Source organism: Capsella rubella, unplaced genomic scaffold (assembly GCF_000375325.1).
Source record: "Capsella rubella cultivar Monte Gargano unplaced genomic scaffold, Caprub1_0 scaffold_6, whole genome shotgun sequence".
Taxonomy (NCBI): Eukaryota; Viridiplantae; Streptophyta; class Magnoliopsida; order Brassicales; family Brassicaceae; genus Capsella; species Capsella rubella.
Genome location: NW_006238918.1, coordinates 16,388,432 through 16,518,549, shown reverse-complemented (window position 1 = coordinate 16,518,549; position 130,118 = coordinate 16,388,432). Strand labels below are relative to the sequence as shown.

Below are 130,118 nucleotides of genomic sequence, written 5' to 3'. Positions count from 1 at the left end.
GATTTGATCCTAAGGAATTTAATTATGAGCTGGATACGATAAATGACTCTTGTTCAACGTCCATCTTCTTTATGAACTCTATAACATATAATGTGTATGCATGCATTAGTAGGTGTTCTTAATATTAACTTTGTTTTTGTTTTTTTTTTTTTGACGATTTATATATTAGGATCGTCTCTCTCCCCCATAACTCATTACACGAAGTGGGGACGGCTTCATCGACATTAAGGTATTGTCCATGATTTAAATTTCTCAATTGGATAAGTAAACATATTTATATGTATAAATGATCACCACTAATTATCTTGAATTACTAATCGATCCTCTACATGTCATTGTCCACACGAAATTTCTATTTAGTTTTTCGTTCATTTCATATAGGTATAAAATCGACCAAACTATCAAAAGGAGATGATAGATCACGTCTTCTTTTCACATTGCCGGCTTAACTAGTTCAAGACAATTAAAAGATTCACGCCTTTGTTCATACTTGATACAAACTTCTTCATCAAAAGCTAATTTAGGCATCAACTATTATATACAATTAATTAGTTATGTTTAAGCTCTTTACTGTCGTCCCGTTATACCATATAACAAATCCTATTAATTAATTGGATTAGTTATTAGGATGATATATAGAATGTTAAAAATACTGTCATGCATACATGTTTGAGATAAATTTGTCTTTTTTACTTGAGTCATACATCTCTGAACGAACGCAATTAATTAGATTAGGTGAATCTCTTTTAGTGTTTATATAAAACGATCTCAGAGGTGATGGGGTCTGAACTTTAACTGTCCAGGCACCTTGATGAGTTAGGCGTAAACTGGATGTAACATAAAAGATTGAGTGGTGCCCTTAAACGTCCATCCACACGGAGAGCGAAGCACATTTGTATATATTGCGGATCGGGCAAGATATGAATTCCTTTTGGCACAATTTCAAATATCCAACTTAATTATCCCTTTACACAATTCATCTAATCCACAGGCATTTTACGCTGCGCGACGAGGTAATCTAATTAATACGGATTCAAGTACCGGATGTCTAAAATATGTCGTGTATATGGTTTATTCACTCATTGGTAATTCTTATATATGAGCTACGTACGTGTAGACTAGGTTTGACGTGGTACTAGCTAGTCTTCCGTTACACACCTCTGGCTCTATGTGAATGGGTTAGCCCAATGTTCCCTCTCGTTCGTAATCCCTCTACATCCACAATGAAGGAGCTTTGTGTCAAAAAAAAAAGAAGAAGAAGGAGCTTTGTGTCTCCTACACGAGAGAGGTGAACGCTATTAAGTCCCGCAAGAAGGATTTTGTCAGCTGCAACGCAAATATTATGTCTTCTCAAAATCTAAGTATACTACAAAAGAATCATATTCAAATAAGCAAAAGAATGCCAGCGGTGAACATTTGGCAAAGCTGTGACTTGCACGAGAGTATATATCACAAGTAGAGATAAGGTTTTTTTCAGTTTTTTTTTTTTTTTCTAGTTCAGTTTTGTTTGAGGAAAGAAGAAGAAGAAGAAGAAGCGAAAACTTGGAGAAGGTGGTTCGCTCCTCAGCTCATCTCCGGCGTCTTCAACGGCGCCGGCTCCTCCTTGCATCTGAATCCGTAGGCCCTCCCCTCCTCATGGGGAAGCAAAAGCGTCTCCGCAAATCCTCTTCGGGAGTGCCTTCTTCCTCTCCTAAAGGCCTCCCCTCCCCCTCTTCTATTTCTCCCTCTGGGTCTCCTCAGATCCCTTCGCCGTCAATGGCTGTTGAGTCTTCTTCAGCCAAGAGTGTACTTGGCGCGGTTCCCCAAACCTGCTCGGTCACCCCCCAAAAATCAATTTCGCGATCTGTAACAGGTCCGAAAGGTTTAGGTCAGAATGTCGAGACTCCAGTGGCTGCTACCGCGCCCAACTTGTCTCTATCTGTCCCTACTCAGGTTGATTCGACCCCATCCAAGGAATCGAGTCCCTCCCCAGCCCCTGCGCAAGCCGCTCCTGTAATGGATGCTGCGGCGACCCCAGAATTAACAGTGGCCTCTTCTTCAACAGAGGTGGAAAATTGGTGTGCTCTGTTCAAAGGAACCTCCAAAAGACTTCAGAAATCAGGAAATGCATTCACTCTTCCAACGGGCGAGTCGTGTGTTCAAATTCCTGATTCTATTATCGAAAAGCACAAGAAATCGTGGGAATCTTTCATCCTAGGGCAATTCTACTCCGATCCGCCGGCTCAAGGAACGATTCACACAATAGTTAATGGCATTTGGAGTAAGCAGTTTAAAGATATCTCTGTCTCCAAGATGGAAGGTAACTCATTCCTGTTTCGAATTCCAAATGTCCAAACTCGGAACAGGGTCCTTAATCAACGACTTTGGCAAATCGAAGGACAAACTATGTTCGTCGCCAATTGGGAGCCGGGACTTACTCCTTCTAAACCCGAGCTCTCCTCTGCCCCCATTTGGCTTGAGCTGCGGAAAGTCCCATTACAATTCTTTAACGAAGATGCCCTTGCAAGGATTGCTAGCCTCGTTGGCCATCCTCTCTACCTTCACCCTGAAACATTGGGTAAAAGAAACCTGGAAGTTGCTAAGGTCTTCACGATCATTGACCCTCGGAAGCCTCTTCCAGAAGCAGTAAACGCTCAGTTCAGTTCTGGCGAAATCTGCAGAGTTGAGGTCTCCAGTCCCTGGATGCCTATTGTTTGTGCTCACTGCAAGGAAGTGGGACATAGCTTGAAAAGATGTAATTCGGCCCCGATAAAATGTTCGGATTGCAATTCCACTTTGCACACTCCGGACTCTTGTCCGCGTCTTAAAGCTAAACCTCCGATAGAAAAGACAAAGCATCGCAGGCGCCGCTCGAGAACTCCAAAACCTGTCCCAAAAGTGGGAGAATGGGTTGTTGTTGGTTCTCCGCCTTTAGCTATCAATCTTACTGATCCAAAGAATGGCAAGAGCACTGCCACTTCGCTCCCTCGGGATAAAGGAAAAGCCATCCAAAAGGGCCCTGCTTCTTCATCTTCTTCTTCAGAGGAGGAACCTGATTCCTCTGACATTCCATCTGATCCATCTGAAGAGGATTACAGCGATTTGGAAGACGAAACGAAGTTCATGGAAGTGCTGTCACAGCGACAACAACGCAGTGCGAGGGGCAAGGGCCCCAAATCCAAATAATTTTTTATGTATACGGAAATTTTTTGTTGGAATGTGCGCGATCTTAATTCTTCTTCTCATCGCCGCGGTTTTAAAAAATGGCATAATAGCCACCAATCACTTTTTGGGAGTCTCGTGGAGACGCATGTGAAGCAGCCAAAGCAACAGAAGTTTCTCAACACCATGTTGCCTGGTTGGTCTTTTGACAATAATTACAACTTCTCTGACCTTGGTAAAATTTGGATACTTTGGCACCCTAGCGTGAAAGTCCATATCATCTCCAAGTCTTTGCAGATGATCAGTTGTGAAGTCTACTTTCCAGATAAAGATGATGCTGTCATTATGTCCACTGTTTATGCAGCTAATGATGATGCAACTCGCCAGGAACTGTGGGAAGAGCTAATAAATCTCTCTACTGGTTCCAACCTATCAGGCAAAGCTTGGATCGTGCTTGGGGACTTCAACCAAACTTTGCATCCTTCAGAGCACTCTTCAGCTGTTAGCCCAAATGTGGATAGTCCTACCCGACGCTTCCAAGATACTCTTCTTCAGACTGGTCTGGTGGATTTAAACTACAGGGGGAATACATTCACTTGGTGGAATAAGCAAAAAAGGGCTCCTGTTGCCAAGAAACTAGATCGCATCCTAGTTAATGATAAGTGGTCTACTTTGTATCCATCTTCCTTGGGTTATTTTGGGGATCCTGACTTCTCTGACCATGCAAGTTGTGAAGTCACTTTGGACTCCTCCTCCCCAAGACGGAAAAAGCCTATCAGATTCTACAACTTCCTTTTGAAGAATCTGGAGTTTCTTCCTCTTATTGGTCAGCACTGGTTCTCCTTTAATATTGTTGGCTCTGCAATGTTTAGAATTTCCTGGAAGCTAAAGGCTTTGAAGCAAGTCATAAGAGATTTTAGCAAAGTGAATTACTCAAATCTAGAGAAACGGACTGAAGAGGCTCATTTAAGGCTCATCTCAGCTCAGAGCTCAACCCTTCTCTCTCCCTCGTTAGCCAATGCTGAGCACGAGTTGGAAATGCAGAGACAGTGGCAAATCCTCTCCACTGCAGAGGAAAGTTTCTTCTTCCAGAGATCGAGAGGTACCTGGATGAGAGAAGGAGACATGAATTCTGCTTACTTCCACAAAATGGCTTCGGCAAGGCAGGCCATAAATCACATACACTTCCTTATTCAGGGCAATGGTGAGAGGATTGATACTCAGCAGGGAATACATAACCACTGTGTGGATTTTTTCAAGAGCACCCTTGCTCAGCCCCAGGTTCAATCTCTATTCATCCAGGATGATATATCTAACATTTTAAGGTTCAGATGCTCCTCTTCACAGCGAGATTTTCTGGAAGCCCCTATCTCCCCAGAGACCATCCGTGATGCTTTTTTCTCTCTCCCAAGAAATAAAGCAAGCGGTCCAGATGGATACACCCCTGAATTCTTTTGTAGCTGCTGGCCCATTATTGGGGGAGAGGTTACTGAGGCAGTCTTGGAATTCTTCAAATCGGGGCAGATCCTCAAACAGTGGAATGCCACTAATCTGGTTTTAATACCAAAGATCCCAAATGCCTCTAAGGTAACGGATTTCAGACCAATCTCTTGTCTCAACACGGTGTACAAAGTAATATCTAAGATTTTGGCTGACCGGCTTAAAAAGATCCTCCCATTCACCATTAATCACGCCCAATCGGCCTTCATGCCTGGCAGACTTTTGTTGGAAAATGTGTTATTAGCTACTGAGATTGTTCATGGCTACAACAAGAAGGATATTGAGCCAAGGGCAATGCTAAAGGTGGATATCAGGAAAGCATTTGACTCTGTCAGATGGGATTTTATCACTTCTACCCTAAGGGCAGTGGACATGCCTGAGCGCTTTGTGGGCTGGATCCTAGAATGTAGATCTACTTCAAGTTTCTCGGTCACAGTAAATGGTCAATCTGGAGGGTTTTTTAAAAGCACTCAGGGCCTAAGACAGGGAGACTCTCTCTCCCCTTATCTGTTTGTGTTGGCAATGGAAGTCTTCACGGGCCTTCTACACTCTCGTTATGCTTCAGGGTACATCTCCTATCACCCTAACACTGAGGAGCTAAATATCTCTCACTTGATGTTTGCAGATGATGTTATGATCTTCTTTGATGGTTCATCTTCTTCTCTTCATGGCATATATGAGACCCTGGATGATTTTGCTGGGTGGTCTGGGCTTCATATGAATAGGGAAAAAACAGAATTATTCCATGCAGGCCTTAACCAAGCGGAAACTGAAACCATTGCTGACTATGGATTCAAATTGGGGACCCTACCTATTCGTTACTTAGGCCTCCCTTTGATGAGTAGGAAGCTAAAAGCTGCTGAATATGCTCCCCTGCTGGAAAAAATAACAAAGCGGTTCAATGACTGGGCGGTCAAGTCTTTGTCTTTTGCGGGTAGACTGCAACTTATTGCCTCAGTAATCTCAGGGATTGTTAATTTCTGGATCTCAGCTTTTATTATTCCTTTGGGCTGTTTGAGGAAAATTGAATCCCTTTGCTCTAGATTTCTGTGGTCAGGAAGGATTGATAATAGAGGGATGGCAAAGGTCTCTTGGGCTCAGGTTTGCTTACCTAAAGAAGAAGGAGGATTGGGATTAAGGAGACTTGCTACATGGAACAGGACTCTTTGCCTCAAAATGATCTGGCTCTTATTCTCTTCTAGTGGCTCTCTTTGGGTAGCTTGGCATAAATTTCACAATTGGAATCCAAGAACCTGCTTCTGGAATCAAGTGGAGAAACAAACAGACACTTGGAACTGGAAATGCATCCTAAGGATGAGAGATCTAGCTGAAAAGTTTATCAGGTGCAAAGTGGGAGATGGTACGAGAGCTAGCTTCTGGTTTGATCATTGGACCCCTCGTGGTCCCCTCATCAAATACATTGGAGTTGAAGGGCCAAGAAGCTCGAGAATCCCTTTGAATGCTAAGGTCTCTGAGGCTTGTAACAGGGAGGGCTGGCTCTTAGCAGACCCGAGAACGGATAATGCAATGAATCTTCAAGTCTATCTCACCACAGTCCAGCTCCCGCACAATTCTTCAGTTGCAGATTCTTATGATTGGGAGGTGGAGGACCATATTTGTGAGGGATTTTCGTCTTCTAGGACTTGGTCTGCTCTTCGTCCTCGGGCAAATCAAGTGGATTGGCATGATATCATCTGGTTTAAGGGATGTCTTCCTAGGAATGCGTTTACGCTGTGGGCTGCAAACCTAGATAGACTTCCCACTAAAGATAGATTGGTCCGTTGGGGAATGAATCTTAACCCAATGTGCGATCTCTGCTCCGTGCAGCCTGAAAGTAGAAGTCATCTCTTCTTAACTTGCGATTTTGCCTTGTTCCTTTGGCATCATGTAAGTGTAAGGTTAAACTTCCATCACCTCAGTTTCAGTTCCTGGGCTGAGCTAATTGCTTGGACTAAGATGAGAAACAAATCATCTCCGACAACCCTCAGGAAAATCGTGGTTCAAGCTGTGGTCTATGCAATCTGGAAGCAAAGAAACAACTTGCACCATAATCAGGTTTCTGTCCCGCCATCGGTGATCTTTAAGAACATTGATCGTGAGGTCAAGAACGCAATTACTGCCCGCAGATCCAGGAAGCTCTTCAAGAATCTTATGGCTCTTTGGATACGTTAGGTTCTGAACCTAAGTTGTAGCATTGTTATGTTTTCCTTGTTTTAATTTTTGCCAAGGACTCATATGTAAAGGTTGAAAAACCAAACGTTCATATCTATGATATTTGCAATTTAGCAAAAAAAAAAATATATCACAAGTAGAAATAGAGAATATATATATATATATATATATATATATTTTTTTTTCTTTGTAACAGGTTTTTTGTATATAAAAAGATGTCATATGGGTTTGTAAGTTTATTAATTTATAGAAGTAATATGGAGGAGTATCCGCCTCAGTTTTGAAGTCGTTCCATATATATGTTGTTAATCATACGTACGCTCTAAAGAGTTGTCAATTTCACTTGAATTCATAACATGGGGAATCATCATTTAATAAATAGTCATCAAAAATCACAAAGTACCATCAAGATTCTTTCAACATGCGGCATCGGGTAACAATCTTCCTGAAGTCATCCATGCTCAGCTGAAACCCCAAAATCAAAGAAGATCACAAATGGTGGTCGAGCATTAATAATAATATTTCCAAGAAGCGTTATACTACAACTTTCAAGTTACCATCTACCTTTCCGTCCTTATCCATGTCAAAGCAACGAATCATGTCTTGTAATTCCTCCTCCGTCCATGTGAAATCATGCATGGTTGCCATATTCGCCACATCTCTCAGAGTAATGAACCCTTTTCCCGCTTCTGCAATGCAAGGATGATCCAATACAGGCAGAGAGAGTCAGTGGAGTTAGAAACCCCATATGTAACCCCCAAAAGAAAAAAATGGAATAGAAAACTAGAAAGATTGGCAGATATGTATTTTACCATCAAACTGATAGAAGTAAATGACCAATTCATCATCCGTCATCTGCATTTTGCTCATATATTCCTAGGAACCAGACAACAGACTAGTTGAGGACAGGACAGAACCCTCTTAAAGACTGTTGATGAGTTGGGTAATAATTGATGTAAAAACAAACCGTTTTTTTCTTCTTCCAACTTGCAGAACCCTGATCGTTTCTCATAGTCTTGGTAGGGGTAGTAGTAGGAGAGCCTCCTGGAACAGAGTCCTGCAGAGAAAGCGCTATTGCCTGCAGTAGTAGCCAGATTGGAACAAAAAACAGATGTTAAAGTCGTCAACAAGTTAGAAGCAAAGCCAAATGCAGAGCATGGGAATGACAAAATACCTTCTCTAAGTCATCATCCGTGTCGTCGTCTCCAATGGGATCTGTTCTATCCAATTTTTTCTTAGAGAAGACTCTTGTCTTGGATGGGGAGGCCTTGTCCATCTTCTTCTTAAAATTGAAGTCAGAAGAAATACAGAGTAACAAAGAAGATTCAGAACTTAAGTAAGACCAAAATTTTGAAAAAGAAAGAAAAGAAAAGAACAAGCCTTCATCTTCATGGCAGAGAGAATAAGCCATCATTCACTACTCACTACTTCATTCATTCCAATAATAATAAAGAGTTGATTTTTTTGTACCTTTCTTTTACAGGTTGAGTTATCAAAAAAATCATCGTCATTGTCATAGTCATCATCATCATCATCATCATCATCATCATCATCGGGGGGTGTATAATCACAATCATCGTCTTCCTCAGGGGAACTGCGATTTGCTCTACGTTTTCGGGAACCCAGAGGAAGGACCTTTGCGGCGGATTTAAAGATGCCAAGAGCTTCCAATCTGGCTTTGTTCTCAGCGATCCTGGAGAGCCTCAGCTTCTCATACTCCGAAATCTTCCCCTTAGGCTTTGGTTCACGGCAAGGGTCAGATTCATCGCCGGAGCTCGCCGCCATTGAATCTATGGAGGGAGTTAGGGATTCGGTGGTTTCCCCGGTTGGGTTGGTTACTTTTGCCGCCTTCCTCCGATCCATTCCATTTATTGGGCTTTCAAATTATATTATATGGGCCTCCCTTTGAACTTTCTAAAATAACATAATTAAGAAAACCCAATAGCCCGCTATCACTTCTTTTTTTTTTTTTTCTGCATCTCTATATTAGTAAAAGAGAAGTACAAAATAGAATGCGGGTCGGGTCAAAATTAAAAAATTAACCCGATTGAAACAATTGGATACTTCAAAATTGGATATTAAAATGGATTCGGATACATACATCGGATACTTTCCATATCTCATTTTAGGATTATATTATTTCCATAAATAATTTTAGCATTTCCTAATATTTATCTAACTAATTTAATAGAATATATTAAAAACAATTATCATTCTTCTTTCACTTTTATTTGATCTTATTTTCAATTTATAATATTATACTAAATATGAAAAATGTTTAAACTTTTTTTAACTTTTTTCGCATATGTTGCAATTTGAATTTTTCAAAACGGACATATAATACTCAATTACACTCGGTTAAATATTTTGGACAATGATTTAAAATCATTATAAGTATGACCAATATTAAAATCATTGTTACATGAGCATATTTAAAATTTTAAAAAGTTTCAAAATATTATAATAAAAAGGTTCAAATATATAAAAAAATTAGATTTAAAATAGTAAAACTATTGTTTTCAATACATAAATGTAAATTTGGAGACTTAAGTTTTATTGATAAAATATTATATATCGAACTACGTAAATTTTAGATAGTTCACGGATAGTTTTCTAAAATCACAATTATAATGGTAAAGCGAGTTGTGAATAATGTTTTTACGATATGAATTATGTTACGGGTTGGTCCTTAAAAAAATATATTGTAGTATGTAATTTTTACGTCTATTCCTACTTTTACTACAAAAATGGTCAAACTGAATAATTTATCGATAAATATTATTTCGTGCTATAAAATTTTCACCCTTTTTTTAATTGTAGCAAAACTCAATATATTATTATTCACTCGCTTTTTCTTTTTATTATTTTATTTAAACTTATTTTTTTGGTAATCTATTTAAACTTATTATACAAATATATGATTCATTGTAATCGACTGCACTGTAACAAAATTAAAATTTAATATATTTTAATTCCATAAATTTTTTTTTTTAGTAAGAGATTAGATAAATTATTTTTAATAATCCGTTAAAATTTATATATAAGTAATTATTTCCCCCGCGCTATAGCGCGGGTCAAAACCTAGTATCTTTACATTTAACACATGCTCAGGAGACAGGAGCAAAATGATTTGTCGTTATAAATATAGCCCAAAATATATATGCACAGACTTTCAAGAATTATTAAGTATATATTTTGCTTTGTTTCTTCGCGTGGATGCATGTTTTATTAATGTTTTTTTTTTTCTTTTTTTGGGCGTACGTACGTAGTTGTAGCGATTTAATTTGAAACAAAAATACACAGCAAACTCAGAAATGGTATCCAAACTATAATTTTTGATTGGCCAGTCGACCTAGATATAACATATAGCTGAATTATGATACAAAAGAAGTAAGTTTCCACACACCTTTTGTCTGGTTATATAGAACATGCATGCATGAAGGAGGCTTAGGAGACGATCGACGGCGAAAGAGAAAGAGCTAGCGCAATGCATAATGTTGATCGGTGTGAATTACTTTGACTTTGCTATTTGCTACATACATATGATAATCCCCTACACCAACTTTCCCCTAGCTAGGGATGAACCCAACATTATTGTTTCTTTTATAATTATCTCAGTTTCCTTATTTTCTTTTGTCGTCAATATATTGTTTTATAAAAACGTCTAGCTAGCTTCTCTATAATTTCAAACAAACAAAATAAAAAATCTGTGTGGGGATGAAAATACCGCGTTGTTTATAAGCTGACTTGACTTGTAATTAGATAAAGCAAGAAAACAACAAAAAGAAAAGAAAATAAAAAGCCAAAAAGAGAAACACAAAATATTAAAGATAAGAATTAAGAAGAAAAAAACATGTAACGATTGATGATATTCTAGGACATGATCTAGATGAGTTTAGTTTGGTTTATATGTTTATAAAAACAGGCATGCATGCATATAGTGATATAGAGATGGAAGATAATTACACATATATATATGTACGTGCGTAATCTTCTTCTGTTCTGTGTATATATATGATCTAACATTAATAAATACTCCATATCTACATACGATGGTATGTTGAGTTTGCTTTTCTAAATATATATATATATAGACTAGGCAAAAAAAATAAAATAATAATAATAATAATAATAACTTGTAAAGTGAATGAGAGAGGTTGAGGAGAAGATATGGTGGGCAAGCTTGGCATCTACAAAAGCTGAGATAGAGATTGAAAGATCGTAAAGATTGAACCAAAAGCTTTGTCTCATTATATTAATTATTCAATAATAACATAAACACTACAGGTAAGAAAAGAATTTTGCTATATATAATATCAATTAAAAATAAAACACAGTTTTTTTTTTAAACTTTTGTTATGGACACAAAAAACACACCCATCATGTTCAGAGACCCTCGATCGCTCTCCACTTTAAATTAGTTATAACCTTTTATAGTGGGTCAGAATTACATTACGATATATATATATATATACTAATTATTACTCATTTTTTCAGGTTCAAATCTCTCTACATTCTATATGTACTATTCAAACACATTAATTTGGTAGTATGTAACCTGTCACTTTGGAATTTAATTAATCAACATTTTGTATTTATTGACTCTTACTTACATACATTATATATATAGCAAACTAATATAATTTCCTCTCACTATTCTAAAACTATATATGCATGGTGGTTATTTCGGTGCAGAACTTTGAGTTTCATCATTTTGCTTTTCGACACATAATCCAGAAAGTGACAACTTTTTTTTTTGATCACCAAAAGTGACAATTATATATCGGAAAATAAATAAACTCGTACCAATATGAATATAAATATGTAATTAAGAAGGATATGGTTGAGGTGTTTTCCGATATATGTGATATCGACTGTTCAAAAGTCCGAAAGTTTGTAAGAAATGAAGGACAACCACATAAGGTGATCTTATGTGATTATAAATGATTGTTCTTAAAATAGTTGTAAAGACTGAAGTTGTAAACTCTCGATTACATTTAGACTCAGATTAGATTTCATTCCTCTTATATATAAAAGACGATATTCTTAGGTTTTACGTTCATCTCGATTGGAGACCGAGACTACAACTTGTATTGCTGATTGATAGGTTATCCGTTTGTTGTTTTTCTCTGCATAATTCACATTTGGAAAATGGTTTGCCGCGATTTGTTTTTCAGTTTTACTATATGGATATCAAATGTGCGTGTTACGTTTAAATAATTAATATTGATCTCATCTCCCTCCTACATATATGATACGTAGTACCACTCTGAAAAGGATCGAGGATGCATGCATGGTACGATCCTATCGTCCGGTAGTTTTTCCTTGTATCATATTGATGCCAACGTCCAGAAACTAATAGTTGGAAGTTTTATTCGCATAACGTCATTGCAATATTCGTAGTGCTTGTGTATGTGGTTTATGATTAAAACGCAATAACAACTTATAAATAATAAAATATATTTAATAAAACAGTGGAAATTAAGCTGGAAGACAGAGAGATATTTAGTTCGTTAAAAGAGTCTGATTATAAAATCTCCCTAACTCCTAGGAGAGTCTTTCTTGGAGACAAAAGTACTAACTTATAAAAAGAAAACATATAACTCGATTAGTTGAAGGACAATAAAAGACACGAAAAGCTGCCTATTTTATCATCATTTTACTTTTTTATAAGCAATGAATAGCCAATTGTTGTTATTCGTTTCTTAAAGATATATAACACATATTATTGTAAGTTTGTAACCCAACCAAAAAAAAATAAAAAATGGAAGACAAAGAAAGGTGGATAACTTTTTTTTAATATGTATTGACCTTTCATATCAAGAGAAAGATGCTTCGATGCTCCATGCTGATATATCATGGTTTTTACGGGTTTATGGTCATGATATAAGTCTTATTTTATAGAGCTTTTCTAGTGTTTTCGAGTATTTTTGAGTCATTTCAGGATTAGGAACTATTTGGCATGGATTGGAGCTTTTTGGAGCTTTTTGGGAGCATTTGGAGAAGATGTGTCGAAGGAATGTACCGGGAAAGCATATTTGGTGTGAGTGTCGAGCGTCACAACTTCTGGTGTCGATCGACACCAATATCTGACGGAAATTGAATTTCTCGCTTAATTGAAGTTCAGAAGATTTGCAGATTCGGCCCAGAAGTTTCCCTTATTTGCAATTAAGCCCAGTTCGTGGTTAAGACATATATATTGAGTTTTTAGGGTTTTGTTAAGACTTAAGCTTTATTTTGGGAGAGAGAGAGATTTGTAGAGAGTGAGGAGAGAAGAATCAAAACCTCGTTCAGAGAAGATTCAGAACTCCTTTATTTCTTCTATTACTTTCTTTTATGATATCTATTTTATTCATGATGCTTGTTTCATTCACCATGTCTGAGTAGATCTCTTGTTAGGTTTAGGGTTTTCAAAGGAATTCATGAATTGTTAGGTTGTTAGATTGTTAGGATTTAATCAGTAGAGTTCTTCATCTAGATTGTGGTTAATTTGTTCTAGAGTAGTGAAAGCAACCTAGAATCTGATCTTAGGTTAATTGGTAGACACGAAAGTGTTATTGATTTCCTGAAAATAATCTAGATGAGCAGAATACCTATTCGCAAAGAGATTTGGTTTAGGGATTTTGTGAACTTATCAAACCTAAATTAAATGCATGTCTTAAACTTATAAATTTGCAAAGAGATTTGGAATTTAGGGTTCTAGACATAGATAGTCTTTGCAACGAAAGTTGATTGATTATAATTTTGTGATTTGAGTTCAAGAACGGTGCTTTATAAATCCTGACAATTATTTATTTGCAATTCTGAATTTCTGAGAATATCCCGAGCCTAGCGTTTCCTCATTATTGTTTTATAACCAATCTTTATTTTAATTTGCTGTTTTTATTTGATTTAAAACCTGCTTACTTAGCTTAATTTAATACCGAATATTTATTGTGTAATCTTTGAGTCTCTGTGGATTCGATCCCTAAGTACTACATTGATCTCTTAATTGAGAGAGTAGCTCAGGGCAAATTTGAGCCGATCACATGCTGCCATTTAAAAAATATAAAATTAGACACAATATAGTAAAATATAGTAAATTTTTCTGGAATGTATATATTTGTGTGTATTCAGATATCTCGAGGAAAACACAAAATATATAGTTTTGATGTCTTGAGTATTTGTTATCTATAAACACCAAAATACAATAGGAACTATTTTATGTAGTTTACAAATAAAATACAGTCGATCGTATCCAAGAGTATATCAATTAGATGATTTCCTAGGAACCACTAGAATATTGATTGAATGGTAACATACAGGTGGAAAAGTAGTTAATTATGAGATTAGATCCTAATGTTGTGAGATTACATCAAAAGTAATAAAATTTTTAGTAAAGTCTAATATATTTTTTGCTAGACCTCCTCTGGACCAGTCAACGTTTCTTCTACATACCGTCGGCGGTCGGGTTTTTAGTGGGAGCAAGAGCGCGCGTGACCAAAGACTTTAGTTGTGTTCTTCCACGTTGGCATGTGTATATGTATAGATCTAATCTACTACAGTACATTAGTTTGTTGACAAGAAACTGAGCCGTTGATCATCTCTCACAGGGAAACGACACATATGGTCGTGGTGCCGTACACGTGTTAGAAAAGACCGATCACGACCGTTCTTCGGTGGTACCTGCTTCAGGACACGGCTTTACCTGTCGAAAAACTCAAAGGACTATTAACTATTTCAATCACAGACTCCAACCAAGGCTTATTACACAAGAGACAATACCTTACTGCTCCTTGTCATATGTTTCACTTTACAACCCTGTTTATATTATTATTAATTTAATAACTAAAATCTTTGTCTTCTTTACCTCTATTTCTGCAACTCTTATTTTTTCTCCTTTTTTGCTACTCTTATTAGGTGATTGGTTCTTTTTTGCAACTATTTTGTGCAACTCTTATTAGTGTCTTTTTCGATTTTATGCTTAGTTGATTGGTTCTTCGTATATATATATATTTTTAATGAAATATTTCTGTAGAGAAATGCAGTTAATCTGTAAAGCGAATGGCCGCATTATGTATGTAAAGTAATGCGTATGGACCATTTAATTTAGAAGAAAAAAAGCAAACCTTTGTTTCTACAAAAAAAATATATAAATATAGAAACGGCGCACACAAAAATAAAATGTTATTGTTATTGTATTGTGGACCAAAAAAAAAATTATAATAATAATACAAGAAGACCCATGTGACATCATGGAGACATCTGTATGTTGTTATATATAATATAAAGAAAAATAGACCATCGCAAAGACACAAACCACTTTAATTTTCAAATAAAATATTATTTTGTTAACATTTTATTCAAAAAAAAAAAGACACAAACCACAACAAAACTCTCTAAGCATTATATAATCATAAATATATATATATATAAATCACAATAATGAGCGAGCAGTAGCTTTCTGCCTCGCATCAAAATCATCACCCATTCATTTCTTTTTAGATTATTTATGACTACAAAACATAAAAATTTGAGCCGACCAACCAAGGCACCGCAATGATACTGGATTTGTTTATGATTTTTAAGTGTGTTGAATTATCACACAATTAACTAATTAATTATTCACTCACAAATTTATACTAATATATTTTTGTGAAACCTAAAAGAAAATAAAAAATTGAATTAAAAATAGTGCCATCGCACTGATCCAAATAAAAAATCGGAAACTAAAAATATGTCATTAGAAATCAATTGATTTAGATAAAAGAAATGTTTTAATATGTAATTTGAATCTCCGGCGGAGTCAGGAGGAGGAGGAGCGACATCGCCAGGCTGAAACCCCGACGAGTTCTGTCCTTTGCCAACATAAGATAAGAGAGTTATGTTTCTTCTCGACGTGAAAGCCTCTCACCGGCGTCCGTTGGACCAAACACTCCGCCTGAGACTCCGTGAAGTTACTGTGCGCCACCGCCGAGAACCCCATCTGCAAAAACATTGCTTGCCACGTCATCGTCGGCCTTTCCATCGGACGGCTACGATCCATCACGAGCTTCTCTATCTCCGGCTGTATCAGAAACCTCTCGATCTTCTGCATTGCTTCGAGGTTGGCGTTGACGGCGTCGAGGGATTCCAGGAGGGCGCCGTGCGAGTGCAGCGAGTGGGCCAGCTGTTGCGGGAAGGGCAGATCCGTCCTCTCGCATCCTCTGTCGGAGCAGACGATGATCGTCGGAGATAAATGCTTCACGAAACGGAGGACCAAAGGCAGGTGCGAGAAGGACGCGGCGGAGATATTGACGGCGACGGCTTCTTTCTCCGACGCGCTAGGCCACGAGATAGAGCCGAGGAGGTCTAAGCTGAGAACTTGGATGTCGAGGGAGATGTTGATCTCAGAGGCGAAGTGCTTGAGATTGTCCTGAGTGAAACCAAGTTCGAGCTGGTCGTGGCTCGCCGGAGAATCGAAAACGGTGATCTTGAGGGAGAGGGGAGCGGCGTTGTCGCGGAGGACGAGCTCCTGCATGAGGGAGGCCCATTGGCCACCGTAGCCGATGTCGAAGTCGACGATGTGGAGGCGGTGGAAGCCGTGGAAGGACTCGAGGAGGGCTTGGTTGGAGGTGAAGTTGGCGAACTGGAGAACGGGAGAGATCTCGGAGAAAGATTTGTAAGCGGCGATCTTGAAGATGAGCGAGTAAGGGTTTAGGGTTTGGGAGACGTTGTGGAGGAGATTGCCGAGAGCCTCTTTGAAGTAAAAGGCTGCTCTTTCCAAAGGCTTGCCGACGGGTGAAGAGAGCTGTTGATTGAGCCGCGCCAATATCCCCTGAGCTAGACACGTGTCCCCGCCGCTCTCCATAACCTCTGCTGCCTTAACCAGCTGCTCCGTTATCCCCATGGGGCCTGGGTTGAGCCGCTTTGCCGGTGGATGGCCGTAGTAGATGGCCGCCGGATTCTGTGTGTAGTGAGTCTGGCTTTGGTTGATCAGAAGCGGTGGAGCTGAGTGGTGGTCTAAAGCGAATCCGGCGTCGACGACTCCGAAACCAGGTGGTGTGTAATCAGAGTCTGGAAAGGTGGGAGACGTTTGGAGGATGGTGTTAAGCTCAAGAGAGGGATCTGTGGAATCTCCCATGATGAGTCTGAGAATGCTCTGTTCGTGGTCATGGGGGGTTTGCTCCCAGTCACCCAGCACAATCTGTCCGCATTGCTCATCGGTGGTGGCGTCGCAGCCGCCTCCGATGGCGCTGTTACCGCCGTGAGAGGAAGACACCGTGGAGGAGGAGGTAGGGCTTCTGAGGGCGTCCAGAACAGAGTTAGGCTCCGGAGCGGGAACTTGGACTTCTTCTTGCCCACCTCTGGATTTGCGGCGGCTCAAAAGGGGGGAGGGCGGTGGTTGGGAGAAGGAGGAAGACGAGAAAGAAGAGAAATAAGAAATCCCCTTCCCTTGAAACTCTTCAAAGGGTAAGAGCATTGCAGACTTGCTCTCGATACCTTCTTCTTGGTCTTCTTCTTCTTCTTCTTCTTCTTCCTTGTTGTGTCTTGTCTTGTGGTGTGGTATATTTTGGATGCGTGCAAGATATTAAAGTGGCAAAGTGGGCTTCTCTCTTTCTTTCTCTCTCTCTCTCTCTCTCTCTATTCCCTTTTCCGTTTCTTGTTTTGCCTTTGCAAATTTTTTTAAGTATTTAATAGCAATTTTAGTATATTGATGGATGAACATGAGAGCTTCCCTTTCACAACTACAACAATATTGTTTCATCTTTGCTTTCTAAAGCCAACATTGTCTTCTGTTCCAACCCCAATCTCACATCGCGCGCGTGTCTTTGCAACGGAGAGGACTTGGACTATATTTTCTTTTACTATCGTTGTTCTCTAGCCCTAGTGATCGATACAGCACTAATATTTGAATCAAGTTGGCGTGAACATGTTTTTTTTCATGAGTAATTTCCTTTTCCAGACTATCAATCGTCGTGCAAAGTTTAAGAATTAATAAGTAATACTCCGTTCGATGTCAAACAAAAAAAACTTCGATAGAGTTTATAAATCTTGATCGTCGGGTTACAGTCATGTGCATAAGTCTGCCAATAGAAAAATGGACATTTTGATTCAATTCACTCCAAACATTATCTGAACCGGACTGTTTCTCCAAGCCAAGGGGGGAAATTTCGAAAATGATATAATTGAACGGCTAATAACAATAATGTTTATACACAAAGCTACGTGTGGCTATATGATCGACCAGGATGTAACTAACACGATTTTTTTTTTTTTTTTTTTTTTTTTTTTTTCATTTTGGCCTAGCTAGTGTAGCCACAAAGATGATTAAATAAATTTATTTACAATACAAAAAGTATTTCCATGTTTGATGTTGTACCGTGTATGTTTGCATGTCACATACATTGAGGATGTTTATGTTTTCTTGTAATTTGTTTTGTTTTCATATATTAAACTTTGTGGTTTACAAACTGTATTTGGGGATATTGTTTTGTTTTATTTATAGTCTTGTTTTTATCTCAAAGGTGCTGTCCTTATTTCCTTGTGTGTGTGTGTGATCTTTGTCATCATAATATCAATTGGGTGTTTTAGAGTTTGGAGTCAAAACTTTGGACGATCGATCATATCAAAAGAACCAATCCATATTGTAGAAGCTAAGCAGCGCTAAACCACACGTATATAAGAGTGTGCTTGCTTGCCTTCACTAGTTAGTTTTGTTTCTTGATATGGACATTGATTTAGCCGACTAGGTCATACATAAATCTAAAGTCTAAACCAAGTGGTGAATCTATTTCCTGGAATTGCATAAGAAAAAATATCTGTTTCATTTTCTTGTTTTTTAACGAAAACGAATTATCCTATACCAAGTGGTGAATTAATGTTATAAGTTAAAGAATAATATATATATATATATACACTTTATTTGGTTCATCTTTATTGAGAGAAAAAAAAAAAGTGATTAAAGATCTGTGAATGAGGTTTCTTATGTGACAAGTTAAATGCACGAGACGAGAGTGATTGAGAAATAACGAGGGATAGTCCTTTATCGAGCAGACAATGGATGAATGTAGCAAGTCACCAATCACCATATATATATCTACCAATGGAAATACCCTAAATATATCCACAAATGAATAAAATCAATCAGAAACAACAAAAATAATCTATTAAAACAAAAAAAAAACAAATGAGAGGTGGGTGATCAATTTTGTAATGAATACCGACAAATGCTTAGTTTTCATTATACGCAAAATGAAAAAGCATTTATTTTCTTATGCATGCAAATTGCACACCATTTCTTATGCGGAGTATGCAAAAAAAAAGAAAAAAGCACAGTATTCAGTTTAACATTTTTCCTGTAAATACATGCATCAACACATTTCAAAGTCTCAAGATATATTATATATCAGATGTAGTGGATATGTTAAGAGGATACTGTATATAGTTATGTGATAGCTTCGTGGGGATGAAGTAAGTGGTGAAAACATGTTCTTTTCTCTTGTCTCAAGGCACCCACCCACCCTTCATCAGAAGCAAACACCCAACCCCACTCAGTTGGATAGTAATGAGAATTATACATTTATTATATATATACAACTCTCCAAATCGTTTTAGAAATATTACAGCTTATTTTTATATGAACAGAAATCATGATTTGCCATCATTAGAGGAAGAAACCAAAAAAAAAAGTCAGCTAAATATATTATAAATTAAAAATCCTATTAAACAAATAATTAATCTATATAGGGGATGAGGTGTTAGAGTTTGTATGCATGTAACTATAAAAATGATTTTGCGTCGTCGTTCTTTTTTGTATTGGATTTTAGGATAATGATTGGATTAAACAAAAGTTGATCAATTATTGTTATTAGGACTTAGGAGATCACATGGGGCTAATAGGAAAGATAGACAAGATCTCTTCTATCTCATTAGACCCAAAGTTACAATAATTATGATTAATAAATAAACCAACCAAGATCGGCCGTAAGTAATTAACAATACACCACCACAATATTATAAAGTTGGTAAGGACATTTCTCCTCCTAAATAAAATAATACTATTCTTTACTGCTTCTTTAATCATTTATCTTATGTTTTTAAGATATTAGCTAATCTAACCCTCATTTTGACAATGACAGCACTTTATCACCAAATTACACACTAAAAATTTTACAATCCAGTCTCTTCGATATTTTGTTTTCAGTAATATAATTATGAATGTAAAAAATCCCAACTTCTGTTGGTCTCGAACCCGGCCCATATAGTTGAGTCTGCATCGTGCAGTTCAAATTACCACACATTTAGTCCATAGGAGGCCCAAAATAAGAATTGATAAAGAAGGACAAGTTAGAGATGGTCTGATCATCGTCTATAACTTATTGCATTTGTTACTACTCTCAATCTTTGTATTCGATCGATTTGGTTATCTGTAAGAGTCCTCTCACGCACGATAATTTTTAACCAAAACATATAACATCTTCTTTTTTTTTTTGCATCAAATTCAACAGTACAGAAACAATCATTTGACATGATATGTAATAATAATTGGGTTCAAGATCAATTAGCAGACGAACCCCTTAGGAACATTCTTGCCACAAGAGTTGAGAACCAGACTGAGAGCAACAGGAACTTTGAGCGGAGAGACTCCGAGAAGGCTGGTTTTAAGGGCAGTGCAGAGACAAACGGCGGCTTCAAAGTCAGCTAAACCTTTGATGAGTGAGCAACACTCCTTGCTCGGTGGTGTGCCGATGACCTCATAAACCAGACCTAACCAGCTCCCACACACTCCAAATTTGAGCGTGTCCCTTGGACATTTCATGGCGGCTTGTTTTGCGGGAGGGGGAGGGCATGACTTGACGGCTGGAGGGGGAGGGCACGGCTTGGCGGTGGCTCCCGGTGCAATGTGACCAAAGAAGAATGTTATGTTGAGGAGCAGCAAGATGAGAAGCCATAGCGAAGCTTTTGAGGTACCCATTAGTTTTATCTTGAATCTATGGCTATGGGATACCGCTAAAGAAGAAAAAAGAAGAGAGGCCTCAACTATACTTTGATTTCTTTTCTTTGTTGGTGGATTTATCATTGTGGCTTTGTGGCTGCAATTGTTTGTGTTATCTCTATAGTTTGTTTCAAGGTCTTTTGTCTTCTTCTCTTAATTTGATATCTTGGGAAAATCTTTTCCGATCACTCAGAAATTACAGTTGTTGCTGTTCGACAACGACATATAGTCATCATATCTTTGAAAATATAATATCTGGTAGCTTTTTTATCCATGGCGAGATTTAAGGAGTTGAGCCTTGGAGAAAAAGTTAGAAGGAACACATAATTAACCTGTAAGTAAAACCCCTTGGAGAAGAAGCAAAGGATAAATAAAAGACGTCGCTCTATCTATCTATATATATTAGAGAAACCCCAGTGGTCTTCTTAAGACGATAATCTAAACTGGTGGGTAAAACAGAATGGGGTTGATAAGAAGCTACTTCTCCTTCGTCTGCGGAACCATCAGCGGGATTTATATAGCGCAGAGCTACAACGTTCCAAACATAGAAAAGGTGGGTCAAACAGTTTACACCATGGCCAAGCAGATGGAAGAGAGATACCGTAAGACAACGACCAAGTCCAGGGAAGATTTCCAAGACGACTAAATAAACATATGCTACTGTCTTCTATTTTCCAGTTTGTATGATAAATTTGTTATTTTACTTCCAAGAACATTCTTTGTTTTCTTGATGAATCTGATTTGATTCCAATCATAACAACACGATTCTTCATATCTTACTACAGCGTCAAAAGTGTGCTTATAAATCAATAACAGTCACAAAATCACCCTGTTCCTGAGCTACAGCTACTGATTTTACAGCTTAAAAATAATTTTTTTTAAAAAAAAACAACTCAGAATTTTAAGAAATCTCTGGTCAAAAATATATATATTTTTCTTTTAAAATAATAATAAAAAATGTTTAGAACTTTGGAAGAATTGATGATTGAGAGGACGATGAAGCTAACCCCACAGAGTCTATGTCCGGTTGAAGATGTAGCCAATAAAGCAACCAAGCAGACCAACCAGCAGCATCAACGCCAAGGAATGACCGCCCGACTGCTTCGTGCTCGATTCTCGCCTCAGCAATTCCTGAGGTGCACAATTCCTTTTATGAAGGAAGATTTTATAACAAAGTAGATTGAGCAAGTGAGCTTGTTTCAGCGCGTACCAGTTCCTGTCGAAGCAGCTGACTTTGTTGGATAGCACTAGTTTTCTCCTCGGTCAATTTGGAAATCATGGACCAAGCCTGAGGCAATACAATGGTGGTGAGATTATAGAAAGAAAGAGATGCAAACTAGTAATATAGAGAAAGGCAAAAGAAAGAATGTGATGTAACCTCAGAAGATTTCTCATTTGTCTCTTCAAACGTTCTGGACACCTGAAACAAGAACAAGCATATGAAAATTCGGAAACGGGGATATACTAGATAGATAGATATATCAAAGAGAAAAAGAAGAAAACAAACAAACGTCATCAAAAAGAGAGGTAGATTGAGAGGCAATGTCGTTGAGGGAAGGCCTAGGAGAGTTGCCTTCTTCAGAACCTTCAGGGACGGGTGAAGGAGGATTGGCAGGGATGTAAACAACCCGCAATTTGAAATCCTCAATAACTCGACCCGCCTCCTTGGTGAACTGCAAGGAAGAAGAAGAAGAAGAAGAAGACGCACCAACAATATCAATTAAAAGAAAAGAAAGGGCAAAGCTTTGAGTGAGATTCGAGAGAGAAGGAGAGACCATTTCAGCGAGGACATCTTTGGAAGTAGTACCATCAGAGACAATAACAGTCTGAACAAGGAACTTGTCTTTGCACTGCATATCAAGAGGTGCCTCTTTCTGGGCTTGCATCGTCACTGAAACATTTTTTATTAAAAAAGTAAACAACAATTTCTTAAAACCAACACCAGTAGACACAAAGACCAAAGGAGAAAAACCTGTAACATTGCAGGAATCACCGGGTAAGACAACACCGGTGTTCGGACGGACACAGTACTTGCGAGGATTCGTTGTTTTCACCTGGTTTCATTTCTTATTTTTGGTGAGTGTTTTGTCACCAGAACAAACAAACAAAACAAAAAAAACAATGATCTATCAAACAAAACAAAAAAAAAAAGGGGCAAAGCAAGATCTGCTGCTCTGAAGGAAGACCTTAAAAGCGACACATTGAGTAGTCTTATTGGTCAATTGCATCGAACACGAACTTTGCTTCTTCAACTCAACTTCACACCCCAAAACCAAAAATGAGAGAATACATTTTTTAATCGGAATTCCAAAATCGAAACCGAAAACCAAAACATCAGAAGAAGAAGGAGAGAGCTTACAAGGGAATTTGAGCTCTGTAGGATGGATATTCACCAGATCTCCGGTTGTCATGATGAATTGATGATCACCCCAACCCTCAACCCTCACGATTTTTCTTTTTTGATTTAGGGTTTGTGAAGGTTGTCTCTACTTTACAATTACAAAAGTTTTGATTTTGATCAGAAAGGAAGACGATATCAATTAACACAAAAACTAAAAAAAAAAAGAGATATTGAGAGCCAAAAATGGTATAAAAGTATTTTTACTGTGTGTAGCAGCTTCATCTTTATTCTATTTTTATTTTTATTTTATTTATTTTTCTTTCTGTTTGAATAGATTGTTTATGACTGAAATAAGCCCAACAGCAAAAACAAAGCCCATCATAATATATTAAGTTTTATCATCAGTCTTATGTCACTTTTTTATTGGGTTTCATAAAGCCCAATGGGTTCCATCAGTCTTTGTCACTTATTGGGCCTCGTGGCTCGTTATGCATTTTCCCTTCTTCTATTCTCGTTTCTTTTTTACCTAGAGTATTTTTTAGAATTCTTTTCTTTCCCCCTTCTTTCTTCCCCATACATATATTAGTTTGTTTTATCAACTTCGAATTTGATATCATCATCATCATCATCATCGTCATCAATTCATCATCATCATCATCATATATATATATACATATAGTAGTAATAAAAAAAAAAAGACATTTTCATATATACAACAAATGCATGTATCGGGGTGAAGCCTTTAGCTAACTAGCTTCAGCCTTAATTACTACATACTCACTCAGACTCGGTACTGCTTTCTTTCATTCCAATGCGAACAAATTAGCTCCCAAGATTAAAAAGCGAAAAAGTTTCCTGATCGATCGATTATCATCAACATCATAATAAGTTAAGTTTTGATAGAGCTGAAAAGTAGCCACAATATATAAATAATTTGAAGCAGAAATAGAAAGATTGGAATTGGGGAAGTAGCAGCAGAGGGAGGGTAGTCTGGTCCTAATTATAAGGCAAAGGAGGAGGGTAGCATGCACGTAGTTAATTATGGGTAACCCCAACATTGGCAGCTGAGCCGTAGAACCCTTCTCTACTTGATCCCATCATCACATCCTCTCCTTCCTAAACAACAAAAAGACTTCTCTTGTATTAGCTTAGCTTTTTTTTTTTTTTTTATGATCGATCGAGAACCTCTTGATTATATTAGTATATATATGTCAACATTATATATACATATGGTAACCTACCTGTTGGCGCACGTTAGCCTTCTTGGTTGGAGGATGATCCGCCATGAGACCAAAGTGTATGTGAGGGAAATGAGCCCACTGTTTCACCACATTATATAGGATATGTATATTTCTGTTACAAGTACTGCTCAAATTGGAACTATATAGTATAGATGAATAGATATATGCTAAAGATTTTATCTTATAATAAAAAAATAAACATTAAAACTGGTCAAAAATATACGTCAAACCAGCCTAATTAAATGTATATTGCTCTTGGGGACTTTACTGAACGAAACCCTAGAGAGTAGATTCTGAGGCTAGTAATTCTAGATAATGGAATATATGCATGATAGCTGGACAAAGCTTATAGTTTTAATAATCAGCAGTAAAGTACATATATAGTAGTAGCTCCACAATTCATATATCAGTTTAATGTATTATTGAAGTCGTCATATCGAGTAAGTATAAGTAGACAGTGTATCCAGCATACATATTACATACTCGTTTCTAATCTAATATGTATGTTTAATTTATGCACATAGACAGACTATAAATAGAGCAAAAGAGAAAGAAAAGAGTAAAAAGAAAGAGAGAATTAAAAGTGTAATAGAAAGAAAGAGAGAGAGAGAGAGAGAGAGAGAGAGAGAGATGTACGTTTTTGGCAGCAGCACTGAAGGCCTCTCTGTGGCTGATATCAGGGTTGCCTGCCTTTATACGTTGGATCTCCTCCCTGTCGAAATTTATTAAAATATCTCTCTCTGTCAGTCACATCATTCTTCTCTTTGGGCCAAATTGGTTTAATTTAGGAAATGATGATTCAGTTATCTCCTTATTAAAAAGCAAATTAAGGAATATATACTATAAACAACACAATTAATTAACTACTCACTTGATAAATCGGTTGTAAGCAGATGGTACTCTTTGTCGCTTCTCCGGGGCTGCTTTTCCACAAACAAACAAACACAACATAGTCAAAATATAAAATAAAAATTTTAAATCCAAAAACATTATTTATATATTGTGCCTCCCCAAAATCTATTTTAATTATTAAAAAAAAAACTCAAAAACAAAAATAATTCAATAAAGATAACGCATCTCTCTCTCTCTCTCCCTCTCCCTCTCACTTTGCTCGTTATCATCATCACTTCATCATTATCTTTTTTTTCCTTAACGATCTATCCGCTCCAAACATCCATTGGCGTCTAATAGGTATAGCTAGATTTCCGGGGGATAATTAACATCATATGACTTTTTCATTTTTTTTTCCTTTTCTCCACGAAATTGTTTTCTCTCCCCCAAAAAGAAGAAAAGAAAAGATATGCATGTCTGCGGAACCCAAAATGAAATCAAAACTTAGCCAATCCAAAATGGGAGAAATAAAAACACAAACGAGATTCATTCTTTTGGGGTCTATGTATGAAACGAAATACGAAATTAATGGATAGGGTTTTTGTGAATTTATTAGGGTTTGTTTTCTTTTTCTATGTGTTCTTGGTATGATGGAGATCAGATGCTGAAATATAGAATAAAAGATGGAACGTTACGTCTATTGGCTGGTGGTGGCCGAGGCATCTCCTGCAGATGATGATCCACTCTTCCGTTGCGAGTCCCCATTGCCAAAGACTCGTTTGGGTGGTGAGCTCCACCGTGATGATGGCTCATTATCATGTTCATGTTTATATTCTGCCCTCCGCTTCGCATCTCCTCCTAACCAAATGAATATATCATGATTACTATTATAAAAAAACTTATAACAAGCTAGTAAACCAAACTTGTTTGATTTGTTATATAAACCCTAGCCATTCCCATTGCGGATTGTCTGTATGCAACAATTAAGGGTATCCATGATTTTAAAATCTAGCATGTAATGCTAACCAAATTGAACGTTTTTGGATTGAGTTTCACAATTATGCGTTTCTCGAATAGCCCTAGTTTTTGTATTGAAAAAAAAAAAAAAAAAACCTAGTTTGTTTGGATGAATAAAATTGAGATGTACCAAAAGATTGGGGGGAGGAGGAGGAGTAGGAGATATAAAAGAATGGCCAATGTTGGAAACGGAGGGAAGAAGAAGAGCTCTCATGTTCACAGCGACCGACAAAAGATTTGAACAGTGTCCGCATCTCACCGTCACCGTCTTGAACAAACTACTCGGAGGAACACTCACCTGCCCACATCACACATTAATTCATTAATGTGAAACCCTAGTTAGCTAGCTAGAGCTAGATTAATAATTGATTCCATATATATTGAGATAAGAATACGAATATACAGCAAGGACAGTGTCGCAGAAGTTGCAATGGACGTAACAGAGCTGGTCCGAAGATGAGATGTGGTCCGGTGGATAAGCTGGAGCTGAGGAGGACGACATGGACATGCTCGACATCGACTCTTTCTTTTACTTTTCTTTTCTTTTTCTTTTTCTTTTTTTTTTTGTGAAACAAAAAGGGGTAAGAGAAGGGTTTGATTTGATTGAAAAGATATGACTGATCGATAGAGAGAAGTAGATCCTCCTTCCACCACACTTTTTGACAATTGTGTGAGTGTTGGGTGATGAGCAGTACCTTATAAATGTTTAGTACTTCTCCAGAAGTTGAAGCCCAGAGAGAGAGAGAGAGAGAAGAGAGAAAGAACGGTGGAGAAAGTAGAGGAAGATGTGGTTTAGAGAGAGAGAGATTTTCTATTTATGTAAATATGAATTGGGACACTGTGTACCTAAAACAAAATGGCGACATGTGATGTGAAGACTGAAGAGGCCATTGTAGAGATAAGCTGCTGCGTACCTGCATTTTCATTTAATTTACTACCTTTTGAACCGCGATTTTTCTTTTTCTCATTCCAATCCATCCTCTATACATTTTCTTCTATTGGACCGGAACTTGTCATTATTTCTATAGAACCATATCTTTTTTTAAAAACAAATGTGATAAGTTAATGAGATTAAGATCTCATAAAAATCTAATGAAACCAGAATAATTGAAAGGATTAGCTATTTAGTTAACCAAACATGTATAGCTGGTCGGTGCGGGATAAATTTAAAAGATTTCAAAGTTTTAAAACGACATTATTTGTGCTGCATCAAACATGTATTACATACGACAAAACATGTTAACTTTTTTTCTTTCTTATCAACTATTTAAACCGTATATAAAGTGCAAACAAACAAAACCTCAATTTGGCAATTAATGTCGTGACACACACATGCGTAGAAGATTTAACCATATATATAGCAATTAGGGTTAGGAGTTCAATTGAATATATTAATGTTTGAAAATCAGAAACAATCTAATGATTAAACATTAATTGTTAAGTCTGGAGATGAAGATTAACTAATGATTTGTAGCTTGTTTAAGCAGTTGTTTGTTACATGGGTTGTGTCGCACGACGCACCTGCGGTAACACAAAATATATATACTGTATATCAATATTAGAATTTAAACCTCAGATAATTAAAGAGGAAAATATATATATAAATAAGGTTGGTGTTGTTTTCATAGACCTAATAAAAAGCAGGAACTTGAAACTTGAATGAGTGGAGTGTGCTTTGGTGCAGTATCTCAGAAAAACCCTTGGCATGCATTTTACACCCAGAGAGTTAACAGTAGTCATATAGATGTGCTTTTGTTATTACATGCACATACACTGGCAGTCATGATCATCTAAGTCGTGTGCGTATTGAGGTCATTATACAACTAGTCTTCTCCGCAAAAAGAAGAAGTTTAAGTAAACGAAGTGAAGTCTAAAACTGGTTTATACGGTTTGAATTGAAAAAAAAAAGAATGACGCAAAGTTCGATGAAGTGGGAGAGAGAGGGAGAGGGGAAAGGGACTTGTGCATGGAAGTGATTAAGCAAAGGCTCATTCATCAGTTGTTTTCACACTTAATAGCATTTCTGCCACACCACTCTTTCCCTCGATCCTCGTCAATTCCATGCCCCTTTCTTTCTTTCTTTATTATATACTTCTCTATATATCTATATATTATTCCTATGTTATGTATATCATTTTGTCATCATTATTTCAATTCACCCGCAAGTGTGTCGTGTGTGTGTGTGTGTGGTTTCACTAAATTCCATAATACATGCAGGACCACCATTTTTGGTGGTAATTTCCCCAGTTTTCGTGGTAATTATTAGGTCATATACACTGTGAAAGTCAAAATTATATCTACATATATACATATTCTGAAATTATCTTGATCTTTTTTTTTTTTTTTGTATTGTTTTGTTATTATATATTATGTAAATTCCAATAGAGAATATATACGTTTTACAAGATATTCGTAAGTCAAATACTATCGCATATATATATGACATATATTGATATATAGTATTGAAACAAATATAGTAGTAGTAATTTAATTTCAACCCATGGTAATAGAGTTTTAATAAAATAAAATATTCCATTCATGATAGTCTATCAATATAATATAATTGGCTCAACGGTTCATCATATATAGGATTGATGGATACTTTTTATAAAATTACGCATGTTAATTAACCATATTTACCGTTAAAAAGATCTGGTGATACTATAAGTTAAGTAGAGATTAGTTTAGGTTTCACAAAAAAAAAAAAAAAAGGGTAATGACATAGCAAGTGAAATAAAACTACTTATTAATGAATGGAATGGAATGGAGTGAAAGACAGAACATTAAAATGAAGGACGACACAAGGCGTCGAAGTTGACTAAAAAGATGAAAGTAATAAATCGCGAAATAATCACACGGTAAGTAACGGAAAAATTAAAGCAAAAAAGGTTGAAGAAGTTTAAGAACACATACACTGTTTTGTTTTTCGAGATTTGACCATTCATATATATCTCAATCTACCTTACACATATATTTGTGTACAGAGCTAGCTAAGCTAGGCATGTATAGATTGTCAGCAACGACGGACCGACAGAGATCTCTTTCTTTTTTATCTTACTTTTAAGACACTTTCTCCCTCTTGTCCAGCTTTGTTTTTTTTTCCTAAATATTTTTTTATAGGTCTGAAAATAAACAGATTTAAAAAAAAAAAACTGTTACGACAGAATAAATATTTATATATACAAACTTTTGCACCGCCTGAATGGGGTGAGAGATGGAGCTGTCATTTCTCACACAAACACTTTGGAAAACAATCAACATCTCAGTGTAGTATATACATCCACATTGCACGTGTATGTGTCTCTCTCTCTCTCTATTTTCATTAACATTCCCGTTTCTAGCCACTTTCATTCGCCGTGCCACGGTTTTCAATTTCTGTCACTAGGCATCATATGATCTTTTCAAGACCTCTCTAACAAACCAGAACGAACTTATTTACCTACTGAAATTATAACAACATTCTAACTTGTTCATGCTCCAAACAAAAAAAAATCAAAACTTAACTAACTTCTGTCATTTTTGACAAAATTATAGTATATTACACTGGAATTGACATAATCACCATTCAAACATTGAGTTGATCACCAAAGTTAATATATAAAAATAAGAAGACAATATATTGTTAGGATAATATTTTCTTCATTAACAGATGAGCAGATTCTGTATATAATTCCTTGTGACAAAGAGAGAAAAATTGATTCTTACAATTTTAAATGCCAAAAAGCCTTACATATAAGTATAACTACAAATATTCTGATCGTATAAGGACTTTCGTAATATATTATAAGACTAGACACAGTCGTCTAACACATGCCTCAGACGCTTTAGATATATAAGACTAGACTACAACCATTGTTTTTTCGTAAAACTGTTGTAGCTAAGAGCATTTTTATTCGAAGGACCTATATTAACACAGTGTTTTATATCTTATATACAAAATACTGTGTTAACATATTTTTCTCAATTCTAAGATCCTTCCAATAAGGATGCTTTAAGTGGTTGGATTATACAATGATTTCTTTTTGTATATATTGATAGCCATTAGAAGTGTCTTACCTTCTTCTGCCTCCAAAGCCAAAACTTTTTTTTTTTCCAATGCGAAAATGTTGCCACACTTGTAAACCAAGATTCGGAAAAATATATATACCAAGATAATCTCTTGAATTTTCCATCCATATATTAATTATATTGGCTACCAGGCAACTATCATTTTGCGGCAGATGTTCTAACTAAGCCACTGTTGATGTTCTTAAGGTCAAGATTGGAATATCTATATATATACTCCATCATGAGGATTCACATATTATTAATGTAGAAGAGATTTTATACATTTTTCATATTTCTTTTGAGCGTTTACATAGGAATCATGTATCTTTTTTTTTTGAGGAACAAAGGGAGCTAGTAGTTGATAATAAAACAAAATAAAACGAAAGGTTATAATTTTATTGAATTTGTAGGAAAAAAAAAGGAAAAAGAAACAAGCTATCGTGTAAAAATTAATGACAGCATTATATATGATCTACGTTGATGGACATTACAAAAACTGTGGTATATTAATTAAGAGTAAAGCATTAGAGATTGATGGTGAAAGGCACTTTTGTAGGCGGCAGCCATAAAGCAGCGTCGATGAATTGGAGTAACGTAAACTGTCGAGCTTCTTCGTTACTCGATATCACATGAAAGCCGGGCCAATCAACCCGGTTCTCTGTACCGGAACCCGGTCCCGTGTTTTGAGACTCCCCGTAATACAAAGTGCTAAGAGCCGTTACATTATCCCACTCGAGCCATCCTTTGGGTTCGATCAACTGATCAAGAAACGTGCCCATCACCACCGTCCGAGCATACGATCTCCAGGGACGGCCCAGATACGTTTTCACGCCTTCCAGCTGTGTCCCCGGAGCTCCTCTCACCACAGAGTTATGGATAACAATCCCCGTTGTCTGGTTCGGGTTGACCCGGCTCTGTGCGGTGATGGTGTTCACTCCATTCGGTGGGCTACGTGCATATATCCGACAGTTTTGGAAAAATGCGGCGGCGTTCCCGAAAATGAAATCGACGGTGCCGTAGATGTCACACTCCCTGAAAAACTGACGTCCCGTGTGGACGTAGAGCGTGTCTTGATAGCCTTCGATGCTACATCTGTAAAACACTGACATGTCTGAATCCGATCTCAGAGCCACCGCCTGATGGTTCTCCGGCCCTGCTGTGTTTCTTATCGTCATGTCTCTCCCCACGAAACCATCACCCGTAGCCACTGTCATCATGAGTTTATTTATATGTAACGCAACGTGGGCGATATATAAAACGAATCTACATATATATATATATAATGCTAGGAAATGTCGTCGTCTAACCAAAAGTGGCGCTTTTGAAAGTGGAAATTCCTCGGCCTTTGCTTTTGTCGCCGGTGATGATGGTTTTGCCGATACCGTCGCCGATGATCATGACGTTAGTAAACTTGCTTCTCACGTTTACATATTCCTCGTAAACTCCTTGCTTGACATGTATGACATACCTTGGGCTTCCTTTGGGCCTCGCTCCTGCACCATTCACGGCCTCTTGGATGCTCTTGTAGTCTCCAGAGCCATCTTGAGCCACCACTACATCCACTTTTCCACCTATCATAGACGGCGTTTCCACTTCTACTTTTCTTCTCCTAAACGCATTCCCGTGTGTTTCCATCCTCTGTTTTTTTTTAACAGATAGAATTAACAATGGGTGGATTCTTGTTACTAAGTAATCTATATTGGTTAAATTCGGAGCATTTTGAATGAGGGTACATATATGTAATAACAAAAATTGAGATCGTTACCTTGTTGATGGCCAAGGCGTTAATAACATTACTGGTGATGCTCTGCATGGAACGAGAAGAGACTCCGGCTTCTGACATCTCTTCCTGACATGTGTCTAGGTTGGTGAGTGCCGTGCTGAGCCATGTTTGCACGTCCGACCTAGAGCACGCGTTCTTGGGACACAAAAGGCTCTGGTTGAGTCTGTGGATAGTCTGATCGTACAGATCCAGACAGTTCTCCCACGCTTGCTTTGAACCAAATTGTGGACCGAGAGAGTAGGTGTCGCTCTTGGCTTTCACGGCTCCATATAGTGTTTGTTCTACGGACACCTGCAGGAACTGTGTCGTGCTTTTTATAGGTTTGTGTTCAATGAGCAGAGTCTTGCATTCACCCGGGTGCGGGGTTTCATCGCAAAACATCTCATTTCCAACAACCATCGAGGAAGCATAAGTTGTCAGAATTATCATCAAACATACTACACTTCCCATCGTTTGATTTATTTTTCATTGAGGTAACATATATAATATGCATGATGGTTTTTATAGATTCTTCCCCTATAAGTTACAATTTGGGATTGGTTTTAACTTTTAATTGTGAATAAACGCTTGTGGCAGTTCTAACCTTTGTTAATTAATTGTCTTGTCGTTTATTTTGTTCCATCAAGGATCTGTAAAAAGTCGTTATAATATTATGTGCATACAGGTGTACTAATAAATTTTGATTAAAGCATATTCATAACTTATCCGTAATAAATTAGTAGTGCAAATTCAAAACTTCAAAATACTGTATAGGAATTAACTAACTAAAGAGAGGGAAACACAGATGAATCTGCAATTAAAAGCAATAGACCTCTCAGTACTACTACAAGTCATCATCAGACAGAGTTGCCCTAAAAAGCAGAAGAAGCTTTCATTGTGTTGTTCTCTCAAGAAAAGCTTACAGTAACTAAGATTCAGCTTCAATTACCAGGTATGCGTACGATAACATTCAACAATCTTCCTAACCCATTGTACAGACAGCAGTGAGTTAATCTGAAACCTAATCTTTTCGTCTTTTGGAGACTCAGTCAGCTGGTAAAGATATGTTGATGTCAGTGGCTGAGTTTCTCGGTCCGTTGGTCCAGCTGGAGATACCAAATGGAGATGGTGGCTGCTCTCTGTCAGGGTTTGATGATGAGTATACAGAAGCCGGAGGAGGAGGAGGAGGAGGAGCTGGCAATGACATCACCGTTGCAGTTGCAGGGGTATGCTCCACTCTTTGCTTCCTCGGTTTCTGATGATCTTGTTGATCACTCGTTATGAAGCTGCCAACAACAACCTGTTTTCACGAATCAACAAAACTTATAAGAGACCAGAAACGATTTCAAGAATTGACATAGATGCTGCTCGATTCGTGGGTCACCTGAATCGGAGTGGCAGCAATGAGTAAACCGGCCACACCACCACCAACAACACGACCATCAGGACCCGCCAAAGAGACGCTCATGCCACCAGACCGACCTCTTGATCCTTGATTCTCTGTTTCCATGAAAGAACCAGAGAGCGAAAGTATCTCAAACCGACCCTGCCAGGAACAAAACACCCACCCTATAAGAAGATACTCTTGTCTTTGGTAACACTAAATGGATCGTGAGAGACAAACCTCATAGGTGAGAGTACCACCACATGAATCGGGCTGGCGAAGAGTAACGTTAGATATCACGCCATTTGCTGATAAGATACAAATAGCTCGTGGTCCTTGTTGTGAAAACGAGATGATCCTCATGGTAATATCCTTCAATCAAAACCAAAGTATATAAACACAAATCTCCTTTCAAGTGAAATGTAACGACTTTGTTTATTTCTCATGATACATACCTCACCAGTGTTCACTGTGATTATATGCGGTGTAAAATTGGATCCAACGCCAAACCTTTCACCTGCAACACGATGAAATCACTTTAAAGGCACTCACGAGAATAATACACTGGCTCAACAAAGTTAAAGTTTATACAACATATATAGTTTCAGACACCAAGTAGCTGGGGTTACTCTCATCTCAATCGAGCTAGCTATGTTACTTTAAACAAAACAAGATGCAAGTTCTTGTCAAATTTTTGAAGTTGCTTAAAAGTATATAGACTACAAAAAGTGTGTCTGTTATACAATATCACACATTCACAGTTAACAATGAAAGCTCTAAAGATATGCAATTATGTACTTTAGATTCAAACTTCAAGGAGCATATGAAAACTTTTGGCAGTTTGAAGGAAGAGATAAAGTGAGTCGGTAAAATGAGCAAAGAAAACTTGCAAAGTAATTCATAAAAGTAAGGAGCATGGAAGTTGTATATACAGCTCAATAATCCTTGACAAGTAATGCTGATAAGAAAAATTAGGAATGCTCTTAGTTAATTAGTGGAGGGAGAAATGGAAGAGTTACCAGAAGAATGGAAAGCAGAGCTCTTATGGAGGTTGATATCAAAACCACCATTGAGCTTGGCTCTTGCTCGTCTCTTAACAAGAGGAGTTGATGAGGGAGTGCCATTGTTAGCTTCATATTTACGAGGCCTGCCCCTCCTCTTCTTACCTGAAGATTCTCCAGAAGGCATTGGGGGATCCATGGGGGAGAGAGATGACCCGAGAAACTGGTTAGTAGGGGTCTCAGATGGCCTAGGAGCCATGTGATAGGGAGATGGAGCTTCAGCTCCTATAACGGTGATACCACCACCAGAGCTAATTCTGTCGCTTGTTTCCATAATCAAACTCTTCTTCTTCGTTCTGCAAAAGAGAAAGCAAAAGCCAAAAACACAAAAGTTCAATAGAATAGTCAAACCATGATGGGATACAACAAAAATAGAAACTTGATTTCGAAATGTATTCTTGTCAACAACGAATGTGGTAACAATTGTTCTCCTGACCGCTTAGTTTGTCTTATTTGAAAGAAAAGCTAATATATATATATAATTTGGTAGAGCAAGCTACAGTAGAAGCGAGCGAGTTTTGAAGTAAATAAAGATGGCATCTTTCGTTCCGTAATCACTACAAAGCTCGAATTTTTTAGACTAGTAGACACAGCAAAATATATAATACATCAAGAGTTTGAATCATAATGAAGTAAGAGATCTCAGAAACAAATGTCAAAAGAAAAGAAAAAAAACAGAGACCTGAAGCTTAAGTTTTTTTGTTTTGTTTTGTTTCAACAACTCTGAAGTTGCTCTCTTCACACTCAACTTCTTCACAGCCGGAAAATTTTCTTCAGAAGAAGAGATTTTTGTCTCCTGGTCACCACAAAAGCTCACACCGGAGATGAACGTCTCCAAGAAATTTCCGGGATGCAAAAGACAACTACGCAAACAAAAAAAAACACAGAAATTAATTACTAATAATAATAAAATGTATTCCCCCAAACAAAGTAGAAAGAAAACAAAACACCAGAGCGTTAAATATAAAAATATAAAAATAAAATTTAACGACGCGAGGGAGACAAAGAAAATAAAATATCATCAAAAACAAATAAAAAGGAAGAAAAAAAAAAGATGAGACAATAAAATAATTAGATAAAATGATCGTAGACCGACAGTGAATTTTGGTTAATAATACTTTCACGTCCGGATTGATATTTTCAATCTGTGAAAAGAAAAAAAAAATATAACTTGCGTAAATTTTAGTACTTTGTAATGGATACTAATAATACAAATTTGATATCTTTTTTTTCTTGTCGTTAATAAATACAAGATTTGAACTGTTAATTACAAACTTTTTCGTCTTCCTGCAAAATTTGAAATTCAAACAATTTTGCGGCTTTTGTAGGGTTTTCAGATTAGTTTAATTTCATAGGGTAATTAACAAAAAGATAAATTCTTAGTTTTGGGGAATGAAGGGATACAATTGGTAGGTGACAAATAATAAAAGTGACAAGCAGTCAGAGTAACAAGCCGATCCTTTGACCTGCCACTTCTCTCTCTCTCTCTCTCTCTTCTTTTTTGACTCCTCTGACTCTGACTAGTCTCTCCTTTTTTTTGTTTTTTTTTTGTTTTTTGTAATCTCTTATATTTTATTTTTTTTGCATAATCATAAAGTCCAATATTATTATTTATTATAGATGAGATACAATAATTTTGAATGAAATCACGTGTTTGGTACGAAATTTTTTAACAACAAATTCAATAGTGGGATCTGGTAGAAGAGAAAAAAAAAAAAAAAACGCAATCAAATAGAAGAGTATACCATACATACTATTATAGGGAAAAAGAAAAACATTTGATTTAAAACATTTGTGTTTAAGAGAAGTCAATCAATATGAAAGCGTATCTCTCTCTTTCTCTCGTTAGGGCACATGAGAAAACTCTTTGGATCATCATTACCTGTCAACAACACTCCCTTCTGTTTTCATATTCTTTTCTATCGAGGTCTCGAGACACACCACACCCCCACCCTTCACCATATTATATTTACTTACTACTATTAATTTTTAATTAATTACCCTCTTTTTTTAGTCTATAACAACAAGTCATTCACGTTTATGATTATTGATTAATTGTTTACTTATCTCAACATTTTTTAAGTATTTTCTAGGGCTTCAATTCAAATGAAATAAACAAAAAAGTTAACAATAAAAAAAAATGTTGACTTCTGTTGGGCCTTAAGCTTTTAGGCCTACCTTTTAGGAAGGTAGAAAGATGCAAAAGTTATGAACATTCAGTTGGGCCTTAAGCTTTTAGCCCTACCTTAACTACGTTGCCTAACAGTTTCATTATTTGACCCAATTACTTCTGTTTACTTCAAAAACATTTTATACATATTATTACAAAATAGGGGGGACATGGGTTGTCATGTCGACGTCTTGCGTGAGATGTGAGTTGCACTTCATATCCAATCGAATCTATGAACGTCCCTTTTTAATTGACAGGGCATTCCGGTTTGTTCAAAATACCAATTACTAATGTCTCAAGTTCATCATCATGGTTAGATTAGATCGGAGAAGATGGACGGCTCTGGCCTCCGGTCAAATACTTTGAGACGAACTCACGGGCAAGAGCGTTGAGATCACTCTCTTCTTCCGCTGGATCTTCCAGGCCTAACAATGTGCTAAGGTCCACTGACTCTCTTGAGACCTCTATATCTTCTTTTCCTTGTTGTTGTTGTTGTGGCATACAATGATTGTGTGACGCCGAGGAAGACAGTACATTGCTTTTATTATCGACTGAAGAAGCAATGAGTGGCGCATTAAATGAAGAGGCTACTTCTGTCTGTGAATTGTTTTGAGGATTCGGCGGAAGAAGGCGTTGTATGCTTGTGAGTTGAGTTTGTACGTAAGCCAACTCCACCTGTAGATTCATCACCTGTTCACATACAACGTGACGTTTAATAAAATTTCTAAAGATAACATTAGTTTACTACTTTTATAGTATCATTGTATTTTTCCTGTTTGTTCTATAGATGCTATAAATAAATACCCAACTCATTCGGTTGACAACATTAATTAGCTAATTAATTACAATTTATACGTCTTTGCATAAAATTGTCAAATTGTTATGTTCAAGCGACATACTAATATTAATGAACGTAACCATAAAATAAAGAGTTTGACAATTTGACTTTCTTTAACACTGTTTTCGGCAACCGAGTCATTGGGCAGACGCACATTATAGCAATTTTCAAATTATTAGGAATTTTTTTAACTTTTTCTAAAAATTTAAATGGGATGGTTTTATATGCAATTTTCAAAACTAAAATAAACAAGAAACCAAGGGCGATAAATGGAACTGTAGCAATTTCGTTATAAGATGAGTTTATTTTTATAGTGACGACCAGTATAATACACGCATGCATGCCGTGTAAAACTTTCAATGTATAATATAGATCACCAAACATACATTAATAGTATAAAATTAAAACATTGAATTATATACGATACACTTACCTGGTGTTGAAGGGCGAAGATGTGACCAACGCATCCGTAGACGGGGTCGCGAAGCCTAGCCAATGCTTCGTAAGAAAGTGTGACGACGGCGTCCAGTCTTCGGCTGGCCGGAATCATCATGAGGAGCTTGGAGGCGTTGCTCGCCCCGAAAACCTTGTGCACCGCCGCAAAATGAGACGTCCCTTCCTCCGAGTCAAAGTAGGGAGCGAAAATGCATTCGGACACGCATTTCCGCCGGAGAAACTTGCATGCACCGCAAGGACCTCCACAGCCGTTGGTGCCTCCGCTCATATTCTCTCTGTGCAAGACTCAAAAGACGTAACTTTCTGTTTTGGGAAGCAGTGTCGTCGTGGAGCAGAGTTATATATCCAATCTAAAGAGACGTATAGGAAGAGATGGATAGGGTTGTTTATAGATTAACGTTCTTCTTAGTTAATGTGGAGCATAGAGGATCGTGTCAGGCAAGAAAATCATGTATTGCTTTTGGTGGTGGGTCATTTATAATCATTACATTTTCTATAACTTCTTTGATGTGCATACATACATATGTGTCTATATATATATATATATATATATATATTTTTTTTTTTTCCTATTGTATGTTTCACTTTTATTTACATATATAAATAGTTAAGAGAAAATTGTGGGGAATGCCATGAACAGTACCAAATCTTCTTTAAAATGCCATTTTTCATAACTCCTTTCAAAATATGCCATAGATCCAATGTAAAAAGACCATGTTACCCTTCTCATTTTCTTTTTCTTTTTCCAACAACAAATAGTTCTAATAGAACAGATGGACGAACTCCGGCGGACAAATCCGGCAGACAAATCCAATGGACAAACTCCGGCGAGGCATAGCCACTTCCGGTGATAAAACAAGTGATGCGTTTATGGTGGACAAGATTCATTTCTCTATAGATGGACAACATTCGACGAACCAATTTTGGTGGACTAGACTCGAAATAGTTATGTCGGATCAGATCTAGTGTACCAGATCTTGTGGACAAGATCTAGTGGACCAGATCTTGTGGACAAGATTTCTTTTTTATTTTGATTTGTTTTTTCCAAAACATTTGCATGAGGGCAAAATCGTCCATACTAAATTCTTTGTGGCAGGATTTGAAATGAGTTTTCAAAAATGGCACTTAGAGAAGATTGAGTTTCAAAACTGGCATAGATGACAAAATTCCCAATAGTTAAATTACACACAAGAAATTAGATATTTGTTCAGAATTATACAAGTGTTTATGTAATCCTAAAATCAGTGAAAGCATATTTAACATAAGAGACCCTTGTAATTAAATAAGTTAGCAATCATTCGGTTGAAAGAATTGAAAATTTTGAGAGAAGAAACGAACAATCTTGCAACGAAAAGTTTTTCTAAAGATCTACAGATATATAACCCCCTATTACACCAGACTTGGACTAGAAAACTATATGGTATTACTTATTAGTTTTGGACATGGATGAGTAATGAGATGTGACTAGTGAGTGACGAAGAAGGGACTTGGTGGGTTCAGTTTAAGGTACTAATTGGATCCTAGCGAGGGTGAGTGGTGGGTTTTATTCATTTATTATAGTAATAACTAAAGAGAGAATGAATGTATAAATATGTACATGTAATCGTAGTGTAGTAATTAATTAGAGTGGGTAAAGCTTGGAAGCAAGGGCAAAGCGGATTGTGATATTTTTGTAATATACAAAGGACAAAACAGAAATGGCTTTGCGTGAAGCAAACACACTTTAGCTGCTTAGCTTGCTGACGTCTCCACTCTCTCTTCTCTCTTCCACTCCGCCGCAAGGTATACTCCTTTCATCCACACGTGCGATCCCTCTCCACACGCGTACGGGTGCCTAATAGTAAATAAAAATAGAAATAAGCGAGTGAGTGAGTGATGCGACAGTCCTCTAGTAACATCATGCATCGTCTTTCATTGCTAGTTGTGTTAATAGCTAGAAAGGAGAGGACTGAAGAGATGTATTGCTTCTTATTTTTGTACAAATTCGTATAGTCAGGCACCGACACATGACAGTGATCACTGTTTGCTTCGCCGCAAGTACAACCTCAGTCAGTCAGTCAGTCAGTCACTGTCGACATCTGTTTTTTGTTTTTGTTTTTTTGACAAAGATGCTGACCGACCTTCGTAACTCCCCAAATTTGGGCCTTATTGTTAAATGGGCTGGGCCTTTTGTACTTATGTAAGGTATGCGTTACTTACCTAGTTTTGGATTCTTCTTTTAATTAGCACAGCTAAGCCTAGAATACGAGGACACGCGTCGCATAGAAAGAACCCCCACCCTACAAGGATTGAACAAGAGGCGGGGACGGCACTGTGACCGCGGCTGTTACGGTTCCTCGAATACTACTAGTACTAGTAAGAAGCTAACGTAGTATTTGTATCAAATCAAGTACCCCTCTAAAGTACTAAACAACTACCCAAGAAGTAATTAAAGTCCTTTGTACAGGGAGTATTTGAAAATTTCATAATTTGTAAGTATTTTTAAAAAGAGAGAGAGGCGTTACATTTACATATTTTGTTTACAGTTGACGACGAGAGACAGTCACCACCATCCCCATATATGCAAAAGTGGGGATCCCAAGCGGCCATTGGTTAGCTCTGCTGCTGCGTCATATTTGCACAGAACGGTTACGTTCGTATAAGTCATATTCGACACGTGGCATATTTACACACTCTGCTTCTCGCAGGTCCCCGTTTTGTCTCTCTCTCTCTATATTGATCAACCAAACCGGTTCTGTTGAGCTTTAGCAGCCCCTTGACCCCCTTTGACTCACTCACTTGATATCATGATGAGCTATATATAACACACGTGTATGTTCATCATTCTAGCCGATCAACAAAATCGTGTTACATAATTATAATTGTAATTTTAGACTAGGATTTACCCCGTGGTACACCACGGGTCCATAATTTAATATATTTTTTTGGTTGATCATTTTCATAGTTGATTTATATAATTTAGTTTTGTATATGTTTATTTTATTTAATTTAATATAATTTTATAAATTTGTATTATAAGTAAATTCATAGATATATGTGGTAAACCCGCGGTACATCGCGAGACAATTTTGTTGTAAATAAAAAATTATATTTTAACTTAACCCGTAAAAGATTTTAAATATAGACAACCCGCAGAAAAATATAATCATATTTATGTAAACTAAAACCCGTTCAATCATATTATGTCCAATATTATTATATTTTAAATATTTGTAGAGCTAAAATATTAGTAATACTTTTAATTTTTGTAGAGTTTAAATATTTTTCATTATTTAAATATTCTATAAAAATTAAATAAAATCAGAATTTTCAGCTTTTTAAAGTTTTAATATTTATCACATTTTAAACTTGTTAAAAAATTGAAATTTATAATATTCTGAAAACTTTTAAAATTTTTATTTTCCTTAAATAAAGAACCGGATTAAGCTAATAAAAGTTTTAATTTGGATACTTGAGAAATCAAAGTTTATGCTCATTTGTAGTTGTAAACATATTAATCTTATTTATAAAGGTTTTGAACTATTATCTAAAATTTTATATCTTATGTAGACGTTGTACATATATTCTTTTCTTTATTGATTGAGTTAACTACGTCCGTTTTCAAAAATTTAAATTGCAAAATGTGTGAAAAAATTGTATTTTTATTATAAACATATTTTATGTAATAATATAAATTTAAAACACATAAGATTATATAAATATATTGGAGAGAGATTCGGTTTATTAGAGAGGGATTTTAGGAAACATTTTTATGTAATAAATATTTGGTTTCCAATTTTGGGATTTGCTTGTGATTTAATTACAAAATTTACTTTTAAGTTTTGTTATTTATTCAAATGGCAAGAGTTTAATTATGCAAATATTACAAAATAAAAGGTTATAAGCCAAAATTGATTTTAGTACAAAATGTACTTCAAAAATGTTAAGATAGATGTTTCAATCTTTCATGCATTAATTTGATTTCCCCTGTTTTGTTCTCCTACTAATCCAATATTGAGTAACATGATATTCCGTGACCACAAAATATCAAACTATCCTATATACAAGTTTTCTAGCCTCTATATATATGGTCATTACCCGATCAATATTGTAATCAGTTTTGTTGTTATCCTACTTTTTATTTATTTATTTTCTTTTCAAATTAATCTTGTTTTGGAAACTGCATATTCTCTCCAACTCTTTTTATTTTATTTTATTATTTTCATAGATCTCGCATCAGTAACTATATGAATACATAAATTATTAATATATGTGGATTTCCTTTTTATAATACGGTAAAACTTCTACAAATATGAAGTTTAGCAACTAATATTTTCATTTCAAGTTAGACCATTATTATAGACTACAGTAAATACAATTTGATAAAATAATAAAATAATATTTTTTTTGAAACGTATATGTAAATATATATATATATATATATATATATATATATATAGTCTCACTAATATTTTTTGATATGTTTTTTTTTGTGTGTGAAAGATGACTTTAGTGTTTTTTTCACTTCACAGTCTTATAGGATTTCACTTTAAACATTTTTTACTACTGAAAAAGTTTTGATGTTACCTTATTGAATTGCATTAAAATATGAAGGATTCCTAAATATAACAATTGTTTCATTACATTACATGTGATTAGTTCTATTAAAATATGGATTTTAAAAGTGATAAAAAATATCTCTATAAATTAATAAAATATTTAGTCATGAGATTGATTATTAATTGAAATCGGACAATATGCATGTTTATGTCATACGCGACAAAAAAACAAAGTAAAATATGTAAAAGAAGTATAATATAGCATTCAAAGAATCTAATATAAAAAATTCGATTAATTTTAGATATGTTGCCAAATGTTGATAGATTATCGATTAACTAAAAATAAAATAACGCTTGGCGGTGAAGCGTTACGTTTTGTACTTTTGTTTTATAAAGTTATCTTATCAAAATCACCGCCCGTAAATAATATTATATTAGATTTTAAAGTCATTTTATATAACTGTTAGTTTGTAAAACTAATATGTAATACTATGAAAATTGAAATACAATGCAGTTGAATATACCATAAGATGCAATTGTGTCTAGAATTTTGTGTGGACGGATTGTAAAAATGTAAAAAGTAAACCCGAAGTAGAAAAGAGAAGGAAGGGAATGAAATTGAAGAAGTTGAGAGATATGCAATGTTTTGCTTCACGCAAAGAGCTTAAACACGAGACAAGTACGCTCCATCGCGTGGCTTTGAAGGCTTTTTTTCTCTTGTCTTAACAGTCTAGTCTTCCTTTTTTATTTTATTTTTGGTAATAACAAGACTAATTAAATTAATATTATTTTACTTGTTTTCTTATCTACTAAATAAGTATTAATGAATAAGTGAGAGGGGAAATGAAAATATTTGCAATTACCAACAACCAAACCCTAGTTTTGTTTACGTCCGATCTCCTTCTTCTCCTCCTTTTTTTTTCCTCCCAAACGTTCCCTTTTTTTTTTTTTTGTCTTTCTTTTGCTTTTAATCACGAACCAAAAAGCATCCTAATCTCGATGAATTAGCTCCATATATCACAAAACCCTAATCACCAGTCAGCTAAAAAGGATGAGCGGCAGCGGAATAAACCCTAGCAGCAGCGGTGGAGGAGGAGGAGGAGGACCTTGCGGCGCGTGCAAGTTCTTGAGACGCAAGTGCGTCGCTGGCTGCATCTTCGCGCCTTACTTTGACTCCGAGCAAGGGGCGGCGCACTTCGCGGCCGTTCACAAGGTGTTCGGAGCGAGCAACGTCTCCAAACTCCTCCTCCATGTTCCCGAGCATAAACGACCGGACGCCGTCGTTTCAATCTGTTTCGAGGCTCAGGCTCGCCTCAGAGACCCTATCTACGGCTGCGTCTCTCACATCGTCTCTCTTCAGCAACAGGTCCCTTCCTTATTCTCTTCATAACGTTTCATTTTATGATTAAATTAGTACTTGTACATACATACATATATGTACATGTGATGCGGGAAGTCCATCTATACTGTCTCTATGTATGTCTTCATGTTGATCAAAACTTCTTTTCTCATTTTCTTTGTAATCATGTTTTTTTTTTTGTTTCAGTTTAAAATATTGTTTTTTTAAATGATAATTTCTTTTGCATTTTGACTTAGTCCTCAGTTAAAGTACAGATTTAGTTCTTCTAATGTTCCCCTCTTCTTTCTTCCCCTCATGCAAATTACCCTTTCTTAAGCATCAATAGTTTTTTTCTTGTGTTCTTCTTGGATTTGTTTTGTTTTTCCTTTTCTTTTTTACCTTGATGGAAAACCACTTCTAAAAAAAAGTGTTAGAATCTAAAATTTCACAACTGGGTTCATATGGCCTTTTTGCCTTTTAGGCAAAGTTATGTCTTTATATTAAATGACGTGTCTATGAGTCTATATGTACGAGATATAGAACAAGCCGATCCTTTAATATGCATTTTTAGTAATGCTAGTTTGTTAAGAAAAGTAGGCATAATTGTATGTGTGTGTATTTCACATCCTCCTCCTAATGTAATATGCATGATTGTATGTTTATGTAACTCATTGCATATATATATAACATATGAGAACCTTTTTTTATTTTCCTGATTAAATTGTCTATTGTCGTATATAATTGGCTAGTGTTAAGGTAGTTAAGGATCATTTAGCATACATATAAGTACTAGTAGAAGGTTTGTTGGATGTTTACAATGTTGTTTTCCAAGTCAAACCATTGATTGAGAGTGACAAATCTTCCTCTGTTCGCAACAACCACGTTGTTTTACACTTATCCCCAAGCATCCCTTTTTTCTATTTGGAAAAAAATAAACAAGAAGCTTTTGATTGCAATATACTACATAGGTACTTTCGTGTATGCATGTACACACATACAAACGTATGCAATTGCATTCTATAAATTGATATTAGTGAAGGTTAATTTCAATACTACAAGCAAGCTTTAATATATTTATATACATGTTATGTACAATGTCTTTTGTGTTATTAATAGATTGTTTTATTCTGCATATATTTTTCTAAATCAGTGGTCTTGATTGATCAATTACTCCTGTCTTGTGTTGTTGGCATTATTGAATCAACATTTGCTCGAATTCGGAAACTCTTGCAATTATTAAATATTGCTAGAAATATCATTATCTAGATTATCATCTCTCTTATGATTTTTGTTGGCATTATTATCAATTTTCATATTCGTTAAAAATATATATTTTAAAAAACAAATTCATATGCAGGTGCTAAGTTTGCAAACTGAGCTTTCATATCTACAAGCACACTTAGCAACTCTAGAGCTGCCGCAACCTCAACCACCAGCGGTTCCGGTGTCCTCCTCCGGATCTCCCCTGCAGGCTCTTTCGATAACGGACCTCCCAACGATATCGCCGTCGGTGTACGACCTCTCCTCCATCTTCGAGCCGGTCATGTCCTCCACGTGGGCAATGCAGCAACAACCACGACCGTCGGACCATCTCTTCGGGCTCCCGTCATCGTCCAGTATCGGTGGAGGTGGTGACCTCCAAGCACTGGCGCGTGAGTTTATTCACGGCGGACAAATGCCATCTCAGCCATCTCCGGGAACCAGTGGTTCTGCCTCAACAATGATAAAACGAGAATAATGTTATTTTTACAAATGTTTGTTTATTTGGACGTTAATTATGAGATCTATAGCTAATTAGCCGCCACATATGTGTTCTCCTTGTAATGTATTCATATATACTTTGGATCGAATTCGTATTTAAATTGTTGGCTAGAATGTTAATATAAGAACTATATATATGATCTACGATTGATCCGAGTATGTTTTATGTACTTTAGTTTTTGGCCACTAATAGTTTTCCTCCCGAACGTGTCACTGACTACATTTTTTTGTGGTTTAATAACTTCATTTTACTTACTTTGTTTTCACGTTCGATCCAATGAGCACTCAGACGTTTTATATAATTTTGTAATTGTCGGATTTGTGTATATTTTTCTATTTTATTTCGACGGTTCATGAAGTTCCCGCAACATCGACTGGATCCTGGCCGGAGACACAGAACCAATGATTATGAGAGGGTTCGATAAAACACAAACTAAGCGGGTATCATGTAAACCCCCACCAGGTTCCGTGAGCACTACATATAGATGAGAGTATATATGAGACTCTTGTTTAGCATAATAATCTACGTAATTTATTTTTATAATCAATTAAATTATATACTGTTTGATTACAAATAATGTCATTATTTAAACTGAGTTAATGAATAAAAGGGTTGAGCTAATGTCAAAAAATAAAATAAAGGGTTGATCAGCTAAGCAAAATAGAATGATTGTTGATTATATAATTACGAATTATATATGTGTATATTAATCAGTGCAATACTTGAGAGAGAAACATTGGAATAGAGCCTTACAAGACAATTAATATATCACCATTGGAAAACTTCAAAGCTATTACTTAAGAGTTTCTATGGTAAAAACTTAATTGCTTGAATTCAAATTCAAGTAATCAAAAAAAATTCTTCATTTTCAAAACCTTATGATTATCCCAAATTTCAAGTTGCTATTAATATATGCATATAATTAATAAGCAGTCCTGATCAATAAAAAGTATATACATACATGTGTATAAAGCTATGTTATCACCAAAGTAGAAACAATAAGATTATATCAAGTGACCACTGTTTTCCTTCTAAGATACCATACGAACTAATATTAAAAATTAGAAAACTCTATTAGTAGTAATTACAATTTTGCATGTTTTTGGTCTGGTCTTCTTACCTGGGATTAATTAACTGAAATTGAACACTTAACATTAAGTAAAGTGTTTTGACATTTCTCCATATTAAGTTGTGAATGATAAGTAATCTTTAGCGTTCAAGCACTTAATCATAAGGGTATTCTGATTCTCTATTAATAGAGGAGAATGTGTCATCTTCTCATTACTCAATAACCAAACTTATCATATACACAAAAATCAGAATGGGAAGGTCAAAATATTCATGTCATCATCATCTTCTCCTCGTTGTTATTCTTCTTCTTCTTAATGTCCTTTGGATATCCGCCGAAGATGAACATGCAAAGGTAATACATAATATTCAACTTCCATTGCAAAGGAGAATTTTGAATATAACTTTGGAAACTCTTGATTAATTATATAAAGGATTACTATATCATATACTTGGGAGATCGACCGGATAATACAGACGAAGCTATCAAGAAGACACACATAAATCTTCTATCGTTTTTGAATATAAGGTACAAATATATATAAATATATACACACACACACGTACGTGTAACATAATCTCTATCGACTAATCTTATACGTACTTTGTAATAATTGTCTCTGTTAACAGCGAAGAAGAAGCAAGAGATAGGAAGGTATATAGTTACACTAAAGCTTTGAACGCTTTTGCTGCAAAGCTTTCTCCAAACGAAGCCAAGAAGATGATGGGTAAAAATAATTGATCCCTTAACATTATTTATCATCATTGATCACATAATAATATATATAAAACTTTTCCATGCATATAAGTTACAAGTAAGTAAGAATCTATTTATATAAAAATTTTAAAAAATGGTGCAGAGATGGAAGAAGTTGTTGGTGTGTTCAGAAACCAATACCGCCAACTTCACACAACAAAATCATGGGATTTCGTTGGACTTCCTCTTACAGCAAAAAGACATCTCAAAGCAGAGAGAGATGTTATTATCGGTGTTCTTGACACAGGTATGTTCTTGATAGAGATGTTGTGTAACTCAACTCAACTCATACGTACGCCTTGATTTGAACATCATATATACATACTAAGGTCTTCAATATATAAAAATATTAACAGGAATAACGCCAGAGTCGGAGAGCTTCCAGGACCATGGCCTCGGCCCTCCCCCGGCTAAGTGGAAAGGATCATGTGGACCTTATAAAAATTTCACAGGATGCAACAAGTAATATTTTCTTTCATCTTTTCCAATTTCTACTTTATTTGGATACAAACTTGATCCTATCTAAGAAACATGCACTCGTGAGAGCTATTATTAAAAAAAAAATAAAAAAAATAAAAAGGAGTTGGGTGATCAAATTTTAAAAGTTTACAAGAATCATGAGTTAATATTAGGGACCTGATTGGAATTTTTAAATTGAACAGCAAAATAATCGGCGCCAAGTACTTCAAGCACGACGGCAATGTGCCTACCGGCGAAATCCGATCACCAATCGATATCGATGGCCATGGGACGCACACGTCATCAACCGTAGCCGGCGTTGTGGTCGCAAACGCGAGTCTCTATGGCATTGCAAACGGTACCGCCCGCGGCGCGGTCCCGTCGGCGAGGTTGGCGATGTACAAGGTTTGCTGGGCGAGATCCGGCTGCGCCGACATGGACATCCTCGCCGGATTCGAAGCGGCGATTCACGACGGCGTTGACATTATCTCCATCTCTATAGGCGGTCCAATAAAGGATTACACTTCCGACTCGATATCAGTCGGGTCGTTTCACGCGATGAGGAAAGGGATCCTCACGGTGGCGTCCGCCGGGAACGACGGACCGAGCTCAGGGACAGTAACAAACCACGAGCCGTGGATATTGACGGTTGCGGCAAGCGGAATCGATCGGACGTTCAAGAGCGAGATAGATCTCGGCAACGGCAAATCCTTCTCTGTAAGCAAAATCATCCTAAATTTGTATTTGAGGGGTTAAAAATTCTCAACTAATTTAAAAATGGATTGAAAATATGATGATGGGAAAGGGGATGGGAATAAGCATGTTTAACCCAAAAGCCAAATCGTATCCGCTTGTAAGCGGTGTTGATGCTGCTAAGAGCACTGACGACGAGTACTTAGCCAGGTACATCAACTTGGATTCTGTTTGTATAAGACAACGTTTGTTAAGACCTAGAAGAAAATGTGAGTTATTGAGAGACATTTTGTTTGTTGATGATGCGAAAAAAGGTACTGCTTCTCTGATTCTTTGGACAAGAAGAAGGTGAAAGGAAAGGTGATGGTGTGTAGAATGGGAGGAGGCGGTGTGGAGTCCACTGTTAAAAGCTATGGAGGTGCTGGTGCCATCATTGTTAGTGATCTGTATCTTGATAACGCTCAGGTTTTCATGGCACCTGCCACAAGTGTTAATACCTCTATTGGCGATGTCATCTACCGATATATCAACTCCACAAGGTCCTAGTTGATTTTCTTGGATATTGAGGAGAAGAACAGTTGTGTTCAGCTCACCTTACTCTTTTTTGTTTTTGCTCTTCTCAGATCACCCTCGGCTGTGATTCAGAAAACCCGGCAAGTGACTACCCCTGCTCCCTTTGTTGCTTCTTTTTCATCTAGAGGTCCCAACCCGGGATCAACACGCCTTCTCAAGGTATACGAATCAGTCAACATCATCTGATTATGAGAATCTACGGATCTTTATCTTATGTTTGTACCATCTTCATGCGGATTGTAGCCTGATATCGCTGCACCCGGGATTGATATATTGGCTGCCTTCACTCTCAAGAGATCACTGACTGGACTAGATGGTGACACCCAATTCTCAAAATTCACAATCCTGTCTGGTACCTCAATGGCCTGCCCTCATGTTGCTGGTGTAGCTGCTTACGTCAAGTCCTTTCATCCAGACTGGACACCTGCGGCCATTAAATCGGCCATCATTACCTCAGGTAACTTGGTTTTGGCTGTCGTGAAATGGAAACAAGAGGAAGTAGTAATAACAAGATGTATTTTTCTGTTTGTTTGGCAGCAACACCGATAAGCAGGAGAGTTAACAAGGACTCAGAGTTTGCTTATGGAGGAGGCCAAATAAACCCGAGACGAGCGGCGAGCCCTGGTTTAGTCTACGACATGGACGACATGTCCTATGTTCAGTTCTTGTGCGGGGAAGGCTACAACGCAACCACTCTGGCTCCACTGGTGGGGTCACGCTCGGTGAGCTGTTCATCCATTGTCCCTGGAATCGGCCACGACTCCCTCAACTACCCAACGATCCAACTGACGTTGAGATCAGCAAAAACGTCCACATTGGGTGTGTTCAGACGGAGAGTGACCAACGTGGGGCCAGCGTCATCGGTGTACAACGTCACCGTGAGGGCACCCAAAGGAGTAGAAATAACGGTGGAGCCACAGAGTTTGTCGTTTTCAAAAGCTTCACAGAAGAGGAGCTTCAAAGTGGTGGTAAAGGGGAAACAGATGAGTCCTGGGAAGATTGTGTCGGGCATGCTCGTGTGGAAGAGTCCACGCCACTCTGTTCGGAGCCCCATTGTTATCTACAGTCCTAGTTCCGATACATTGAATCTAAGGAATTACATGCTCTCTCATCAATAAACATCATAAGATTAAGATTTAAGATGTATAATCCTCTCATAATTTGTTCTCGTAAACTCTCAGTTGTTACTGTTGAATTGCTCTTCTCCTCTTGACTAATACATCTCCTCCTTGATCTGCTTCGCAAACTTGATCCTCCAACAACAACGATTAAGAGGGCTCTAAACCAGAGTTCTAGTTCTTCTTCTTCTTCTTCTTCATTAAACCCCTGTCCATACAGAGGATTCAGAATAGATATTGTGAATAATAGAAGATTAATAATAAATCCAAAATAACAAAACCCAAATTGCAGCCGAGTAAGAGCAGCTAAAGAAGAGGTGATCGTAGCTTAAAACATTTTTGTTTGACAAAGAAGCTTCAGGTTTCAATTTTTGCACACAGAGATGAAGAACCTTGTAATGAGATCAGCAATAGCCATTCAAAATCAAAGCTGGCTTCCCAGAATCGGTTTCTCTCTGCCTTGTCCTCGTATTCCCTAAATTATGATTGTGTATTCCATCTAATTCCCTTTCAAAGCTATTGGGTTCTTCCAACTAGTCATGGATACTTCTTGTGACAAAATAAGGAACTGGACTTGTATAATCTAGTATTGTAGCTCGACTTAGTACAAGTTTCCATTTTGGTCTGAGGTTGGTTGTTTTTTCTATTGTCTCTGGTTAATGCTTTTCTAGTCCTGTTCAAATATAGTTTCACAAGAATCCACTTAACAACATTTGACCCTCTTGTTCATTTCTTTGCAATTTTTTACCCCTTTTCATACTCTCCTGATGAGGATTAGAGACTGTTTCTTCTCTCTTTCGAATGTCTTAGTTCTTGTATCTTTTGTTTTCTCCCTTCCGATGCAGTTGATTAGTGACAAAGAAGAGCATCAAGGCAGACCATTACTGATTCGGGTCTCACGAGTATGAATAGCGTGCCGGGGGACTATAGTACTTTACTGGTTTATCTTCATTAGGCTCTATAGTCTTTGTCCTATACTCATAATTATACAACTCAACGTCAAGTAAATGAAAAACATGTTGTTTCTTTTGTATAGACTGTGGTTGTGTTTACTTTGTCTGAATGTAGAAGCAGAAAAGTTGAATACGTTTAGATGTTCGCCGTAGGCCTAGCCAACCTTGCTGTTCATCATGCATGCTTTTGAGCTAGCTCGTATAGTTATGTTGAAAATTGGCTTAGAAAACAATATCTATGACGTGTTTCCATAACATGGCTTACGCAGTCCTGGTTTAGATAAGCACATGATAAGAGCTCAGAGGTTTATTAATTAAGCTGAATCACTGCAAAACACATCAAAAGAGCAAATCTCCTGCTTGACATATATATTGAACTGGGTTTTTGCTGTACATAGAATTTGTTGGAACTCTCTAATTCCTACGTAATTGATACCGCAAACAAAAACAGGTAAGGAACAATAAAGGAAAAAAAAAAGAAGAAGCAAAGCCAACATAAAACATTTTCTCTTGAAAACTAAAAAAATCATTATGTAATTTCCCAAAAACACAGATTTTCTGGATCTCATCTTGCAAAAAATAGCTTCCAGGCCAGTATTCCTCGTCTCTCTACCAATATATCATTCAAAATGTAGGATTGTCCCAGGTGGAACCCAGCGATGCACCGTGCTTCTTTATGATCTTAACTGACTCAAGAAGGACCTCTTGTTGTGTTGTGTATAGCTCCCCTTTTCCCTGATACAAACGATCACACCATTGTATGTAAAAAGGACCGTGTCTGGATTTGCCGGCAAAGATCACTAGTAAATTGTTACAGAGACTAAAGAGAGAATGACAGTGTACCATGCCAACGAGATTGCACCCAATGCTAAGTTCAGCGAAAGATTTTTCCACTCGTGATAAGTAACAATAGGGAGCTTCTTTCCCTAGATAAACTTTTGCATTTACCCTCAACATTTCCTCGATTTCATTTGATATTAGAGGAATCTTATCCAAGTCATCGATCTGCAGTGGGATCTTGGATGCTATGGCTCGCCACTTAGCCCGTGACTTATTCACAATCACCTGTATATGTTAGCATAGTTCAGAGTCATACTGATATCCTTCCTTCCATAAAAAGATGTGTAGCAATAAGATTCAAACAAATGACATAATCTAATGGACAGACTATTAACTCAGTGTAGTCAGCATAAGCTTCTGTGATATGAAGATGAATAGTGTCAAACAGATTAAACTAACCTGACTCGAAAACAGTGAATTGGGTACCAAAACTGGAAATTTTTCGGCATTCAACAAAGATGTTGTCGTGAGTCCCATCCCAACAACTTGACCTTCTACAGACCCAGCCTGAAAAAATGGGGACAAGGAAGACACTATATCATGGGGTGAAAAAAATATGAGTGAGAATCGCTAATAGATTTGCTTGCTCTAGGAAACTTGATAAAGGAAGAGAGCAAAAAGCAGGAAACACAAGATACTTCAAGTTCAACTAACTTTGATTGTATCTCCCATAGAGAAAGGCCGAGAGAATTGCATGGACAGACCACTCAGCACATTACCAAGGATATCTCTGGCAGCAAATGCGGTGGCAACTCCTGGAAAACTCAAAATCAAATTGATATGTTATAAGCAAATAGTATCTTTAAAAACCTTAGCAACCTTGGAAAAGATAGGACTACATGCTTGTGGTGGCCATTTATTTTCTAGTTGAATCCAAGCATTATAGGCTATGAAAAACAACTAATTTGAAATGGAGAACAGTAGACACACCTCCAACTCCACCAACTGTCAATATAGATTGAACAGCTACCCCACAGGCTTCAGCAGAAGCCATTAAACCGATTGCAAAAAGACCAACTGATGATACTTTGTCTAAAGTTAATACTTTCTCCCTATCGAGACCGCCAAAACTCTTAGCAGACAACATTCGAGTAATCACATTGGTCTTCCACCGATACAGGAACCACACAAGGGAAAGAATGACTGCTCCCTTGACTGTTGGGGTAAAGTATTGAGCTGCTACAGTTGTTGGCGCCACCATCGCGGCACTACAACATATCAGAAGCATCAAGTCAGTTTATTTTCTACAACATAATACTGAAATAGATCATGTAAGTAAGTGAAAGGGAATCACATCTGTGCGAAAGCAATGAAGGTGACTAAGTAACGGGCAGGATCCTCCAAAGCTCCCCAAAAGCTTTGCTCATAAGGAACATCTTCGGTAGAGAAGCCCCCCGGAAGCAAAGCAGCAGAACTTTGCATAGCGTAAGTGTGAAAGCTCTTCAAAAGCCTAGGCATAACAATCCAAGCAAACAAAGTAGCAGTCATAGTGAGACTGATGGGAACAATGACCTCTTTAAGACATGGGTTGGAGTCTAGGAATTGGTGAAGATGAGGGATCAAATCATCAGAGGCTTCTTTAGTCTTGATGGCGGTTTGGGTAACAGCATCGACACTAGTCTGCAAGACATCTTTGGCCTTGTCAAGCCAGTCAGTGCCGCCATTGCCATCGCCATCACCAGTAAGAGCAGGGGAAACGATGCTTCCGAAATTGTCAGGCTTGGAGGAGAAAGATCTTGCATAAGAGGAATGGCCTAAGAAAGGGATGGAGTAGCTGAAAGGCTTAGCATTATGATGCAGGCGCAAATTCGAGGCAAAGGAAGAAGGATGGGAAGCTTTTGGTTTGTGAGAGAGACCATCAAGAAGAGTGTTTCCGGAGGAAATGGACCTGGCATGACAAGAGTTTAGGAGACTGAAAGAAGAAGAAGAAAACGAGTTTGCAGGGGGAAGAAGAGGATAATGAGCTAGTCTGGAGAAAGGTCGTCGAGAAGATCTGTGAAGTGACTTGAGAAGCGATGACCTAACTCCGGCCATCGAGTCGTCTGATGGATCTGCAGATATATAACTCAACAAAACAAAATTAAGAGTATATTTTTTCTCAAACCCATCCAAGTAGAAGCTTTGGGTTCAACAAAAAAAAAAATGTGAGAAGCAAATTAAAGAGTTAATAAGACCGATAGATAAAAAAAAAAAAAAAAAAAAAAAAAAAAAAAAAAAAAAGAAGGCCCCAAAATCAATTACGAGCTTGGGAGTCAATTTGTATAATCGCTGATAATGGCAGACGGAATTCAAAATCCAAGTCAATTTGGATTACTTTTTAACTAACTACTTAAGAAATTGAAGAAGAGAATTATATCACTACCTGAAGAAACTTGATGATGATTGATAGCAGTCAGAGATATCTTATTAGGATTCAATCAAATCACTAACAAAAAATACTTGTCAGAGATTAGAGAGAGACATATATTTTTGCTTGGCAAAGAGGGAAAGGAGATGCAAGCTGACGAACAAAAAAAAGAAAATAGAAAAAGCGGTGAAACAAAAACACATACACACGATTTCAATCGTCAACAACAACAACAATACCCAGCCCTCGCTTGTAGCCACCCATAAACTTTGGATCCATTGGGCCTTAGGCCTTTTAATTGCTTCAAATTTGTTACTATTGGGCTTAGTGATTCGTTAATAGTGCCTCCTCCGTAAAAAAACAACGCAAGTGTTATTTGTTGTGTACGGTCGTCGTTTGGGTTCGGATACACTACACACACTCGCGGTCGTCGGACGGGTATAAATAAACGAAATGAAATTAAGAATGACAAAATTGGTGGTGCATTAAGAGGAACAAAACAAACAAACAAACAAAAAGGTCAAAAGCTGTTTGTAGTAGTTCCCGCTTAACGTGTGTATTCTTGTGATTGAACCATCAGACGTGTATCTCTCTCTCTCTCTCTCTCTCTCTCTACGTACATTCGAACATGTAAAACAATCTCCTCGCCATGTCTTCTTTTTTTTATTTACCCAGCTCATATATGCCACTCGCCATTCTCTCATTACACAACCTTATTATAAACTAATCTAAGGTATATAATCTTATCATTAATTACATAACTGATTTTGTCTTATACTACTAATATGGTTACAAATGTAATATCTTACATTGGACACGATATAATATATTTATTTATTTATTTTCTGTACATATTTGTGATACAAATTCACTCAAAATATTGACGGTATTTATCATGGAATATTATATATATACAAACAAATGATATAGATTATGATAACGCTCTATCCAGTGATTCACTACTCTAATCATAAATGTAGCCATGTTATTTACCATCTATATAATTACATATTGTAATAGTATTGGTTTATAAGCTTCTTATCGCATTTTTGGGCTTAAACTAACGTTCCAAAACAAAACAAAAAAAAACTTTCACTATACTCAAATGGGAAGATATAATAAGAGGTTACTTTTTAATATTTTTTAAAATCATAACATCAAAGTTAACGAAATTACAATGGTAACAGATGGAAACAAAATTCACCTTTTTGGCAATAGATCAAAATTAAAAATTATAAAATTAAAAACGGAAATTGATAAAATCCAAATTAACTCGTTTCTTGATAAAAAGCCGTGAATCTCAACACCATTGATGAGATTCCAGAAAGAAAAAACAACGTGTCTTCATCTTCTACTCGGGAGAGAAAACCCCTAAAAAGTTTGTAATCAATTCTCAAATCAAATCTCTCACAAAGCCATTTTCTTATGGGAGAGAACAACATTCACAAAGAGCAAAAGTCACTTTCATACGACAAATCTAATAAACCCTTCTTTCCTTCGTCGTCACCATGCTCGTTTACAGCGATGATCGTCCTCTTGATCTTCGCCTCTTATCTCCTATACTCGTTCAGTTTCATCTCCTTCCTAAACCCATACTCCCCTTCTAAAATCCCCAATTCCCTCCTCGTACCCGTTATCCGTATCGGGTCGGGTCTTAGACCAGAGGAGCAACAACCCCAGACAGAGCTCAAACACATCGTCTTCGGGATCGCCGCCTCCTCAGATCTGTGGAAGCATCGTAGAGAATACGTCAAAACATGGTGGCAGCCTCGTCACCGAGAAATGAAGGGCGCCGTTTGGCTCGACAAGCCCGTCAATGATTCCGTCTCCTCTTCCTCTTCCTTGCCTCGGATCAAAATCTCCTCCGACACCTTGAGCTTCAAGTACCGCTACCGTAGCGGACACAGATCAGCCATCAGGATCACCAGGATCGTGTCGGAGACGGTGAGGATGCTGAACGGGACGGAAGCCGAGAGAAACGTCAGGTGGGTTGTGATGGGTGACGACGACACTGTGTTCTTCACGGAGAACCTTGTTAGGGTTTTGAGAAAGTACGATCACAAACAGTTCTATTACATAGGAGCTCCGTCGGAGAGTCATCTGCAGAACCTGCACCAGTTCTCGTACGGGATGGCGTACGGCGGAGGTGGGTTTGCTATAAGCTATCCGCTGGCCAAGGTTCTGGAGAAGATGCAAGATCGCTGTATTGAGAGATACGCTGATCTGTATGGCTCAGATGATAGGGTCCATGCTTGTATGGCTGAGATTGGCGTTCCTCTCACCAAAGAAGTTGGATTCCACCAGGTTCCTTCTTCTCTTCTCTCTATTCATTTCATTTTTTCTCGTTTTTGGTTTAGTGATGATCAGATAACAAAACGTCAAAAAAACTTTTAAATCCGTGATTTGATTCATTTTGCCACTGACGACTCCTTTTCTAAAACCATAGAAACCATCTCCACACTCGTTAGTCTCTCTACTCTATTGGTGATGATTAACTAGTATCCTAGAATGTGAGTTTTATATTAGTTTGTTTGTTGTTGCAAAATTTGATAACAAAATTTTGGTTTTAGAGGCGATTGATAATTTGTGTTTAAAAGTTTGATTTTTTTCACCAAGAGTGGACAAATTTTGTATTTTTAGTATAATATTCTTTTTAAGTAATATTGATGCATTTCATGAATATTGGTGATTAAGGTTTAACTGATGTAGATACATGAATTACAAAACAGATGGATGTATACGGGAATCTCTTAGGCCTATTGTCAGTCCATCCGCAAGCGCCGATAGTGTCAATCCATCACCTAGACGTGGTCGACCCTATATTCCCAAAGACAGACCGAGTCAACGCCGTAAAGAAACTGATGATCCCAGCAAAACTCGATTCAGCCAGTCTTGTCCAGCAGTCGGTATGCTACGATACAACTCGACAGTGGACAATGTCAGTCTCGTGGGGGTACACGGTTCAAATCACGCGTACCTATATGCCAGCAAGAATGATGGAGATGCCCACCCGCACTTTTAACGACTGGCACAAACGCCACGATTTCACTAACCTTGCCTTCAACACACGTCCCATTACATACACTGACTGCCAGCGTCCGCGTGTGTTTTATCTCTCTCGTGCGTTTAGCAATTCCTCTTCCGATACAACCATTACCGAATATCTAAGGCACGATGAATGGTATCCCAAATGCGACTGGGGGATCGCGGATCCTTCCGATATCAATCAGATAGTTGTCCACAAAAAGCCTAACCCGGATAGGTGGAACAAGGTAAACTTTTGACTTTTGTTCATCTATTATATTATACGAAGTTTATTATAATGTTGGTGACAAAATCAAAATGTTCTATTTAGGCTCCCCGGAGAGATTGTTGTAGATTAGTGCCTACAAGGAAGAAGGGAACAATGGTGCTAAACGTGGCAGCTTGTGCAAATGACGAGATTGTTGCTTATTCTGATAAATAGTTTTCTTGTTTACTCTTTTTACAAATAGTCTTTACAAAGAGGACTTGCTTTTTTTGTTTGTTTTTTGTTAGTCACATTTATATAGTTAGGGAATAAAATACATCTTTTTGATCAAATATTCACCAACTACAGTATGAGTGTGACTATGTATAGTGTATACAAATCTCTTTGTATTTTTTTTCTCTCTATGAAAACTATTTGAAAAAAAAAAAAAAAAAAAAAGCACCTCAGTTGTATAATCATATATATATACATGGGCTTTGTTCAAAAAAATAATATATATACATGGGCTTCAGGCCCATTAGTTTTATTAATGACAAATTGAAAACGGAACAGCTGGCCAGGGGGTAATGACGCGTTCGTTGACTTGGTCTCTCTCTCTCTCTTTCTCTCTCGTTTCATTTCATAACATTTTTGTTTGTCTGCCTGTCTGATCTGTTCAATCAATAATCGAATTCGACTGCAATAATTTCCACGAAAATGGCGATCCTCTACTCAAGGATCGTATTGTATCTCTTTGTCTTCCTTCTATCGTCTTCTGTGTTTGCCTCTTCTTTCTCTCCTCCGGACGAGTACCTCGTCAACTGTGGTTCCGACGTTGACTCCACCGTCATCGATAACCGCCGCTTCGTCGGCGACGCAACCGTGGATCTCTTCTCATCTGAAGGTTCAATCGCTCTCCGAGGAGAACATCTATCTCCGAACGTCCCACAGATCTACAGAACCGCTAGAGTTTTTGCGCGACAGGGGAAATACAAGTTCAATGTCAACGAGGCAGGGACGCATATGGTACGTCTCCATTTCAATCGGCTCGATTCCTCTAAAATCGAGATCGGTGACGCTCTGTTTCACGTTATCGTTAATGGTCATGTCGTGCTTAGGAATTTTAGCGGCGATGACTCGTCGTCTAATTTTGAATCTAGGGTTAGAGAATTCTTGATTTGGGTCGATGTTGGAGAGCTTGTTATCAGGTTCGTTCCTAGTCAAGATTCTAAATTTGCCTTCGTTAATGCCATCGAAGTCATATCTGCGCCTAAGGATTTGATTGCTGACGTTGCAACCTCTGTATCCCGTGACGGAACTGACAAGTTCAATGGTTTAGCTAAACAAGCTATGGAAGTTGTGTACAGAATCAATGTTGGTGGTAGAAAAGTTACTCCTTTTAATGACACGTTGTGGAGGACTTGGCTTCCTGATGATGACTTCTTCAAAACCGGTGATGGGTCTTCTGAGAAAACTTACTTCACCGGTAGGATTAAGTATAGGTCCGGAGGGGCTAGCCGAGAAGTTGGACCTGATAACGTCTACAACACTGCCCGTGTGAGTAAAAGAAGCAGAGGGTTGGTTGATATGAGCTGGGATTTCCCAGTGACTGCGGGTTACAAGTATCTCATTCGGATGCATTTCTGTGACATAGCTAGCAAATCACTCGGCAGGCTATATTTCAATGTTTACATTAACGGGAACTTGGCGTACCAAGATTTTGATCTCTCATACGCTGCGGATAATGTCCTTGCTTCTCCGTATTACATTGATTTCGTCGTCGATCCTACTGCTGATTACAACAACAACAACAACAACAGCCCTTCAGGATCGCCGATTACCGTAAGTGTTGGACCATCAAACAAGACTAGTGTTGATGAAGGCGGAGTTGATGCGATATTAAACGGTGTTGAGATCATGAAGATGAGTAACTCAATGGGTAGTCTTGCTGGGTATGTTTCAGCAGAGACAATTCTGAGTAGTTGCCCGAATAGAAGAAACCTGAGCATATTTATCGCAATGTTGGCGTTTATGTGTATATTTATGAGCTTCTACATTGTGGCTCAAAGGAAGAAAGCTAGGGATAACTATGGCTGGACAAAGCTGTCCTTGGACGTCCTTGAAGATCATCCCAAATCCGGGAATCAATTTATAGCAAGAAAGGCTTGATGATGCTTTTGCTTGTTTGGATATATTAACAATGGACACTTTTCCTTTTGAGTTTTTGTTTTCTACTTTTATACGATTGAATAATCTTCTTTTTTTTCTTAGTTAGGTTTGTAATGTTTAACAGTGGTGTTGAATGTGTTGTTTATACATACGTATGTAACTGGTGTATTTATTCAATGATATATGGAGAGACTCTATGTAATCTTCGAAATGGATTTGGATTTTTTCTTTTATGTTCATATTGATCATGTTTTTTTTTTTTTTTTTTTTTTTTTTATCATGTTTATAAAGCGATGTCTCTTTTGTTTGATAAAACTACTGTAGTAACCTTTTCGGCTTTTCTAATACCACTTTCAATTCAAATAGCCAAATTACTACTGCAACTGTTGTCTTATAATTTCTGTGAAATAGGTGATTCATTAAACAAATATTAGACAATCAATCTATAGAAAGGTCAAAGGTCGCGGTGATGTCATGTCAGGACGATGAGCAACGAAAGAATGGTACGGTTACCGTACCGCATGATCCTTACCTCCGAATCAAGTGATTACATCATAACCATTAATCTACGAAGAGTTGCCATTAGATTTTTGTCTTTTGTTCTCTTTTCACCAAAACATGAAATCAGAAACTATATATGTATTCTTAATTAAATAGCGTTAGGGCATCCTCATTGCTAGTATTTTAGGGGGTAAGATCCCTTAAGATTTGCAAAGGAAAATCCTTATATAAGATAATTTTTTTGCAAATCTTAGGAGATCTTACCCCCTAATATACTAGCAATGAGGATGGTCTTAGAGAAATAAAAGTTGCATGGTCCTTGGCATCTTCCCAAAAGTCAAAATACGAACTTGTACTAATCTTCTTCTAATCCCCTCTAGTTCAATATTTATCCATTTTTACTTCATGTTGACAAAAACAATTAAAATTAAAAACAACAAGATGATCCATGGAGAGAGCCACATGCCTGAACCATGCACTGGTAAGTACTTTATCATACATTCCGTACGAGGCACTCCATTACAACATAATATGTATTAACGCATTCTCTTATATATATATACACTTCCTTCTTCTCTCTTTCTCCACAACAACATTAAATCAAGATCAAGAGAAAGAGAGCAAATTAGAGAGAAGATAATATGGACAACAGCAAAAAAGTTTCAGCCACAAACCCATCGTCGGGAGATGAGTTCAAAGATGTGGTTAAGGGATTGATTAAGCTCTTGATGCTGGTGATTTTCCTTGGAGTCCTCTTCATTTGGGTCGTTATGCCAACAATGGTCTATCGAACCAAGTGGCTACCTGTCATGCGCACCGAGTTTAGTACATCGACTTATTTTGGTGCAATAGGTTCGTATATACTATATTAATCAATCTTGTTGATAATCATTTTCCTTAAATGATCACATTGTATAATAATTACAAAATGTGACGGTTTTGACTGTCTCTGTTTTGGCGGTATGCAGGCTTGACCTTCTTCATGTTCATGTTCCCTATGGTCCTCCTGGCTTGTTTGGGATGTCTCTACCTTCACTTGAAGAAACCAAAGACTACTAATCATCTCGTCAGGTAATTATATACTCATCAACTAACCACGCTCATTCATTAATTAAAACTATATGTATTCCTTCGTGACGACACAAATGTATATATATATGACCTTAATTGACAGAGAGAAGATGACTGAGGGAGGGGTGTTAGCAGCCATGAGAAGGCCGATGCTGGTCAAAGGGCCACTGGGGATAGTCTCAGCTACTGAACTAGTCTTGTTTGCAATGTTTGTGGTTCTTCTTCTTTGGGAATTTTTCATGTACATGCGCAATGCGTTCCCTACCATTACTCCTCAATCAGCCGCTAAACATCACCAAAAACTGTAAGTACTTTTTTCACAAATACAGCTTAATTAATTGGTTTCTATTAATAACTTCATGAGTATTTTAATAATTCCAACATTATATATAGATGGCAAGCGAGGTTGGAGGCAATGGCAATAAGGATCGGGCTAGTCGGAAACTGTTGTCTAGCTTTCATATTCATACCGGTGGTGCGTGGGTCATCATTGCTTCCGGTTATAGGGCTGACGTCGGAGTCAAGCATCAAGTACCATATATGGCTCGGTCACTTGCTCATGACCTTCTTAACCGCTCATGGTCTCTGTTTCATTGTCTATTGGGCCTCAATGCATGAACTTTCTCAGATGGTGAGCTGGGGCAAGACCGACATGTCGTATGTTGCCGGAGAGATAGCTTTGCTGTCTGGACTTGTGATGTGGGCTACTACATATCCATCTATTAGAAGGAGATTCTTTGAACTTTTCTTCTATAGTCACCACCTTTACATCGTCTTCATGCTCTTCTACGTCCTCCACGTAGGCGTCGCTTTCTGCTTTATCAGCTTCCCCGGTTTCTATATCTTCATGGTTGATCGTTTCTTGAGGTTTCTTCAGTCACGCGACAATATTCGGTTGAGCTCTGCACGTGTTCTTCCTTCCGACGCCGTTGAGCTCACTTTCTTCAAAAACAAAGGTGAGTTCTTAATTATCAAGTTTACATGTATGATTCAGGATTCTGTTCTTCTAGTTAATTAATCTCTATGGGGACTAATTACATATATATTTTGGACTTGTCCTGATAGGGTTAGGCTGGACCAGTCTTAAGGTTTTTGGCACACCATAAATATAGCTAATCATATAAATATTGTGTTATCTTACAGAATTGGTTTATAACCCGACGAGCATATTGTTTGTGAACATACCGAGCATTTCGAAGCTGCAATGGCATCCATTTACGATTACTTCTAGCAGTAACCTCGAAGCAGATAAGCTAAGCATTGTGATTAAGAGCGATGGGAAATGGTCTACAAAGCTTTACCAGATGCTTTCTTCTTCTGATCACACCGATCGTTCTCTTTCTGTTTCTGTCGAGGGACCCTATGGACCTGTTTCAACAAATTTCTTAAGGTAACATAATCAATTTTAAACGTTGATATTCGATCGTGTGGTTAATCAAGCAAAATGGATTAGGGCTGGTCTTTCTTGTGCCTCAAGTAAGCTTTTTTTCCTTTTACCAGGCACGACTCTTTGGTTATGGTTAGCGGAGGCAGCGGAATTACCCCATTCATATCTATCATCCGTGACTTAATCTCCATGAGCCAAACAACGACATGTGAACTTCCCAAAATTACCCTGATTTGCTCGTTCAAGAAGGCTTCTGATATCTCCATGCTTGACCTCATCCTCCCCACATCTGGTCTCGAATTATCATCATCTGACCTGAATATCCAAATTGAGGCCTTCATCACCAAAGAGACAGAAGCAAGAAACGAAGAAAAACAGGAGATCAGAACCATCTGGTTCAAACCAAGTCCCTCGGACCAACCAATCTCAGCAATCCTAGGACCAAACTCATGGCTTTGTCTTGCTGCCATCCTGGCATCTTCCACCATAATCTTCATGATAGTCATCGGAGTCATGACAAGATACTACATTTACCCGATCGATAAAAATAAGAACCTGTACAATGCCACATCAAGATCAATCCTTTATCTTTTGGTCCTCTGTGTTAGCATCATGATGACGTCAAGTGCAGCTGTATTGTGGAACAAGAAGAAGTACAATGCTGAGAGCAGTAAACAGGTCCAAAACGTCGACATACAAAGCCCAACATTATCTCCTAGCTCATGGGCTAACAGAGAAATTGAGAGCAGTCCTCAAGAGTCGCTTGTTCAGTGCACCAACCTCCATTTCGGTGAAAGACCAGACCTCAAGAGTAAGTATACGTTTAAAAATTCTGTATACTCAACATTTGCAAATATACATAACACTCTGTATAATAACCATATATATATGTTTTGATAATGTGCAATGAAAGCAGAGTTTCTACTAGAGACCAAAGGTGCAAGTGTGGGAGTGATGGTGTGCGGTCCAAAGAAGATGAGACAAGCAGTGGCCAAGATTTGCTCATCTGGTTTGGCTGAGAATCTTCACTTTGAATCCATCAGTTTCAGCTGGTGATTACGCATTTATAATAAATATACATAGCTCCTCCTCTATTTGTGTGGTTTGCTTTGTGGACTCCCCTCTCTGTTTTTTTTTTTTCTTCTAAGGAATATTATTGCGGAAAAGGCCCCTAGTGTTTCGAACCATTCCTGTTTTTAAGTTTTGTATTTCCTGATGTGACGATTTGGTCCAAATCGAGGTGTGTAACATATTATATATTACGTAAATTCTGAAAATGTGTGATTCCATTATGGTATTGAATCTTTGATTAATTTGACACCACTTCTTTCATTAATTTGAAAGAAGAAAAAAAACACACACATAAACAAAACAAAAAAAAGCAAAGGTAATAAACGGGAAAATAGCATTACGAGTAATGAATGAGCAAGAACAAGTGATTTGTGTAACAGTCACTCCGTTCATAATACAATAACTAGTGGACCTTTTATTAAAAGTGAGGCTAAAATATACTTTTACGCCACTCATACTCAACATTATGTGTATTCTAAAGTAGCTTGAAGTAAATTAAAAATGAAGAATCAACCAAGCATTGATCTTAGTCATGTGTGTTGATATATTAGCTATCTCTCTATACTCTGTAGTAGTATGAATTAGAATATATTAGCTATATCTTTCTTAATAGAATGTGAATAGCTATATCCTATGTTCTTCAACTATTGTACGTATTTATCTTTTTTGCTTTTCTCATTATTTCGTCACTAACCCAATAATATAAGACCATATAACCCCAACGAGGATGCCCTAGTACACATATTTTTTTTTAACCAAATTGACATGTTTGGTTGTTTAACACAAGGCATCATACATATACATAGTTTTATTATCTCTTTTGGCGTACGTCATCTACTTTCTCTCTATACAATATATCCCGCCCTCGCGTTCCACGCTTACACCAAATTGTATATTACAAATTGATATAAATAGCCAACCCAAGTCTTATATATATATCCTCCTCCTCTCAAAATCTTGCTTTCTTTAGTTCTTCAATTTTCATAGAAACAAAATATTTTTAAATTCTTAGATTTTTCTCATATTTCACCATCCTTTAACAACAAAAAATAAAAGAGAATCATGGGCTTGTCTCACGGCGGCGCCGGAGTTATCATCATCGGAGTTATTCTGAATGATTTGATCAAAACGGTTCGTTCTTTGATTGATCCTCGTCGTTGGCTTGGTGTTTATTATACGTGGGGGAGTAGTAGTACTATCTCCTCTGGCCTAAACAAAATTCCGATAGACGATATGTTGCCGGCAACAAAATTCGAGGAGATGTCGTCAAGAAGGGTAAATCTGCCGGAGAGCTGCCGGATATGCCAAGAGGAGTTCGACGGCGGTGAGGATGTACGGTGTTTGAGGAATTGCGTACACGTTTATCACAGGGCGTGTATTGACCGTTGGATCCGTGACGATAAGATGACATGCCCTTTGTGTCGGACACCCATCGTCCCTGATTTCTATTTTTTCCGTTTGTAAAATTTAGAAAGAAAGAAGGCTTTATTACGTCTGTTTTCCATTATTATTAGATTACCACAAAAAAAAAACAACTCATTGTTGGGCCTTTCTTAATACAGCCCACATTGCTATTTCTAAGACTGAGAAAAGCGCCAATACTCTCTCTCTCTCTCGATAAAACCACGAGTTACACGTGGCAGTTTCACTTAACACATTTTTGTGTGTATTAATTAATTACGCCTGAAATACATTTTTTTTTTGGGTTATAGGATGCATACTACTGGGGCTACTGCATAGAGAGGTTAATTTCGCTATTAATAATATCAAAGATAATAATTAGTACAGTCACGTAAGCGTTAGAGATGCTGATAAATTTTTATACGTCCCCGGTGCACCTAACTTTATATAGTAAATACAAAGACTGACCGTCAGATTCTCTAGTGTGTCTACCTCCTCCTCACGCTTACTGAATTTGATTCGAATCGTGGCAGTTGATTCTCTTTGACCACCACGATCTAACGGCGGCCGTTTCCCCGACGGAGCTCCATCCACCACCACCATCGTTTGCCCCATTCCGTTCACACGTGTTCGCCACTCTCTTGCCTGTCGCGCGTAGCTCTCACGCTCCATATTTCTGTTTGTTTGTTTTGTTTTATGATGTCCCTTAATCAGTAGTGCACGATGATCTTTTAAGTTTTAACTCTTGAGGCTTTGGTCTGATTTCATTTCCAAACACCTTTTTAAGTTTAAACAAAAAAAACCTCGGAGTCGGAGGGAAGAAAATCCCATGTGCATGGTCTCAGTCAAACTCACCAAGTCACGTGACCCCATTGCCTCTATCACGTGATATATAGACGAGTACCCAATTTTGGATATCCACATATATATATGTCAGATGATTCTTAGATATAGATCCTTCAGGACATTTTTTTCTTGTTTTTACAGTGCTGTTTGTAAATCCCATTCATTTATGCCGTTGACATAAATATTTTAAAGATGTAATTAGGGAAATGACTTTACAAAAAAAATAAAATAAAAATTATTACAATTTATGTAGTTGACAAAAATAAAAAAGGATATATACATACAATATTGACCAAAAAAAGGAGTTGGATGTTAGGGTGGATCTTAACACAGGCGATTGTTGTCCTTGGAACTTAAATTTGGTAAAATTTAGCGGCAGCTTTTATTTTTATTTTAATATTTCTGACTAAATATATATGGAAGAGGGATATAATAGGGAATGAAAGTAAAAAACCTAAGGACATTTCCGTCCAATGAGAAAAAAACATATTGGAAAATATATTATGAAGGTCCGAGAAAAGCAAAATCAACTAAAATAAAATAAAATAAAATAAAAGAACCCTCCTCTCTCTATCGACTTGTGTGAGATCTGCTCCAAGAAAAATAAAAACTGGCGAGGAGGAAGAGGTGAATCGAGTCTATATGCTTACGTGGTGACCCAAAATATTAAGCGTGTTTATACATCTTCCTTCTTCTGTCTCTTCTTCTTCTTCTTTTCGGGGTAAAAAAAAAAAAAAGAGAACAAAATGAGGATTCGGAAGAACACGAAGCTGGCATCGGTTCTTTTAGCGACAGCAGGGTACGGCGGAGAGAGACAGGAGACGTATGTCTGTCACTTAAACCAGTCTCCATGGGATGTGATTCCTGTCACTTCCTCGGGCGATTGCGACTTAACAAACCTGCTCGACTCGTCGTGGTTCCTCCCTCTATCGTCTTCTTCTTCCTCCTCCTCCTCCCCGCCCCTCCTTCACCAGGTAATTCAATTCGTTTCCTTCTTTTGATTCCCATTTCGATTTCGTTTCCAACCAATGCCCGGCATTAGGGTTTCTTATCGTTATCTTCTTTTTTTATATCTTCCTTCGGGATACTTTGCAAAGAACCCTAAAAAAATTATGGATTTTGAGTTGCTGGGTCGTTTAATCTCTCGATTTGTGCCACTGGGTCGTTGTTATTTCGCTTCCTTGATTCCCATTTCCTTCTCTATCTCCGATTATTCTTTCTTTTTTTTCTCTCTTCGTTATTACAAAAGTGTCTCCACAATTATTTATTTTTCTTCGTTAATGACTCTCAGTTCAATGGAGAAGACAGCTTCAATGGGGATGTGAGCTTGGGAGATTGTAATGGCGCTGCTGTTAGGTATATTCTCCTTTTCCAATCCACTTGTCAAATTATCCAACTATTGTCTGCTGCTTCTCTTTCGTTTTGCTTCCATTCTTCTATATTTTCTTTTTTAGGGTTTTACTCGTGTTTTTGATAATCGGGTTATCTAATTTCGCCCGAATCCAATTGCCGGGTGACCCGGTTTCAATTATTCTTTAATTTTTTAATTTTATCGTCCAGATTTAATAACTCCATGGGAAACAATCACAGCTTCGTCACCGTCGAGAAACTTAATCTCAATGCGGCCGAGGATAAGTACGAGATGTCGCCGGACGCTAACGAACCAATGGATCAGAGCGATGATAACAGCGACAAGATATCCGAATCTCTCCCCGAGCCTAATTCGCCGTTCGAAACCTCCGGCGACGAGGACCAAGCGTGTGCTGTTACGATGCCGGCGCCGCCTAAACGAGGACGGCCACGTGGTACGGGAAAGAAAGCTCTAGCTTCGGCTGCGGCATCGAAGAATCCGTACGAGTTCTACTACTACTCCGGTTTCGGGCCGCGGTGGGGGAGAAAAAGAGGCGGCTCCGACGACGAGAAGATAGGTTTGGGCGATAATAATAATAATAATAAAAAGAGTAGAAGTAGCGACGAAGAGGGGGATAAAACGGCGGCGTTTGGAAGTGGGAGTGTGAGCTTTGATTATGTGGAAGAGGATGACGTGGACGTGATGGATGAAGATGAAGAGAGTGATCATGGGAAGAAGAAAAGGAAAGACAAGTTGATGAAGAAGACGATCAAGAGAGCAAGGAAGCCCGTAAAGGAAAGGTCTTTGAAATCCCTCATGTGAAATATTTTCTGTTTTCTCAGGCTACTTCTGTCTTTTCCTTTTTTTGTTTTGTTTATTGTCTGTTTATTTTTTATTTTTGTGTGGACTTGGTCTGAACATTTGTAGGAAGATCCTCTACATCTCTGTTGTATTTTCTTAGACGACTCTGTTTTAGTTTTTCATTAAAATTGTTTTCTTAAAACTTTCCTGTTCTCTATTCTTGTTTTTTTTTTTTAAATCTATCGTTAAACTCTTTTTTGAAACTTTTTTTTTTTGAGTCAATGCTATCATGAAAGTTTAAACCTCATTGTGATTGATACTTATAACTTTCTAAGCTAAATTATTGTTTACAACAACAAAAATATTTGAAAGTTTTATTTTTGATCACTTTGATACTGCTTTAATAGTTACTAGGTTCGGACCCGCGCTACAGCGCGGAGGAAATAATTACGTATATACAACCTTTAACGGATTACAATATGTTCATGTTAATGTTATTGCAATGCAGTCGATTACGGTGAATCATATATCTATGTAATAAGTTTAAATAAAAAATATAAATGAAAAGCGAGTAAATAATAATACATTGAGTTTTGATACAATTAAAAACAGTTAATATTTATCGACAAATTATTCAACTTGACCATTTTTGTAGTAGAAGTAGGAATATATGTAAAAATTACATACTTACAATATATTTTTTGAAGGACTAACCCGTTACAGAATTCATTTTTTAAAAAAAAATTATTCATAACTCGCTTTACAATTATAATTGTTATTTTAACAAACTACCCGCAAATTATCTAAAATTTACATAGTTTAATATGTAATATATTTTATCAATAAAAATTATGTCTCCAAAATAACATCTATGTCTCCAATATTTTTTTTTATATTTTAAATTCTAAATTTTTATATATTTGAACCTTTTAATTATAATATTTTAAAACTTTTGAAACTTTTAAATATGCTCATGTAACAATGGTTTTAATATTGGTCATACTTATACTGATTTTAAATCATTCTCCAAAATATTATATGTCCGTTTTGAAAAATTCAAAATGCAACATATGCAAAAAAATAATTCAATTTTTATTAAATATTTTTATTATATAGTATAATATCATAAATTAAAAATAATATCAAATAAAAGTTAAAGAAGAATAATAATTGTTTAGTTAGAGATTTATTAGGAAATCATAAAATTAGTTATGGAAATAATATAATTTGAAATGTAGATATGGAAAGTATCCGATGTATGTATCCAAACCCAATTTAATATCCAATTTTAAAGTATCCAATTGTTAAAATCGGATTAATTTTTTAATTTTGACCCGACCCGTATTCTATTTTGTACTTCTCTTTTACTAATATAGGGATTACTAATAATTAATTTATTCATCTATACATTTTTCCTTACCATTTTTATTTTTTAACGTTTAATTATACTATTTTCCACTCGCGGATTAGTCTTTTAATCTAAAAATATTACAAAATTAGAGTTTTCTATGATAATTAAGGATATAAAAAATTTTAAGAGCGTCTCTCATTTTTTAAATTAAAACTTATATCATTGTATCTACCGAATATTAGAATTTTTTTGTTGACAAAAAAAATTATAAAAACAAGAAAAATTTATTTTTGGATATAAGAATAAATTGCAATTTATATGACATAAAATTCTCGTCCTCCGTACAATAATCAACATTTCAACAATTCGGCGGTCTCGTAGTAATTCAAAACAGTTATTAGAAATTGATATATTAGTTACATAAATTTATATCAAGTTATTGAATTAGTATTACAAATACAGGCTAAATTGCTAATAACATAAAACATACCAGAAAAATAATATGAAAGTTAACAATATATTTACAAAAATTTGATACCTAAAACTTTGTTATAAATTCATACTAGTATGTATAGATTGCAACAACTTAGGACCATCGTTGGGGAAACTAGGAGAAGATTTGACCAGAATTTGTGGTTATACGTCTAACCGTACATTTAATGGCTTTGAGTAAAAATATCTTCTAAATGCAAGATGTAAAATATATTTTAATTCATTTTTAATTGTTTAATTTAGATTTATTTAGTGTTTATTTATGTAATAAAATTAGACCAATAGTTACATACTTTCTACTTTTTTTTTTAATCTTAGTTTAAGTAAGCTATATATTTTTTTGCTGTAATTTTGGATAATAAAATGATTAATCGCTATTTTAGATACACTCTTGACTCTTCTCCTCCAACTATGTTAATTATATGATGACGTGGAAGTTTGAGTATCAAGAAATAAAACTGTCAAAATATATACAGTAGTCTGTTGCACTGAGCCACTGACCAAAGAAGATCGGTGATATTAATAGCTTGTATTAAAACAGTGATAGATCCATAATATTACCTTATGAGGACAACAATTGTATTAATTAACGTGACTTCTTCAAGGATATATACAAGATATTTTAAAAAAGATTATGATTTCTAACAATTCAATTCAACAGTCAATACTTCATAAAAGTTTATCTTTATGCTTTCTTACCTTATCTATGTCAACATGCTCTTGTAATAGCTATAGGTTAGATTAATGGTTATGTATATATTAGGTTGACTGAAAATGTTTTTTTTTAGTGAATCATTCATTTATAGTAACTTAACGTGTATGGTAATAACTCAATTCAAATACACACCGTTAGTATTAATTATTATGTTTCAGAAGAGAAAACAATTTCAAATCAACAATTATCGTCGTGCGTATTGCGTACAATAATCATCCTGGAATAGGACAAATTAATATTCAAAACAACAATGAGTAATATAAGGTGTAGAGAACCTCAAAGACTTGTGTTGAGTAGCTCTCTGTAATCTTTACGAATTCCCCACAAAATCTCACTGCATTTTTTCATGCTTGGTCTAGAACGTCTATGAGGAGCAAGACACTGAAACGCCATCTCCAACACCTTCTCTAATGCTAAGTTGTTCGCTGGACTCTGTTCTAGCTTCGGGTCCAATACCGATATTGAATCTCCACCCGTGAACTTCTTTATCGCCTGATCAAATGATGATCACGACCATTCAAAAACCGAATCAAAATTAAACACGTACGTACGAGCCATACTTAATCCTACTATATATAGTAACTAAGATAATGTTTACCCATCTAATGGTGATGCGTTCTTTTTGTCCTCTGCTTAGCTCAATGGGACGTCGACCTGTGAGAATCTCGACGAGCAGGACACCGAACGAGTAGACGTCGCTTTTCTCTGTGAGTTGATACGTTGTCAAGTACTCTGGGTCTAGGTAACCTGCGGTTCCTTTGACTTGTGTCGAGACATGCGTGGCTCCTGATTCGGTATCCGGAGCCAATCTTGCGAATCCGAAATCTGCAACCTTGGCTCTGAAATTCTCAGTGAGGAGAATGTTCGAAGATTTGATGTCTCTGTGGATGATAGGTGGCTCTATATTTATTATACATCAAATAAAAAAAGCGAATGAGTCAAAGAACAAGTACAACTTCCATGGAAGGAACTAATAAGGAAAGATATATATTAAGGATTCTTACGTGTATACATGTGAAGATAGGTAATGGCATGAGCCACATCGGTTGCGATATCTAGCCGAGTCGCCATGTCTAGAACCTTTCCATCCTTGCCTGGAAACAGATTCAGTTCGAGATTCAAGAACAATGTTGGATTTGCTTGAAAGAATATTGAAAGGAGGGAGTAAAAAGTACTGACAATCCAAGTGATCCCTGAGAGTCCCATTGGCTACATACTCGACAATGAGAAGCTTCTCGTCATCTTGCACCACAAATCCATAATATTTAACCAGACTCAGATGTGTAACTTGAGCCAAGGTCTGAATCTCACTCTTAAACTCTGCACCTTGACGGTCGTCGTGCATACTCTGCATTTGTGTATATACCCATAAATGATCATATTATAATTATAAGCAACAAAATGTGATATTTGAGTTTTTCTAAGTAGCAGAAAGGTAAAGAAAATGATCGTAAAGAGATGATGGAGGAGAGACCTTTTTGGCACGTTTGACAGCTACGGTAGTGCCATCTCTAAGTTTGACCTTGTAAACAGTCCCAAAACCTCCTTGGCCGATCCTGAAGGATGGGGAGAAGTTCTTGGTAGCGTCGTAGATTTCATGGAAGGTGAATCTTGGATGCTCTGTTTCGTTAGCATTCCCATAATGCCTCTGCAAGCTTCCTGTTGAGCTCCTTCTACTACGGATGTTCTGTTCTGTTCAGAGTATACAGACACACAAAGACCAGAATAATAATTATAAACTGTGACATTAAAAAAAAACGATTAATCTTATGATCGATCAAACGGTAAAATTAAGTAATTAACAACATCAAACAACTATGAGAAATACAGAAATAAAAAAACGATGTACCTAAAACCTTTGTGAGAGTTTGAATTTGCAAGACTAGAATTCAAGAAAGCTGAGAAAGAAAGAAAGAAAGAAAGAGGAGGGGATGGAGATAACAGATACCAGAGGAAGAGGACTTAGAGTCGTGGAAATCTTTGGAGGAAAGGGAATCGGGAGGAGTGAAGCAGTTGATGAAGATGCCTGAGATCCAACTAGCGACGGAGCTGCTGGATTTGTCGGTGGTGGTGGTGGTAGGTGTAGGGGTAGGGAAGGAGCGATCGGTGATGGAGCTCGTTATGCTGTAATTAGAAGATGCGGTTGCAGGAGAAGATCCGCCGGTGTAGCTATGTCTCCGACGACTGGGCATCGGAAGTTTTGTTAAAGAACGTAGCAAGCAATAGAGGAGGACAAGGAGAAGAGACTGACTTTACACCATTTCAACTTACTTTTTTCTTCTTCTCCGTTGATTATTTTTTCTTCCTTCTTTTTTTTTTTATTTTTTTTTTGGGTATTTATTGCCGCCAGCTACACAACTTGACGACGTTATCGCAATTTATACCCGACAAGCTTTGATTATTAAGCCGCGTATATATATATATATATATATATTAGTCTAGTGATCTGGATTAGTTGTTTTAAATTTTGAAATTATCGTTGATTTGTAATAACTGAAAAATATATGATAGACTACTATTATTATTCGTTTATTACACGTAGTATTATGATGCCCGTGGATAATCAGACAAGACTATTATTCGTTATTACATAATAAACTACTAGTATCTAACTATTTATCAAATCTACGGAAGTTATGTGTGTGTAATATTTTTGTTATGAATATGGAAATTAAGTTGTCAACAATAGATAATTACGGCAAAAAAATGTGGAAAACGATGTAGATGAATAGGAGGATACCATTATTAGTTGAATACTAACCATAACCTATTCGTATGAATTCAATAGCGGCCACCATTATTAATAAATTATCAGACGGGTCTATTTATCAATCTCTTGTTTAAATGCGCAATAATCCCAAAATCGCATTAAATTTTGTAAGTTTCACAACATATGTAGATGTGCTAGTATACTAAAGAAAGAGGTACAGTATTTCAATTTTTCATTGTACAACATATATTCCCCTAAGAATAAGATACGTTTCTTTAATTAAGGGTTGGGTAGGCTTAAATGAAATTGGTAAACTAAAAGTAAGTAACTTTGATTTTAATTTAATCAATAATATTAGATTAGGATATATGGTTGGGAAGGAAGATTCATGGCAGTTGAAGTATGGATGATATTTCAATAGCCTCTGACGGAGACACAAGGTTTGACATATGTTTGACCTTTTTTTTATTAATGGGCCATGGTCCAAAATGTTTGTAGCCCATGCTTCAGAACATTAGCCCACGTGTCTATCTAACCGACGTCGTACTGTTATCCGGTTAAATAATAATGAGTTGCAGTGTCGGGAAGAATAATAATTAGGCAGAGTAATAAAGGGTGTGGGGTGGGGAAGATAGTTTAATTAACGACGATGATTAGCCTAAGCCTAATAATATAGTGAGAGAGGGCTCCCTTCTCCCTTGGCCAGCATTTCACTTTTCATCACCGGAGACGGACGGAGGACGATATCATAATCTCCGTCGACTTCTCAGGTTACCTTCGTTTTCTATTGCTTTCTTCGGTTTACGAATCCGTCTCTCATTTTTATTTTCTTTCCGGCATCTGTTCCGTTTTTTTTCTTCTAAAATAATTGTCTTGACCGCTTCTTCAATTTCTAGGGTTCACTCTATTGTCTGTGCTATTTTACGTTTTCAATTTCAATGTTTATGTGTTGGGGATTTGGCTGAATCGATCTCATGCTGTATTTAGTTTCTTAAGTTCTTCTTATGTGGTAGAGCTACGTTGTTATCAATTTTGAAGATGATTGTCTTATTTGATTATTATTGGACGAACATTGAAAATTTATTCACTGTCTTTGGTTGCAACTAGACTAAATCCTCCTTAAGATGTTCACATTCTTTGTAAAATTCAAGTTTTCAGCTATCTCCTACACAGAGCATTCTGGTACCTTTGTGATGAACTCTTCTCTGGGATTTTTGCTTACTAACACTTCGATAATGACTTCACTTTTACTGTTTTTTTGGGTTTGTTAAGTCAAAGTGTACTTTATTAATTAATCTTGTTTCATTCAATAAGGAAGACTCTTTATCTTCTTTCTTTCCTGCAGGGCATCTGTAAAAATGCTTCAAGGACTGTTGTCTGCTTAAGTATTTACAGTTGGTGAATATGGGAGGTTGCTGTTGTTCGTCCAGGAAGTCACATCTTGTTGGAACACCTGTTTACTATTATGTCCGTTTTTCTTTGCCTCCCTATCTTTTATTTGTCTTTTCTTTTTGTTACATATCAGAGAATGATGACTTTTAAAGTCTCCACTTTTTTTTTGTATGCTTGAGAGGTTGATTGTTAGAATACTAGAGGTTGTGGGGTTCGCTGTTGTTATGTTACCGTTGTGATAAATGTCTTCTGAACTTATTGTCAACACCATCTACAGTTATTTGATTGTAACACTCTTCATTCGAATATAACTATTTACTTAAGTTTGTTACGCAGTGTCCAGAATCTTTTGAAGAGCTTGGGCCTTCAGGAACACGAGCTGCTGTGGGATCAGCACTCACCACAGGCCTCTTGGTTGATATTGGTTTGGAGACATCTATACCTGACACCTTTTGCGCTCCTGCTCCTCTTCCATATGACATGCTATTGGGGAGACCACTGCCCACAGATTCTGAATCTAGCAAAGGAAGGGTTAGTGGAAGCAGTTTCGAAACGTTACCAACATGTGATGATCTCGGTGGGTCAGACTATAAAACTCAAGACACCTCAGAAATTATTTCGCCTAGGAAATCGGATTTTGCTAATCAGAAAGGGTGGAAGAAATTGGTAGATGAAGAGGAGGAGGAATCTTGTCCCATTTGCTTTGAAGGTAAGAAATCAAGATTGTTGAATGAACAGTTTCATATCGTTTTTGCTTTTATTAAAGCTAGCAAGATCCATAATTCATGTGGTTCATCATCAAGCAGATTATGATGTTGAAAATCCAAGACTAACAACAAAGTGTGAGCATGATTTTCACCTCTCTTGTCTTCTGGAGTGGATTGAAAGAAGCGATAGTTGCCCTATATGTGATAAGGTGTGTTTCCCGCTTGGATTTTATTTTGTATGTTTGCACAGATCAAGTGATTTCAAAAAGTTTGTCATGATGATCAATGCATTGCAGTTTTCTGTTGTTTACTTAGCAGTTCATTCCTATCCGTGTAATAGAAAGGAAACAGAGTTTGAAAATTTGTTGTTAGATATACAATTCATTGATGGTGTTTTGCTTAGATAGGGGAAACAAGTGCACAAATTGGCAACAACATACTAACATAATGTTTTGTTCTCCAATTAATGAGTGCAGGAAGTTGTGTTTGATGATTGCTTGAACTAGCATCACTAGACTACCCCATGGCTTGAAAGTTTGAGGTGTGCCGCTTGATTTGGTTAGTCTACTGCATAAAAAAATTGAATACACGTCTTTTTTGTCGTTGCTGGCACTGTTAGTTCCGTATTGTCTGCTTAGTTAATTTTTTTGTGTGGAATTGGTAATGTTGGTGATATTGTGCAATTGTAAATATTACCTAGCTTGTAGTTCGTCATGTGTGATCCAGTCAGGGTGTGATAAAGAAGAAAGGTCCATTTCAGTTGATATGATTTGCTGGCATCTCTAAAAATAATGTTCACTCTAGTCTTTTTGATAAGTCTTTAGCATATGAATCTTCTTTGTTTGGTTAAAAGAAAAGAGAGATTCAGTTTTAGATGTGGGATGGGGATACTTGCTAGCTAGTAAATCCATATAACAGTCTAAAAAGGAAATTATGAATATTCCAAATAAAATTTGATCGGCGTGCGACTAAAGTCTTGTCGTGTGTGCGTACGATATACTAAAGAGAATATATATAAAATTGATTCTTTGGTAATTCATTTTTGTTTGCCGCATAAACAATAATTAATAATTAAGACTTTTGGGTTAGGAATCAAATATTTTAAGGAGAAGACGAAGAAAAAGATGTCACTGGGTTTGACTTATAAGCACTTATGTCTGCCACCTCCCTTCTCCATTCTTACTAAAATTCCTCTTTTACCCTTTCCTTTTCTTTGATGCTGCTTTTATCACTCCGTCCACGAGAAAACATTTTAGTTTAGCCTCAAGAATGTTAATAAAACTTTACATTTTTGGATCGCATAATAATGATTAACTGACAATGGAAAACGAATTTACCAACAGCTGAAGTAGCTAACTGGAATAAAAGCCATAAAAAAGGAAAATTTTCGTGTATGAAGGACCTATAGGGGTAATATGGTCACTTCATGCCGCTGGGACTATATAGTTCCAAAACCTTTTCTTGAGAGTGAAAATATACTTTATCAAGATCATCATGTGTCTCTGAATCAAGTCGCCAGCTTTTACAGATTTATCTTTGCTTAAATTCTCTCCACAGTTCAAACGTATCTGTTTGTTAAAAGAAGAGAGAGGGAGAGAGAGAGAGAGAGAGAGAGCTCGTTGTTGCTTTTTGGAGGTTTCCCATGTCTATCAGTATCATCACCACCACCAAGAAAATATCAACACCATCCAAACGAGACATCTAAGAAGAAGAGGACTCAATGCCATGTACATCATATCTTCCTCTTCTTCTTCTTCTCCTCATCTTCCTTGTTCCACCTTCTTCCTCTGACAACAAAGTCATCATCAGAGGAAACCAAACGATCCTGAGTTTCAAATCAGTCTTCCGGCTTGGTTTCTTCAGCAGCACCAGCAGCAATGGTTCCTCCAATTGGTACTTGGGTATCTCCTATGCTTCTATGCCTTCTCCTACCCACGTCTGGGTCGCCAATCGTATCCGCCCCCTTTCCGATCCTCACTCCTCCACTCTCCAGCTCACCTCCACCGGCTTCCTTACCGTCACTACCTCCGACGGCGCCGTCGTTTGGCAGACCGATAACACTGACCCCGGTACCGATTTCCGGTTCTCGGAAACCGGTAATCTGATTTTGACCAAAGACGACGGTTCTCCGGTTTGGCAGAGCTTCGACAATCCCACTGACACGTGGCTTCCCGGGATGAATGTCACCGGTCTAACGGTGATGACTTCGTGGCGGACGCTCTTCGATCCTTCGCCTGGATTTTACTCTCTCAGGCTGAGTCCTGGCTTCAACGAGTTCCAGCTTGTTTTCAAAGGAACCACCCCCTACTGGTCCACCGGCAATTGGACCGGAGATGCCTTCGTCGGCGTTCCCGAGATGACCATTCCGTACATCTACACCTTCCATTTCGTTAACCCTTACTCTCCCGCCGCCTCCTTTTGGTACATCGTCACGCCCTTGGACTCAACTTCCGAGCCCATGCTTACGCGTTTCATGGTCGACGCCAACGGCCAGCTGAAGCAGTACACTTGGGAGCCCCAGACGCAGAGCTGGAACATGTTCTGGTTGCAGCCCGAGGGTCCCTGCCGCGTTTACAGTCTCTGTGGTCAATTTGGGTTCTGCAGCGGCCAATTGCTCAAGCCCTGTGCCTGTATACGCGGTTTCCGGCCTAAGAACGACGCCGCTTGGAGATCTGATGATTTCAGCGACGGATGCCGCCGTGAAAATGGTGATTTTGGCGACAAGAGTGATACTTTTGAGGCGGTTGGTGATCTGCGGTACGACGGCGATGTAAAGATGTCGCGGTTGCAGGTAAGCAAGAGTTCTTGCGCCAAGACCTGCCTAGGAAACTCTTCTTGTGTTGGTTTTTATCACAATGACAAGTCCAATCTCTGCAAAATAATACTTGAACCGCCGATAAATTTGAAGAATTCGAGCTCATTGACCAATGGTGATCTATTGTATATCAGAGCTCCGAGGAAAGGGAATTCTAAGGGAAACATCTCTAAAACCATCATTATATTGTGCAGTGTTGTTGGGTCTATCTCAGTTCTTGGGTTTACATTGTTAGTGCCATTGATATTGTTGAAGAAGAGTCGAAAGAAGAAGAGGACGAGGAAGCAAGACGAAGATGGATTCGCTGTCTTGAATTTAAAGGTCTTCTCTTTCAAGGAGCTTCATGTAGCTACTAATGGGTTCTCGGAGAAGGTTGGACACGGTGGTTTTGGGGCGGTTTTCAAAGGAACATTACCGGGCTCTTCCACCTTTGTGGCCGTGAAACGCTTAGAAAGGCCTGGAAGTGGTGAGAGCGAGTTCCGCGCAGAGGTATGCACCATTGGCAACATTCAACATGTCAATCTCGTTAGGCTTCGAGGTTTCTGTTCTGAGAATCTTCACAGACTTCTGGTTTACGATTACATGCCACAAGGATCCTTGAGCTCCTATTTGTCTAGAACAAGCCCCAAATTGTTAAGCTGGGAAACCCGTTTCAGGATTGCGTTAGGTACTGCCAAAGGGATTGCATACCTGCACGAAGGATGCAGGGACTGTATTATTCACTGCGATATCAAGCCGGAGAATATTCTTTTGGACAGCGATTACAATGCCAAAGTATCTGATTTTGGCTTGGCTAAGCTCCTTGGCCGTGACTTCAGCCGAGTTCTAGCCACAATGAGAGGGACATGGGGCTACGTGGCTCCCGAGTGGATATCGGGTTTGCCCATCACGACAAAAGCCGATGTGTATAGCTTCGGAATGACATTGCTTGAGCTGATTGGTGGTCGAAGAAATGTCATCGTCAATAGCGATACACTGGGAGAGAAAGAGACAGAACCTGAAAAATGGTATATAGACAATGCTGTTTACTTTGAATCAATTGTGATAGAATCAAAAGCAATGATGCATTGGATCAATGTTTTTTTTTGTTTTTTCAGGTTCTTTCCGCCATGGGCAGCGCGTGAAATCATACAAGGAAATGTGGACTCTGTGGTCGACTCAAGACTCAACCGAGAATATAACATAGAAGAGGTGACAAGGATGGCAACGGTGGCGATATGGTGCATACAAGACAATGAAGAGATAAGGCCAGCGATGGGAACAGTAGTGAAGATGCTTGAAGGAGTTGTGGAGGTGACGGTTCCTCCACCGCCTAAATTGATACAAGCTCTTGTCTCCGGGGATTCATATCGAGGAGTGAGCGGCACAAGTTGCAGCGAAGGCCATGGCTGTTCGGATCTCAATACCGGATTGTCTAGCCCCGGCTCACGGTCGTCTTTTGGTAGACCTTCTTCTCCTTGATCAATTTTAAGATGGTTTTGGTCAAAACGAGTGAGACTTAAATGTTTCATTGTATTTCTAAATTTGCTCTCTAAAGAGGGTTTAATTAGTTAATACTGTAATTGTCGGTTGTATGGGATGAAGCCTTAATGTGTCATTTTCCCATTTTAGAAAAGGGATAAGCGTTAGTGAAGTGAAGCATACATAGATTTTAAACTCGCTCATTGTTTACTCCTTTCATATTATCAAAGCTCAGTGAATGCAGTCATGAATTATTATTGTCAATCTTAATGGTGCCATTAACAGCTACTGGCTTGACTTAATCGATTGTTAACAGTTAAGTCAAAAGTTAAAACCATGGATTATATCTCCATCTTTTATGTTTTTCACGTTAATTACCATTAGGCATGTCAATCGGGCTAGCCCGGCCCGCCCCAGCCCAAAACCCGTAAAGCCCTCATATATTTGAGTCCGGCCCGGCCCGGCCCGAAAAATATGCGGGCCTATATTTCAAAGCCCGGCCCGGTCCTAACAGGGCTACAGGGTTTTTCGGGTTTTTTTGGGTTTTAGCTAACGATAAAAAATTAATTTATAAGTTCATAATAGTTTTTAAAAAACAATATTTAAAAGTATACTATAAAAATAATGTATCAAAATTTAAATAACTTATCAATATTCATTAAAACTAACTTAATTTAAGAGAAAAATTGAAGACTAAACAAATTATTTACACTTTAACCCAATAAAACATGGAACTGAAATACTTTAAAGTAGATGGTAGAGTCAATATCTATATATAATTTTAGCTTTGTTCAGTTTTGACATATATAAATAATAGAAAATATGATAGATAATGATTTTAAAAGTATTAAGTAAGGCTAGTAAGTAAATATGAAAAATTAATTCATTAATTAAATCTTCTATTCAAACTACAATATTTACAAAAATAAAAATATATTTATTTAAGGGCTTTTCGGGCCAGCCCGAGCCCGACCGGGTTAAGCCCATAAAACCCTTTAACCCGAATAGGCTTATCCCAAAAGGCCCGATTTTTTCTGAACATATATATTTAAGCACGAACCCGATGTTTTTTAGGGCCGGGCCGAACTAGCCCGCGGGCTTTAGCCCTAATTGACATGCCTAATTACCATATTCGTATAATGGCATTTATAGGGAAATTCTTATAGAGTTATTACGTGATTGAATCCCGTGTGGGAACTCTTACCTATATTAACGGTTTCAAAATCTATTTCCTTAAATGGAATGCTAGATTCTCTCATTCTTCTTCTCCACGGCTAGCCTAAATCATAGGGAAACCAGATTACAAAAAAAAAAAATTAGAAGAGCAAACATAAAAAAGAAGACAAGATGTTGTCTTCTTTGCTTTTTTGATCATTGTGTCTCAAACCCTCCCCACCCACGTGGAGAAGAATAAAAGATAAAACCAAAAGATTGCCACCACCGGAGAAAATGGAAATCCCGGTTAGAGAGGAGAGAAGATCCTCATCCTCTGCCGGACCATTACAGCAAACCATCGCCTTAGTAGCTGATGACGCCGTCGATAGCGGTCCTTCCTCTCCGCTTCTCGTCAAGGTCTCTGTCTTCGAAACAGAGCACGAGACGACGAGGCTTCATCACGCTCCGTCAACTCTCCTCGGCGAATCCACCGGAGACGCTGATTTCCCTCCCATTCAAAGCTTTGGAGATGCTAAACTCGTCTGTCTGGTCGAAACGTCCAAGCTTTGGGAAATCGCCGCACCTATAGCTTTCAACATTCTTTGCAATTACGGTGTTAACTCCTTCACAAGCATCTTCGTCGGCCATATCGGCGATCTTGAGCTCTCCGCCGTCGCTATCGCTCTCTCCGTCGTCTCCAATTTCTCCTTCGGTTTCTTGGTGATTAAGTAACCTTATATATCCTCTGCTTTTTCCTCCTCTGTTTCTTGCGTTTTCTCTAACTTTCCAGGAAAATAATGCAGCTAGGAATGGCGAGTGCGTTGGAAACGTTATGCGGGCAAGCGTATGGAGCGGGACAAATGGATATGTTAGGCGTTTATATGCAGCGTTCATGGCTTATCCTCCTGGGCACTTCTGTCTGCTTGCTTCCACTCTACATCTACGCAACGCCTCTTCTCATATTACTAGGCCAAGAACCTGAAATCGCAGAGATCTCTGGCAAATTCACAACGCAAATCATTCCTCAAATGTTTGCGCTCGCCATCAATTTCCCGACTCAGAAGTTTCTCCAGTCGCAGAGCAAAGTCGGGATCATGGCATGGATCGGTTTCTTTGCATTGACCCTTCACATTTTCATCCTCTACCTCTTCATAAACGTTTTTAAGTGGGGGCTAAACGGTGCAGCGGCTGCGTTCGATGTCTCGGCTTGGGGAATAGCGATCGCGCAGGTTATTTATGTTGTCGGGTGGTGTAAAGACGGTTGGCAAGGGCTGTCTTGGTTAGCATTTAAAGACATTTGGCCGTTCTTGAAACTGTCGTTTGCGTCTGCGGTTATGCTTTGCCTTGAGATTTGGTACTTCATGACGATCATTGTCTTAACCGGACATCTTGAAGACCCTGTCATAGCCGTTGGATCTCTCTCAATCTGGTTAATTATCGTTAGAGACCCCTTTGACAATCTCAAAGATTTACATTTTTTTCTGATTTCTGACGATAACACCTTTTTTTTTCTCTCTCAGTATGAACATAAACGGATGGGAAGGAATGTTGTTTATAGGCATCAATGCAGCTATAAGGTAAAAGCTAAAAGCAATCTTAATTTTTTTCTTCTAAAAGAAGACGACAGAAAACTTATATATATGCGCGTGGTATGTGTTGGTCAGTGTAAGGGTGTCGAATGAGCTAGGATCGGGACACCCAAGAGCAGCGAAATACTCGGTGATCGTAACAGTGATCGAGTCTCTAATCATTGGAGTAGTGTGTGCGATTGTAATTCTGATAACAAAAGATGAGTTTGCAGTGATATTTACAGAGAGCGAAGAGATGAGAAAGGCGGTATCTGATCTTGCCTACCTTCTCGGAATAACGATGATTCTCAACAGTTTACAACCGGTTATATCAGGTAAAATTAATACATTAATCAAAAAGAATTAGTAAGTAATGTCTAGTAAAGAAAGCTGAACAAGTTTTGTGTGTTGGATTAATAATTGGGGGCAGGTGTAGCAGTGGGAGGAGGATGGCAAGCACCGGTGGCTTATATAAACTTGTTTTGTTACTACGCATTTGGTTTACCTCTAGGGTTTTTGCTAGGTTATAAAACAAGCCTTGGCGTGCAGGTAAAAACAAAATAAAGCATCATACACATATAGTCACTCCAAAGTCCAAAGTCAATAAGTTGATAGTATGTATTTATCATTGGCAGGGGATATGGATAGGTATGATATGTGGGACTAGTCTTCAGACACTCATCCTTTTGTACATGATATACATTACCAACTGGAACAAAGAGGTACCTTTATTATTTCAATCATTTTTCTTTCTTTCTTTCTTCTTAATATCACCACCCACAAAACCAAGTGTTGTAATCTTCTTTCACTATCTTGCAGGTGGAACAAGCTTCGGAGAGAATGAAACAATGGGGAGCTGGATATGAGGAGTTAGAAAAAATAGCAACTTAAATATTTCAATTTGGGGATTATACAGTATGTACATTTATTCTTATGTAATAATATTATACGAGCCTACTATTATAATTTGTATATATCAGTTTCTTTGACACCAAAAATTGTATGTATATATCAAACTTAATTTCTCATACATTTTTGTAACTTTTTACTCTTATAATTAGAAAAAGAATGATTCACTTATTAATTCAGGAATGAATCAGTCAATCATTTCTCTTTCTTCTTCTCAAAAAAATTAAAAAGGAAAAGAAAAAAGAGACTCGAAATCCTATCCAAACCCAACCCAAGTCTCTAAACCGGCAACGGCGGGTCAAAGTGCAAAGGGTCGTCGGCAGAAAATGAAACCGGTTTACCCCATTTCCCAATTTCGGGTTGCTTCTCAAATAATTATTCCTTTTATGAAAACAAAAAGAAAAGGAAAAAAAAGAAAGGAAAAGGGTACAAAACAATAAGCGGAGAGTGGTGACCAAAAAAAAAAAAAAAAACAATAAGCGGAGAGTAATGGAGGCGATTAATCAGAGGTAGCAGTCAAATCAAATCGTCGTCTCATCACAATCATCTCGCAATCGTCTTCTTCGTCGGCACCTACTTCGTCCTTTGTCCTTCTCGCCTCCTCCTCCTTTATTTGATCTTATCTCTCTGTCTATACCGTGTCTGAGTGAGTTACATAACCTCCCTCTTCCGTCAACGATCGTTCCCTTGGCTTTCTCTTCCGTACTGTTCTCGCTTCTGATCGATCTCTGTTAGTCTGTTATCTTCTTTTTTTAGTCATTTTTCGTGTTTCGATTTGGCTTTTTTATTGTTTGGAGGATTATGATTGATGCCTTTTGATTCCGACGGCGGTTGATCTTTTAACTCCTCTGTATTTTATTTCCATGCTTCTCAAACAGAATAGTATTCTTCGATTGTTTCACTAACATATTTGAATTGCTAAATAAGTTTGATCTTCTAATGTTTCAGAAATTTTAGACACAACTATTATAGCTTATTTCAAAAACCAAGTAATTGCTTGCTAATACTATCTCTTGGGAATAAACTAACATATATGTTTTTCTATTGTATTGTATTGTATTGGATCTGTTTCTCGTCTGCTCAACTTTTCTAGTTTTTATATCACAGGTCTTATTCAATGGCTGACAAAGATGATGCAGCTACGCGTGCTAATGATTGGGAAGTTGTTTCCCTTACTGCTTCTGCTTACGCTGCTTCTCCTGGTCCCAAACCTCTGGATGGTGACAAGGAACTACTTCCTCCTTACGATTCTCCTGAGACTTCTCATCCTTTGTACATGTCTCGCCACTTTGTTTTCCCACCTTCTGATGATCTTGCCACGGATCCTACTAGTCGTGAGGAGCTTACCGAGGGTAGCAAGAAGTTGGATTTTGGGTTCTCTCTGGAACAACAAACCGGCTCTACTGTCAAGGAAGATGGGGGTTTGACTCTCAAGGGCTTGGATTTAACTGATGATTTTGCAGGACTAGACTTTTCCCAGGAGAAAGGCAAAACCCAAGATGACAACCTTTACAAGATGACTTCTCTGGACGATGCAAGAGCTATCTCTGGGTATGAACAGATTGAACCTGTTCAAGAACCAACTGAGCCAACCACTCCATCTGATGTTTCATCCGATCTCAATCCTACTAAAGATGACAAGAATGATGTGGCAAACAACCCACCCTGCGAAGCCTGGTGGAAAAGAAGCGCTGCATCTTTGATTGCACAAGCTAAAGAAACCAACACAGTTTGGCCCATCTTCGTAGCTGCAGCTGTGATGGGAATTGTGATTCTTGGCCAACATTGGCAACAAGAGAGGTGGCAGATATTGCAGCTCAAGTGGGAATCAACCATTGGAAACGAGGTATAGAATAACTAATTTCTCTCTTGATTGAAACATATACCATGTTATCCAACTGATGATGTTTATGCAGAAAGCTGGAAGATTGATGGGGCCGATTTCTCGACTGAAACAAGCGTTTGTCGGAGGACAGAGACGGGATTCATTCATCCGAGCCAGCTCCTCTAACGACAGTTGAAACGAAGATGGCACAAAAGGTGATTTAGCTTTGATGATGACGATAAGAAACAAGAGTAACTGTTTGGGGGTGGAAAAGACATAATGTAATGGTAAAGATCCTCTGGGGGTTTGAATGTTTAGTGCTGTCAAGGGTTTGCGAGTATGGTGGTTTGTACATATATGCTTTATTTCTTTGGTGTGAAAAGAAACTCATTTACCCATTTCGTAATTTAGGAGGGATTATAATGCTTCTATGTGTTTATACCAAATGAACATATTCCAGTCTCTCCTGCTGTTACCTTCGGCCAAGATAATAATGTTTGAAACTATGATCCATCCTTTGCGTGGGTCAAAATCAAAACTCTTTTTTGGGTTGGAGAGTTTTTGGGTTAGAGCAACCTATGGGGTGGTGGGTACAGCAAACGCAGGCAACACAGGATCCATGAAGGACCTCCTAGTAGAGAGTAAACAGATGGTTACTCTTCCCCCTCTAAAGCTAGGAACGACTCCGCTGTATCTTTGGGTCATGTGGTTCCTATGGAAGGCGCGAAACCTGCTGATTTCCAAGATCGCGATAACTCGGTGACGGACTTGCTCCTAAAATCAGTTAAGGATGCCAAGCGAATGAGATCAATGGAATCTTGGTTAAAAAAAAAAAAAAAAAAAAAAAAAAAGAGCAACGTATGATTATTTTAATAATGTTATAAATATATTGGTAGAGCATTTTTTTAATTTCAGTGGTAAGAAAGATACATTGATTCGAAACAAAATTAATTTGAAAGACAACAACATTGAAGGGTATCGACACTAGGATTAGGAATACACAAAGCATGATTAGGTTTGCCTCCACAAGTTGCGATACAATCACTCTTCATTCGGCATGGTCCTTTGAATTCACATTCCGGAAACTGATCATCCATGATTCCTCCTGATCACATTAGCAAAAGTTGCCACCATCATCATAATTCTCTTTTATGTAATGTATTATAGAATCATGAATATATATATATATATATATATATAAGCATACAGATATCTAATTAATATCCATGATAATGTTAGTTATTTTTATACAAACAAAATAGAGAACATACGAGTGGATTGTGCAGTGTTAGCAAGGAGTGAAACAATAATGGTCATGAAAACAACAAAGTGAAGCTTTGAGTTTTGCAACGCCATTTTTATGTGTATACGATGTATCTTTTTCCACAAACCTCTATCAAAGAACAACTAAAACGATAAGCTACTTATTTATATAGAATGAGTTCACGCAAATTAATCAAAAATCATTTATGATTGATTGATTTTGTTCTTTATGAAGTTTAATTTTCTTCTTCTTTTTTGTTTTTTTACGTTTCGAGAAAACAATTATAGATAGATATACGTTTCAGTCACAATTATTTTCTTTTATCAACCCACAATGAATAGGTATGTGTCAGTGTGTGTACTATCTACTATGTATTTGACAAATAAACCAAGTACTATTTTGAACTTGTAAATTTCCACATGACCTATTGATCAAATCTTCTGTAAATTAAAAGTATTCAGCACTCCATCCTCCATTAGCCAATAAGAGAACATCATATTTAACTGAGTATCTGACTCTATTTCAATTGATTTACCTAATTCACAGTACTTCTTTTTGATATCAGTTATACAGATGAAACAATTTAAACTTGCGTTTATATTGAATTGAGTCTTTAGTCTCTCGGATTGATTGATATATCTTCAATTGTTAAAACGATCAAAGTGGATTGTTTACGTCGATTTTGATCCGTCCAACACCGTCCATTTTCTTATAGACGAATAATGATTTATGTCCGACTGTCTGTTAGCGACCTCTATTGTGCATCTATCACCCATTGAAGTATATAAAAGTCTTATGTGTCACCAAAACTAAGTCAACTACAACTATTAAATGCATTTCGTAAAAAGTAGGTTGGCAAGAAGCAATTAACACCGGAAAAATATAAATACGCAATCATAATTCATCATCATTCGTATAATGATTTTAAGAAAATTAGATTCTATATTCCGCCTCATTTTTAGTTGTATTTATATGGAGTAATATATAAATCGTGAAGCCCCAACCAATACTTCAATCAAAATATCACTAGTTAGAGCCTTAGAGGCTCATTATATTGATATTGTAGGTTCCATAATACCTTAGGACGACTAATCCTAAAACTGTCTACTTAATATTGAAACTAGAACCATGATCCTGTTCAGAGTTCGTTCATGTTAGTTGTTTCACTTAGAAATTATAAATAAAAAAAGTCAACAGTGAGTGTTAATGCATTATGTATAACTGAGGTTTGGCAAGTCATCTAGCTATCTGACATCTACAGTTGTGTTCCATTTGTTACCTTTTCAACATGTTTTAAATTTATTATCTTTTTGCAAATTAAGAGTCAAATTAAGAGTCAGTGCATATATAAATATAAACATTTGTTTGGGTTCATATAAATATATTAATGCAATTATAATGAGCTACCAAATATTCCTATATACTAGAAAGTATAAACTACGAAACCCAAATTAAGTTATATATATCTTATAAGAATCTGACATACATTTTTACCGCGATGGTTAAATATTTGAAGAATTCTCGACATCAACTCGCATATTAATGTAATTTCTTGCAATATGCAGTTTAGAAGTCTACAAAAGATGTATCAAAGTAATAAGAATTAAAAATTTAAGCCTCTAGATACAATGCACACGGAATTATATATATATATATATATATTTACTATCTTAAAAATAGTACTGATATATTTACAATTGTAATATTAAAAAAAAATTTGTGAACAGGTGAAAAAAGGGAACAGGGATCACAAGGTTTTCGCATACACAGTCCCTTTACAGAGTTATATTTGCTGCTCTCTGCGTGTGGTGGTGATTTATGGTTGCCTACTTTACTTACCTAATATGTGTGTATATATGTAACACATTTGTCACATACATTATTACTAGATATATAAATCGTCTATATTTATGATCATCATATGCAGCAGTGTACACAAGTCAGCACCCTTTTGACTTTCACATCTCATGAATGCATGCCATGACATCTATATCTTACTCGAGATTTGTGCATGCACATAATGCACACTTTTGTCTTTTGCAGTTTTTGGTATTGGTAATAACAAGAAGAAGAAAAATGTAATAGCTAGAGAGACACCATAAAGGGTCTGAAAGACTGAAACTAATGACCACAATACACAATGTGTTTCTTTCTTGTGGGATTAATCAATGGCTCACTCTTTAACATTTCTTTACCCATGGAAAGAAAAGAAGGAAAAAAAAAAGAAAAAAGAAGAAGAAGTAGGAAATCAAATAAAAGAGTCACAAGTTGCTTACCAAATCCCCTCAAAATATTAAGAACTGATAAACCAAAACGAGAAGATTATATATCACGTCTCCTTAACTCTCTATTATAATTAATCGAGGTATTAAAAAAAAAAACAGTTTTCAACAAAACGTGAGCATCGGGTTACGAACACTTACAAAGTCAAACCTAAAAGGTTGTGTATTAGAACACAATGCAACCTATCAATACATTAGTTATATCATGCAAACCCTAATGTCATCACCTAAACTATACATGTGTTTATGTGTTCAACTCTTCTAACCCACATTCAGATGTAAATAAATCAATAGAAAGATTCTACTTCTTCTACTTCTACTTATTATTATTCTCATCCATATTTTTCTGTGCCTAGTTCTCAACTAATCTCATTAATTTAGCACACAGAGAAGAAACACACACATATATATAAATAATAATAAGTACAGCATGAGGATAACACCAAAACAAAAACTCATATAGATGTATATAAATAATTAGAGTCTATTTAATGGATTCATCATTAAATGAGACAACTCAATTCTTCCCTATGTGTAAATTTCTCCTCTATACACACATACACACACACACAACTATATCTCTCTCACAACTTTACTACCAAATTCTTTGACTTGGAAATCTGAACAATCTTTAAAGAATTATCTATCTAGCTCCAAAACCATAAAACTAAACGAGTTTTTTCTTCACAAAAAAAAAAAAAAAACTTAGTTGAAACTTCAAATCTCATTGAATTAGGATACACACTCTCTCAACAATCTTCATTAATGAGGGGTTGCTGCTTCTGATGGCTAGCAGTAACACTTTTATTTCCTCCACTTCTTTTTCTTCTTCTTGATCAATCTATTCATCTCTCTTTCTCTCTATATATATATATTTTCTCAGCAATAACCTTAACTCATCCATCTATCAAAACACCAATTTTGGAAGCATCACTGAGATTCCTTAAACCTTTTCCATTTTGGTAATTACATCATTCAATTCAATTCCAGTCTCCCCATTTTGATATGGATGTATCCTACGCCATGCTGCTGGTAGCTGTTGCTACTGCTTACTGGCTATGGTTCAAGCGGATCTCACGGTGGCTCAAGGGTCCACGTGTCTGGCCAGTGCTGGGCAGTCTTCCGGGCCTGATCGAGCAGCGCGACCGTATGCACGACTGGATCACTGAGAACCTCCGTGCGTGTGGAGGCACTTACCAGACATGTATCTGCGCCGTGCCTTTCTTGGCCAAGAAGCAAGGTCTCGTGACCGTCACGTGCGATCCCAAGAACATCGAGCACATGCTCAAGACCCGGTTCGATAACTACCCTAAAGGTCCTACGTGGCAGGCCGTCTTCCACGACTTCCTCGGCCAAGGCATCTTCAACTCCGACGGTGACACTTGGCTCTTCCAGCGTAAAACATCCGCTCTTGAGTTCACCACCAGGTACGTACAACGTTAACCGGACCGGCCCATTCATTCATGCAAGTACGAATTTCATGTACAGTTGTTCTGTTTCTACGGTTAACTCACTCGATTCTGGTTTGGTTTTGCGATGCAGGACGTTGAGGCAAGCGATGGGTAGATGGGTGAACCGGGGAATCAAGCTCCGGTTCTGTCCGATTCTTGAAACGGCACAGAACAATCACGAGGCAGTTGACCTCCAAGACTTGATACTACGGCTGACATTCGACAACATTTGCGGTTTAACATTCGGGAAGGACACACGAACCTGCGCACCGGGACTGCCGGAGAACGGGTTCGCCTCGGCTTTCGACAGAGCCACGGAAGCATCTCTGCAGAGGTTTATACTGCCGGAGTTTCTATGGAGGCTGAAGAAGTGGCTTGGGCTCGGGTTAGAGGTAAGCCTGAGGCGGAGCTTAGGAGAGATCGATGGGTATTTGGACACAGTGATAAATGCACGAAAGGAAGAGTTCATGAGTCAGCAAGAGAGTGGGGCTCTCCCGAAACACGACGACCTCCTCTCTCGTTTCATGAAGAAGAAAGATCCCTCCTACAGCCAGACCTCCTTTCTCCAGCACGTGGTCCTCAATTTTATCCTAGCTGGACGTGACACGTCATCAGTTGCCCTTAGCTGGTTCTTCTGGCTCATCACCACGCATCCAACGGTCGAGGATAACATCGTCCGCGAGATTTGCTCCGTTCTCATCGAGACACGTGGAGCCGACGTGTCTTCCTGGACGGCGGAGCCCCTGGAATTCGACGAGGTCGACCGCTTGGTTTACCTCAAGGCGGCGCTCTCCGAGACGTTGAGGCTTTACCCATCGGTGCCTGAAGACTCCAAGCACGTCGTCAACGACGACATCTTGCCGGACGGGACCTTCGTGCCGGCGGGATCCTCCGTGACCTATTCGATCTACGCGGCGGGGAGGATGAAGTCGACTTGGGGAGAGGACTGCTTGGAATTCAAGCCGGAGAGGTGGATCTCGCCGGACGACGGGAAGTTCGTGAATCACGATCAGTATCGATTCGTGGCGTTCAACGCCGGACCAAGGGTCTGTCTGGGGAAAGATCTAGCGTATCTGCAGATGAAAACGATAGCGGCGGCGGTATTACTCCGGCACAGACTGACGGTGGCGCCGGGACACAAGGTGGAGCAGAAGATGTCGTTGACTTTGTTTATGAAGAACGGACTTCTGGTCAACATCCACAAGAGGGATTTGGAAGTGATCATGAAGAGTCTCGTCGTAAGCAAAGAGGCAAACGACGTCGTCGCTCTTAACGGAAAATGCAACGGCGGTATTGGTGAAGGCGTCGCCGTTAATGCGGCCGTGGCGGTTGCCGTGTAATTTGCATCTTCTCGATCGGGTTAATAATATTTTTATACTTTAAATACATACACTTTCGTTTGGGTTTTGTGATTCTTGGGTAACAGTTAAAAAAAAATTGGTTTGGTTGTGTATCTCTATATGTAAAACTTGTAAGCATATACTCTTCTTCCTTTTTTGTTTTCGAGTAATACTTTGGATGTTCTTCTCTAATGTAAGCTTTTACAATTTGATTCTTATCCCCCCGCCCCCATCAAAATGTGTAAGCTTTAAAAGAGTCCCAAAAATAAACTTCAGAAAGAAAAAAAACTTTGTTCCTTTATGAAACAGACCAGCGAACCATTTTCACATATTTGACCTCACTATCAGATCAAATGTATAGCAGTGAAAGAAAAAAATATATAAAAGCTTTGCTCACACAACTTCACTGCAGCTATTTGGTAACTTGGTTCGAGGTCAGGTCTAGTCCAGAATTTTCTCTCCGGTTGAGAACAGGTTCCAGACCAGAGTTCCAATTAGATACAGTGCAACTGCTACTTTGAACACATCATCCCATGAACCTATATATTTAGTTAAAAAAACAAAACAAAACAATTTGCTGGTTAATAAAAATAATAGACAGGATTTCAACGGATCATAAATGTCACACAAAAACCACACGAATATTCACACTACATTCACCCTAGATCATAGTTAATGTCCCAAATCTGTGTCTGTGTGATTGGCAAGAATGTGGATATAGATAAAATACCTCGTTGGAGAATGTAACCAGTGGCTGCAGTGCCAAAGACACCAGCTAAGACACCTGCTGTGTTTGAAAGTCCTAAGAGTACACCCTGCAATCCAAGGCCGGCGTAGTTAATGAAGTCGAACAAGTTTGGTGACAAAGTATTAAAAGAGAGAGAATTGATGTTATCTCACAGCGTATCGTGGGCCAATGTCTTGATGATTAGAGTAGAGACCCGACTGAGAGAATGCATCAGAGCCCTGTTGGGGACAACACGAGTCTTTATGTCAGAGCTGTACACAACTCATGAAAGGTTCCATGGGTGACAACTGTCTGCTTTTTGTAGCCGACATTGCATTTAAGTTGATGTTCAGTTATAGTTGTACTCTTTGAAGAATAATCTTGTGTCGGCACAGCAGGTGGGAAATCAAAAATGGCGTAACATGTTTTTAACAGTTCCAAACTTAATATATATACACTCACGTATGCATAATTCTATGGCTCTTTTAATGATTTGATATATTTTGAAACCAATACCTGACTGCATGCCATGCAGAGAACCGCCATTGCTGGAGTTTTGACATGGCTCAGCTGACTCAGGAAGAAGGCAGGACCCAGAAAACCAATTGATTGCATAATCTGTGACAGTGAACAGTTTATTAGCATTACGTTACAATTGTAGAAGCCTTTATTGATTCATGAAAATAGTTTATTGTTGCAAAGGTTTTGTTGTCACTCCTTTAGCTAAAAGCAGCAGAACAAGTTTGCCCTTTTGAGTTAGTTAAGACATGTAATGATCAGAAAGTAGAAGAGTGTATTTCTTGCCTTTCGAACGTTTGTAATTGAAAGACCTCTGCTCACTAGAGTATCAGCAATCCAACCTCCAATATTAGCGAAAATAGCCATGGTTAGCCATGGTAAGACACACAGGAGCCCTGATTCAGTGAGGTTGAACTTCAAGACCTGCAATGTGACCACAGACCAAAATAGACAGGATTCTTTTTAATTTTTCTTAAAAATATTAAAACGTAAGGGTATAAGTCAAGTTCAAATCCATGCCTGATTGTAATATGTGGGCATCCATGTCAATAGTATGAAAGTTCCCCAATTATGGCAGAAGTGGGAAATTATGAGAGCCCAGACAGGGGGTTTAGACAGTATTAGCTTCCATGGAATAACTGTAACAGGTTCCCTTGGTTTGCTACCTCCGAGTATGACCTTCTTTTCTTCTGCACTTAGGTCCGGGTCATCCTTGGGAGAGCTATATGCCTGAAAGGAAACATACAAGTGTTTTAATAAATAGTTCACTTGGAGGTTTTGTAGATATCAGAATCATGGCTCTTGTCTTGAGGAGGAGTTCATACATATCTTAGCCATAGCATAAACCATATACTTCCAAGGGAGCCAAACGAATAGAAAACAGATGGCCATCCGAACTTGTGGATTAGCATAGGAGAGAATGCCAATCCTGTAACAGAACCGAGATACATGCCACTATAGACTAGTGCAAGCGATCTGCTTCTCTCTGATACAGGGATCCATTTAGAAAGCATGTTGTTCATAGCAGGCATAGCAACACCCTGGAACAAAGGTAGACAGAAGCAGCCCGTGAGAAGTTTTACAGGTCTGAGACAAATTTAGGAAGAGAAAGGAGATACAGAAGAGGCCAACCTCGCCAATGCCCATGAACGCCCGCACGACAAGCAAAAAAGGGAGACCAAGTCTCGCAGCAATAGGTGTCATAATTGTGGCAAAGGACCACCACACAACACCAAAACCTAAAACCACCTTCCCACCAAACTTATCTGCCCATATACCTCCCAGAATCTATATTCAAGAGAAGATGAGCATGGTTTAGGCTAAAGTTAGGATAAATTTACCCTTTTCTTTCTTTAGAGTTCTATAACATATCACATTCTGCATAGAGTGATTGTATGAGACCTGACCTGAGTAAGTAAATAGCCCCAGAAGAAAGAGGACTGAATTAAGCCAACAGTTGCACTGCTCCAATTATATTCTTGTGACATGGGAAGAATTGCAATGCTCATGTTCACCTGCCACAAGCATCTCATTAAGTAAAAACACAGTAGGCAATATATATATATATATATATATATATATATATATCCCTCGAATATGTTAAAAAAAGAAAGAAAGATATACTTACACGGTCCATATTGCATAGAAGAAATGACGCAAAGCATAACAAGACAATGACCCAGCGTCTAGGAAACTGCTGCCACCATGGAGATGTGTTGTGGAGATTTCCATCAACTAGAATAGCTTCAGCTGAGCCATCAGCTGATGGGAGGGAGTCAACAACTCCATCTGTAATATCAGAGTCCTCTGATTTGTAGTAAGCACGAGATGTGTTGATCCTGCTATTTCCCCATTCATTGATACTGCTCCTAAACCTAACTCTACGGTCCATTCTTGGTTGAAGGAAACATCCAAAACTTGTCATGTGTCCCAATTCAGGCTTAGAACTAGCTTGAAAAGATAAAATCTTCCAGGGCTGATGATTGCGGGACAATGCTACATTTAAGAAAATTGCCTACAAAAATAAATAAATCTCATACATAAAGGGGGAGAGAAGACGGCATGAAAGATGGGAAATACCATTAGGAAAAAGCACAACTCTGTTGGAAACCTCTGCACAACTTTTGCCTAGTCTCTGACAACCATTCCCTACATAGTAAGGCCGCAAATATTATAAGCAAAACTGGGATTCCAAAAGTAGATCAAAATTGATTGTAAATATTGCAGAAGAGTCGAGTATCACTAAGAAAGTTATACTAATATCTCTGCTGGAGATTCTAAAATTCTTCACTCTTGTAGTAGAGAAAGACTGAGAAATTTCACTAAGAACAAAGCTCAATGCACCACATGAATGACATGGCGAAACTAGCGAAATTGCAACGCCGAACAAACAAAGCCCCCTATCAACTCCACTAACATAATCCGATACAAGCAACCAGAATTTTACCCTAATCTCGAAGCAAAGGAGAAGCGAGATACCTGAGCCGATGAAGGAACCGAAGTTCCGATTTGAAATCAAGCCACCGAGGGCCATGTTGCCTGCTTCTCACAATAATAATAATAATAATAATAAAATAGCTCAAGGGAAGAAGAAGTGAACGATTTCAAGCTTCTTCCATAGAAGCGGAGTAAACGAAGGTTTTTGAAAAAGAAAAAATCTGAGGAGAAGAGGAGATAAAGCCGAGAGAGAGTGTGAGAGAGACGCTGAAGCGGGAAAAAAAATCAGTCACTAGACGAGTGGGGGAAGAAGAGGAAAGGGTGGGTCGACAAAGTGACACGTGGCTCATCATCTTCTACTCGTTGGAACCTCCGTTGTGCTCCGAATTACGAACCTACCCCTCATGTCTCAACCCAGCAGAAACACACCCCTGGCTAAACAAGCTCTCAAGGGTATTATTGGGAAGTTTGCGTGGAAATATCTGAGCCGTTACAGCCGAAGATGACCTCACCTCACACAAAAGAAAAGGCGTTCGTTGAACAAGAACTAAGAAGAAAGCATTGACACGTCGCTATTGGGCTTTCACTGGGCTTACTATTCCAATATGCTGTAATCATTAATATGATGGGCTTTACATTGACACGACCCAAGATCTTCCGTTTGTTATCATCACACTAATATCAAAAACAGAGTACATGTGTACGTAGGTAGTCGTTGGTTTAGTACAAAGTATTCAATGATGGATGAAATGGTTAAAAGTTGGAGAGACAAATACTCTTTAGCTAATATATTTCCTTCTTTGGGATGATGTCTTATAAGTAGATGGATAGAGGATATGCGTATTGACAATTGAGGTTAAACTACCTCGAGTCCAAATTCCAAACTACTAGTCGTTTTTTAGAGTAATGCATATATAAAGCAACCAAGCTTACACTCCTACTTTATATTCTTTCTTCAACCATGGATTAGCTAGCATCTAAGAAGTCAATGAACTTCCTTTGTGCTAGACAATAGATGCTCAATTTCGTTTCCTTGGATACGAATTGATGATACTAGCATCTCCTATTTATGTTCACATATATTATGCATATATATTAGATATAGAGTTTCCTTCATACTCATCCCATATACAAAATAGCTTTTAGGGAAAGATGAACCCCCTCTTTCTACATTAGTAATATATTATTAAAAAAATAAGATATATAGAAAAATACAATAGCAAATGCTGAAATTCATCTTCTACTCAAAAACCTTTCCTTTATCCACCAATCTACCATAATGATGATAATATCCCCGCAATGACATATGAAAATTCGTATATGACCTAGCTTCACTACCAAGCCAATGGCAATTAACTAGACAACAAAAATAAAACCCTTTAGTGTTTTGTATTTTTCACTTGTTAGAGTTGTTGATTGACTCCACCCTGCCGTCATTATTTCCAAGCAAAAGATACTTATCCTTGCGAGTAAGTTCGGTGCACTCGAATCCCAAGACAGCGCTGATAACTTTCTGGACGTAATTGGCCACCTCGAACGGAGTCTTGCCACCGCCTTTGACAGTCATTTCTTCGGGCAAGCGATCCAAGAAAGTGGCTTCGTAGCTCGGTCTCGGGTTCATGAAGAAGAAGTAAGGGTCCCAGAACTTCACACCCCTCACCGTCGTCCCGTTGAACATTCCTTGTTTACAGTTCATCGCTACTGGCACGATCCTGTCGCTTAGCTCCGCGAATAGAGCGCTAAATCTCAGCAGATACTCTTCTCTGCACGTCGTGCCTTCCGGACATATCACCAAGTCGCCTGTTATGCACCAAAACATATCAAAAAGCTCAACTACTCTGTTGACTTTCAAATCTCAACTTGAGATTAATGTGAACGTAAGACAATAGGTACCTTTCTCGAGAATTTTTCTCATGCGGGCAGCGTCAGCAACACGGTCGCGGGTGAGTGCAACAGCAGGAATAGGAGAGAGCAGAAGGGAAAGACGAGATACACTGTAAGTGACGCAGTTGATCTTGCGTCCAAGAGCAATGGCAACGATGATGGGATCAAGTGCCGTACGGTGGTTGAGGACATAGAGGTTTCCGGGATTTCCGGGGGAAGGAGGCGGAGGACGGTGGCCACGAATGGTTAAGTGAATCCCAAGCATCTCGTAAGTGTAACGGACAAAGCGTTCAGGTAATGGGAGGTTGAAGTAGACGCGAAAGATGGAGAGGAGGAAACCAAAGGGAAGCCAGAGGTATATGATAATGGCGTTTAACGGGGTTGGACGTTGCACTAAACGCCCGTCGTGGAAGATTATGCGCTTCTTTAAACATTCTTTTGGAATTGTTGTGGCTGACTTGGTCGCATGAACCATGTAACCTTTCTGTTAATCATCATACCAATTAACAACGTTATTTATTTCAGATGTATAATTAGTAGTAGTACTACTAACATGTCTCTAAATTGTTTAATCAAGATTTATACACTAAGCTTGAAAAACAAATTGAAAAAATACTGTTTATAAATTATTTACAGTATGAGTTCATTAAATGGACAGCCCAAAATGTTGGTGTGGAACTAGTAGAGGTAGTTGGGGTTGTATTACAATTGAGAGGGTCCCGTGAACTGATAGGTTTGGCCGTTTGGGTACTTACATTTATTACTACTTAATCGATTTTTTTTTTTTATAAGATTCATTCACGCGTATACATGATAACACTAAACCAGTCAACAAGCTAAGTTAATTTAGCCAAATCACACGACAAGATTTATAAACAAATAAGAAGTAATCACAAAATCACTGCAACGACTTCCAAAACACTTGCTCATTAATTACCTTCAAAACTTGCCCTAGACAAATCTAATCAATACTCAATATTGTTATATTTTAAGTCCTTTTATTTTTTGAACACCTTATTTTAAGTCCTTAAAACCTACAACTTATTAACTAATTTAGTTATTATAACCGGGATGAAATAAATGAATACCTTGCAGATAGACATGAAATGGTGGTCGGAGGTTCGATCACCGAGGCCGATGTCGGGAGATTCGCTGCCAAACTCTTTCAAAACGGCTAACCTCTTGAGATCACCGACAAGAACACCAGGCTTCTTCACGAATCCAGTGGCTCTATTGGTTTTGGGGTTGACTTCAATCTCTGTTCCCAAAACTTTGTCTCCTCCGAGATAATCTTTCACAAAGGCCTCCACCATCACTACCGGATTCGCCGTCACTACCACTTTCCTCTTACACTTATCAAACACCTCAAAACTGTCTTTCCTCACATCCGCCGCGTAAAACCTAAACAACAAAAGAAAGCTAGTAAAATTAAACACTTGCATAGTATGAAAAACTGATATATATTAATATATATACAGTGGCTAGTAAAACAGTTGAATATATAGTTGTTAGATCTATGGATATGGAGGAGGCCGTACGTACCTTGGAAGAACGGCGCGGGAGACGAGCTCGATGTCGCGGATTTTGAGACCAGCGTAGGAGATGAAGATGAGGATTTGGATACCGACAGACTCGGATATGAAGAGGTAAGAAACAATGACGAAAGGTAACGAGAGAAGGAGAATTAGTCCACGGAATAGGCTTCCAGCTTCGACTGCGACGAGCATGAAGTAAGGGAACGAGCTTCTTGAGAGCAGCAGAGTCCCGTCAAGATCGGCGGCGATCGAGTCATACTCTCCTCCGTCTTTGCATTCTGTTATCGAAGGAAAGCTTCGACTCCTCTTATCCAGAGAAGACATCTTCGCACACTGCTCGGAGTCTCTCTCTTTCTTGACAATGGAGGTTTTAAAGAGCAGAGAGCAAAAAATAATGTGCAAAGGGAAGAGAAGGGGGACGTTCTGTTTTAAATGCAAATAGTATTCACTAGAAATTACCAAAATGGGGTTATTTATAATTGTAATTGGAGTTTGATCCTAGACATTTTAAGCTAGTGGTGACATTGGAGGTTTGACCATATTTTCCTGAATAGATGATGGATATGAGGAAAATAAAAGCGGTCGGTCACAACATGAGGTGGTTCAGCTTCTCACCTGTATACAATAACAAGGCCGTGATATTAAATATAATGGCTTGTATCTATATATGTGTCAACTGTGTCATATTCACTAACAACGTAAAGTCATGCTGTAAAGTTGTATTCCCTCTTATTTACATTATTACATTCATACAAACGTAAAGTCATGTTGTATTAAAAAAAATAAAAAAATAAAGAATTAAACTAACTTATAATTAAGCTCATAGATTTTGCCCTCCTATTATCTTGAAGGTCTTCTAAAAAAAATTCTCAACCAATTCACTAAACCTAATGTTTTCGAACGAGATGTTCCTTCATTACCCATCTCAAGTTTCTAGAAAATATCGTATGTAAACTTACACAATCCACATATTCATGAATACTTTTTAATCATTAGAACATGATAACATAAAATACCAAAGCTCTCTCAATTGATATTTGAGAATCATCTATACACTTTACGACAATTTAATTCTACATTATTCTACCAATTCCAATCTTAGTTCATCTCCACCAAACAACTCAAAGAGTTTGTTTTCATCAGCTTTTAAGCATGTTTAAAAAACAAAACAAAACAAAAAAAGTTATAAAACATGGGCCTATGGGCTTAAAATTTGACCCAAACAATAGATACACTTTTCTTTGCTAGGGTTGGGAGTAGCTACCACTTCTCCTTGGGACAGGGGTTTTCTTTGCAATAACTAAAACCTAAAAATCATTCTCTCTCAATCATCAATCAGAAATAATTTCAGATTTCTTAATTAAGCGTTACTTGCTGATTCTCTTATACTTTGGTTGATACTTGCTGGTTCGTATTATTACGCGTTGATCTGTGATATCGATTCACGTTTTCTTTCACCGTAATTGCTTTGTAGGCTTTGATCTTTTTTTATATCTCAGCAGCAATAATGGTGAAACTTCGCGGTCTCAGTTCCCGTCAACATCGTCTCCCCCCAGTTTACCCGTTTAATGTTAAGAAAGCCACTTTCAGTGAGGGTTACAAGGATGGGTGGAAGCAGAGAAAGATGGAGATTCAGAAGGCTAAGGAGCTTCTTCAAAGTTATGATGATAAGCAGCTACCATCACCGTCGTTTCTCTATCTATAATGTTGGGGACTGATTGTTGTTGGTTACTGTATAGCTCATATATGTCAATGTTTTCACTTGACTCTAGCATCCATAAGCAAAGAAGAAGAAGACTAATAAGCGAGTGTTGAAAAGCAAAGCCTGCACTTAAGGCCTCCCTCCGCTTGCCCCTTTCTCTTTTGCTTCCCATGTTTTCCAAGGTATCCACAAGTACAAGTGTTGTGATGAGAGAGCCAGGCATACTTAAACAGCATAAAATAAAATTTAACCATGGTTTTTTACATAAAACAGACACATAAGCAAATTCGCTATTCCATACATGGCAAAAACACAAGCTACATAGATAAGCATAGGAATTACAGGGAAACTAAAGAAGAACAAATCTGGACACGTGGGAATCCTCTTCTTGTTCAGCTCTTGCTCTTGAAAGGAATCGCTCTGATGACGAGTGTGTGATAGAGCGCTGCTAGTGCTGCTCCAATGAATGGTCCAACCCAGAATATCCACTGCAGCCAAACCAAACCGCACAAATCCAAAATTAGACTCTATATAATCAAGTGAGTGGTCCTTTTCTATGTGTGTTGTAAGAAGCAAAAAAAGAGTCTACTCACATGGTCGTCCCATGAGTGGTCCTTGTTGTAGATAATTGCGGCTCCAAGGCTTCTAGCCGGGTTGATTCCGGTTCCGGTTATTGGAATCGTCGCCAAGTGTACCAAGAACACTGCAAATCCGATTGGGAGTGGTGCCAATATCTACAATAGAATTATTACTCATCAACCGGGACTAATTGGCTCATCAACAACTACTAATTAAACCAATAATGTAGTAACCGGAACTAATTAACTAACTGGTTCTAATTAAACCAATAAAATTAGTAAAGAGAGGGGTCCATACCGGGACGTGTGAGTCACGGGCGCTTCTCTTGGCGTCGGTAGCGGAGAAGACGGTGTAGACAAGAACGAATGTTCCGATGATTTCAGCGCCAAGGCCAGAGCCTTTGCTGTAGCCGTCAGCGACACCGTTGGCACCGCCACCGAGAGTCTGGTACTGCTTAGGCTGGAAACCCTTGACGACTCCGGCACCGCAGATGGCTCCGAGACATTGCATTATCATGTAGAACACAGCTCGGGTGAGAGACAACTTCCGAGCCAAGAACAGACCGAATGTCACCGCAGGGTTGATGTGTCCACCTGAGAAACACATACACAAACATAAGTTACTATAAACAAGACGAGCTTTATCTGAGAAACGTAGAGTAAAATTGGAGTAATGGACAGATCTAGATAAGCCCAAGCATCAAAACAAGAGAAAGGTTCCTGCTTTTCAAACTTGTCTCTGTCCCTTTACAATTCCTAGGTCAAACAGAACCAAATATACAGAGAAATTTCCTTGCTTGTTCTTTCAAGAACAAAAACAGAGAGAGAAAGCCACCAGAGAAGAGATTACCAAAAACTACTAGAAGAAGAAGAAGGAAAACCTGAAATTCCAGCAGTACAGTAGACGAGAGCAAAGATCATGCCACCAAAAGCCCAGGCGATGCCTTGGATCCCAACAGAAGCACACATGGTTGGTGCTCTCTTGACTCCCATAACAGTAAGCACAGTGATGTAGAGGAAGAGGAAAGTAGCAATAAACTCAGCGATACCGGCCCTGTAGAAGGACCATGAGCTCAGCTCGCCTGGCTCGAACAGTGGTGCAGGAGGTGGCTCTTTGTAGTCCTTCTCAGTGGACTGAGCAGATGTGCCGATGGGTTGCCTCTCCGGGAACTTGTTAGCTCCCACTCTAACATCTTCTTCTTTGCCTTCCATTTCTTTCTTTCTCTTTTAGGGTTTCTCTCTCTCTCTCTCTCTCTCTCTCTCTCTCTCTCTCTCTCTCTCTCTCTCTCTCTGTCCAAGAAAGGTGAAAGTTTTGAGTGAAGAGAGTGTGTGGTGGATACAGAGTTCATTTATAGAGAGAGAGAGAGAGGATAGAATAAATTGCCTTAACGTCTCCAAAACCATTAAATTCATTATTATTATGTTTTCTTGCTAATAAGCACAAACAAGAAAATACCCAAAATAACGTATAGTTAGATTTTTCTTTTTGTCAACTAGGAGAAGGAATACAGTTAACACCTAGTTATAGTGATCGTCTTTAAACACATTTGTGATTAGTTAGTTAGTTAGTTAGTAACTGATTAAGAAGTTAAGGTTTATATGATTTTATAACGGTAAAAAAGATTAGTATATAGTTACGGACCTGAATTATAAGTAAGTTTCCTTATGTTAATAGATCATTAAACTAGACCTAGATAAGTATGTATATGTCGACTGGTAAGTATTAGTGGCGTCACGTATCTGTAAATCATGATGGTGAATGATACCGAGGAGGAGAGTGAAGAGTGTTCTGGAACGTACCGAGGAGGAGGCTGATGAGCTGTCTTTTCTTTGCCAGATAATAATACATACATACAATATATCGTGTGGTCCTCTTAATTTTTTTGGACGGTAACAACAATCGATGAATAAAAACATTTGTTTGTTTACGAGCCCAATAAAGCCCAATAGTTGAAATGGTAAAAAAGACCAAATAAAAATAACTTTTTGACTGCCTATCTCTCTCTCCAACGAAACAATTATATAAAAATCTGACCGTTGGAGAGAAAAAACTGACAGCTTTATGAAAAGTCATTTTCGTCGGACCATGGTATATTGCCATGCTTCACATTTTAAATATTCAACCATTCATTCATTTCATTCCAGTAAATATATATAAAAAAGAAAAAAACTAAAAACTTTTACCAAGAAAAAAACAGTGTTAATGTATCCCTTGATGAAATATATATCTAATCACGAATGTGGGAATGGTAGGGACTAGGGACAATGTATCTTTCCTACCACTTCTTTTTCACTTTTGCTTAGTCTTACTCTTACCTAAAAAAATTACAAGCCTCGCATTATTATAGAATTAAGTATCAGAAGTTAAAGTAATTCTCAATTATTGGATGCATGCAATTGCAAATACAAGCCAAGTAAATAAAGTAAAAAAGTTTTAAGTTATAGTTACCAATTTTTTTTTTTTTTTTGGTTAGGGATGCTGACATGTAAAGGTTTGAACAGCTCAGAGATGAGTGTTGCTTATCTGTGCGCTCACATGCTTCGTTGCCAAATGACGACGACAACAACAACAACACTAGTAATTCCTATCCTCTCAATTTTCCCATTCTCATAAATTATAAAGTTTTAGTACTCAGTTTTGTTTTCTAGTTCCACTATTAGTTACAGTGTTGTTGTGAAAAGACATAAAAATAAAGTTAGTGTTCATTTTCGAAACGTAACCACAATAATGCATATAGTCCGGTCACACACCGTCCAGCCACCATTTTTTGGACACGTGGGATAAAAAGAGTGGCTAAACCCCGCTGAACATGTGTACGTAATTGTTTATTTGAATTGGGACGGTCCCGAGTCCCGACCGACCAAAGCCGCATATGTTCCTATGATATGACATCCCCTCCCCTCCCTTTAGCTACTCTATTTCTACTTATGTTTTCATCATCCACTCATCTATTATTTTAAGTGCAATTTCAACATTCGTCACTAAAAGTTTAAATTACATATAACTAGTAAGTTATATCCTACTTACATATATTTAATCCAACTATCATATAGTATCTAATTAGACTAATTTCTGAAAATTTTGTAGTATATATTATAGGTCTGTAAGGGGGATGGGAAAACTACATGTAACACAAAGACATATTGTAACTAGGAGGGATTACAATTAAGAGAAAACTACACTTTTTACTTTGTGATCAGTTGGATTACTTTTATACTTTCGTATATGTATACAGCTACTTGCTACAACTCAATTTCTTGGACTCTAGGCTTAACAACTACTAGTCCTCACCTCTAGATTCTTAAGACTAGTTCTACAAGCAATGTTAAACAAGCTCCAACTAGTATTTAGCCGGTAGCATCTACTCTTAGCTAGACATTAACTAACATAGCACACATACTAGCTCATTGCGTCTAATTAATCCCAATAGTCTCCTTAAGACAAAACCACCACACAAATTAAAGCCTAACTTCTATTGACTTTGCTTTCCTTCTTTGTTGGCTCTTTGCCTTCTTCTTCGCTTTTGCTTCTCGTTCGTTTTTTTTTTGAATCAAAATTAATCATGTAATATGAAATGGAGTTGCGGGAAATATATGTTGTTTTGCTTCTTCTTCTCTGTCCCTCATCCGCTTCTCACATGATGCTCTCTCTCCCTCTCCAACAAGGCCTTTTTGTTCATGAGTTTTCAAAACTGGAAAAGGCTAAAAGCCTGCAGCACGGATTTGAGGCCCATTTTCGCAGAGAGTTAGTTAAGCTCAAATAGACCCTGGAAAGGCCCCGCTCCATTCTTTTTCTTTGGTCTTCTGCACATGCATATACTTTCATTTACATCGCAATACAACAAAAGAATTTCAAATAAAGGTGCTCTCACTTTTGATTAGATTCTTATTATTTCTAAGTCACATCATTACAGGTTGCCAATTCTTTTGTGTCTTACTAATGCATATGGGGTTTTCTTCTTAAAGCATAGCTAGCTAATAACACCCATAAATTAGGGTACCAAAAACTTCTGTAAATAAGGATTATACTTTCTAATATTTTAAATTCTTCAGATTCTTGAATAATATATAATTTTCTTATAAGGTTTTTTCTTGACAAATCAAGATTAAAACGGGCAATTTGTTCAGTTTGTTATCTTCGTAAAAGTAAAGTAACTTGGTTTAGAAAATTCTTTACCCATATGTTTTTTTTTAATATAAAAAATTTACGCCCAACATTATGATTAAGGGTGCTATAATGTTGCTTATCCGTCTGGTAAAACAACTCATCTATTGCTCCTTTTTGGGCAGTTAAACAAAATTTAACGTTGGTTAGATTTGCTTTTGGCCTAACCTCTTATTTTAAGGGAAAAAACACTACAAGTGAAAGAGAAACTTCATGTGTTCTTCGTTCTCTCGCCCTTGAAATTTATAAAAGCAGTCAGCAAATTGTCCTATCAAGTTGCTTCATAATTAATTATCCTTTTTAGAAATTAAAGTTTTCCATGTATATATAGGTGAAACATCTAGATAAAGTCCATTGACCCCAACTTAGTTATGGTAGTCATGAGGCTGAACTAACTCCTATTATTGTTTATCCTACCCATATTCCTAAAGCCGATTTGATTTGATTTCAACGAAGAAATAATTTCGGAAGTACAAGTACAACTACTATATTTAGCCGTTCATTTTGTTACCGCAGGTCCAAAATTAATGGTTACCCTATAGATATAAGTATTCTATCAAATTGTATAAAATTTAATACCATATTGTAAACAATATAAATTTTAGTGATACTGTTTATACGTTTTGTAAAGCCCATCTATTAGGGGAAAAATTGCTCACAGTGCCACTCACAACATATCATTGAGTGGGAGCAAGTTTATGTCCACATCTATGTTGTCGGTCGATAAGTTCCAACCTTCCCCAAAGAAACAAACAATGTCACATTTGTAGCAATTTCTGAATCCATTATATTTAAGTTAATATTATTATACTATAGAAGCTTGTGCGCGTGCGTTTTGTCGCGTGCGATTGAATGGTAAGTGGTAACTGTGTGTTCCTTCTTGTGTATGTATATGTACACATTCTAGATATGGTCCCTGACTGACTGAATAAAAGTTGCTTCAAGAGAACTCAATGGAACTAAACTAACTGAGCATATGCATGGTCATTGGTCAAGATCTATTCGATTAAATCTGCTTTAACATATATATGGGGTTTTAGACCTTTGCTATGCCATCGATGAAATCAGACAATGCGAGCTAAAAATTATTTCTAGTTGGACCATAAAGTGCTCGGCTCTTTAACAGCAAACCCCACATAAATTTCTTGCTTAACTAAAACTTTAAATACGATTTATATATAATTCTTATATATACGATCTGTAATTGATTGGGATTCAAAGAAATAGTTTTTTTCTTTCTTGATCTGTTGTATTTGCGTATTTAATCAGATAGCTCTTTTTTAAGTATTTGCTCATCTTTGTTTTTGTGCCATTATTATTGGAGTTGAGATAGAGACGACCGGCGTGACGTTAAGAGGAATAGCGATCGTGTTCGTGAAGATTAGAATAGATGCGCACTGAGTAGTATACAACAAATACCAATTTATTCGAGTTGTTTTGGTTAAAACAATTGTGGGTATCGGATATGGTCCATAAATACGGTTTAAAACTTAAAAGCACACAAACTCTTAGGAGAATGACAAGACATATATACAACGTCGTTATGAGATTTGTTAATGAATGATAGAGAATAGGTCAATCGCATTTGGTTGGTGTAATCTCTCTCTCGAATATTACTACGTGTTCTCCATTTCCATTAACCTAAGCCAATTACGTCGCCTCTTTGCCCGCCCCCACTTCTTCTTTTCCTTTTCCTCGTAATTTATCTATTTCAACCTTGTATTCTCTAATAGTTACGATATGACCCCAATCTTTTCACATTTATCAACTCAAGCCTTGTTTTTCTCCTCCCTGGCAAGGCTTGGAATTGGCTTCAGCTGTTCAGCAGCTATCATCATCTCGGAGACAAGAATCCTCGTCACTGCCATGTCTCAAATTCAGAGCTTTGAGAAGAAAGAGAGAAACAGAGAGAGATCAATTATTTACTGGTGAGGCTAATGATGAAGGCTGTTGAAAAAATCTCTGCACATACTTTTCTTCTATGTAAAGCTTCTTCTCTCTTTCTCTCTCTCTCTCTCTCTCTCTCCTCTCTCTCTCTGCTGCTGTAGAGAGAAATAGAAGATGATGGGCCCAATCGAAAGTAGAAATATTTTCCAACTGTGCTCTTCACTTTTTTCCTCTCGTTTGGAGCTAAGGCCACGACGTCTTGTGGTTGTCAAATTGGCATAAAGCTTCCACCTTTTTTTTACTTATCTCTCTCTCTCTCTCTCTATGTCACTTTTTTCTTCTTCTTTGCCTTTGCCCAATTGAGAATCCTCCATGAAAACTAATGGTTTTGTCGGTCATTGATATATATATATATTAATATATTTTTATCATTTTTCGCTTAGCTCCTCCTCTCCTTGTTTGTCAAAAGATGCCCACCAACACATAAAAAGAAAAATATCTCTTCTTTTCTCCTTTTTATTTGAATGTTAAGAACAGTTGTTAACAACGTTTTTGTTTTACCAATTCTGTATTTCTGTTGGGTTTGTTCATCAACCGAGGAAATTAATTCCTATGATCATCTAAAGCTTTTTCCTTTTTCTTCTTTCCCTTTGTTGATCTGATGGTATGATTACGAAAGCTTGGTTTTTTATTTTTCGACAAAACCTGCAAAAGTTGTCAGATGAACAATGTGGTTGGAGATTGGATCATCAAGATACGCTAACTTATCCTCTGTTTCAAGTTTTATACTAAAGCCTTGCCAAATTGGATTGACAAAGATTCTTCTCTCAAGCTATCCATCATTTGCTTAATCTTCTCTCTCGCCTTGGCTTGAAAGAAATCCCTAATCTTTTCTATCCGTTTTGTCCGGCGATCAAAAGGCTGGTTCAGCAGAAACCTTAACTCTTGCCATCGAAAGTAAAGTGTTTTTTGGAACTTGTAGTTTGATAAGTACTTCTCGGCCTGCAACTTGCAACCCTTATTTTTTATTTATTAGATATATATATGGCTTTGCTCAAACGTAAGCAAAGCAGATGAAATACCAGCTACGATCGTTGTTGCCCTTCAATGAAGTTTGGAATTTTTAAGGAGTTGAGAAGAATCTGAGGTACTTTCTTGTACTTTCCTCTGCTGTCTTTTTCAATAGGGAAAGGTATCTGATTTGCTCCATAAGTCTGTATTGTATATCAAGAAGCTTTCTCCGCTTACTCTCCTTAATTTTTGCCTTATTAGTTGAACAAGTAAGCAATTACTAGATTGTAAAAGGAGTTTGCTTTGGATTGGGGAACTGGTAGAGGATCCTTTACTTCTTAGTTCTCATCTTAATTTCTTTCTCAAGAATTCCATTGCAGTGCTTAGAAAGGTTATTTTTCTTCTTCTATTTCTAAGTAAGTTTATTTGTGGAAATTTTTGGCCTCATTTTCTTGTTGTTTGTCTCTCAAGGATCTGAGATTGTTTTAAGTATTATTTATCCATTAGTAGCATTTACTGCACTTGTAATTTCTATCTCTGCAACTCGGATATTGTACCGTTGCCTCTCATAGTTTTTGCTGGGGTGGTGCTTAATAGTTTTCTTTTGTTCTTCTTCAGCATCTCTTAAAAGGCTTATCTCGTTAGAGACGATTAGGAAGGACCATTAGCATAGAAAGTCATGGCCAAAAAAACACAACGTCGTGCAGCTGCTCGACAGGAGAGGGATCAGTTAGGGTGCATGTGGGGATTTATGAATATGTTTAACTTCCGCCATGGACCACTGGCTCACAAGCTGCTTCTGGACCAAAAACATGGTAAAAACCCCTCATGTCTCTGGTATCTTTGGTTTTGCATTTCTCAGGAAAGACTTCTTTTGGTTAATAGTTATGTTGATTGTTCCAGCTGTTGGAAATCCTAGGAACAATGAGCTTCGCAAATCAAAATGCCGGGAAAAGGATGCTCAAGAACCCCATGTAAGCTCTTAAACTTACTGGAAACATCCCTCATCTTTTTTTTTCTTGTTGTTTTTTTTTGCTTAAGAGTCTCCTGTGGATTAATTAAGTTGTTCCTTGAACTGTTTAAAAGGTTGGTGAAGAACGCAATATCACGATAACGATTATAAAGCCAAGTGTGAAGAAACTCATAGCCGAAGAGTTGTCCATTGACAAGGAAATCAAGAAAAAGATGGAGAATGCTGAAGCAGGACAGTTCTCTGACTCTGAACTCGAAGGAAGAAGAAGAAAAAACCAGAGGAGAAAAAACAAGACTCGCAAGAAAAGCTGCGATAATTTTAGCCATATAGTTGACAGTGAAGAGCCTCAAGTTCAACGCAGAAATCATAGATCTACTAGGAGTGTTGACATTGATAATATGATTGAAGAGTTCTATTCTGAGATTCATCGCAGAAGTACAAGCCGTGCAAAGAAAGACGAAGATTATAAAGAAAAACTGAGGGAGTTGGTCAAGTTTTTAATCAGTCAGAAGCTGTTACATGGGAACCGTCCCAGAGGAAATAGTGAAATCCTTACATCTAAGGATTTGATGGAAGTGTTTCAGATTCTGGGATCGGATGAGGAACTATTTCTCAAACTCTTGCAAGATCCAGAGATACTTGTGCCAAGGGAGAAAGGAGAAGAGAGCTTGGGCTTGTTGCAGTCAGAACAATCTTCTCTAGCTGAAAAGAAATGGTCTAGCTTTTTCAAACGGAAGGATTCACCACAAGAAGAATGTGAAGCTTCAGACCGGATTTTCATTCTGAAGCCAAGATCAGCAAGCTTTTCAAGTCCAGACACAGGAAATAGTCGTGGTTCATCACCTGATTCTCATTTGATGAGAAACAGATTGCAGAACGAGAGAAACAGTTCACATTTTTTTCTTTCTGAGATCAAGAGGAAGCTGAAACATGCAATCAAAAAGGAGCAGCCGGCCGGGGGATTTGGGGAAGGGTTTTCGAAAACTAAAGATCATTTCTTTCTCGAGCGGATGGCAAAGCCTTCAACATCTCAGAAGAAATCTCATAATGAAGATGAAAAAAAACAAAGGGTATCTAACATTTACACAGAGGCCAAGAAACATCTGGCTGAGATGTTAAACAATGGAGATCTTGATTCGCAGTCAACGAGCAGACAGGTTCAAAGAAGCTTAGGAAGGATACTCTCCTTTCCTGAATACTTGTCTCCTCTAAATAGCCCCGGAAGAAGATGGGAAAAGAACTCAACTACTCACAAGAAGTCTGCTTCAGCAGATTTCATAAATCTTGTGAACATCAAGAAAGAAACTCATGCAAGTCAACCAGAGGAAAATGCTGATATTTTGGCCTGCGATCTAAGCAAAGAACCTGAAGATTCTATCCAACCAACCGCAAGTGAAGCTACTGAAACAAGTGTTGAAATTGAGGATGGAACTGCTAACGAAAATAAAATATCTTCTGCAGGTAATAATATTTCGGTCTCATAGTAAGGCTCTCTGTTTTGAAAATACAAAAACTAATACTGTAACAAGCCAATCTTCCAGGTTCTGCAGATGATGTAATGATTCTCAATGAGATGAGTGTAGTTCAAGAGGAAGAAAGCTCTACTTTGGTTGGTGACTTATCAAAAGTTGAAGTTCATGATGAAGAACAGAGAGACGGTATCATCTCAAAACAGGCAAGTAATTTTGATTTAGCACTATAATAATATATTTTTGTATGGACTTTGGAATGGTGGAAGACTTAAAATCTTTGCTGCTTCTCGTTTTCTACAGACCTCTCATGTAGAAAGCCAACCACCACTGTCTTCCTCTGTGGCCTCACCGTCTCACTGTTTAGATAAAACTGATGAGTGCAAATCATCCAATTCTGATTTTCCAGAGTGGTCAAGTCCAATATCAGTTCTTGAGCCACTCTTTGTTGAAGATGATATAAGTCCAGCAAAAATGAGATCTCAGTCGGGTATGTGAAATCCCAGCTACTACTAGACTTGGATTGTAGTACTTAGTTCTTCATTATTGACTCATCTTTACAACTCAGGTGAAGCAGAGGTGCAACCTTGGTGTATCCACTTTGAAGAAAAAGATCCCACAACTATAAACCGAGAGAATTCTGGCACAAGTGACAAAGAATTGGTGTATAAGTATGTAAAAGCTATCTTGGACGCAGTAGTGTCAGACTTCAAAGAGCTCTATCTGAAGGCGCAATTCTCTGACCAGCTTCTTGAACCGGCACTTATCAGCAATATACCATTCTGTCCAAATCAGCTTTGTCCTGACCATGAGCTCCTCTTTGACTGCATCAATGAAGCTCTCATGGAGTTATGCTGCTGCCCACCATGGGCTTCGTTTGTTTCACCTAGAACCCGGGTCTTCTCTACTGTCAAAAGCATCATTCACGAAGTTCAAGAAGCGGTTTACTGGCATCTCTTGCCATTGCCACTCCCTCACGCCTTGGATCAGATAGTTAGAAAAGATATGGCTAGAGCTGGAAACTGGTTAGACATCAGATGTGACATTGACTGCATTGGTTTTGAAATTAGTGAACTAATTCTCGACGACTTACTCGAAGAGCTCACTCTCGACTATCTCAACAACACTGAGCATGACTCTCTGGTTCCGTCTGAGTTGAAGATCGATGGGAGCATCCTTATTCTATAAAGGTCGTGAAAACTGAAAACTCTCTTCTTGATGACAAAGCCGTTGTTGATACAGCTGTAAGCTCTGATCATAGTCTCACTGTCACCATTGCTAATTTTCTAGCACAGAACCATGTAGATACTTTGTATTACTCAGACAATAACCTCACAGAGCTCCCGTCTGATCAGAAACTACAGAGAGGGAGAGGGAGGAAATAAGATCCTTTCAAGACCAGACCAGAAACTGTTAGTGGCGGGGTCATCATAGAATCACTTTCAAAGACAGTCTTCTTTTAGGATTTTTTTTTATAGGATATGATTTTTTTTTTTTTTTTTTAAATTATTTTAGAGTGTTTGTGTTTGTGTGTGAAGATCGAGAGAGATGTGATAGTGTTTGTTTTTTTAAGTTGGTTTCATTTATTACTATTTGTGTGTAATATTTTCAGAACTGACATATAATGTACTATGGATTATAGGAGTATGACCTGGTGATCATTTTAAACTTATCTTTTTACTTGTGAAACTAGAAAAAGGTCTTGTAAATTGTAATCCAAGATTGGTGGGTTGATAAGAGGAGACGATAAGTAACAATGGAGTTTCTAGTAAGAGGACAAATCTGTAGAGAGTTTGACTCAATGGAGAAATGAAAGTATTGGATCATATATAAAGGTTTTGGATAATGTTTGTAGTTGTTGCACTTTATGCCCTACTTAGTGAATAACATTTTCCTTTTTGATGGGATATGATTTTGTGGACACAATAGATAGTACACCTGATAAAGATGGATTTTTAAAAAAAATTAACAAAACAGAGTGAATATATGTATACACACACTTAAGCTAATAAATTATAAAATATTACATTTTGTAAGAATTTATAAATTTTATTAAAACTAATATACTTATTCTAACCATTAATAAGTCAATATACATTTTGTTTTAGCATACTTTCCTTTGGTTAAGTGAATCCGTTATTTTGTGATAAAAAATTAGTCTTATTTATGCTATACGAGTTTATGAATGCAATTTGTAGAATGATTATACTATTTAATAAGTTAATCTTGACCGTTAAATTTTTTTTGTTACTTTCAAATATAGACGTTGTTATTAATTATCATTATTCTTTTTACTATTCCGTTATTTAATTTGAAAAAAGAATAAAAAATGAACGTAATAGATAATAATGACTGTAAGAAAACGACAAGCTTTTTTTTACATGAGTATAAGCTATACTCATATATATAAACATAAGAAGATATATAACACTAATTTCTAGTGAATCACAACTTTGAAACCACTCAAAACTGATTTGTACTAGTATGGCTACAATGTTACCATAAAACAAAAATTCATACTCGCATATGGCATGTTATTATTGATTAATAAATTGTGTGTTTTAAACTGTTGCCAAAAAACAAACAAAAAATCTTAAAAACAATACGTGTACAATGGACCTAGGCAAACATTGATCGGATCAGAGTTTTGAATTCGAAATGCTATAAGAAAATCTAAGACGATACAAAACATGCCCTAACTCTAATAAGAGGAGCTCTAAAATCCCAAAAAGGAAATAAAAGAAAAAAGGATTGAGAAGACGAAACCCTTGGTTGCATCCATCCACTACCACCACCATCATATGTCAAAAAAAAAAAAGAACTAGACTCTAATAAATACAATTTTACCCATTAAGCCCCTAGGGACTAGGGAAGAAACCGCAAGGACAAAATCGGAAATATAAACCAGAAAAGGTTAAGATTTTCTTACCAGAACAGTGTGTGTTAGATCGAAATTCGATCGATCAATCGAGAGAGAGAGAGAGAGAGAGTTTGTTGCTGCCTGCTTATTTGATTGTTCCTTTTGTTGGTGTTTCTTCTTCTTCTTCTTCTTCTTTCCCTCGAGCACACGAAAACAATTTCACATCCCAATTTACGGAATCAACAAAACCTGCAAATATAAAAACAAAGACAGCAGAGGAGAGAGCATTCGTCGTCGTCTCGTCATTACACCAAAAGTGCAGAAGAGAAGAGATTGAAAAGAGTCAAACTTTAACAAAGCCCAAGACTCTTCTTTTGCTTCTTCTTCTTCTTCTTCTTCTTCTTCTTCTTCTTCTTCTTCTGTGCCTTTCTTTTTTCTTTTTGTTGTCTGTTGGTTTCTTTCTCTCCCTGTGAATCTCTTGCGCTCTTCTAGATTTCCCCTTTTTTGGAAACCCTCAATTTCTTCAAAGCTCCAAGCTTTGATTCTGTCTTCGTTCCCCTTGATTCGTTCGAATCTCGGGTTCTTTGAGTTTGTCCTCTTCAGGGAATTCGCGGAATTTGCTGTCAAAACCCTAACTTTGGTTCGACTTCGGATTCTGGGGTCATCTGGAGCTCCTATTGGTTAGTTTCCGATTTGAAACCCTAGTTTTTATTTTTTATCGTCGTGCAGATTAATTTGCTTGCGTACTTGGATTTGGTAATTTGATCATGCTGATTGTTTTCTAGCTCATATGCTTGTCAAGGTTGTAGTTTTAGCTGATTTTTGTTTGCTTCTATCTGGATTTGTTCTTCTCTTTCTTACTCTTGTATGTAGCTATTTGATTTCTGTGTTTAAACTGAGAATCAACTCTTCTTCGATAAAGCTTGTAGATTTATTTCAGATTCTCTTTTGTTTTTAGATATATTGTTCATGATGATTATTTTTTAACTTGAGAATTGAACTTCCAGGATTTCATTTGTCTTCTAGTTTGGTAGCCTAACTAGGGTTAGTTTACTTTTACTCGAGAGCACTTTTTGTTCTTCTTCCTCATAGTGTAAGCTGAGGTGGGATTTGTATCATGCGAAGCACATAATTTTACTTAAAAGTGATGTATGCTATAGGGAAAGTTTCTGGCTAAAGTTTTGAAGAGAATGTGGAAAGTATTAGGCGATTTAAACTAATGATAGTTAAGAATAAGAGTATTGAGCTCTTTTGAGCAGCTGATCTGTGCTATGATTTCAGATAACTGAATTTCATTGGGAAAAATTGAAAATTCTAAAGGAGTTTCGAGACTATATGTAAATTTGATGTTACCTGCTTTGCTTATATGACTTCATTGTAACTTCAACACCAAGGGTAATTTTATGTTTCAGGGTTTACTTCCATCAATGGGGTTGCGCTGTCGCCAGTGCTAAGTTTTATGCTGTAAGGAGAAATTGCAATATAAGTGGAAGTTCATGAAAAAGTTTCTTATGGTGCTAGAATGTGGATTAGTTCTTAGAGTTTATTATGGTATATTGATGTCAGAACCAGTATGCTGGCTATAGTTTGGAGAAATGCAAAGGTATCATGCTGCCAACTGCACTAGTGCAGTCAACAATAGTGCTATAGGTGGTGCATCCGCTAGGGACTCAGGTCGAGCTGATTCCTCTTCGATTGGAAACTACTCACTAAACTCCAGGCATGTCGATAGAAAGAAGTCCTTACATAGCATTATATGTTGATACATTTGAAGACGTGTGAATACTTTCTTTACTGCAGGAGGCCACCACCGTTGACACCCTACAAGTTGAAGTGTGAAAAGGACGGTCTGAATTCCCGGTAATTCCACTTTGACCTTATCCCGAGTTTAGTTTCTGGATAAATCCATTACAGATGATTCCTACTTTCGCTGGTTTGGGTTTGTAGCTTAGGAATTTCACTCTCTTCTGTCTGCAAGACTAAGTCCTTTGAATGCTTGTTAATGCATGGAGTTGGCGACTATTCCATTCTTGATTTACTTCCTTAGATGATTTTGTACTTTTTTTCTTTCTCAAATATTGCAGATTAGGACCTCCTGATTTTCACCCTCCAACATCAAGTTCTCCAGAAGAAAATCTGACCAAAGAGTATGTTCAATTTGGATACAAGGAAACTGTTGATGGACTTAAGGTGCGATCAACTAAATTTAGTTATGCTTTCTTGTGTGTTAGATATGGCCTAGATTCATAATTTGGAAAACCATTGTTTACTATTAGTGATATGTTTGCAGTAGATATAAAGATCTTATCTTGGACCCATGCCTTTGTTGTTTTCCTATAGATGCTCGAAAGTAGGAATAATGTCTTAGTCCGAATGTTCATTGTAGCTCGATAGATTGTAGTGAGGATTTCTTTAATATAAATCCATAGGATGCTTACAACTCCGTACATTATTATAAGGTTTTTTTGTTCCGTACTCCACTAGTTTTCGTCGCATTCTCTTGTAATTGAGGTTCTGCCCCTTTGGCCTGTATAGGAATCCGAAGAGATTATATTGTCCCAGGTCCATACTTTCTCGAAGCCTGTTGTCATAAAGTGCAAAGAGGTACGGTACTAGAGAGCATAAACAGTATTTTCTCCCTTATATTTTTGATCTCGATTTGGAGTTCATTTGTCACATGAAACTAAATTCGATTTTTATCCCGCAGGCTGTCAGAAAGTGTCTTAGAGCTATCAATGAATCTCGCGCACTGAAGCGCAAGGTAATTGAGATATTCTCAGACCCGTTCCTTTTCAATTTAAATTGTGCTTCTTGTGCAGGATTTTCAGTCCCAATTATATTGCTTATAATACATAATTGCCTTAATTAAATGGCAGGCTGGTCAAGTTTATGGGGTGCCTCTCTCTGGTTCGCTTCTATGTAAGCCTGGATTTCCAGAACAAAGGTCATGTGGGGAGGAGACAAAGAAAAAATGGATCGAGGTACCCTGGCATATCATTATGCTTATCCAAACTTCTTGTTAACGCTCCTTTGATCCATGTTTGTTCATGTACTTGTGGCATAGCTGCCATATGTTCGTGAAGAAAAATATTCAACTCATTCTTGCTCTCTTTTTTTCACAGAGTTTATCGCAACAGCACAAACGATTGCGCTCCTTGGCTGATAACATTCCTGGATATAGGAGAAAAACTTTATTTGAAGTCCTTATAAGGAACAATGTCCCATTATTGAGAGCTACTTGGTATATAAAAGTAACTTATCTCAATCAGGTACAATGTTGGACAATAAATTGGTATATCGAATTAATTTCTCAGGGTGTTGGAGGATATCAAGTTTGCTAATAACATGCAGGTGCGACCTAGTCCTGCTGCTATTTCTTCAGGAACGCCCGACAAGACACTAGCTTCTCGGTGTGAACAATGGACAAAAGATGTTATTGAATATTTGCAGTACCTCTTGGATGAACTTTTGTCACGCAATAGCTCATTTTCTGCTCAGCAAACTAGAGATAGGTCACCGCAGATGCTTTATACAGGATCAGTGCAAAAGATTAGTCCAGCATCAGCTAGCCTTTATGGTGAGGAAACATCTCTACATTTTAAATGGTGGTATATGGTGCGTCTTCTACAATGGCACCATGCCGAAGGGCTTCTTTTTCCGAATCTCATTGTTGATTGGGTTCTCCGACTCTTACAGGTACGGTGTTAGATTAATTGATTAATTCAAGATAGATTTCCTTTTTCGGCTTTGTAATTTTTCCTTTTGCTTTACTGCAGGAAAAGGAAGTCTTTGAAATTTTGCAGTTGCTACTCCCCATCGTGTATGGTGTTTTAGAGAGCATTGTTCTCTCTCAGACATATGTACAGAGTCTTGTAGCTATTGCTGTTCGTTTCATTCAGGAACCTGCTCCTGGTGGATCTGATCTTGTTGATAACTCTCGAAGAGCTTATACTCTATCTGCTCTAACTGAGTTAGTTCGCTACTTGGTACTTGCTGCACCGGACACGTTTGTTGCTTCAGATTGCTTTCCTCTTCCTCCTTCCGTAGCAGCATGTGGACCCAATGATGTGAGCTATTCATCAAAGGCTTATGAGAATCTGGAAAAGCTTAGAAGTAATGCTGCAGAGGTTTCTATCCAGTTTCAAGGAAGAGGAGTTGATTCCCGGTTTGAGTTTCTTTCTTTTGATTATACCATTTCAACCATTCAAAGAAGTGCAGATGATTTGGCAAAGATTGCTAGCGCTGGCTATCCTCAACATAACGTGGCTAAAGCTGTTCAGGCCTTGGATAAAGCTTTGTCAGATGGAGATGTCAAAGCTGCTTACAGTTATCTCTTTGAGGACCTTTGCAATGGAGCCGTTGATGAGACCTGGATTGCTGAAGTGAGTCCATGCTTAAGATCATCTCTTAGATGGATTGTCGCTATTAGCACATCCTTTGTTTGTTCCGTTTTTTTCCTTATTGAATGGGCGACATGTGATTTTAGAGATTTCCGCGCTGGTGTGCCTAAAGATATCAAGTTCTCTGGCAGAAAAGATTGTTCTCAGGTGTATCTAGTCATTCAGCTTCTGAAGCAAAAGATTCTGGGTGGTGAATTCGCGCGCAAAGGAAAGATTCGTCGTGGCAATTTTCTTAATGTTTCTAAACCTAACAGTTCGATGGATGCGTTTGAAAGTCCAGGGCCATTACATGATATCATAGTTTGTTGGATTGATCAGCATGAGGTACACAGGGGAGGAGCAAAACGCTTGCAATTACTAGTATTTGAGCTTATACGTTCTGGAATCTTTAATCCCATAGCATATGTGAGGCAACTCATAGTTAGCGGGATGATCGATGTAATTCAACCTGCTGTTGATCCTGAAAGGAGAATGAGACACCATCGCATATTAAAACAGCTACCTGGGTGTTTTGTACATGAAACCTTAGAGGAAGCTAAGCTCTTTGGAGGGGAAAAGCTTTCCGAGGCTGTGAGAACTTATTCTAATGAACGTCGCCTTCTTCTACGAGAATTGCTTGTTAAGAAAGGTAAACATTGGAATAATTTAAAACTGTCAGATCAGAAGTCAAAGAAAAATTCCACTTCCCTTCCGTCTGTTGTTTTTCCAAGGACGTGTAATGCCATGGCCGATAGTGAGGGACCTCTCAAACATACCAAGAGTAGTGTTGATATTGGAGAACTAAAGGAGCGCATATCAGCTCTACTGCAGTTTCCAGGTATGTCATGTGGTGTGAAAAATCCAATGCAAGATGATTTTCAAAGTACTGTTAAGAGATCAAGTGGATCTGTATATAGCAAGATGTACCAACCAGAAGCTACACCAGGGTGTGAAGACTGTAGAAGAGCAAAAAGACAGAAAATGAATGATGAAAAGAGCTCTTGCTATCAAGGGAATTCACCAACTGCATCAGATGAAGAAGATAACTGGTGGATCAAGAAAGGTTTTAAAACTCTGGAGTCTTCGCTGAAGGTTGATCCTCAGATAGAGTTAACTAAACAAGTACCACGTGGTAGGCAGAAAATGGCACGTAAGACACAGTCGCTGGCTCAACTACAAGCTGCTAGGATTGAAGGTAGCCAGGGCGCTTCAACTAGTCATGTTTGTGATAATAAAGTAAGCTGTCCTCATCATGGCCCTGGAGTGGAAGGGGAAAATCATAAAGTGGTTGATGTGTTTAGAACTTCCACCCCTGGGGATATTGTATCTGTTGGAAAATCTTTGAAGCAGCTACAGTTTGTTGATAAGCGGTCTATTGCAGTTTGGCTTACAACTGTGGTTCAGCAACTTGTTGAAGAGCCCGAAAAGAACAGTGTGAGAGTTGGGCAGTTCAATAGAGGTGTTCCAGTTGAGGAGAAGAGCACATTTAGGTGGAAGCTTGGGGCAGACGAGCTATCTACCATACTATTTCTCTTGGATATCTCTCTTGACTTTGTTTCAGTGGTTAAATTTATTTTTTGGCTATTGCCAAAAGCCAACAGTAGCCCAAATTTTGCCGTTCAGGGTGGAAGAAACCTTCTAATTATGCCAAGGAATGTTGAAAACAACATGTGTGAAATAGGCGAGGCTATTTTAGTATCATCACTGAGGAGGTGGGTTTTACTTCCTGTTCAATAAGTAAACATTCATTAGCCATATATGTTTTGACAATGTACTTCCAGAAATTTAAATGGGTTGTATCATCAATTTCTTTCAGGTATGAAAACATATTACTTTCAGCAGATCTTGTTCCTGAAGCCATGACAGCTTTGATGAACCGTGCTGCATCACTTATGTCCAGTAATGGAAAAATTTCTGGATCAGCAGCCATAGTTTATGCTCGCTATATTTTGAAAAGATATGGAAGTCTTCCCAGTGTTGTGGAATGGCATAACAATTTCAAAGCAACATGCGAAAAGAGGCTTCTTTCTGAATTAGATCATACACGATCAGGAAATGGTGAGTATGGGATCCCCCTTGGAGTTCCAGCGGGAGTAGATAATCCAGATGACTATATACGTAAAAAAATCAGCATCGGCGGTACACGTCCTTCAAGAGTGGGTCTGAATATGCGAGAGGTTGTGCAACGACATGTTGAAGATGCGACTCATTATCTCAGAAAACTCATTGGTGCTGGTACTATGAAAGCCTCACTTGCTGAGAAAAATGAGGACGGGTATCAAGTAGCTCAACAGATTGTAGTTGGACTAATGGACTGCATTAGACAGACTGGGGGAGCAGCTCAAGAGGGTGATCCCACTTTGGTTTCTTCTGCGGTTTCCGCAATTATAAACAGTGTAGTCCTTTCGATGGCAAGAATTTCAGATTTCTCTTTGGGAAGCATTCATCAAAATCATCCATCTGGCATCGATTCATCTAATACTGCACGATACATTTTGCAAATTCATGTAACCTGCCTATGCCTTCTAAAGGAAGCACTTGGAGAGCGTCAAAGCCGAGTGTTTGAAATAGCACTTGCAACAGAAAGTTCTACTGCTCTTGCTGTAGCTTTTGCCCCTGGGAAGGGATCCCGAGGTCAGCATCAGCTATCTCCTGAATCTTATGATTCAAATGCGAACAATTCAACAAATGATATTCCGAACGGTACTGGGAAAATAGCAGTGAGCAGAACAACAAAAATTACTGCAGCTGTATCTGCACTTGTTATAGGTTCTATCACATATGGTGCTATAACCCTTGAGAGGATTGTTGGTTTGCTGAGACTAAAGGAGTGCCTAGATTTTGTTCAGTTTGTTAGGCGTACAAAATCAAGCTCTAATGGCAGTGCTAGGTCCATGGGTGCCTCTAAAGTGGAAAACCCTATTGAAGTGTATGTGCATTGGTTCAGACTCCTTGTTGGTAACTGCAAAACTGTATCGGAAGGGCTGGTTTTGGAGCTTGTGGGAGAATCTTCTGTGTTGGCTATAACACGCATGCAGCGCATGCTTCCGCTGAAATTGGTCTTCCCACCAGCTTATGCAATTATTGCGTTTGTTCTATGGAGGCCTTTCGTTTCGAATAATAACTCTAACTCCAGTGTCCATGAAGACACTCACCGCCTTTATCAGTCTTTGACGATAGCCTTCCATGATGTTATTAAGCACCTTCCTTTCCGAGACGTGTGTTTGAGAGACACTCAGGGACTCTATGAACTGATCGTGGCTGATTCCACGGATGCTGATTTTGCGTCGGTATTTGAATCAATTGGATTGGATATGCACTTGAAATCTGTGGCCTTTGTTCCTCTTCGAGCACGTCTTTTCTTAAATTCCATAATCGATTGTAAGGTGCCATCCTCTGGTTATTCCCATGAAGGAGTTAGTGAAGCCAAAAACCGACACCAGGGAAATGGAACAAAGCTTGTGGACAAGCTTGTATCTGTATTAGATTGCCTGCAACCTGCAAAATTTCACTGGCAGTGGGTGGAACTCAGGCTGCTTCTAAACGAGCAAGCACTAACTGAGAAACTTGAGAATCACGATATGCCTTTGACAGATGCAATACGATCTTCCTGTCCTACCTCTGAGAAGCCTGAGGCCTCTGAGAATGAGAAAAATTTCATTCAAATTCTCCTTACAAGGTTATTGGTTAGACCTGATGCGGTCCCATTGTTCTCAGAAGTGGTTCATCTCTTCGGTAGATCAGTTGAGGATTCAATGTTAAAGCAAGCAGAATGGTTTCTAGCAGGTCAAGATGTTCTTTTTGGACGAAAAACAATCAGACAAAAACTGATTATTGTAGGTGAAAGCAAAGGACTTCCCACGAAACCTCAGTTTTGGAAACCTTGGGGTTGGTGCAACAATTCCAGTTCCGATCATATTACAGCAAACAAGGCAGTGAAGAAAAGGAAGTTGGAAATTACTTCTATCGAAGAAGGGGAAGTGATTGAGGAAGGGTCAGGTTCAAGAAAGGTACTGTTACCTCGGGCATTAGATGAGAATAGTCCCAGTGTTGGCTATGGGATTACAACTGAGAGGGCTTTTGTTCAGCTAGTGCTTCCATGCATAGATCAAAGCTCTGATGAATCTCGAAGTACCTTTGTGAATGAGTTGGTAAGACAATTTAGCAATATTGAGCAGCAATTAAGTTCAGTTACCAACCGTAGCACAACAAACAACAAGCACACGGGAACTGCTTCGTCTGGGTCTGAGATTTCATCGAATAAAGGAAGTACTCGGAAAGGCCTTCGTGGAGGCAGCCCTAGTTTGGCAAGAAGATCCTCAACCAATACTACTGACACTGCGCTGCCACCGTCCCCTGCTGCTTTGAGAGCTTCTATGTCTTTACGGTTACAGTTTCTTCTAAGATTACTGCCTGTCATCTGCGGGTACTTAGTCTCTTCCATTTTCTTTTTTTTCCCATTCCGTTTAACCAGATTTGTTGAAAAGTCATATGAGATGACTCTTCCCATATTACCGAAATAAAGCCTAAGTTATATTTTTGTATGGCAATGATTCAGGGAACCTTCCTTTAGGAATACGAGACATGCACTTGCGTCTACAATAGTTCGTTTGCTTGGAAGTCGGGTAGTTTATGAAGATTATGCTGTATGCTCTCCTCGTAGTGACCCATCAAAGGCGGAGATAGAATCAACAATAGATCCTTCAGCCATGGGAGATCTCTCTAGTGAAGTCTTATTTGACCGGTTACTGTTTGTACTCCATGGGCTGTTAAGTAATCACCAGCCAAATTGGCTAAAGCCAAGGCTTCCCTCTTGTGAATCATCCAAAGACTTTAGCTTGTTTGATCGCGATGCAGCAGAGAGCTTACAGGTTTGTCAGAAAAAAATGATAAAATCCTTGAGAATCTGTCTTCTTAATTTGTAAATACGATTCATGAAGTATTTTTGTTTTTTGCTTGTCAATAATGCAGAATGAGCTTTCACGGATGCAGTTACCAGACACCATTAGATGGCGGATACAAGCAGCGATGCCCATCCTCTTTCCTTCTTTACGCTGTTCTCTCTCTTGCCAGCCTCATTCTGTTCCGCCAACAGCACTCACACTTGTTCAACCCTCTGGATCTGCTGCTGGTGGACCCATTCAAAGAAACTCCCCTGTCTTACCGAAAACTGGAACTGCAGCAGCGCAAGGGAAGCTGAAGCAGACAATGTTGTCACCACCTCAGCAACAAGAAGCAGACAACGCAGATATGGTTGACCCATGGACGCTTCTCGAAGATGGGACAAGTTCAGGTCTATCAAGCAGCAACGCTTCAAACAGCAGCGACATGGCGAATCTGAGAGCCACCTGTTGGCTGAAAGGTGCAGTGAGGGTCAGACGGACTGATCTGACTTACGTTGGTTCAGTAGACGACGACAGCTGAATTATTCTATTGTTTCATAGTTTTTGATGATCAAGAGAGCTCTAGAAAAGTGAGAAGCAAGGAGCAAAAAGCTTGGATCTTCGGTGCCTTAGACTGTACTATCATTTATTGAGGGCTCATGAAGAAGGAAGTCGTAATGAGACATCTCTACGAGTCTGTGTGACTTCTTCAGATCTATGTATTTTAATTACTAACCCTTTTGCTTTTTGGTCACACCACTTCACATCCCCCGGACCCATGCTGGTTCGGAACCCCTGTTGTATATATAGGGATTCGAAATTAATTGTCTCAAGTTCCTTGTTCCATTATTTATCCACTAAAAAAACTATTATTCCCCTGAATTTTATATTTGATAAAGAACACTTGGTCGCTCTCTTTTTGCTCTTTCTGTGGCCTTATTAATGGAATGGGGAAACTTTGCTGATTACTATAATACAAATATGTTTTTTTTAACATTGTTTTCCTTTACAAGAGAACATAGAAGCCTCCTCAAAAGTCTAGCAAAGCGGCTTATTTATTATTATTCACTTCCCATCATGGTTTTGTCTACATAGAGAACATCATCTATCCAAGCAACGATGTTAAATGCTAAACCTTCAAGAACTCTTGAATAGCTCTCCAGCACAGCTTTTCCAACATCCTGCAACACCAAAAACACATTACTTTTAATAATCTCAAACAACGATAATGTACAATCATAATATTCTCAATGACTTTTCATTCTTCGGTTTACCTTATTGTATTGAATCTTGCATATATCTAATGATGTCTGAGACAACTCTGGATAACGCTGTTTCAAACAGAAGAGCAGAGTCTCTGCTCTCTCAGCCATAACGTAGTTCTTGTCTGTTCTCTCTGTATTTGACATAAGATCTTTCACCATGTTCCATGAGTTCTTAGAGTTACTAAGACATGCTTTGCGTCTCCATGTATACATGGAAGCTTCTACTCTATCTGCTAACTGAACAGCTTCATGCTCAGAGGCTATGTTCAGACAGTCTAAAAGTTGTTCTGGGAAAAACCGACCCGAACTACTCATGTAACGGTAGATTGAATCTCCAACACTGCTTTTACCACACTGCAGAGATTTAAGATCCTAAGTTAGACTCAAAACCGAATCATTAAGATTCTAGCAGTTATGAAAGGTATAACAAACAAACCTTTGGAAGAGTTGTCATGTAAGACTCTGGAATCTCCATTTCACTGAGAATGCTACTGTTGATAGCCATTGCCGCTTTGTGAATCTGATTGGTACTCTCTCTCTTGTTTTTGAGTTGTTTTCTGGCCTTATCTGACAAACCTTCAGATGGCACTAGAGGAACCGGCAACCACCATTTCTCTTCTTTCCTTTGTACTATAACTTTCCTGAATGATCCAGTCGCAGAACGCGCAGATTTCATCGATAAACTCCCTTCTTCTGCATACCAAAACTCTGTGTTCTGGAAACTGTCCAATGCTTCCTGTAACAAATTACAAAGATAACAAAAAAAAAAACATGTTATGTAACCAAACCAAATAATCATTTGAATATCTATACGTTTTTTTTTATATTTACCATAAGCATTGAATCTAGCTTTCTCAAAGCAGGTAAGTTGATATAGATATCTGCTCTTGGTCTACTCTCCATCACCTGTAAAACCCGCCAAGAACGTATTCATTTTTTCCTCTCTCTCCTTTTTTCCCGTTTTCAGACAAAATATTTGACGAGTTATGTACCTCAACAGTAGCTCCATTGCTTAGATTCTGACATCTAGGGATGAACTCGACTATGTAATCGCATACCGATAAAAGGCAATTCATTTCTCTCTTCCACAATGCTCTCTTCTCTGTTTCTAACGGCTCTAACCTCAGGTTCTGTCCAAACACTGTAGCTGCAAACATCAAAGTTCAAAAAATACATGCATCAGATGAACAGTAATCAGAAACAAGAACATAGGCTGTGTGAATGATTTGCTTAATAATGTCTTTACCATAAAGATTGGTAATTGCGTTTGAGATCGTCACTGCAGTGCAAACTCCTTTTCCACTCCCTGACATATCTTCTCCAAGTAGAAGCTTCGCAAATCTTTCCTTCATTGTCTCAAGTTCTGCAAAAACCCCAAATCTCATTATAATTTCAAAAGACTTTTGAAAAATCAGAGAGCAGAGAGAGAGAGAGAGAGAGAGAGAGAACACAGCACCTGGTTCTGTAATTTCTTGGACTACAAGATTTTCATTTGATTGCATCTCTAAACCAGAGAGGCATTTGGAGCTGTCATCAGTCTTAGATTCAGTGAGGACAGGCCAATTACATGGAGAAACTTCACTACAGAAGCTGTTGGTTTCATCTATCTGGTCTGAAAAGCCTGAAGTGCTGTCTGAACAAGTTCGAGGATAAACAAAGGAATCTATGCTCATTGTCGAGTACACCGGTGTTTCAGATGTGGATTGATCGTTAGGGTCAATGGATCTAGGTGACTGATGATAGCCCACATCATCATTTTCATCTGGATTTGATAAATTCTCCATCTTTAAGCTCAAAACTCCTCAAAGGTCTCTCTCGATCTTAATGTTCTTGATCTGTTTCCTCTGAAGATTTAAAACGAAAATGTGACAATAGCTTAAAGCTTTCGTTGAGATATATTACCAAGAAAAATTTAGATATTTGAAAGCGGAAGGTTTAGTTTTGGGGTTTGGATAGTGAAATTACTAAGGACCAGGGAACAATAAAGCAAGAACAAAGATTAAAGCAAAGATAAAGCAGCAAAAAGAAGAACGATAAAGATCAGATCAAATGAGAGTTTAAAAATTCTCAAATTTTATTGAAAACTTCACCGGAATGTTTTTGCAGAACAAACAGACAATTCAAAAATATAAGTTTCAACAGAGAGATAAGGATCATAAAACACAACTGAGAGCAAAAGTCTGAAACTTTAAATTTTGAAAAGAACGTTAAAGTAAGAAAATCAAAGCAACGGTCTTTATTTGATAATTGATGATACCTTTAAAAGCTTCTTCTTGAATTTGAACCTTACGTTTTTAAAGCAAAGCAAACCAAATTTTGAAACGTCAAAATAAAAAAAAACAAGTTCCCTCCTGTTGGAACTTGAATCCAAAACCCTCTTTTAAGCCGGCGACGACCGGAAAAATGTGGACCGTCCGATCCTGACAGACGATGGAGTGGCTTTTCCTCTGCTTCAAATCAACAACAACAACAACAACAACAAGTGTTTTTGCTTCTATGAGACAACCAAAAAATAAAATAAAAATGCAAATACCCTCTTCCCTTTTAAGAGCTATATTTTTCTTTAGTGCTATAAATAACTATACACTTTTATCCTTTTCTTGTTGGCTAAAATAATAATAATATGGACTCTATAGTTTTCAATCTGACAAAATATAAAATCTTTGATTAATGGATCCTTCCACACACACACACACACACAAAAATTAAATTAGTTATTAGCCTCCCACTGGAAACTACATAACGTTGAATCATTAATGATTTTCCTTTTCAAAAAAAACATAATTATATCACATCTTTTCACTTTAAGAAGAATTTACAAGACATCGATCTCATGTAAATTTTTAGCATTATTTGTTGGAAATTAAAATCCAGGATGTTCTAATTAGAATTACTGAAATTCGTTTCTATTAACTAATCTGTTGAACTCCAAACATATAATTATACTATATATGAAAGATCTTGATCGCAGCTACGATGGGATACGAGTGAATGTTCAACGTATACGACCTTTATATTTTGAAGAAGTAATAATAATCTTTGGTCGGTCTATCGTAGTAACACCTCCACTAGGATTTCTGTTTAAAAAATTTATTTGTCAATCGTTTATTATATTAGACCAATGATCACATGGCTGGAGTTTAGCTTATCCCCATGTATCCTACACGATTAACTGCAATTCATGATTAATTAGGTGATTTGTTTATTATATATATATATATATATAAGTATTTAGTTTAATATATTTTAATTTCAGTTTGAATTATAAACTTAATAGTTTAGCACATGATAACATAATGTAATGGAGATGGAGAAGACAAATATGTATATTGCATGGTTCGGTTCGTGCGTGGAACAGACGTGCGTCCCATTTTCTCGTACAACGCATTTTTTGTAGCATATAATTAAATCTATGGGTCATTATTTTTAATGTATTATATATACAGACTATGGTATTAGACAATATTTAACTACTTTTAACATATTCATTTATTTATGTGTTGAGAACTTGAGATTTTCCAATGGAGTGTATATCTAACTTACTACAAAAAAAAACATTATAGCAACTGCATACATATTATTAATTATATTGGTTGGGAAATTGAATGAAAGTAAGAAAAAATGTTACATCAAAAGATATAAATGTAGACCATTAATTCAATTACATTAAATATTGAAGGTGAAAAAGATTAAAGTCATCAACAGTTTCGTATTCTTGCCCATCACGATACCGTGAAAGGGCTGATTGGGAAACCCTAGCTACGAATAATAAGAAAGTCAAAAGAACATTGTTTTTATATATAGTCGACGAAACGATTAAAGTAGTTTTGCATTAATTGACTTGACGAGACCTGTCCTTCTTGCCCATGCAGCTATGAACCTAACATGCTTGCACAAACTCGGAAAATCAAATAAATGTTATCGCTATAGTATACTACTACTACTTGATAGATAGAACCTGAATTGGGCTACGCAGCCATAAATCTGAAGTAAAGAAAATTATTAAACAGCGAAAAAAAAAAAAGAGTTTTGATGCTAACCCTTTTAGCATTGCTAGTTGTCTTTGAGTTGATATTTGTTTGTTTTCCGAAAACAATAGAGCAGAAACCTTAACAAAGGGAGTTTCATCAGATTCATATATGGGGAAATCATTGGTTCTTCACTGTTTTTGGCCTCCATCTTCAGCTCCCATGCTTTCCTCTTCAGTTTATCCTAAGAGAATAGTAAACATTGTCATTGAGAAATTTTGTTATGATCGTTGTTCTTGATGATATTTCAATATTTGTACCTAAGATGAATAAATAAACCGCAAAGATTCTCCTGGAATGTACAATTCAAATCTAGGATAGTAACTTACAGTTGCAATGAATCTCAATCCGATTTTTAGTTGGCCTTTAAAAGTATTGTCGTCAAGAACAACATTGTATGGAGCTGGTTTAGTTTCCATGTATCCTCTGTCACGTCCTTCGGTTACTATCCCTCCAAGATGAATTCTGTACCAAAAAAAGAGACACCACCACATGTATGGTATTTATATATCTCTGGTATTTAATTGCTATATTGCAAAATCACTCAATATTCATTTTTTTGCAAGCAAAACTTACAAGGTTTCACCGACAAATCCTCCATCTTTGAAGAGCTCTTTGTCCATGATTCTAAATTTGATATGGGTAAGCTTCTTCCATTGAGACATCGGGAAATCAAAGACAAACTTTTGGTTCCACAATGCATTGTCATTGTCACCTATTTTCACAGAAGAACCAAAAATGTTTGTCCAATATATATATAACTTGGCTCAGAAGATAAACAAAATTACCGCAGTGAAAAAACGTAAACCTTTAGACAATTTGCTACGGTATTCCTTTGTCCCACATTGTAAGAGCACATAATACACAGGGCTTCCTGCAACCAAAATGATCAAAACAAAATATTTTAGTTTTGAGTATAATGTAAAATTAAACATATGAAGACAGTATTTCGTTTTCTTATAATCACCAATAAAATTTGTGTGTGTAATCCCATGAGCATCAACGAGAAATACTTCCAATATTCCTCTCTTCATATTAGATATTTAAACAAAATCAAATACTCAAAAGCCTCCGTGGAATCAAATTGAAGTCGCTAGCAACATCAATGGGAGAGAATGCAAGTGAAACCATGAAGTTTTATAATGCACCATGGATATAATATTTACTACTTCTTTTTGTATATATGAGTTACAAAAGAGAAGACCATAAATAATGCATTCAAGTAAAGACAGTTTTTGGTAAAATACCTTTTTAATAAGTTACATTCTCGCTCGGGATAGTAAATTTCATTCGGGTTGAGTTTATCCAATATCATTCGATAATTCGTTCAAACAAGGTGAGAAAAATAAGAAAGTGGGGAAACGGAGAAGTAAGTTTGCGTAGAAAGGACACAAAGTTTAGGGCTTAAGGCCCAAAAGCCCACACACGAAACAGTAAACATTGAATAAAAGGTCTAGAGAGGACCAATCCAATTACTTGAGGTTTAAGGTAAACCTTATGGTGATAATGTCGGCAGAAAAACTGAATTATAATAACCTTAAGAAATCCCACATCGGAAAAACTTGAAGAAATAAGATAGTATATATTAAGGAGGAGTTATAGCATTAGTAACCAATTGGCTTTGATGAAGGAAAAGATCATGAATCTTCCCAATCATGAAGATGGTATCATAATCCCTTAACCCAATAGGGTTCACTCAAATAATAAGTAATGGATATATATATGATCCCATCTTTAGGAAGCACCTCCTCTTAAGGAGAGTCATCCTGGGGAAGAAACATGAGCCAAAGCCAATTGGTTTTTTTTTTTTTGCTATCTGTATGAATAAACCAATAGCCAAAGTGTTATTGTTGTTCGACCTAAAGGCTTCTATCTTTGATTTCTTTTGTAATAAATTAATCCTGACAATCGATATGAATTCACCTGGTCAAGTCACCCACTCAAGAACTATAATAAGTATAGATATTTTTTTTAGAAGATGAAGAGACAAACATTGTCGAAAAATCCAACCAAACCTTGGCCAACTTTACATACAAAAACCAGGAAAACTTGATGTAAAGTTAATGGCACATCGCATATAGGTTCAAAAAAACAGTCTAAAGAGATATAACATTTCATCAAAAGTTTAAGATAATAAGATTCTTTACTGAGAATGAACATTAAAACAAATCACCAATGACTCTTCTCA

The 130,118-nt window shown here is 37.6% G+C and overlaps 31 protein-coding genes and 1 long non-coding RNA gene across 42 annotated transcripts in view; 15 read left to right on the top strand and 17 right to left on the bottom strand.

Annotated features, from left to right (window-relative positions):
- Positions 1-7,036: 7,036 nt before the first annotated feature.
- On the bottom strand, positions 7,037-8,751 carry LOC17881572 (nucleolin). Of its 2 annotated transcripts, none has more exons than XM_023781131.1 (6): positions 8,284-8,751; positions 7,988-8,095; positions 7,781-7,891; positions 7,626-7,689; positions 7,378-7,502; positions 7,037-7,278 (listed from the first exon to the last, which is right to left on the bottom strand). In XM_023781131.1, the coding sequence occupies exons 1-6, from the start codon at positions 8,674-8,676 to the stop codon at positions 7,219-7,221; spliced, it is 861 nt and encodes a 286-aa protein (XP_023636899.1). In that variant the 5' UTR covers positions 8,677-8,751; the 3' UTR covers positions 7,037-7,218. The 2 variants fall into 2 exon arrangements, with proteins under 2 accessions (XP_023636899.1, XP_006288390.1); XM_006288328.2 differs by having other exon boundaries at positions 7,988-8,092.
- Positions 8,752-15,460: 6,709 nt separating this feature from the next.
- LOC17881556 (scarecrow-like protein 6) lies at positions 15,461-17,576 on the bottom strand. Its single transcript, XM_006287358.2, has one exon. It carries the CDS (start codon positions 17,252-17,254, stop codon positions 15,599-15,601), a length of 1,656 nt encoding a protein of 551 aa, XP_006287420.1. The 5' UTR covers positions 17,255-17,576; the 3' UTR covers positions 15,461-15,598.
- A 2,649-nt stretch (positions 17,577-20,225) lies between these two features.
- LOC17881631 (putative lipid-binding protein At4g00165) lies at positions 20,226-20,953 on the bottom strand. Its single transcript, XM_023781116.1, has one exon. The coding sequence runs from the start codon at positions 20,852-20,854 to the stop codon at positions 20,336-20,338; it is 519 nt and encodes a 172-aa protein (XP_023636884.1). The 5' UTR covers positions 20,855-20,953; the 3' UTR covers positions 20,226-20,335.
- Positions 20,954-21,098: 145 nt separating this feature from the next.
- LOC111830083 lies at positions 21,099-21,549 on the top strand. The gene has a single exon (XM_023781117.1). It carries the CDS (start codon positions 21,231-21,233, stop codon positions 21,414-21,416), a length of 186 nt encoding a protein of 61 aa, XP_023636885.1. The 5' UTR covers positions 21,099-21,230; the 3' UTR covers positions 21,417-21,549.
- Positions 21,212-23,339, bottom strand: LOC17881766 (vesicle-associated protein 1-3). Of its 4 annotated transcripts, none has more exons than XM_023781113.1 (8): positions 23,130-23,339; positions 22,957-23,027; positions 22,743-22,824; positions 22,282-22,661; positions 22,149-22,190; positions 21,981-22,058; positions 21,778-21,901; positions 21,212-21,298 (listed from the first exon to the last, which is right to left on the bottom strand). In XM_023781113.1, exons 1-7 carry the CDS (start codon positions 23,179-23,181, stop codon positions 21,788-21,790), a joined length of 819 nt encoding a protein of 272 aa, XP_023636881.1. In that variant the 5' UTR covers positions 23,182-23,339; the 3' UTR covers positions 21,212-21,298; positions 21,778-21,787. The 4 variants fall into 4 exon arrangements, with proteins under 4 accessions (XP_023636881.1, XP_023636883.1, XP_023636882.1 ...); XM_023781115.1 differs by lacking the exon at positions 21,212-21,298 and having other exon boundaries at positions 21,551-21,901; positions 22,282-22,443; positions 22,546-22,661; XM_023781114.1 differs by lacking the exon at positions 21,212-21,298 and having other exon boundaries at positions 21,551-21,901; positions 22,282-22,443; positions 22,546-22,824.
- A 607-nt stretch (positions 23,340-23,946) lies between these two features.
- LOC17883345 (axial regulator YABBY 3) lies at positions 23,947-27,118 on the bottom strand. Of its 2 annotated transcripts, none has more exons than XM_023781269.1 (7): positions 26,604-27,118; positions 26,331-26,498; positions 25,879-26,041; positions 25,224-25,275; positions 24,989-25,064; positions 24,353-24,430; positions 23,947-24,227 (listed from the first exon to the last, which is right to left on the bottom strand). In XM_023781269.1, the coding sequence occupies exons 1-7, from the start codon at positions 26,715-26,717 to the stop codon at positions 24,147-24,149; spliced, it is 732 nt and encodes a 243-aa protein (XP_023637037.1). In that variant the 5' UTR covers positions 26,718-27,118; the 3' UTR covers positions 23,947-24,146. The 2 variants fall into 2 exon arrangements, with proteins under 2 accessions (XP_023637037.1, XP_006288552.1); XM_006288490.2 differs by having other exon boundaries at positions 25,224-25,272; positions 26,604-27,114.
- Positions 27,119-30,771: 3,653 nt separating this feature from the next.
- Positions 30,772-32,429, bottom strand: LOC17882784 (putative pectinesterase/pectinesterase inhibitor 38). The gene is made up of 3 exons (XM_006288963.1): positions 32,013-32,429; positions 31,555-31,885; positions 30,772-31,454 (listed from the first exon to the last, which is right to left on the bottom strand). The coding sequence occupies exons 1-3, from the start codon at positions 32,427-32,429 to the stop codon at positions 30,772-30,774; spliced, it is 1,431 nt and encodes a 476-aa protein (XP_006289025.1).
- A 331-nt stretch (positions 32,430-32,760) lies between these two features.
- On the bottom strand, positions 32,761-35,375 carry LOC17883006 (AT-hook motif nuclear-localized protein 7). Its single transcript, XM_006288230.2, has 6 exons — positions 35,137-35,375; positions 34,413-34,750; positions 33,849-33,910; positions 33,634-33,765; positions 33,394-33,555; positions 32,761-33,309 (listed from the first exon to the last, which is right to left on the bottom strand). The coding sequence occupies exons 2-6, from the start codon at positions 34,726-34,728 to the stop codon at positions 33,055-33,057; spliced, it is 927 nt and encodes a 308-aa protein (XP_006288292.1). The 5' UTR covers positions 34,729-34,750; positions 35,137-35,375; the 3' UTR covers positions 32,761-33,054.
- A 1,193-nt stretch (positions 35,376-36,568) lies between these two features.
- Positions 36,569-38,336, bottom strand: LOC17883249 (LOB domain-containing protein 31). The gene is made up of 2 exons (XM_006289022.2): positions 37,896-38,336; positions 36,569-37,314 (listed from the first exon to the last, which is right to left on the bottom strand). The coding sequence occupies exons 1-2, from the start codon at positions 38,184-38,186 to the stop codon at positions 36,943-36,945; spliced, it is 663 nt and encodes a 220-aa protein (XP_006289084.1). The 5' UTR covers positions 38,187-38,336; the 3' UTR covers positions 36,569-36,942.
- Positions 38,337-39,485: 1,149 nt separating this feature from the next.
- Positions 39,486-40,497, bottom strand: LOC111830147. The gene is made up of 2 exons (XR_002833515.1): positions 40,423-40,497; positions 39,486-39,752 (listed from the first exon to the last, which is right to left on the bottom strand). It is a non-coding gene; the product is annotated as an uncharacterized LOC111830147 (long non-coding RNA).
- A 2,709-nt stretch (positions 40,498-43,206) lies between these two features.
- Positions 43,207-45,726, top strand: LOC17881661 (LOB domain-containing protein 30). Its single transcript, XM_006288522.2, has 2 exons — positions 43,207-43,822; positions 45,153-45,726. Exons 1-2 carry the CDS (start codon positions 43,508-43,510, stop codon positions 45,531-45,533), a joined length of 696 nt encoding a protein of 231 aa, XP_006288584.1. The 5' UTR covers positions 43,207-43,507; the 3' UTR covers positions 45,534-45,726.
- Positions 45,727-46,878: 1,152 nt separating this feature from the next.
- On the top strand, positions 46,879-50,347 carry LOC17881510 (subtilisin-like protease SBT4.14). Its single transcript, XM_006286391.2, has 11 exons — positions 46,879-46,980; positions 47,060-47,154; positions 47,256-47,353; positions 47,486-47,629; positions 47,739-47,844; positions 48,045-48,558; positions 48,647-48,744; positions 48,849-49,073; positions 49,158-49,266; positions 49,351-49,564; positions 49,645-50,347. The coding sequence occupies exons 1-11, from the start codon at positions 46,879-46,881 to the stop codon at positions 50,223-50,225; spliced, it is 2,286 nt and encodes a 761-aa protein (XP_006286453.1). The 3' UTR covers positions 50,226-50,347.
- A 1,172-nt stretch (positions 50,348-51,519) lies between these two features.
- Positions 51,520-54,561, bottom strand: LOC17881628 (mechanosensitive ion channel protein 1, mitochondrial). Its single transcript, XM_006289120.2, has 7 exons — positions 54,381-54,561; positions 53,313-54,069; positions 52,949-53,226; positions 52,673-52,773; positions 52,418-52,525; positions 52,022-52,243; positions 51,520-51,913 (listed from the first exon to the last, which is right to left on the bottom strand). Exons 2-7 carry the CDS (start codon positions 54,050-54,052, stop codon positions 51,803-51,805), a joined length of 1,560 nt encoding a protein of 519 aa, XP_006289182.1. The 5' UTR covers positions 54,053-54,069; positions 54,381-54,561; the 3' UTR covers positions 51,520-51,802.
- A 1,141-nt stretch (positions 54,562-55,702) lies between these two features.
- On the top strand, positions 55,703-57,947 carry LOC17882995. Its single transcript, XM_023780597.1, has 3 exons — positions 55,703-56,669; positions 57,095-57,637; positions 57,721-57,947. The coding sequence occupies exons 1-3, from the start codon at positions 55,791-55,793 to the stop codon at positions 57,829-57,831; spliced, it is 1,533 nt and encodes a 510-aa protein (XP_023636365.1). The 5' UTR covers positions 55,703-55,790; the 3' UTR covers positions 57,832-57,947.
- Positions 57,948-58,213: 266 nt separating this feature from the next.
- LOC111830046 (probable receptor-like protein kinase At5g24010) lies at positions 58,214-60,002 on the top strand. The gene has a single exon (XM_023780598.1). The coding sequence runs from the start codon at positions 58,312-58,314 to the stop codon at positions 59,761-59,763; it is 1,452 nt and encodes a 483-aa protein (XP_023636366.1). The 5' UTR covers positions 58,214-58,311; the 3' UTR covers positions 59,764-60,002.
- A 903-nt stretch (positions 60,003-60,905) lies between these two features.
- Positions 60,906-63,778, top strand: LOC17883727 (ferric reduction oxidase 2). The gene is made up of 7 exons (XM_023780381.1): positions 60,906-61,116; positions 61,233-61,335; positions 61,439-61,639; positions 61,729-62,291; positions 62,479-62,725; positions 62,836-63,533; positions 63,639-63,778. The coding sequence occupies exons 1-7, from the start codon at positions 60,906-60,908 to the stop codon at positions 63,776-63,778; spliced, it is 2,163 nt and encodes a 720-aa protein (XP_023636149.1).
- A 1,000-nt stretch (positions 63,779-64,778) lies between these two features.
- LOC17883361 (E3 ubiquitin-protein ligase RHA1B) lies at positions 64,779-65,257 on the top strand. Its single transcript, XM_006289762.2, has one exon. The coding sequence runs from the start codon at positions 64,856-64,858 to the stop codon at positions 65,255-65,257; it is 402 nt and encodes a 133-aa protein (XP_006289824.1). The 5' UTR covers positions 64,779-64,855.
- A 1,341-nt stretch (positions 65,258-66,598) lies between these two features.
- LOC17883303 lies at positions 66,599-68,409 on the top strand. 2 transcript variants are annotated; one of them, XM_006288259.2, is made up of 3 exons: positions 66,599-67,014; positions 67,332-67,396; positions 67,631-68,409. In XM_006288259.2, exons 1-3 carry the CDS (start codon positions 66,787-66,789, stop codon positions 68,211-68,213), a joined length of 876 nt encoding a protein of 291 aa, XP_006288321.1. In that variant the 5' UTR covers positions 66,599-66,786; the 3' UTR covers positions 68,214-68,409. The 2 variants fall into 2 exon arrangements, with proteins under 2 accessions (XP_006288321.1, XP_006288322.1); XM_006288260.2 differs by having other exon boundaries at positions 67,601-68,409.
- Positions 68,410-70,861: 2,452 nt separating this feature from the next.
- Positions 70,862-73,073, bottom strand: LOC17882625 (calmodulin-binding receptor-like cytoplasmic kinase 2). Its single transcript, XM_006287790.2, has 6 exons — positions 72,699-73,073; positions 72,225-72,442; positions 71,930-72,098; positions 71,755-71,844; positions 71,349-71,650; positions 70,862-71,242 (listed from the first exon to the last, which is right to left on the bottom strand). The coding sequence occupies exons 1-6, from the start codon at positions 72,940-72,942 to the stop codon at positions 71,027-71,029; spliced, it is 1,239 nt and encodes a 412-aa protein (XP_006287852.1). The 5' UTR covers positions 72,943-73,073; the 3' UTR covers positions 70,862-71,026.
- Positions 73,074-74,090: 1,017 nt separating this feature from the next.
- LOC17881092 (probable E3 ubiquitin-protein ligase RHB1A) lies at positions 74,091-76,375 on the top strand. Its single transcript, XM_006288658.2, has 5 exons — positions 74,091-74,230; positions 74,806-74,927; positions 75,189-75,561; positions 75,659-75,768; positions 76,036-76,375. The coding sequence occupies exons 2-5, from the start codon at positions 74,865-74,867 to the stop codon at positions 76,063-76,065; spliced, it is 576 nt and encodes a 191-aa protein (XP_006288720.1). The 5' UTR covers positions 74,091-74,230; positions 74,806-74,864; the 3' UTR covers positions 76,066-76,375.
- A 669-nt stretch (positions 76,376-77,044) lies between these two features.
- LOC111830030 (G-type lectin S-receptor-like serine/threonine-protein kinase SD2-2) lies at positions 77,045-80,099 on the top strand. The gene is made up of 2 exons (XM_023780411.1): positions 77,045-79,381; positions 79,472-80,099. Exons 1-2 carry the CDS (start codon positions 77,280-77,282, stop codon positions 79,833-79,835), a joined length of 2,466 nt encoding a protein of 821 aa, XP_023636179.1. The 5' UTR covers positions 77,045-77,279; the 3' UTR covers positions 79,836-80,099.
- A 1,048-nt stretch (positions 80,100-81,147) lies between these two features.
- Positions 81,148-83,542, top strand: LOC17882976 (protein DETOXIFICATION 34). The gene is made up of 7 exons (XM_023781457.1): positions 81,148-81,710; positions 81,794-82,419; positions 82,511-82,567; positions 82,655-82,893; positions 82,989-83,107; positions 83,194-83,280; positions 83,378-83,542. The coding sequence occupies exons 1-7, from the start codon at positions 81,285-81,287 to the stop codon at positions 83,447-83,449; spliced, it is 1,626 nt and encodes a 541-aa protein (XP_023637225.1). The 5' UTR covers positions 81,148-81,284; the 3' UTR covers positions 83,450-83,542.
- A 361-nt stretch (positions 83,543-83,903) lies between these two features.
- LOC17883407 (ATG8-interacting protein 2) lies at positions 83,904-85,755 on the top strand. 3 transcript variants are annotated; one of them, XM_023781092.1, is made up of 3 exons: positions 83,904-84,113; positions 84,575-85,313; positions 85,384-85,755. In XM_023781092.1, the coding sequence occupies exons 2-3, from the start codon at positions 84,585-84,587 to the stop codon at positions 85,486-85,488; spliced, it is 834 nt and encodes a 277-aa protein (XP_023636860.1). In that variant the 5' UTR covers positions 83,904-84,113; positions 84,575-84,584; the 3' UTR covers positions 85,489-85,755. The 3 variants fall into 3 exon arrangements, with proteins under 3 accessions (XP_023636860.1, XP_023636861.1, XP_006288404.2); XM_023781093.1 differs by having other exon boundaries at positions 83,904-84,169; XM_006288342.2 differs by having other exon boundaries at positions 83,904-84,197.
- Positions 85,756-89,370: 3,615 nt separating this feature from the next.
- Positions 89,371-91,840, top strand: LOC17883908 (cytochrome P450 86A2). Its single transcript, XM_006287342.2, has 2 exons — positions 89,371-90,265; positions 90,381-91,840. The coding sequence occupies exons 1-2, from the start codon at positions 89,844-89,846 to the stop codon at positions 91,627-91,629; spliced, it is 1,671 nt and encodes a 556-aa protein (XP_006287404.1). The 5' UTR covers positions 89,371-89,843; the 3' UTR covers positions 91,630-91,840.
- Positions 91,841-91,876: 36 nt separating this feature from the next.
- Positions 91,877-95,578, bottom strand: LOC17881888 (ascorbate transporter, chloroplastic). 2 transcript variants are annotated; one of them, XM_023780796.1, is made up of 12 exons: positions 95,354-95,578; positions 94,955-95,023; positions 94,503-94,870; positions 94,282-94,389; positions 94,007-94,162; positions 93,700-93,915; positions 93,395-93,604; positions 93,161-93,298; positions 92,873-92,974; positions 92,530-92,595; positions 92,360-92,444; positions 91,877-92,168 (listed from the first exon to the last, which is right to left on the bottom strand). In XM_023780796.1, the coding sequence occupies exons 1-12, from the start codon at positions 95,406-95,408 to the stop codon at positions 92,071-92,073; spliced, it is 1,671 nt and encodes a 556-aa protein (XP_023636564.1). In that variant the 5' UTR covers positions 95,409-95,578; the 3' UTR covers positions 91,877-92,070. The 2 variants fall into 2 exon arrangements, with proteins under 2 accessions (XP_023636564.1, XP_023636565.1); XM_023780797.1 differs by lacking the exon at positions 95,354-95,578 and having other exon boundaries at positions 94,503-94,889.
- An 828-nt stretch (positions 95,579-96,406) lies between these two features.
- On the bottom strand, positions 96,407-99,182 carry LOC17881073 (probable glycerol-3-phosphate acyltransferase 8). Its single transcript, XM_006287507.2, has 4 exons — positions 98,738-99,182; positions 98,284-98,596; positions 97,205-97,679; positions 96,407-97,111 (listed from the first exon to the last, which is right to left on the bottom strand). Exons 1-4 carry the CDS (start codon positions 99,052-99,054, stop codon positions 96,708-96,710), a joined length of 1,509 nt encoding a protein of 502 aa, XP_006287569.1. The 5' UTR covers positions 99,055-99,182; the 3' UTR covers positions 96,407-96,707.
- Positions 99,183-100,654: 1,472 nt separating this feature from the next.
- On the bottom strand, positions 100,655-102,298 carry LOC17882456 (probable aquaporin PIP1-4). Its single transcript, XM_006288314.2, has 4 exons — positions 101,892-102,298; positions 101,309-101,604; positions 101,026-101,166; positions 100,655-100,920 (listed from the first exon to the last, which is right to left on the bottom strand). The coding sequence occupies exons 1-4, from the start codon at positions 102,220-102,222 to the stop codon at positions 100,825-100,827; spliced, it is 864 nt and encodes a 287-aa protein (XP_006288376.1). The 5' UTR covers positions 102,223-102,298; the 3' UTR covers positions 100,655-100,824.
- Positions 102,299-106,615: 4,317 nt separating this feature from the next.
- LOC17883234 lies at positions 106,616-112,185 on the top strand. 2 transcript variants are annotated; one of them, XR_002833516.1, is made up of 9 exons: positions 106,616-108,209; positions 108,335-108,464; positions 108,692-108,888; positions 108,977-109,047; positions 109,160-110,507; positions 110,588-110,721; positions 110,819-111,005; positions 111,084-111,759; positions 111,871-112,185. XR_002833516.1 is itself a non-coding variant. In XM_023781537.1 (8 exons), the coding sequence occupies exons 3-8, from the start codon at positions 108,753-108,755 to the stop codon at positions 111,701-111,703; spliced, it is 2,496 nt and encodes an 831-aa protein (XP_023637305.1). In that variant the 5' UTR covers positions 106,616-108,209; positions 108,335-108,464; positions 108,692-108,752; the 3' UTR covers positions 111,704-112,185. The 2 variants fall into 2 exon arrangements, 1 of the variants encoding a protein (XP_023637305.1); XM_023781537.1 differs by having other exon boundaries at positions 111,084-112,185.
- A 1,311-nt stretch (positions 112,186-113,496) lies between these two features.
- Positions 113,497-123,552, top strand: LOC17884306 (mediator of RNA polymerase II transcription subunit 12). Its single transcript, XM_006286815.2, has 14 exons — positions 113,497-114,055; positions 114,788-114,839; positions 114,942-115,095; positions 115,176-115,235; positions 115,460-115,565; positions 115,911-115,979; positions 116,083-116,136; positions 116,252-116,356; positions 116,498-116,644; positions 116,727-117,071; positions 117,152-119,466; positions 119,571-122,180; positions 122,313-122,625; positions 122,726-123,552. The coding sequence occupies exons 3-14, from the start codon at positions 114,971-114,973 to the stop codon at positions 123,176-123,178; spliced, it is 6,702 nt and encodes a 2,233-aa protein (XP_006286877.1). The 5' UTR covers positions 113,497-114,055; positions 114,788-114,839; positions 114,942-114,970; the 3' UTR covers positions 123,179-123,552.
- A 50-nt stretch (positions 123,553-123,602) lies between these two features.
- LOC17882348 (rop guanine nucleotide exchange factor 3) lies at positions 123,603-126,023 on the bottom strand. Its single transcript, XM_006286715.2, has 7 exons — positions 125,359-126,023; positions 125,149-125,265; positions 124,895-125,049; positions 124,734-124,808; positions 124,339-124,638; positions 123,912-124,256; positions 123,603-123,818 (listed from the first exon to the last, which is right to left on the bottom strand). The coding sequence occupies exons 1-7, from the start codon at positions 125,684-125,686 to the stop codon at positions 123,699-123,701; spliced, it is 1,440 nt and encodes a 479-aa protein (XP_006286777.1). The 5' UTR covers positions 125,687-126,023; the 3' UTR covers positions 123,603-123,698.
- Positions 126,024-127,717: 1,694 nt separating this feature from the next.
- LOC17882408 (elicitor-responsive protein 3) lies at positions 127,718-128,964 on the bottom strand. The gene is made up of 6 exons (XM_023781877.1): positions 128,898-128,964; positions 128,739-128,804; positions 128,507-128,645; positions 128,260-128,395; positions 127,943-128,114; positions 127,718-127,782 (listed from the first exon to the last, which is right to left on the bottom strand). The coding sequence occupies exons 1-5, from the start codon at positions 128,962-128,964 to the stop codon at positions 127,956-127,958; spliced, it is 567 nt and encodes a 188-aa protein (XP_023637645.1). The 3' UTR covers positions 127,718-127,782; positions 127,943-127,955.
- Positions 128,965-129,923: 959 nt separating this feature from the next.
- The window catches only part of LOC17883315 (transcription factor MYC1), a 3,086-nt gene continuing 2,891 nt past the window's right edge, over positions 129,924-130,118 (bottom strand). Inside the window, exon 8 of the mRNA XM_023781165.1 lies at positions 129,924-130,118. This exon is cut by the window's right edge and continues 46 nt beyond it. Coding sequence (XP_023636933.1) covers positions 130,090-130,118 — 29 coding nt within the window. The 3' untranslated portion in view covers positions 129,924-130,089.

Bases quoted from the DNA above. Each gene is read 5' to 3' on its own strand.
- LOC17881572 (XM_023781131.1), bottom strand. From the start codon at position 8,676: ATGGATCGGAGGAAGGCGGCAAAAGTAACCAACCCAACCGGGGAAACC. The intron at 8,096-8,283 runs GTACAAAAAAAT...TTCAATTTTAAG, and splicing joins ACTCAACCTGTAAAAGAAAG to AAGAAGATGGACAAGGCCTC. The intron at 7,279-7,377 runs GTAGATGGTAAC...TTGGGGTTTCAG, and splicing joins ACATGGATAAGGACGGAAAG to CTGAGCATGGATGACTTCAG.
- LOC17881556 (XM_006287358.2), bottom strand. From the start codon at position 17,254: ATGCTCTTACCCTTTGAAGAGTTTCAAGGGAAGGGGATTTCTTATTTC.
- LOC17881631 (XM_023781116.1), bottom strand. From the start codon at position 20,854: ATGATAAATCCACCAACAAAGAAAAGAAATCAAAGTATAGTTGAGGCC.
- LOC111830083 (XM_023781117.1), top strand. From the start codon at position 21,231: ATGGGGTTGATAAGAAGCTACTTCTCCTTCGTCTGCGGAACCATCAGC.
- LOC17881766 (XM_023781113.1), bottom strand. From the start codon at position 23,181: ATGACAACCGGAGATCTGGTGAATATCCATCCTACAGAGCTCAAATTC. The intron at 22,059-22,148 runs GTTACATCACAT...GTATTGCCTCAG, and splicing joins CAAATGAGAAATCTTCTGAG to GCTTGGTCCATGATTTCCAA. The intron at 21,902-21,980 runs GTACGCGCTGAA...TGTGCACCTCAG, and splicing joins AGCTGCTTCGACAGGAACTG to GAATTGCTGAGGCGAGAATC.
- LOC17883345 (XM_023781269.1), bottom strand. From the start codon at position 26,717: ATGTCGAGCATGTCCATGTCGTCCTCCTCAGCTCCAGCTTATCCACCG. The intron at 25,276-25,878 runs GTAACGTTCCAT...TTTGTGGAAAAG, and splicing joins GCCACCACCAGCCAATAGAC to CAGCCCCGGAGAAGCGACAA. The intron at 24,431-24,988 runs GTACATCTCTCT...GTGGTGAAACAG, and splicing joins TCAGTGCTGCTGCCAAAAAC to TGGGCTCATTTCCCTCACAT.
- LOC17882784 (XM_006288963.1), bottom strand. From the start codon at position 32,429: ATGGTTGTTGGAAATGAGATGTTTTGCGATGAAACCCCGCACCCGGGT. The intron at 31,886-32,012 runs GTAACGATCTCA...AAAAAAAAACAG, and splicing joins ACGCCTTGGCCATCAACAAG to AGGATGGAAACACACGGGAA. The intron at 31,455-31,554 runs GTTAGACGACGA...TCATGATGACAG, and splicing joins TTTCAAAAGCGCCACTTTTG to TGGCTACGGGTGATGGTTTC.
- LOC17883006 (XM_006288230.2), bottom strand. From the start codon at position 34,728: ATGGAAACAAGCGACAGAATTAGCTCTGGTGGTGGTATCACCGTTATA. The intron at 33,911-34,412 runs GTAACTCTTCCA...ATCGTGTTGCAG, and splicing joins CTCTGCTTTCCATTCTTCTG to GTGAAAGGTTTGGCGTTGGA. The intron at 33,556-33,633 runs GTTTGTCTCTCA...TGTTCCTGGCAG, and splicing joins GTGGTACTCTCACCTATGAG to GGTCGGTTTGAGATACTTTC.
- LOC17883249 (XM_006289022.2), bottom strand. From the start codon at position 38,186: ATGAGCGGAGGCACCAACGGCTGTGGAGGTCCTTGCGGTGCATGCAAG. The intron at 37,315-37,895 runs GTAAGTGTATCG...GTATGTGAACAG, and splicing joins TCTTCGCCCTTCAACACCAG to GTGATGAATCTACAGGTGGA.
- LOC17881661 (XM_006288522.2), top strand. From the start codon at position 43,508: ATGAGCGGCAGCGGAATAAACCCTAGCAGCAGCGGTGGAGGAGGAGGA. The intron at 43,823-45,152 runs GTCCCTTCCTTA...ATTCATATGCAG, and splicing joins TCGTCTCTCTTCAGCAACAG to GTGCTAAGTTTGCAAACTGA.
- LOC17881510 (XM_006286391.2), top strand. From the start codon at position 46,879: ATGGGAAGGTCAAAATATTCATGTCATCATCATCTTCTCCTCGTTGTT. The intron at 46,981-47,059 runs GTAATACATAAT...AATTATATAAAG, and splicing joins CCGAAGATGAACATGCAAAG to GATTACTATATCATATACTT. The intron at 47,845-48,044 runs GTAATATTTTCT...TAAATTGAACAG, and splicing joins AATTTCACAGGATGCAACAA to CAAAATAATCGGCGCCAAGT.
- LOC17881628 (XM_006289120.2), bottom strand. From the start codon at position 54,052: ATGGCCGGAGTTAGGTCATCGCTTCTCAAGTCACTTCACAGATCTTCT. The intron at 52,244-52,417 runs GTTAGTTTAATC...TAACATATACAG, and splicing joins ATTCACTGTTTTCGAGTCAG to GTGATTGTGAATAAGTCACG. The intron at 51,914-52,021 runs GTACACTGTCAT...CGTTTGTATCAG, and splicing joins GGTGCAATCTCGTTGGCATG to GGAAAAGGGGAGCTATACAC.
- LOC17882995 (XM_023780597.1), top strand. From the start codon at position 55,791: ATGGGAGAGAACAACATTCACAAAGAGCAAAAGTCACTTTCATACGAC. The intron at 56,670-57,094 runs GTTCCTTCTTCT...ATTACAAAACAG, and splicing joins AAGAAGTTGGATTCCACCAG to ATGGATGTATACGGGAATCT. The intron at 57,638-57,720 runs GTAAACTTTTGA...TGTTCTATTTAG, and splicing joins ACCCGGATAGGTGGAACAAG to GCTCCCCGGAGAGATTGTTG.
- LOC111830046 (XM_023780598.1), top strand. From the start codon at position 58,312: ATGGCGATCCTCTACTCAAGGATCGTATTGTATCTCTTTGTCTTCCTT.
- LOC17883727 (XM_023780381.1), top strand. From the start codon at position 60,906: ATGGACAACAGCAAAAAAGTTTCAGCCACAAACCCATCGTCGGGAGAT. The intron at 61,117-61,232 runs GTTCGTATATAC...GGCGGTATGCAG, and splicing joins GACTTATTTTGGTGCAATAG to GCTTGACCTTCTTCATGTTC. The intron at 62,292-62,478 runs GTGAGTTCTTAA...GTTATCTTACAG, and splicing joins CACTTTCTTCAAAAACAAAG to AATTGGTTTATAACCCGACG.
- LOC17883361 (XM_006289762.2), top strand. From the start codon at position 64,856: ATGGGCTTGTCTCACGGCGGCGCCGGAGTTATCATCATCGGAGTTATT.
- LOC17883303 (XM_006288260.2), top strand. From the start codon at position 66,787: ATGAGGATTCGGAAGAACACGAAGCTGGCATCGGTTCTTTTAGCGACA. The intron at 67,015-67,331 runs GTAATTCAATTC...AATGACTCTCAG, and splicing joins CCCCGCCCCTCCTTCACCAG to TTCAATGGAGAAGACAGCTT. The intron at 67,397-67,600 runs GTATATTCTCCT...TTTATCGTCCAG, and splicing joins TGTAATGGCGCTGCTGTTAG to ATTTAATAACTCCATGGGAA.
- LOC17882625 (XM_006287790.2), bottom strand. From the start codon at position 72,942: ATGCCCAGTCGTCGGAGACATAGCTACACCGGCGGATCTTCTCCTGCA. The intron at 72,099-72,224 runs GTCTCTCCTCCA...ACACAAATGCAG, and splicing joins CTGTCAAACGTGCCAAAAAG to AGTATGCACGACGACCGTCA. The intron at 71,651-71,754 runs GTAAGAATCCTT...TAATAAATATAG, and splicing joins CTATCTTCACATGTATACAC to AGCCACCTATCATCCACAGA.
- LOC17881092 (XM_006288658.2), top strand. From the start codon at position 74,865: ATGGGAGGTTGCTGTTGTTCGTCCAGGAAGTCACATCTTGTTGGAACA. The intron at 74,928-75,188 runs GTCCGTTTTTCT...TTTGTTACGCAG, and splicing joins GAACACCTGTTTACTATTAT to TGTCCAGAATCTTTTGAAGA. The intron at 75,769-76,035 runs GTGTGTTTCCCG...TAATGAGTGCAG, and splicing joins GTTGCCCTATATGTGATAAG to GAAGTTGTGTTTGATGATTG.
- LOC111830030 (XM_023780411.1), top strand. From the start codon at position 77,280: ATGCCATGTACATCATATCTTCCTCTTCTTCTTCTTCTCCTCATCTTC. The intron at 79,382-79,471 runs GTATATAGACAA...TTGTTTTTTCAG, and splicing joins GAGACAGAACCTGAAAAATG to GTTCTTTCCGCCATGGGCAG.
- LOC17882976 (XM_023781457.1), top strand. From the start codon at position 81,285: ATGGAAATCCCGGTTAGAGAGGAGAGAAGATCCTCATCCTCTGCCGGA. The intron at 81,711-81,793 runs GTGATTAAGTAA...AAAATAATGCAG, and splicing joins ATTTCTCCTTCGGTTTCTTG to CTAGGAATGGCGAGTGCGTT. The intron at 82,894-82,988 runs GTAAAATTAATA...AATTGGGGGCAG, and splicing joins TTTACAACCGGTTATATCAG to GTGTAGCAGTGGGAGGAGGA.
- LOC17883407 (XM_023781092.1), top strand. From the start codon at position 84,585: ATGGCTGACAAAGATGATGCAGCTACGCGTGCTAATGATTGGGAAGTT. The intron at 85,314-85,383 runs GTATAGAATAAC...ATGTTTATGCAG, and splicing joins AATCAACCATTGGAAACGAG to AAAGCTGGAAGATTGATGGG.
- LOC17883908 (XM_006287342.2), top strand. From the start codon at position 89,844: ATGGATGTATCCTACGCCATGCTGCTGGTAGCTGTTGCTACTGCTTAC. The intron at 90,266-90,380 runs GTACGTACAACG...TTTGCGATGCAG, and splicing joins GCTCTTGAGTTCACCACCAG to GACGTTGAGGCAAGCGATGG.
- LOC17881888 (XM_023780796.1), bottom strand. From the start codon at position 95,408: ATGGCCCTCGGTGGCTTGATTTCAAATCGGAACTTCGGTTCCTTCATC. The intron at 94,163-94,281 runs GTCAGGTCTCAT...TCTTGAATATAG, and splicing joins GGGGCTATTTACTTACTCAG to ATTCTGGGAGGTATATGGGC. The intron at 93,916-94,006 runs GTTGGCCTCTTC...CCTTTGTTCCAG, and splicing joins CGTTCATGGGCATTGGCGAG to GGTGTTGCTATGCCTGCTAT.
- LOC17881073 (XM_006287507.2), bottom strand. From the start codon at position 99,054: ATGTCTTCTCTGGATAAGAGGAGTCGAAGCTTTCCTTCGATAACAGAA. The intron at 98,597-98,737 runs GTACGTACGGCC...TTTGTTGTTTAG, and splicing joins TCCCGCGCCGTTCTTCCAAG to GTTTTACGCGGCGGATGTGA. The intron at 97,680-98,283 runs GTATTCATTTAT...GATGATTAACAG, and splicing joins ATTTCATGTCTATCTGCAAG to AAAGGTTACATGGTTCATGC.
- LOC17882456 (XM_006288314.2), bottom strand. From the start codon at position 102,222: ATGGAAGGCAAAGAAGAAGATGTTAGAGTGGGAGCTAACAAGTTCCCG. The intron at 101,605-101,891 runs GTTTTCCTTCTT...TGTGTTTCTCAG, and splicing joins CTGTACTGCTGGAATTTCAG to GTGGACACATCAACCCTGCG. The intron at 100,921-101,025 runs GTGAGTAGACTC...GTTTGGCTGCAG, and splicing joins ACCACTCATGGGACGACCAT to TGGATATTCTGGGTTGGACC.
- LOC17883234 (XM_023781537.1), top strand. From the start codon at position 108,753: ATGGCCAAAAAAACACAACGTCGTGCAGCTGCTCGACAGGAGAGGGAT. The intron at 108,889-108,976 runs GTAAAAACCCCT...TGATTGTTCCAG, and splicing joins GCTTCTGGACCAAAAACATG to CTGTTGGAAATCCTAGGAAC. The intron at 110,722-110,818 runs GCAAGTAATTTT...CGTTTTCTACAG, and splicing joins ACGGTATCATCTCAAAACAG to ACCTCTCATGTAGAAAGCCA.
- LOC17884306 (XM_006286815.2), top strand. From the start codon at position 114,971: ATGCAAAGGTATCATGCTGCCAACTGCACTAGTGCAGTCAACAATAGT. The intron at 116,357-116,497 runs GTACCCTGGCAT...TTTTTTTCACAG, and splicing joins CAAAGAAAAAATGGATCGAG to AGTTTATCGCAACAGCACAA. The intron at 122,626-122,725 runs GTTTGTCAGAAA...TCAATAATGCAG, and splicing joins ATGCAGCAGAGAGCTTACAG to AATGAGCTTTCACGGATGCA.
- LOC17882348 (XM_006286715.2), bottom strand. From the start codon at position 125,686: ATGGAGAATTTATCAAATCCAGATGAAAATGATGATGTGGGCTATCAT. The intron at 125,266-125,358 runs GTGCTGTGTTCT...GGGTTTTTGCAG, and splicing joins CCAAGAAATTACAGAACCAG to AACTTGAGACAATGAAGGAA. The intron at 124,257-124,338 runs GTTTGTTTGTTA...AAATCTCTGCAG, and splicing joins ACATGACAACTCTTCCAAAG to TGTGGTAAAAGCAGTGTTGG.
- LOC17882408 (XM_023781877.1), bottom strand. From the start codon at position 128,964: ATGAAGAGAGGAATATTGGAAGTATTTCTCGTTGATGCTCATGGGATT. The intron at 128,646-128,738 runs GTTTACGTTTTT...CTGTGAAAATAG, and splicing joins CCGTAGCAAATTGTCTAAAG to GTGACAATGACAATGCATTG. The intron at 128,115-128,259 runs GTAAGTTACTAT...CTATTCTCTTAG, and splicing joins GATTGAGATTCATTGCAACT to GATAAACTGAAGAGGAAAGC.